Source organism: Anoplolepis gracilipes, chromosome 6 (genome assembly GCF_047496725.1).
Source record: "Anoplolepis gracilipes chromosome 6, ASM4749672v1, whole genome shotgun sequence".
Classification (NCBI taxonomy): Eukaryota; Metazoa; Arthropoda; class Insecta; order Hymenoptera; family Formicidae; genus Anoplolepis; species Anoplolepis gracilipes.
In genome coordinates this window covers 8,908,606-9,030,501 of record NC_132975.1, presented here as the reverse complement: position 1 = coordinate 9,030,501, position 121,896 = coordinate 8,908,606, and the positions used below count along the sequence as shown (strand labels likewise).

The 121,896-nt window shown below is 32.6% G+C and overlaps 6 protein-coding genes and 1 long non-coding RNA gene across 10 annotated transcripts in view; 3 read left to right on the top strand and 4 right to left on the bottom strand.

The window, feature by feature from the left end:
• Positions 1-4,812: 4,812 nt before the first annotated feature.
• Positions 4,813-45,636, bottom strand: Sim (bHLH transcription factor single-minded). Of its 3 annotated transcripts, XR_012046986.1 has the most exons (10): positions 38,641-38,883; positions 18,296-18,586; positions 16,273-16,358; positions 15,973-16,062; positions 14,734-14,955; positions 11,632-11,843; positions 10,377-10,483; positions 8,310-8,795; positions 7,068-8,036; positions 4,813-6,779 (listed from the first exon to the last, which is right to left on the bottom strand). XR_012046986.1 is itself a non-coding variant. In XM_072895191.1 (9 exons), the coding sequence occupies exons 2-9, from the start codon at positions 18,468-18,470 to the stop codon at positions 7,342-7,344; spliced, it is 2,073 nt and encodes a 690-aa protein (XP_072751292.1). In that variant the 5' UTR covers positions 18,471-18,586; positions 45,205-45,636; the 3' UTR covers positions 4,813-7,341. The 3 variants fall into 3 exon arrangements, 2 of the variants coding, with proteins under 2 accessions (XP_072751292.1, XP_072751291.1); XM_072895191.1 differs by lacking the exon at positions 38,641-38,883 and adding an exon at positions 45,205-45,636 and having other exon boundaries at positions 4,813-8,036; XM_072895190.1 differs by having other exon boundaries at positions 4,813-8,036.
• Positions 39,040-39,832, top strand: LOC140667359 (uncharacterized). The gene is made up of 3 exons (XR_012046990.1): positions 39,040-39,153; positions 39,419-39,527; positions 39,691-39,832. It is a non-coding gene; the product is annotated as an uncharacterized lncRNA (long non-coding RNA).
• Positions 45,637-50,489: 4,853 nt separating the features above from the next.
• LOC140666527 (CWF19-like protein 1) lies at positions 50,490-52,865 on the top strand. The gene is made up of 3 exons (XM_072893798.1): positions 50,490-51,304; positions 51,394-52,042; positions 52,145-52,865. The coding sequence occupies exons 1-3, from the start codon at positions 50,691-50,693 to the stop codon at positions 52,442-52,444; spliced, it is 1,563 nt and encodes a 520-aa protein (XP_072749899.1). The 5' UTR covers positions 50,490-50,690; the 3' UTR covers positions 52,445-52,865.
• On the bottom strand, positions 52,626-53,909 carry LOC140666528 (probable methylthioribulose-1-phosphate dehydratase). Its single transcript, XM_072893800.1, has 5 exons — positions 53,719-53,909; positions 53,514-53,608; positions 53,154-53,422; positions 52,871-53,072; positions 52,626-52,763 (listed from the first exon to the last, which is right to left on the bottom strand). Exons 1-5 carry the CDS (start codon positions 53,752-53,754, stop codon positions 52,643-52,645), a joined length of 723 nt encoding a protein of 240 aa, XP_072749901.1. The 5' UTR covers positions 53,755-53,909; the 3' UTR covers positions 52,626-52,642.
• Positions 53,910-53,985: 76 nt separating this feature from the next.
• Vlet (COMM domain containing 10 protein valette) lies at positions 53,986-55,606 on the top strand. Its single transcript, XM_072893801.1, has 3 exons — positions 53,986-54,505; positions 54,665-55,028; positions 55,152-55,606. The coding sequence occupies exons 1-3, from the start codon at positions 54,477-54,479 to the stop codon at positions 55,359-55,361; spliced, it is 603 nt and encodes a 200-aa protein (XP_072749902.1). The 5' UTR covers positions 53,986-54,476; the 3' UTR covers positions 55,362-55,606.
• Positions 55,607-55,668: 62 nt separating this feature from the next.
• On the bottom strand, positions 55,669-81,000 carry LOC140666526 (uncharacterized). Of its 2 annotated transcripts, none has more exons than XM_072893796.1 (11): positions 80,194-81,000; positions 76,943-77,409; positions 66,701-67,009; positions 65,434-65,661; positions 64,071-64,379; positions 63,205-63,504; positions 62,111-62,419; positions 61,683-61,985; positions 56,518-56,671; positions 56,281-56,441; positions 55,669-56,161 (listed from the first exon to the last, which is right to left on the bottom strand). In XM_072893796.1, the coding sequence occupies exons 2-11, from the start codon at positions 77,013-77,015 to the stop codon at positions 55,824-55,826; spliced, it is 2,484 nt and encodes an 827-aa protein (XP_072749897.1). In that variant the 5' UTR covers positions 77,016-77,409; positions 80,194-81,000; the 3' UTR covers positions 55,669-55,823. The 2 variants fall into 2 exon arrangements, with proteins under 2 accessions (XP_072749897.1, XP_072749898.1); XM_072893797.1 differs by having other exon boundaries at positions 80,585-81,000.
• A 5,712-nt stretch (positions 81,001-86,712) lies between these two features.
• The window catches only part of Pi3k21b (uncharacterized), a 39,707-nt gene continuing 4,523 nt past the window's right edge, over positions 86,713-121,896 (bottom strand). The window contains exons 1-13 of the mRNA XM_072895163.1: positions 121,095-121,896; positions 116,354-116,488; positions 106,163-106,448; positions 105,588-105,686; positions 101,521-101,706; positions 100,496-100,624; positions 100,177-100,384; positions 99,528-99,755; positions 98,978-99,302; positions 98,635-98,882; positions 98,238-98,414; positions 97,964-98,143; positions 86,713-97,686 (exon numbers count right to left, since the gene is read on the bottom strand). The exon at positions 121,095-121,896 is cut by the window's right edge and continues 4,523 nt beyond it. Of these exons, the coding sequence (XP_072751264.1) occupies positions 97,392-97,686; positions 97,964-98,143; positions 98,238-98,414; positions 98,635-98,882; positions 98,978-99,302; positions 99,528-99,755; positions 100,177-100,384; positions 100,496-100,624; positions 101,521-101,706; positions 105,588-105,686; positions 106,163-106,448; positions 116,354-116,488; positions 121,095-121,896 (3,298 nt within the window). The 3' untranslated portion in view covers positions 86,713-97,391. The remainder of the gene's footprint in view (positions 97,687-97,963; positions 98,144-98,237; positions 98,415-98,634; positions 98,883-98,977; positions 99,303-99,527; positions 99,756-100,176; positions 100,385-100,495; positions 100,625-101,520; positions 101,707-105,587; positions 105,687-106,162; positions 106,449-116,353; positions 116,489-121,094) is intronic.

Here is a 121,896-nt window from a genome sequence, read left to right as displayed (position 1 = left end):
TCTGACAATATTTTGCAATAAATAAAAAAATACTGTTTTATAAAATATCCTAGTCGATTTTGATAGATTTTACAATAGATAATAATTTGCCCATTAAAGATTTAGCCAACAGATTATGATAATATAATTTAATATATAATTAAAATGCAGTTTACCAAAGAGATAACTCTCTGCTTTAAATCTATAGATACATTATGTATACTGGAAACTAGTTAATTATAAGTTGACATTTCAGCAGATTTTCATGAACTTAGTATTTATTTAATTTATTGTATAGTAGTACAACTAATATGAATATAATATAAAAACGTAAAGAAACGCTTTTGACTCAATTAAATTTAACCGACTTTAGAAAGGACGATCAAAATTTTATGTCAATAAATTTTTTATTTATGGAACGTATTCACATTTATATAATAATATACGTACAATATAAATAACTATTTTCCAGTCTATATGTTAAATACATTTTCCTTCTATGTCATGTATTGTTCACTTGTTAATTTAAATATGTATATAAATATATATTAAATGTATCTTTTGTGTTGTGCATGTTTTACTCTAATATTTAAGAGAAACATACTCTATTCTATCCAATTAACTGTGTTTAAAAAATTTAGCAACCAAAAATTAATATTACAATACTTTATTATAGCATCATGAAAAAACAATTAGTTAATAAATTCTCATAAAATCCTACATAAATTCTAACGTGTCTCTAGATGTCATAATTAAAATCGATTCTTAATTCAACGCAACAAGTGTTGTGATATTATTTAAAATGTAATGAAGAGAACTATGTAAGAGAAATGGATTTATAAAAATATATATAAATTGATATTAATTTGAAGGTACAAATGTAGTGGTTTTTTTCGGAAGCAAATATAGCATCGATTCACATTCGGTATTCATCGATAGTGCTGCCAATATTAAATATACGGTTTGTGGCAATTTTAGTGGCATGTTGAAAGTGATGGTACTTAGTCGTTGGTTTCCGTTCCGGAAGTGGCGGCGGAATCGCGCGCGGGAATGGCAACGGTGTAGCGGCGGCCAGTGTCGGTAGTGTGTAGGCAATGGCACGGGGATAGGCCGTAATTGGTATAAAATCATCGAGCAAACACATCGGACAAGACAGCCCGGGATTGTGGGCGGCATTGCGTGCCGTCGTCCTGGTTACCGTGGAGGCGATTCCGCTAAAGCGGTCCCTTCGTCCCCGATTGCGCGCAAGTTCGCCGCCGATACAAGTCTGTGTGCGCGTGTGCGTGTATGTGTGCGTTTGTATGTCCTACCGACACCCTTCTCTCTCCCAACGCACCGCCCTTGCCTTTCCTCAACTACATGCCAAATTTACCGCCACCAGCAACGCCAAGGATCACCTCCGACTAGAAGTGATCTTCCGTCCCGCGGTAATCCATCGGTAAAATTATGGTTTTCGAGCAAAATTTGAGATTTTTTTTGTTGCTTATTGATGACGATTAACATTCCGACACGTGTCTTTATAAATTAACTCTGATACGGGAGGGATAATTAGTGAAAATAAAAATTAAAAATGTTATTATTATTAAGTTAGAAATATTGCATACTCATAATTAAACTTAATTTATTCTGATTTCTTTATTGCATTTTTAAATATTTCTTTCATATAGATATGTTATAGCTCTTAAATATTCTTCTAGAACAAATTTAATTTTATCTTATTTTATCTGTGAAAACCGTGATTTATACTACAATCCCATAAATCTCCATAATCCGCATCTTAATGATAAGTAAATACTACACCCTGAGATACAAATGTTTCTATAGCGCACGCAACCTGTCAAGTGTTTAGTTAAAATCTCCCTGCCCCACAAATCCGCCTTTATATCCCTAATCGGCAGAGATAATATTTCTGCGGTACCCACGATGTAGCCGATGCATATGTTACTTTTCGGAGAGTGTCACACGTATCATGTAATGCAATATTTTTTATATAGTCAGAGAAAAAAATCAATTTATCACGCTCTTTTACAAAAATTCAGATTTAATGCCACAGATAAATATTCTACGGGATAAGTCAATAAGAATAGAATAAATATTCTCAATTTTATTAAAAATATCAATAATAAATTAAAGGAAGATAATATAATAAATTAAAAAATTAATATTAAGAAATTAAATAGTATTTTTTAAATAGTTTTTTAATTGTTTTTTTGTAAACTCATTCGATTATAAGAATAATTTTAATATTTTTTATTTTTTATTTCTTTTTAGATGTATGTTGTAATAAAAATACGAAATTATAATAATAAAAAATTTAATAAATAAAAGATTGCGGAAAGAAGTTTGTAATTAGAAAAATATGGCTTGCGCAATCATTCTTTGCTGATTTTGCACGGCCTCATTACTTTTCTTGTATGTGACCCAACTCTCTTATACAATACTTGGATGTTTTACGGTAGAGTAGACGCGCAGCGCGGAGACGTGTTTAAAAGTTTAAGCCTCCCTTTCAGGTCTCATATTTTTACGAGCGACCCGCGCGAGAAGAAACAAAACCACTTGCTATGGCACGATAATTATCCACAGTCTACACTGTTCGAACCGGCCTATTCCTCTCTGCGAGCCGACTTTCAGTATATTATGCTATTTTCGCGCACTATAAATAATCACCGTCTGCATATTTTATCTTGCGATAACGGCGCGTGATAAATATCGAAATTTCTATTTCTTCGTGCTTCTAGTAGGATAAGAACATTTATTGAGATACTCTCTAAGAAATTAAAATTTAATGAGATTTTTTTTAAATTGTGCAACATCAATTTCAAGAAATAGCATTACTTAGTTTGTAATGCATTCACGTCATCGATGTATGCATTGTTAATCTACATAAATCAACTAATTCTTCCGCGTGACTCTGACAATAATCACTTCTTGTCATAATACGTAAAGCAAGCGAAAGAATATGTCAGTCACGATATGAGAGTGTATAATGAGAACGTTCGAGGCGGAATAGTATGAGGGATGCTATTATCGGTCGCGTGCGACGACGTGTCGAAGCAATGCGAAGCCGCGTGCGGCTCGTTAAATTCTTCGGCCGATGAACGGAACGAGCGACCACGATTCTGTGAAATCGGGCGATCACTCGTTACAGAAGGTACCGATTGTCGAATATCGCCCGCGGCGTCGACTTTGGGCACGTGCGATCATACGTCTAAAATTTTTCAGGTCACAGCCTCCAATCAATGTTATCGATATAAAGCTAAAAGTTTTTAAAACATGTCATATTAAAGATTTTTGAGATTTCTTGAACGGGTTCTATTATAATATTATCGTAGACATTCAAAAATATTGTAATGAAAGGATTTCCAGGTTTAGATTTCATTAATGTCATATGTATATTTAGAAAACAAATTTTGTCCTTTATCATTATTACTGCAAAGTTGTCTTATATTTTCTATCTTATTTAATTAATATTGATCTTCAATGGATAATTATCTACTTTAATTTTCTTTGCTATATTTTCAAAAGGGAAATTTGTGGGAGAGTAATACACCTATATCGTTCATAACGGAGTAGATCGACTTTAGGGAAGTTAATGATTCCTAAGAAACTTGTTTTTTATGTGTTTGCTTTGATTGAGCGAGAGAAAGAGGAGAGCTGAATGACGATTATAAAATGGCACGTGTCTTTTTCCAAAGATGTAAAGGGACCTCATGCCGACAAGCACACGACCGCCGAAAGCTAACCGACGGAGAATCATGCAAGGTACAATTAATTTATTGTTTGTGCCAACCGAATGACAATCGGGGTTGCGCGGTAAAAAAGCGGGATCGCGCTGCCTTGTCGTATTTGTGACACAAGGGATCTCGGTTGGATGCTGTGCGATCCGCTTTTGTGAATGATCCCGCTCTTAATTTAATGGTGAGAATCTCACGAAGTTGAATTACCTGAAATGTTCATTATCGCTTTCTTAAAAGGGTTAACGCCGTTTGTTCACATACACACAAATGCACACACCAACTTATTATTTTTTCCTATTATATAATATGCACTCGATAGAAAATAGAAATTTGAAATAACTAATGTGAAAATTTGTACAACTAAATTACTTTAAATATATAAATGTTTTTTCAGATCATTTTTAATTGCTATTTAATAGTACTTTAATCATCTTTTAGAATCTAGTTTTGATTCTAAAATATATAAAATTTTGTAAAAAGTTTCTCATGAATTTTTTTTAGTTGCTTCTTACTGGAGATTAACTTGAATTGAGTTAGGTTAAATTTGGGATTAAGCAAGAATCCATTATGTCGAATTTTGAAAATTTCGACACTTTTTAACCTGAGTATTTTTAAATTTGTCCGCAGTATGGCTATGTGATTTATCTTACAATAATCTCAAAAATCAACAATCTGATTTTAGTAATCTTTAAATTCTTTGTTATTCTTAATGTTAGTAGTAGTTTTGTGGATTACTGAAAATATTCCAACTAGATAACTCAGGATTTTTGGAATATTTTTAACAGATTTATTTATCTTAGATATATCTGAGTTCGTAATAAATAATAGAACAAAATAAATGACTTCACAGATATTTTCATGCCACGATTATTTACATATAATATAAATGTTAAATCATATTTCGTTTATCAAAGAACATTATCTTGTTTAATTACTTTATATATAATATTGTGCAAAGAGTTTTATTTTATCAATTTCTTTTTCGTAAAACATTGCGTTGCATTTACATATTTTTACTTTAACACAAAAATTTACTTTTGCAAAATGGTTTTAAAATGTAGAAGCAGGGATAAGGCAACAAGTTGAAAATACAATATTTTGTCAGAGGAAAATATGAGATATATTTTTTTCTATATATAGGTTTGCGTTATAGTTTTACATATTTACAAGACCTGACGCGGACACGCTTTGCTCGTGCTTCCCCTAGTTACGAAATCTAACACTTTACACATACGATGTAAATAATCTGACTTGTGCCACGTGGATGTATAATCGGCGTTAAAATGGTTGACATTTTTTCTTTAGTGATTTTCGGAGCGTAAAATCACTAAGAAAATATTGGATCTAATTTCCATTTTGATACCGATTCTACATTTATGTCGATTTATACATATGTAATAATCTACGAATTTCTCGTAATAAAATATCTCGCGATGATTAAAGTATACTGAGTTTTGCACTACATGTTTATATTTACAACGGTCATACATTTCTTTTATTTATATTGGCTACACACTCGTTATTATAAAATAAGCATATAATATATAAATATAAATATAATGATACTAATTTTCCGATAAAAAGAATGCGTTTCTTTGGTCGATTGGCACAAGCACCGGTCAGTCTTCGCGAATCAATGTAAATGCTATTATATACAATTTATTTGTATTTTTGTGTACATCTTTTATATATATAAGGACAATTTATACGTCTACATAGTATTTACATTGTATTACGTGTGAGAAGAAAGATCTCGCATTAATGATGTATGTACAGCAACAATACCAATAGCTTTATCAGCATATCTTTTAACATTAGAACATCTTGTTTTAATGCTGCAGATTGAAAAATTGAAAGCATAAAAATAACCCATTTCAAAATATAAAAACTTATTATGTTAAATTTTATATTATATTTAATATACATGTTCAATAGATTATATAAATATATATGTATTTCACATATATGAAATTCAATATGTATTGTAAAAAAATTGAAGACATTAAAATTTATTTAGAGTTTTTAATAAATTTTTACATGGGATTCTTATATTTGATTTAATGATATTATATATATTTGATTTAATGATATTTTCAATACTAAAAAGTGTAAAAAAGAAGCTTGTAAAAATTGAAATATTATTTTGAAGTTTTATCATACGAGTTATTTTAATTTTTTTTATACTTTCAATTTTTCATATATCATTTTTTAATTTAAATGTTTTAATATTAATTAATATGTCATCCAGGGTATTCTCTCATTGAATTCCTTTTTGCAGAAAGTCTTCAGAAGACGCGTCCAGCGCGTGTAAAACATTCTTAATATCTTTCTATATAATGATCACTATTAATTGTGAAATATTCAAAATGAAAAGTTTTATCTAAGTTATAATATATCACGAACTAAATATAATAATTACATTTTGAGATATGTGATACACATTCGTACATAGAAGTTTATAAGTTTGTTTACTCGCAGTTTTTATGACGCGTAAAAATCATCCGTCGAGTGTCATTTGCGCTAATTTTCAGTTACATATAATATCGCTATCATTCAGTCAGCAGACCCACGTTTAATAGTGATTACGCCATTGAGGTAGCCATTTCCCATATTGTGGTCATCCAAACTGCATTCTTTATTATTTTGAAAATGATATTAAGATCGTGAATTGCACTCTATGTTATTGTTTATATTGTAATTATATTGATCCCACCAAGCCTTCGTAATTTTTAAAACCGTCATCTTTAAATTTAGTTAATCATTAAAAAATGATAATCGATGTTATTAATTCACATCATTTTAAATCTAATAGCATTTTTAATAGTATTTATCACAGCTGATAAAGAATATTGAAATCAAAGAGATTGTTTCGATCAGTATCTTATTATCAGTCGTTGATGTTGCTATTTTACTGTGAGATGATAATATGGATAAAAGAGCAAAATATGTGCAGCGTAGGATTATCAGCAGGATCGATTATATGTTTCCTGAAGATTAGTCCACAGGATGGAATTAGCCATTTTGTCGCAACTTTTTTCCACTACATGGAATTTTGTGGGACATCTGTCAGTAATGAAAGAAATATCTTCAAATAGTTTATCATTCCTATTAAATATACTTTCAAAAATTATTTGATTGTTGATAACTTCCACACAATATGCGAAAATAAATATATGAATAATAATATTAAACACACTTTTAAAAACTACATATAGGAGTAAATTTAATATCAAAACATGAGAATTAATCTTCATTTTTGTAACATTTAATTATTAATAACAATAATGATTAATAACAATATTTTGCCATCTCTTTGATGATACTTATCTTTTGCTATTGATTACGAGTTACCTTTCAAAATCGAGACGTTTCTTTCCTCCATCTTCCAGAGTCGTTTATAGGGTGTAACGTAAGTGACGTGAGACCCTGAAGTATTATAGGAACCGCTATTCGTTTGATGCTCAGAATATTGTTCTCCACTGCATTCTGTTTCTGCGCATTGACGTTGCTGCTGTTGATGATGATTATGGTGATGATGATGATGACGATGGTGATGATGATGCCCGCACACACCGTCGTCGCAAGCGGCGTCAAAGTGCTACGTGCAAGGCACCTCGAATTGATGTCAGTGAACAAATTGATGATGTGTTTCATAATGAGACTGATGGTGCAACGGCGGCGTACCCCCACTGACTGGCGCCGTTTGATGCGCGTGCAAATCCTGGGAAACAGTGTTAGGACTATACTGTTGGGAATCGACGATGACGCTGGTGTAGCCAGTCGACGAAGTATCCAGGTGATGATGATGAGGGTGCTTCACCGTTGCATTACCGTTGCTATGGTGAGGCTGACCACAAGAGTGACCTTGCTGGTAGCCTTCGTGATGTTGAAGCGTCGCGGCGTAGCTTTCATTGTTATTGAAACCACAATTTGGGTACATGATGACGCCACCTGCCTCGTTTAATGTCGTCGACGATGTCGAATCTGCTGGCATATGATGATGATGATGATGCGATGAGTGATATCCGGATGGTAGTAGAGAATTCGTCAAGTGCACCTCAAGACCATCTGTGCTACCGCAGGAACTCGAAGACGTTGAGTAAGGTCGTTTCTGCTGGCCGCTCTGAGGACTGTGTTGTTGTTGTTGTTCAAGAGACGTCAGAGGGTTTGCCTGGTGTAATAGGTGCTGAGGATGCTGTCGTTTCTGCTGATTATTCTGCGGACTCTGTTGGATGGTCAAGGAGGTAGCGTGGTGCAAAAGGTGCTGATGATGCGTTTCTTGTTGATGTTGTAGAGTGTTTACGGAGTCTTGGTGGAGATCTTGAAATTATAAGGCAAATAAATGATATCGAGTTAGAAATCAACTATATAATACTTATTTATAATAATGATTTTATTAGAAAAATTGGTGCACAACAATAAAGGAAGATGGAACTGTGCGACAAAATTTTTTATTTTTACTGTTTTTTTTTTATTTTTAATCATTTTTATTTATAATATATTATAATATATAATTATTTAAAAGCTGTAAAAGAAAAAAAATATTAAAATTTAAATATGCTATTATTGAATAAAAATTAATTTTAGACTCACCACTGTATTGATAGAATAAATCCGGACTATAGTAAGCGCTGTCTTCGTGAGTCGCACCGTTAATACTGTGCGAAGCGTACGGCGATGATGACAGATAATGGTTATGATTTGTTGAGCCCGTCATATATTCCGAATTGGGGTAGCCAGAGCTATCAGCGTAATCTGTATCGGGTGGTTCCTTGGTCCTACTACGATAAGAAGGCGGACTCGGGCTGTGATTGTCCAAGTCATTTGCACCAATCGTAGGTGTTGAGACGGGTGCGCTCGGCGGATTTCCGGGACTCGAGCACGACGACTTTTGCTCGCAATTCAGGATAAGTCCGGTGCTTTCGGTAGCCGTCAATACATAATTTACGGATACGATGCAGTGCGGCCGCGAACTTCTTGAATTATGCACAATAGTCACGTACGATTGCATCCATACCCAGCCACCAGTCTTGGTCAGAAACCTGTAGTATCTCGTCGTCACTTGACCTTTGCGCAATACTGCCAACAAGGCAATGGTGATCGTTAGTAAAATTTAATATCATGAAAGATTTTTATAATATTTTTGTAAACTTTATTATATTTTACATGATTATAATCTATAGTATATTAAAAGTACACTAATGTGTTTATATGCATATGTACATTACTGAATTTTCTTTCGTACATTTATCTCATTTTTATAAGATTTATATTTGATATCAATTTAACTTTTAGCAATCATCCTAGAAAAAATAAGCGTAAAGAAAGAGTTGTTTGAATTTAATGAAAAAAAAAAAAAAATTTAATAATCCAAGAAGGAGAAAAATTATGCATACGATCTCTTAGGAAAAATATCTTTCAGACATCCATTTGATGCCGTCGTCAAATTGCGAAAAAAAACGAGCAGGATAGACATAGCGACATCGCGCAATCCGCAGGCGCAGACATTAGCGGCATTATGTCAGGTTCCCTTCGAGTCGCGCTCGTGAAACTGCGAGTCTGTTCAAACAGTGATAGCAGTAACAGCCTCCTACCTCTCTCTCACCTCTCGCTAAATCTCCCTCTTCCACTTCCTCTCGCTATCTTCCTCTCTCTCTCTCTCTCTTTCTCATACACACACACACACACACACACACACCCACACAAAGAAAGAGAGAGAGAGAGAGAAAAGTATAGACACGCGCGCATGCCAACGGCCTCCTCTTTTCGTCGGCGCACTGTGGCAGCATTGTTCAATCAATAATGTACACCCTAGGTATACCACGTGTGCTCGTACTTATTGTCAGAATAAGCGCGCGCGATGGCGTTTCGGGAGAGAAAAGGTGGAAAAGAGTGAAAATACATATATTGTAACTATGCGACACGCGAGAAACGTGAGAAAAGATCAAAGAATTTTTCATAAGGGCGATGTAAAGGCGTCGCCGAGTTAAGCAGCGTCAGCTGCTTTCGGTTCACGAAGAGCCTATCCTCCTCGAGTAGCATGTCGACTTAAGAGTACCTTCGTCCTTCGTCGGACTATTGGTCGACGCAGAAAATATCGAGGAAAATATTTTCAAACGTTTGTTTCAAAGTTATTCTTTTGGATTTGCATATGATTGAGTCTCTTGAAAATAGACTTTCAGGGAAAATATATACAATGACAATATAATATATCCAAAACAGAGTATTTTTGCAACCATCTTTCCATGTAAATAATCGCATTATACAAGAGCAAAATTTAAAAGTAGCTTTTTGATTTTATTAGTGAATACTTTTGATAGAAATTTCTTAATATAAAACAAAACGATTTATTAATATATATTAAAATATTTTAAACAAGTTTAAGTTTATGCAGTTTGTTAAATAAATAGCTAGAGTATAGAATTAAATTAAATTATTTAAAAAGAGAAATAAATGAATTTTTTTGCTGACTATAAAATACATAAATATTATATTTAATTGTAACAGATACTATTAAATATATTTTCTATGTGATCTATTAAAAAGATAATTGTAAATAGTACTAAAATTATTTAATCTGTCCGATAAAAGAGTTTTATAACGAATAATAGTAGAATATTAGTAGAAAGGAAAATAATAGTAGAAAGGAATATCACTTACAAACATGATGAGCATGTCTCAGCTGCAAGACATCGCATCCATGTACATAGTGGTATAACGTCTTCTCGATGAGATCTGGCGGGTCGTATCCTGTTAATTGGGCTACCCTATAATAACATAAGATACGCTGATAAATAATTTTTTCCCAGCTCTCTCTTTGCGAGTTTATTATATCTTTTTACATCTTACTGCTTAGTGCAGTAAACCTTTTTCTCTAAAAGGATTTTTTTGGGGGGAAAATTTAAATATATTTATGTTTATAATTATGTTTAATTTTTTGAAACGTAGAAATGCGTCTATATCTTCTTTAATCACACGCAATTAATATAATTCACAACGTGTCATATATCACTCACACGCAATGTTAACAAAACTACAGTCCAACAGATCTGCCGATTGTTCTTCGTATCGAGCTTGTTTTTGTCCGGATTTATGGTGCGAGCGTCGCAAGTTTGCACAATGCGCGCTAGCCGATTCCGACGTATGTATGTATAATATAAAATTTCATCGCGCTCTTCTATCCGCTCTATATTTATACTGCATCACGTGTTCGTTCCCAGTGAACGAGCGGGTGCGTAACGCGGGCTCGTCAGGCTCACCGATATTTATTTGCCGTGGATGGAAAGGAAAAAAAAGGATATGTACGCGGTAGCACTCGGTAACACGAACCTGTTTTTAATGGCCATACCCCCCCCCCTCAACCGGGGGCACCGCGCGCGGGCCCTCCATCGAAATATTAACGGTGCAATACGACACCCAACTATAATTACATTGGAAATAAATAATCCACTGTGTCCCGGTGCTCGAGTCAACGCTGTTCGCTTCCTCTTGCAACGTTAAGAGATCCTCCACTAGTAAAACAAGTTTATTCGAGAGAAATATATATATATATATATATATATATATATATATATACATATATATATAATTTTTATTTTATATCTACATATATATAAATTTGTATTAAATTATTACGCAATTAATATTATACATTTTGCTTTACCTATATATATATGTACTTTTTGGACATATATAATTTTTTTTATTTATGTACTTATTATTGACAACTAACTTTCTTATTAGTTAAAATTAATTGATTAATTTCTATTTATATATATTTTTGAAATTATAGATCAACAAGAAAGTATGAAAAAAATATGGAAACGATACTTTATACTGATAATATTTTTATAAAAAAATATGAAGAAAATATAAAAAAAGAAATGATTTAATAAACATATCGTCAAAATCTTACCGCGCATCGAGAAATATGAGCTTCAGGTCGAGCGATGCCCGGAACATGAACATGTTGTGGTGCAATTTGATTTCGGTTATGGAACTCGTCGGCAGCGAATGGCCCACCGCCAATAAGCCGACATTACGGACGCATCGGCTAATACCGTCCTCGTATTCAGACCCGATAGGCAGCTCCACGATGCATTTTAAATAACCGGAACAATGTATGACCTGAAAAACCAAATCAAAAAAACGCCATATAAGCTTCGCGTTCTTAAAGTTTCTTAAATACATATTTACAATTTTTCCAAGTTGCTTAGAGATTAATCTAATATATTATTTATATATTATTATATATTTTATGTTTTCTTGATACATGTCTTCCATTTTTAAATCAATATTCTCAATCATATTCTTCTTACATAAAATATTCGCAGAGAACCTGAAAAACTTGACATATCAATCTTTTTTTCCATTTTCTATATTTCTGACAGCTCATTCATCCAAATGAATTCTTACCACGTGTGTAACACGTTACATGCAGTTCGAAATGCATACGAACGTTTCGCCACATTATTCTTTTGGCCGAGTAAGTGCGATACTCAAGTAACTCCTTTGCGTACTGTCGTTGAAGTACAGATATTCACGCGAAACAACGGCAAATTAACAATTCCTGCTTAATTGAATGGCCGATGATGCGGAAAAAGCCTCGCTGAATGTCACGCTCCCGTCTCGAGTACCGGCAAATTTGTGAAGCAAATAGGTCCCTTATTATGCCCGTGTTGCATATGCCACCTCGTATGCAATCCCGGTGCATCAGCACGCGAGAGGGATTTGAAGAGAGTTAAAAAAGAGGGCGACCACCCTTGATCTCACGCATGTCTCGCCAAACAAAGCAATCAAAGCTCAATAAAATATTTTTGATAACTTGATTCTCTAATAAATGTTAAAATTGAATTATAAATTTTAAAAAGAATAATCAAATTATATTGATTGAAAATTAGACTAAACAGTTGATTGTAGAATGAAATACAAACTAAGAAATAATTTTGAATAAACTGAAAACACAACTTATTAGTATAATTAAAAGAAATAGTTTACAAAATGACGTAAAAAATTTCTTTAAATATATTAAAATTATATATAATAATTTAAAGTTACATCGTTGAATTTTATACTATTATTTCATATTTATATGAAATATTAAAAATTTTAAATAATCAAAAATCTAGATAAACATAGATAATCGAGATAATCGTAGTTAATCGAGTTTAACGAATTCTTTAATTCTTTCTGAAGATTTCTTGACACACTAATATTTGGACTAGGCTTTTTTTGTCACTTAAATTTCACGCAGTCGTCAATTCGAGTAATTTCCGTTCGAGCGTTGACACAAGAAAAGCCAACTATAATCCGGTCTTTGTACGTCTATAAGTATCGTAGGGATAAGTTTCTCTTGTCCCCGTCTCTCGCCTGACCTAACAGCTCGGGGTTGCATTCATGGTTTTATCCCTGTCGGGGATCTTCCGCTTGTGATTTTGTCGAGGGCTACGATAATCATGGCACTATAGTTTGAACGAGCTATTTGCTAAACATTTTTCTCCATAAGAGCTTGTTTTCCTCGGTTAGCAAGTGTAAGGTATGTAGCGTAACATCCCCCTTCGTCCTTCATCGGAACGATAATGTCCGTTATTGCTAGAGCATATGTTGAAAGTTTGGCGATGACCGGGGAAAGTTATTCCAGACAATCTTACCCGATTTCGGAAAATTAAAGCTTCTACTCCCCTTTCATAAATCGAGATCAATGTCGGTCTGTGATTTTTCGCAATTTGCGCAGCAAAACTCGTAAGTCTGATTAATCGTGCATGTTGATTGAAATCGATTCGGTAAATATCTGAAAAAGCGAACAGTCGAAAAAAGTCATATTTTATGAAAATTAAGCTTTTCAGATTATTAAATATATATACTTATTTAATATTAAAAATATACATTTTTTTAACTAACTCAATTTCAAATATATGATATATAAAATGCTGCTTTTTTAAATTTTTTTTTACAAGCATCAATTCTTTTTTATAATATATCAATAATATGTTATCAGTGCCTATACATAATCTTTCGAGAAAAAAAAATATATAATTTATAAAAATTATTTTTTATAGACACAAATTGAATAAGAATTTTAGTATTATCCATCTTTTGATGCTTATTTGTTTTCTAATAATCGCGCGTGACCGATACAATAGCATCCCTACTTAACTATTGTTCAGTATTTAAATTTTTATTCTCTCTTTTATGTTTTCACACATGATTACATATAATGCTCTTGCATTATAACTATTAACACTAAGTCGTTTATACGCTTAAATGTTCATCTTCCATCTTCAAGTTGTAATTGTACACAGTAAAAAACATTTTGTATTTTTGTTGAAATTTTCTTGTGTAGAAATTTTTGTGTTAAATTTTTAACATACTCTTATGTTAATATAACATACTGTCGTTATGTTATTTTAACTTTTCTACATTGAGTTAATATTCACCGTTTTTAAGAGTTAAAACAACACAATTAACAAGTAAATCTTACATTAATTTATATTTTTATGTTAATTTTTTACATATTACTTGTTTACATATTTGCCTTCTTTTAAATTAACATTAAAATTAGAGTGGATAAATTGGGACACGAAATGTGTTAAATTTAACACAAAATTTTTTACCGTGTAATGAATATTGGCTTACACTAGAAAGAGTAATAATTATTTTCTATTCTCTGTTTTTATAGAAATATCATATTATTTAGAGTTCTTAAATTCTTAAAATTATTACTTTAAATTGAGCAGTATTTGAAAATTTCTGACTTATATTTTAAAAAATAAGATGCACAAAATATTTCTTTAATTTATACTTAATACTTGTCATTATTACAATAATCTATAAAAATTATAATATTAAAACTCTTATTTGAGAAGAGAAAAGAGTTAGAGAAAGTTCAAATTTTAATTAAATATAATACGATATAGTAACATTTCCTGAATTATGATAAACGTGATCTTTCCAGAATGCTTGATATGTTAAGTATTTTTTATGAAAATTTTGTTCTTTTTTTTGTATCTTTATTTACCTTGTATCCTTCCGTAACAAGACCCGCGTTTCTTTTCGCCAGAATGCATTTCATTCTGAGGAGAAAGGCACGTTCCAGCTCGATCTCGCCTCGCGAATTCGGCGGCGGAAATGTAAAACCCGCGAGATCCGCGGGACTTTGGGGAAGATTCAGCACGGAAATCATCTCGTTGCGATCGTCCGGATAAATATACTCGAATATACTATTTCCTGTTAATTCCACCTGTACACATGAACAGTTACCGTAGTCATCATCAATAGTTTTTGAATTAATGCAAATTTTTGGACGTAACAATATAACATGCGAATAATGTATTATACTCAAAAAAATATTTTGCTAATGTAGATAGATTTCTGGATGTCTCAGTTAAAATTTATTGCTACTTTTTGTATCTGTTAGAATATTGTTTGTCACGTATAGAATTTATAGCAGCAATATTCTAGCAATATCTCTAGAAAATTTAGATGCCACTGCCAAATATTAATCACAAATATAATTGTCCTTGACAATAGGCCTTAAAGATAGGCATCGCAGAAAAATTTTCGGTCTAAATTACACTAATAGTACAGATATAAATTCTGTCTCTGTCATTTAAATTGATTAAGTGCAAAATATATGCAGTATCACAGTATTTGTTAATAATTTATTTGTTTCAGTTAATTTTTTACACCTAGCAAATTTTTGTTGAAGTTGCAAGATTATTTTTTTGAGTGTATAATGTGACATATACAAGGTGTCCGGTAATTGATGAAAAACCTGTTAATGGCAGATTTTTTAGATTATTTGGAGTCGATTCTTCCTCAGCGAAAGTATCGAGAGACGTTACCATTTTTTGCAAGTTATTAATTTTTATCATATATCTTTGTAATTAGATCTTAAATTAAAATTCCATTACAGTAAACTTTATCTGAAATTAACTGAAGAATGTAGTTTTGGTAATTTTTTAACTTCAAAAAGTTTAGTTTAGTTTTTTTTCATGAATTACCGGACACCCTGTATATCGTACAATAATGTAATTTTGCACGAGAAAATTTGATTGAGAATTGCATGCAAAATATTTTTTTTACATGATTTATCTATTTTGACATTTTCTTGATAAAATTTTGTTTATATTTATTTATGAAAAATAGTAATCATGCTAATATGTAACAATTAAATGTAAATGATCGAATCCATTTTCCTCGAAATTATCAAAATAACATTATTAATTAATTAAATAAATGAGGGGATATCTCCCACCTGCGACAAACCTAAGTGCACGCTAGCTGTCTCGCTAATGTACATAATTTTCCCGTCAGGCGCCACGACGAATATAAACCCATCCAGTGTCTGCAGTCAGAAATCATCTGTTATCACAGTTTTAATTCACAACTTGTACGCGAATATAAGTATATAACTAAAATAATTTTATTCAATTTTAATTCGTTAAAATTTTACGAGTAGAAAATATTGACGCGTATTCTCGACGTGAAAAAATTCTATACTACATTAATATTAATACTATAAATCGATAGGAATATAATGAAAACGTTCACGTACTTGTAAAAGATGAGAGCCGAGTTCCTTGATGGCTGCTTCCAGGGGATTATTGGGTGGGGGTGCAGCACCCCATTCGTCTCCGAGACCTGGAAAATTTGGAGTTTATTAAAAAATCAGTTTCTTATATTGAAAGCAAACATACATATGTCTATTTGAAAATATATCATTTTTCAAACAAAATATATTGAACAACACATTGTGCTTGACGCATATATACATTGCATTTAAAATAATTATTAAATTTTTATATTTTAAATGATAGTAACAGAGTTTCTTTAGTATTTCCACAAATTATTAGTGTTCTATAAATAAAAGTTTTAAAATAATTTGTCATAATTTAACGAAATTTATTTTTTATCTTTATTTTTTTATAACTTGTTAGTATAATTTATTTTACTTTGAAAATTTTTAACGTTTATTTCAACGAAGATATCACACAAACAGAAAAAAATAACACGATATTTTTGTTATCCTTATATCCAACATATGTTTCATGCACAATGTGTAATCAAATCTACACATGTATTCCTTATCTGTTCATTAATCTCAGTATGCATAAATGAAACGTAAACATTTTCTGCCACACATAAGATTACGAAAAGCTTAATTTAGTTACTTTTTTGCTGACGGATTCTCTTTTTAATATTTTTAAAGTATTCAATTTTAGTCTATTTTATATAGCATTTATATTTCATAATTATAGATTAATACAGTCAATGCGTTTAGTTACTTTGTTAATAAATTATTTTACGTTAAATTTCGCTGTGATATTCAATAATTTTGGGAATTATTTATATGCAGTACGTAAATGTTCGTAATACAGATATCATATTATCTGAAGCATATTTCTTTAGAGTTCGATTGTCAACTGGCACACTTCTTGGACACATCGTCAATCTTATTTTAATACACGACATATCCAATCTTTTTTGGTGATCAACATACAATAGTGTGTATTTGATAGACAGCTCGATCCATGTCAAAAGAAGGGAATAATCTCAATTCAAAGTTCTTTCCTATCATTACGATACATCGAAAATTCTATTTCATTGGAATCTGATGTAACAAGTCTGAGAAACATGAAAAATAAATCTCATTTCAATGAATTTTATCAAGATCTGATCGATGTTATCTTTGAATCGCTGTTACGTTAACTGAAAAGAAAGAGAGAGGGAGAGAGATCGATGTTATACAATTAATAAATCGCATACTTTTTTTTTAAATCCAAAATAATATTTATAATACATTGCATTTAACATCGATTTATTTTTGATAATTTTATTAAGATAATAGGTTAATCTTGTGGTAATAATCGACGGCAATCGACCTCTTAAAAAATTTTACGCTTGCTTTTCAACAAAGTGTTCGAAGAAGCGCCCTAAAAGCGTCGTCATGAGGACGCCGTGTCTCTTTTTCCCGAGAATAAAGACGGGACGGTCGTTCTAGAGGGATGCAGCCACTTGAAATTCAATTCGTCGATGTCGTAAGAGGGAGAATCGAACTGGGGAAGGCCTTTGTAACACTATAACGGCCCCCATGCTTTGCTTACAAAGCGCCGAGGACTAACAATGCATTAAGTGCGCAATCACATCCATCTCATCCGATACTATTTGCCCTTTGCGACTAAGAGTCCGGTGGCTAAATTCGCGAATACCAGCCCTTGCAGGTAGTAAAAACAAAAAGGTTACAAATTAATTCGCGGCTATTAGCCCTCAATTATTGCGGTTAAATTTGAATAGCGTAACAATATTCTGATGATTTTAGGTTTTTTCGGATAAGCGAATGGTATTGTAATTTACATTAATAATCAACATTAATTTTCTCTCTCTCTCTCTCTCTCTTTCTATTTTCATTTATTTTTATGATTCCTTTTCATAATAAGTAAAAATACCATAATACAAAGAGAGATTACCTTGTTATACGATAATAATACACACATAACGAAATAATATTTGTAAAGTGAATTTTTAAATAATTATTAAGAACAGAAGATATTAATAATTTGCAATTTTCATTTTATTACCATGAGGAAAAACAGCTCTCATTTTGAGATAACTAGTGGTGAGTCTGATAATGCTGGCTTTATCCAACTGTGTCGTTATGGCAGCTGGTAGAGGCAGCAACTTCGCTAACTCTAGAAATTCTTGATTTTCTTTAACGCGGCGCGATCGCGCAGCGTTTTTGCTTTTCTCTTTCATCACGACTTCCTGCGGATGTCCGGATGAGGCAAGGCCGATCGAATTATTGTTATTGTGATGAGGACAGTGTGGACGATGCGAGCTCAGATCCAGCGTGTCTGAGGAAGGGCTGCCGCCTGTAAATAGATAAAAAATAGACATTTTAATTTATATTAATTGCATTATAAGAATAAGTTGCAAATTAGAAAATCTGACTCTTTTATTATACAACGACACAATTCGAGTATATTTAGTACATATATACTATATATTTGAATATATATAAATATAAAATCCAACAAAAAAATCGAATTATAAAATCTTAATTATATGCATATATATGTGAAATTTTAGATTTTATAATTAGATTTTTTTGCATTTTATGGTATAATATAATATTATAAAACATTACATATACATTCTCTTGAAATATTGTAAAGCATTTCAATTGTATAGTATATTACTCACATAACAAATTAATTATATATTTTCATTCTATTTTTATTATTGAAATTTTAAGATTTTTAAATCTTAAGAAAAGCTTTAAATTTCTAAAATTGAGAAGTAAAATATCTATTTCCAAATATAATAATTTCTCTTATTATAAATTAAGAAAAAAAATCAGAATTATTCGTGATTTTCAAATAATTATGCATCTGTTTTAATATATATAATTTGGTAACAAAATTTAATATTACCAGCTAAAAATTTAATATTATTAAATAAAATTGAAAAAAATACTGGCTCAATGTATGTCGCACATTCATATATGTAAGTATACGCGAGAAATTCCTAAAGATACAATTTAATACATCAAATGGTGTTAGGGATTTATGATGAAATTAGGTATGCGTGCCTGCAAATCGATACAGCAATAATACAAATCGCAATTGTGTTGCACGAGCGACAGCGTAAAATAGTCGCGCTATCAGCATACCAGAGTGAATTAAGTTAACTCCGCTATGCCTGACACGGCTGACTACACGAGTTCTAGTTTCATGCCCTAATCGCAATTCCTCGTCATCGTTAATGTCGTCGGCAGAGATGCCGACGTAATACCCGATATCTCGACAATATCGATAATCAGTTGAAAAATATAGCTGTTTGTCCGTCTTGTCCTCTTTGGGAGACATTATCTACAGAATATTCTAAAACTGTTATATTCTTCTCCCTACATTTTGTTATTCGTCTCTTTTTTATATAAATATCAATCCCATTATTAAATATTATTATTGGAAAATTTATATTGTATATATTATAATTTATTTATATGTGTATATTATTTTATATAAAGACAAAGCATATGGTTATAAAACTTGAATCATTTGAAGAAATGTACATTTATATATTGCAAATATTTATTATGTCTATAATGAGATAAATAATGCTTTATATATGAATTTGCCGTAATAATGGCATAAAAATTTTACACAATTTTTTACGCTTTGTGCAAAAAATCGCATTGGATGATCGGAAAGGTCATTGATCTATAGAGATCGGAATTTTGCAGGCGCAATTATTTGTCTTGCAATATTGGCGGTCGTGACTTTATTTCGAAATCACGTTCGAAGTTGAATTACATTTTTTCCCAGATGAAATAAAACCGTCTCTATGGACACATCGTGTACAATCCATAAAATTGCGACTACGAATTTTATTTTAATTTTCCATAACTTTGCGGACGCGTGACGAATTTCAAAAGTATAAATCGGCAAAGAATTTGCAATCGAACCGGCTTGTAGTAACAGAGCATTGAACAATGTGAGGAAAAGCTATGCAATTCCTATGTATTTTGAATATTTCCATTTTATATATATGATCCTAACCACATACATATAAATTATTATATTTTATTTAGAAATGTTTTAAAAATAATAAAAAAAGATTTAGTTTTTTCCCCTATAAAAATATAATTAATCGTTTGCTAAACGAAATTAAAAGTAGTCAAATTATTTCCTTGCGAATTTAACTTACTATATATATATACTTTAATGCGTTACTGCCCGTTGCTACTCGCAATTAAATTTTACTTGTATATTCTTCTTTTATTATATTATTTCTATTCTAACTCTTGGTTTCAATTTCAATTATAAATATCGATAAAATTAAATCTGATTAAAATAAAATTAAATCTTCTGCTTTAAATCGAGAACCAAAATAAATTCCTTACTTTCTAACTGCGATACAAAAGAGATTTTGATTGTATTGTTATTCGCGAGTGATACTGCGCGTAACAACGATGTCGAGGCTCTTCGTTCTTAGAAATAAAAGCAAAGGGAGCAAACCGTCATTAAAGCGCCAGCAAGAGAGCAATATAACGATGTAGAGCTACCCAGACTTCTCTTGGATGGAAATTCGCCTGAATAATGCATTTTTTCCCGTTTTGCATTTGGTGACTGTTCTAACCGATCTACATGCTTCTCGATTTTCTTAGAACGATATTTTATCAAGCAAACAAAATGTGCTCTATGTATTTTTATTTTATTTTATAAAAGTCATGCCTCACTTTATCTTTTTAGTATGTTTTAGTTTTAAATATAATTTTTTTTATTAATTTATGTGTATATAATACAATTTTTTATTTAGACTCTTTTCGCAATAATTTTATAAGAATGTCAACTGTTAGAATTTGTTTGAGAGCGGCTATCACTGTAAGAAAATTTTAGAATCTTAAAAATCGATGTTTTGTTTTTCTTCTTTTTACGCAAAAGAAGATATTGAGATAAGACTCAAGCAAAGCTACACACAACGAATTTACATATGCATTGTTATGCTACCTAGAAATGTTACTTCTCCGATAATATGCATAACAAAACGTCGGTTGCCATCATTTGTGCATTCACAGAAACCATGCTTAAGCATCATTTGTACTCGTTTCAGTATTCAGAAAATTGCAAGTTCGTGATAGGCCGTAGAAACGAATAAGTAGAAAAGTGATTCTACACACCAAGAATAAGTTGCTTTCTCATTGGCTAATTCCAATGCAGTACTCCCACGTTGCAACCACGAGATATTCAAGAATTATCGTGGCAGAAATTAGAGGTGGCTCTCAGCCAAACACGTCATTTCGCACGTGTAGAACAGTTTAGTCAATAACTGCCAGTAACTAATTAAGAAAAGAGTGACTGTTATAATTATTCATAATTAAAAGCGTCACTAAAATAATAATATGAAAACTGTTCAAATAATTATGTTTATCTTTATATTTATATTAACAAGTTTTAATTAAAATGTGAAATATGAGCTTAAATTTATTTTCACATACATGTGTACGGGGATTATTTTATTTTTCAATTTATTAAAAGATTGAGAATTTTTAACATTTCATAATAATTGTTTAATTTTGTAAAGAATTCCAATTAAATAAATTTTTTATCGTGTTATTTCACAATCTATTCGTCAAAACTAATTCTTGATGCCAGTCTTTCATAGACAAAATGTGGTCTGAATTTATAATGTATAATAAATGTATATATAAATTGAATCAAATGTGACTGATTAGGAAATTATCCGTATTTATTTACATTTTTGTTCTCACTTGCGACTCGATTTGCGGCATTATAGCGTTCCGATATAGCGTGTAACTTTATAAAAAAACCTCATAATAAAAAACTTTCTAGTTTTAAAGAGATCCTGAAAGCTACTCATGTGTTTAACACGTGCTTACGATTTGAGGTTTAGCTCGACTAGATAAACGATAAATAGCATCGGTCGTGAAAAAATTCGACTTGACTTTTGATAATATGAACGTATAATCAACTGCTATAAAGTTTAATTTGATTCATTTTAATAACATTTTAATAACTTTTTGAATGAAGAAAAAGATTAACATTGATATTAAAGCTATAAATATATCCGAATTATTTATTATAATATCTAAACCGTACCAAATAATTACTACTTGAGATTATCTAAATATTTAAATGTTTAAAATCAAATAATTAATATCTTAAGAATTAAATCTCTCTAAATTTACGAATTATTTTAATTTGTATTTAAATTAATTTATATTTAAATTTTTTACTGTAAAAAAATTGAATAGGAAAATAATTACAAAAAATACATATTGAAATTATGTACGATAAAAAAATAGCAGCTAAGAAATGAAAATTATTTTCTGTGTGTTTAATAATCAGATAATAAAAATAAATAAATTTTTTTCGAGATCTTTAGCATATTACCATTTATATTAAAATTATAATATAATTTATTATTTAAAATAGAGCGTGACAATCAATTATTAATTTTTAATAATTAACAATTTTCTTTACAAAATTGGACATTCGATAATTAGTTTTTTTTCTGTGCTAGAATTTTAAGCACATGTTTAATTTTACTACATTACTAATACAAAGCGTGCAAAAAAATAATATAAAATATTTCTTAAATATTTGCATAATTCTGATTTAAATTAATAAATTTGGAAATTTGCATAAATTTGATTTTGTGCTCAAACATCAAAATTTTAGATATGTTTTTTAATAAGTTTTTAAATAATTACTTTATATAGCATAATTCGAGCATTTTAATATTACCAAAATCCGCCGGATCGCGTTTATATTTTTAATCGTAAATATAGTTAGTACCTTCCTGATTCCCTTGCTTGTTTTTGGTTCTCCAATTTCGAACAGAATCGCTCCTTGATATAGGCGATCTGCGTCCGTAATTTTCCATTGGCGCCATACTGCATACATTCTTCCTATAGCGTCTATATGAACTCCGACACCATGTAGATTGTTCACAATATTTTTCACGTATTCTCTACGTGTTAAAACTACTTAATCATCAATTCAAAGCACGTGTTAAGAAACTGCTATAGTGTTACTTCGCCTGATTTTGATACTCAGCGCATCAATTTGCATACGTTTTAATGATCAAAGATATTGATCGATATCTAGTATTTGTGCAAAGAGTTTTTTACAAAAAAAATTTTACAATTACTCATATATGTGGATTTATATATATATTATAGATTTTATGATCACTCTTATAAATTCGTTTCGAGAACGACGCTGCACAGGACGAGAAAAACGGACTTGCGTTTCTCGCGTTAAAATCTCGACTGCATGCATTGGTTTTAAAGCAATTTATTGCCGCCTTCTCTCAGGTTCGTTCCTTGCTCATCTCAACTAACGCTGTTTTCCAATGGAGTAGCTAAGCTGAGAGAGGTTCCACCCTTATTTTAAGCTCCACCCTTCATAGTGGGTCAGCTCGACCAAGGGCTTGACAGTATACATGTGAACATTCAGAGTGTATGTTCCCTCGGCTTTCGAGGAAACAAGCTGAAGACCGAAAGACGAAAATAAATTGACGAATAAAGCGAAAATAACGGAAGTTATTATTGAGAAAATTTTTATTCTCAAATACTCGACGTTGCCATTTAAAAGAGCAGCAACACAAAAAATTTGAATTGTATATATTAATAAGAACGTATCAATGGCTTTCATAAAGTCCAAGTATACAACATATACGATTGAAAAAAGATTTTTATATTCAAGATGCACAAAATAAATGCTAGTTTCAAGTGCAGATTCTGACATCATACGAAATGTAATGCATACGAAAGAATGAAGATAATATGCAAATAATACCAAAACAAGAAATTAAAACTTTTAAGAAAGAGATAAAGAAGCTGTGTATGTATTAGAAATTATATTAATTGCGAAGAAAAATCCACACATTATAGTCTGATAAAATATCTTAAAAATAGAAAACGATATTTTCATTAAATAACTTTTCGGATTAATTATCTTTATATATGCATCAGAGTATATCATTTGATCTTATTTTTTAAATAAAAAAATGTTTTCACTATATTTTCATAATATATTCAAATAGCATTCTATGTTCTATTGTTATCTAACAAGAAATAAGTAAAATTTAAGTTATATTTTATTTATTTATTTTATTTTAAAAATCGTCGTTAAAACATATACTTTATATATTTTTTATTTTTATATATTTCGTCAAAGCATTTATTATTTTGTATATAATAAGGCATTTTTTTTTTTTTACATTAGTCATATATGTGTTCCATAGGTATCAGCGTTATACAGTGGAAGCTATATGTATAAATGTTTGTGTGAAGTGATTATGTGTGAAACGAACCGATTTGTTTTCTATTTCATGAAAATGGATTTTTATTTTTAATTTTTACGTTAAAAAACCGATTAACATTAAGGGGATCCAAAATTACCGACAGAATATGAATTACAGATTCTCCACAATTAAAATACTTATAAAAACAACACGCGGGGACTAATAATTTCATATAAAAATGATAAAAAATAAAAAAATAACAGTTACGTTGTAACAATATTTATTTAATATAAAAAGTTCTACGGTATGTTCGTGCAAGAGATATAGCGGCCGCGTTTGGAATAACATAACAGAATATTAGTAAACTTTTGGAAATGATTTTAGAAGCCTAGTAAAAAAGATTTTCAAAATCTGTAAAAAATTACTCTCGTGCATCTATGAGTGTGCGAGATTGAAACACAAACTTACGTCAGACGTCATTTCTAAAAGTTCACAATACCTTTATGCAATTCCTAGCAGAAACCTATCTTATTTCGTGTGTATAAATTGCAAAACTTTTATATTAAGTAAATATATTGTCATGTTAGGTTAAATTTTGGTCGATAATAAAGAACAGCTTTTGGATCCCCTTAATACATTAACATAGGTCTTCAACCTTTTCTATTTCTATACTAGTAGATAAAAGATAAAAATGAAGAATAATTTTAGCTTTCCAATCATTTATTTCAATTTTTTAACAAAGAACTGAGCATTCCAGTATAGTAGAGAGATTACCGCCATGTGTTCGCCACATGTTCTTTTTAAATGCAATGTACAAACTTTTGGGATAAACCTGGGAAACCTGGTATTCTCAGGAATTTTATTATACCTTGAAAAATCATGGAATTCTTATAGAATTTCGTTAGGATTCAGGGAATTTAAAAAATGTCAAAGAAGTACTTATTTTAAAATTTAAAATATTATAAGTTTAAAATCTGTTTAAATATATATTTTTTGTTTATATCTATATAAAATTGTTTAAAATATGTTTTTTATTTATGTCAAAAAATGATATGCTAAAATAAATAAGCTTATTTTAAAATTGCATCTAAAAATATTTTAATTTTACCTGGAATTTTGAACAAAAATACCTGGAAGATCCTAGAATTCTCAGGGAATTTTTTTACAGAATTTGAGTATACACCCTAAATAGATTTCATACATAGAATCCTAATATATTATTCCATTCAAAAGAATCTAGGTAAAATTATTGATAGACACACTCAAAAATACTTTTGCCAATTTTTCATTATCAAAAGTACGAAAGATAAATTTAATATAAAAACTCTGTATTTTTATCTGCACAGTCAGTTGAAAATAAAAAAACCTCTAATTGTAAACCCTATATATGCAACAGAACAATCTGATCGCGAACGTTCTGAATGCGATTAACAATAAGTGCGCTTGCATGTTGTTCGATTTGTGATCAGATATTTGTATAAAAGTGACAAAAAAAGAAGGCTCAAAACTTCTGTGTTTTGAGTGTTTATTAAATATTCGCCTTTGCAGAAGCGCAAACAGTTTGCAGATTGTTTCTTGTATAAGTAAGAAACCCTTTCTATTGAGAGATTTTCCAAAACTTCCATAGAGGTCCATGATTGTTAAACTGTTTATTTTATTCCTAAATCCGCCGGCTTAAGTAAACATCAACAAAAATAGAGAAAAGATAATATTTGTAATCTTTTATGCATTTATTCTATTTTATTATTATTTATTTATTCTATTTCTTTTTATCGATTGTATTTTGAAGATAATAAAGAAGATAAAAGTTCAGATGTACAACATTTTAATATAATTTAACATTTAAAAATCTTCTGTAAATTTTGCCATTTTCTAAAAGTTTTTAATAAAATATTGAAATTAACATTCGCGGATAATCCAAAATATTTTGCATTACTTTTCATGTTTTCAACGCTTACATTTTACAGATTATTAAATTCTATTAATGTACAGTATGATATAATTTTTATAATTCAAAAAGAATATTTGTATTATGTATTTTAATATTTTAATCTGTACTCTTTTTTCAATAACGTTCTCAATGTTCACTCGTTTACTTATTCTTCGTTCATCAAAAACGTGGTCCATTCGCGGATTTTCACAGCTATTACATACCATTACGACTATAATCGATATCCACGGTATAGTAAGTAAGCGTGACGAGGGAGGATGGGGCAATCCAATTTGCGGCCACTGGTCTGATCTGTCCCCGTCGTCCAATTAACGGATCTTTCTTCTAATCTCATGGATTCACTCTGGTCCGTCGGGGAAATCGTGACCTTTTTGCTCGGATAAAAGAGAAACGAAAGAGGAACGACGTGGAAAGAATGACGTGCAATTATCTAGGTATGTCGATTGTACTATATGTACTATCGGAAGTGCCGAATTGCAGTCGATAGTCGATATTGCCATCCAATAACAATTAACCGATACTGTTGTATATATCGGAATAGACAAAAAATTCTGCGCGAAGAAATAAATGAACAGGAGAAAATTGCGTTATCTATATAGTTGTGTTTTAAGAAACTAATAAATTTCTCTTTAAACATTTATATACACTGTACAGAATGCTTTTTTTTTTTTTTTTTTTTTTTTTTTAATTTATACTCTATAGATATGATAAATATTATATAAAATGCTGTCGAAAAATAGAACTCTTACATATACTTTACTATTACTGCTAGAATGAAAAAAAGAATTGGTCATAAATTTCATAAAAATGTTAGCAAAAATGAAGCAAATCAAAAGACTCGTGTATCATTTATCATTGTTATCTGAACGCTCTTTATACGCGGAGAAGGGAAGCGCGAAATAGCCACAATGCAGTAATCTGTCCGGCAGCGTAACCGTGAACGCAGAGAAACTTCTCCAGAATGGAAATCAGCGCGACAGGCATGTGGTAGTACGCAACTCCGGTAGTTTTCGCACAAATACGCGAGATATCTGTGTACGCGCGCGAAACAGGCAGAGATAATATTTGCCGGAATTTGCACACGTGCCCGGCCGGCCGGACGTTATTTTCGTATCGTAATGCCCCTCTGTACATCCACCCCGTTGCTCGTGGTACTTGCGCGTATCCGTGAGAAATGACACATTTGCACGCGTATGATTTCGCGACGCACGCGTCTCTATTGCGTGTGTGTGTAGGCCAGAGTAAATAGGTGTGTCTATATCCTCGTCGGGAAGCGCCGGTGTTATCCGAATTAGAGAGACTACGTGCTTGCACTCGCTGCTATTATCAGGCGCTCCGTAAATTCACATTGCGCGATGCGTATTTGATTGTTCTCTGTGTATTATGTTTCGTATATCCTCTATGTGCTGTGTATGTGCATATATATGTGTCTCTCTTATATTTTCTTTTATTTTCATAATTGGCGGAGACAGCGACGAAATAACAATCGAAATGGACCTTATTTTTATTTTAATTTTATTTAGTTTGAAAAAAGATTGCACTATTCGTTCCAAGTATATTATTTGATTATGAGTTCTTCACTTATATATCAGATTTTACATATAAAGAACAATTTGCCTTTCAAGTTAATTAAACAGGGATATTAAAGTGATATTAGGAAAAAAATATTCTTTCTAACACAATATAAGAAATGATAGGTCGGAAAGATGGCTATTAAATATGGATAGGAAGCGATATAAAGCTACATAAACAAATCTATTTTGAAACACGTTGATTTTTTCGTGTTAACCATCACGTCATGTCGAATTTTAAAATAGGCGACAGAAAGCATCATAAGCTTTTTCTCGTTCATTTTAAAATTCGATGACTAACGAAAAAATACTATTCTAGAGCGCTTGATAGATTCGTTATCCTGTATAAAACCTTGTGACTACAATAAATTTGAATCCATGTATTTTGAATATATTATATATATATATATATATATATATATATATATATATATATATATATATATATATAATATAATATAATATCTGATTTTTAATACATATTTCTAATATCGAGGATACAAAGTTTAATAGATATTTAATATGTTTTGTTCTAAAACGTATTTTTTTAATCTATATTTCTTACTGGAAAAATTTATCTTTTTTAGTCATTTTAGCCATCGCTTGTTGTAACATGACACAAAGAACACCGCACAGGAAAAAAAATTGAAAAGTCCATTCTTCGATCTTCGATTCAAGTTGCGGAAAAGTATTGACAGGTGAACGCTACATCCTGTCGCTCATTAAGATGCGTAGTCACACTCGTGCTGTTGTGTCATATAACCGTTGAATGAGTTTCGGTCGGAAAAAACGGCTTTAGCTATGGAGTTTGATGAATTGCGCACACCCTCATTGACGGGGGTGATACCGTGGAAAGTATTTCTTAGGTTTCCTGGTGTGGCGGTCTAGTAGCGACACTGCCAAGTTCAATGTAAATGAAACTTCGCCAAAGTTGTAAGAGACCCTGCCTATCCGTATCCGTATTCATCCAGTCACGAACAACAATAATGATGACCCTATTTTCCGGCAAACGAACAATAAAGTCCAAACATAATAAAAAAAACTTGTAAAACTATGGATTCGACACACCTGCGCGTTTAGAAACACTTGTTTTTTTCATATGCTTAAAAATAATTGCCTTACACTAATTTATAATATTACGAAAATATATAAGCAATGCGCATGTTTATTTCGCAAATATTAGACAAATTTAAATGTAACTTTTTTTAACAAAGTATCAGAGTTTGTCTTTTGAATGAAAAAATATTCCTTTATGCCAAAAATCGCCCACATTTTTATAATATTACGCTACTTTAACCTTATTAACCTTGTTTCGATTTCTGTACATGTTACGTCGATGACGTAAGATTGGAACGGCGGCCCAAATTATTAGCATATTGCGTGTCCCGGCATACAGCGCACAGTTTATGCCGAAAATACGCTACGCCGTTAGCCGTTGTAGCTATCGTACTAAAAGAACAAACAATCGAATCGCCAGAATTCATCCTGTACTATCGTCCCGATATCGTGCAACGAGGTATCCATTTTGTCACTAGTCGTACGATAATATGGAGTATTTGCATCGGGTTTAAGGGATGCGTCTGCAAAGGAAGCACTCGTCAGATGCATGTTGTATTGTTCGGATTAATTTTTACGCGTAAATTGAAGGGATAAATAAAATGATAATAAACATTAAACATATACAGCCACGCAATCCGAAATAATCCGAATAAAATAAATTTGGCGTGAAGAAATATTTTTTCATTAAAAGAAAAACTCTGATACTTTCTTAAAAAAAAGTTACATTTAAATTTGTCTAATATTAAATTTGAAATAAACATGCACATTGCTTATATACTTTCATAATATTATAAATTAATGTAAGATTTTTACAATTATTTTTAAGTATTTGAAAGAAAAAATTATCATTCAAATAGTAAATTCAAATTACTAATTATATATGCATTCGTTGAAATATATGTAAAAAAAAATTATTTTGTATTAAAAATATAGAAGAATGAAAATATTAAAATTAGAGGTATTAAGAATTGAAGAATAATTAATTTCAAGTATATCGTATTTATTTTATATTAGATCTCTTCAGTCAGAAAAAAAGCTACATATATATTCTGTACATCCGGTATAAAACATAAAGAAAAAACGTCTTCAAAGCCGCAGTTGCCGAGTTGGATGCATTTATTATTTTTCGAATATATCAAGATGCATAGGGTCGGGTGGCCATTTTAAAAGCACGCCTGGACGATCAGTCACACTTAACGTCAAAGCTAAAGTGACTTAGTTTAGGGTGTTTAAGGGCGGGCTGTTCGTATGAAGGGACAAGGGTCTCGCCCATTCGGCATCGAGGGGTCGCGAGTACCCGGCCACTTCTACCCTCTCTGTTCCTTCGTTATGACAACGGAGGGGTAGCTTTTGCCCAATCCTAGTTTTTTCTTTTATACAGAGTTTGCTCGTTCTAAAGTAGAAAAGAATTTTTGTCATACATCACAATTTGTTATATTTTTCTCGTACATTAGTTGTATCTAACGGAACTCTTGCTTCAGATTTTCATCGAAAGATTCGTTCATTCCATAAACAATTAAGAAATATATCCTATATTTCGATTTTTTATTGCTCCTGCATCTAAAATGTGCAATTATTTATATACAAATTAACTGATTACATAGTTAAATTGATGCATGACTAAATATGATGTAAATATAATTGTATATGTTAACTTTATAAAATGAAATATTATATTTGAATAATTATATAATTTTGTGAAATCATAATCTTCCTTTTACATTTGGATTTCAATAATATTTATCATTTTAGAGAAATCAAGAAAAAACAAATATAAAGAAAAATTTTTTTTCTTTCTCTCATGCAGCTACAATATGATAAACTAGAAATATCATACTGTCTAATAAGAACTTTACGCGAGTTCATTACGCGTTCACGCGTCTATCCGTAGCGCGAACTCTTCCCTGGAGCGCAAAGTTTCACCCTCGAATGTAGGGTTGTTAGAATCTCCCGCAGGCTGCAAGAGAAAGCATATCTCGTCATTACGCTAATTGTCGCTTACAACTTTTATTGACAAGCAGCAATCGTCTGTGAAATCTACGAGGACCAGAAGAGAGAATGTGATGCGCATAATTAATTCTTTCAAAAATAATTATTTTTTTTTATTACGGATATATTGATTCCAAGATGTTATATTTCTGTTATATTTTAAGAATCGACATATTTGTCTAAAGAATCCATAGTGGACAATAATTTTAAAAAATTCTCTATAACAGAGAAAGAGAGTATATAGAGTAATTTTAGAATTTGCGATACAATCCCGATTTGGGCTCTAAACTCGATACAAAGTGTCAGTCTAAAGATATTCATTTGTTATGACGTTATACGTTTAATTAAAAGTTAAATGTGGCGCTGAGGTATTTAACAATTTGGTCCGGCTATTGCCTTCTTGGTGTGTTACGTGAAGCACAGTTCTCGCGTTACAACGTCGCGATACTGGCGTCTAAACACAAGCTCAAATTCATGATCAATAAACTACGCGACCTATCAGCCATGGCGCTCTCTCGCTCTCTTATTTCAAAATGCAACAAAAATACGCTTAGTTGCATGCTCGTATCAATCTAGCCTACTCTACCTTGGATTACCATTCTAGGTAAATCTTTACTTGCCAAGTAATAATAAATTTAATAATTTGTTAATCAAGTATATTTTTTAGACACACACATATAGTTAGGATGTGTAATAAGAAAATTTGGATAGTATTTATATAAGGTCTGTTCCACGCGCATTACGAGAAGCCTGTATTGAACGTTTTTTTTCAACATTGATGCAATGAAAAGAGTTTTTCGAATTTTAATACTTTGTTTAATGACAATATATACCACAATATGTTTTGTTATTCAATTCAAAATAATGCTGACATTTTGGTAGTAGCATATATATATATATATATATATATATATTGAAAATACTATGAAAATGTAGTAAATATTTATAAATTATAAAAATATGAAAAAACATGGAGAATTGTTTAGATCGCAGATTTAATTAGCTCACCACAGTTGCAACATTCGTGTTACGAATCATTAATTTTTAAGGGTGTTAAGGCGAATTATGCTTTATTTTCTTTCTATGGAGTTTTGCACGTTTTGCGTGAGAGCAGCTTTGTCGCGAGACGCGTGGAAATTTGAGTTGCGCGTGTAGAATTGCGGATTGCACGCGCACTGCGTTGCTTCGAGTCACGAGACGGTGTTTGCCGGTTCACGAGCAACATTGTGAGTAAGTGGAGTGCACACTCCAATGAGAAAAAAGGAGAAGTTGAGCACATTGTACCGTCTACGTGACGGAGTGCGACGTCCAAGTATAGACATCGCCGTCGCAAACGTTGCCAACCTTTAAAGACGGATATTTAATGTATCAAAATTATAATAGACACACAAATTATTTGAATATATTTTTTTGTTTCTCTATTATAAATTTTTAATATAAAAGATATCTAAAAAGATATATAAAAAGATGACATTTCTCAAAAGCAATAATGAATAATAATCAATAGTTTTTATAATATACTTTTAGTTATATATAAATTACTTTTATATTTGTCAAATTTATAAATATATTGTACTTTTATAATAATTAAAAAATATATAAATTAAATAAATTATTTTAATATTTAAAAAATAAAAATAAAATATTCTCAACTAATTTGATTCATTCTAATGCATCTATCCTATAATTATGGTTGGCAACACTTGGTCTCTATACTTCGTCTCTTAGGATCATACATGGTCAGCACAATGCAAGAAAAACATGACGAGCTGCTTGAGATGAACGCGGTTCCAGGTACCTCCGAGTCGGCGCACTCCACGTGCGAGGACACGCGAGTGCAACTCGAATGCAGACGGAATTATCTGTCTAAGGAATGCGCCGTGCAACAGGAACGATAGAATTATCTACGTACGTCTCGAATCGTTATCTGTTACACATCCTGAATACATTTCTTGTCTGTGAGAAAGTAATGAATTAAATTAGCTCTTACCAAAAAAATCTTTCAAAAAGAAATAATTTTATATATATCAGAGAGAAAAATGATATAAATTATCTTGAGAGAGATTATATATTTTTCAAACAATTTGCGAAATTGATTTTCTTTGTGAAAAATTTTTAATTGGATACTAATCTTCTTCGTGCATGTATCTCTTTAATATTCAACGTTAACTATCTTGGTAATTAAATCTAAGATTAAAATTCTAAAATATAAAATGCACTTAAAATTAATTAAAAGAATATAAAACTTTGTTATCTATTCTTCTTGTGCATTTAAAGCATAATCCACTAAATTCTCATTAATTTTCAGCTATATATATTTTAATATACTTTTTCGAATTTCAAATTAATAAATATAAAATTACGTTTTCATAAGATAATTAGTAGTAACGAATAATTATTCAATTGTATGCATACGTTCATTATTTAAATATAATTCGCAATAAATAAAAAAAATTTCTAATACAAGATTTCAATCTTTCTCTTTATAATATTAAAAAATATGCAATTCAACTATATAAAGGATAATATTTTTTCTTAAGATCAAACTTTTACTTTTATCTTACAATTAATCAATATTTATATGGAAAAAAGATTATAATTCATCAACGGTCCATCGTCAGTATTTTTGCGATAACGCGTGTATCGAAATGATGCGTGTTCATATATTGTTAGGAAAACTCAGATGTATATATACGTACAAGCAGCTTTTGCGGCATAATATACTTTGTAAAGGACGAGCGTGTGACATCATTCGCGACCATATGTACGTGCTCAAGTGGAAAACATGTGCGGCACCAATTATCCATTTTTGCACGGAATTATCGCCGACGACCGAGATAAAGCTATCCGAGGCGTATACAAATCATTTGCGACAATTGTATGCAAATTAATCGCGGATAAGTTGCGAATTTGTGAATGCCGTCACACTTGGACCTTGTCGTTATCGTATATACACATTTAAGATAATTCGTCTCTCTATTTTTCCATTCGTATCATCAAAATGATAAATTGGGTAGTTATTACATTGCTCTTGTTCTTGAAAACTCTCGCAACTCGAACAATGTTAAGCAATTTCTGATAATAACTGATCACAATCAGTATATGAAAATAGATATGTCAATCTCTTTATATTTTAAAAGTTCAAGAAATATTTTAAATAATAATTATATATATATATATATATATATATTCTTTTCACACTAAAATAAAAATAATTTGACAATTTCTGATTTGACATACAAAATGGAATGAGAATCGACGTTTGGAGCGAAATATCACGGCGAACAAAGTATTGCACGGCCACGTGAAAGCGTGACATCGCGAGAAAAAATCTTTCAACACGCGGTGCGTATGGCCGTCACTCCCTTACGAATGCAGGAACGAATGCAGGAAACGTAAAAAAGTTATCCGTAATGCCCGTGACGTCAACGAATCACTGGGCAAGTCGGGTCAGCTGGCCGAAAGCCAAGTTGTAAAATAATGGCACGTTAGTCCCGGCTCTAATCGTTAGATCGACGTGTCTTAAATTACGGCCTAATAACATTCTTAATAACGCGAACACAATATTGCATGCATTGCGCGCGTCGATATTTTTTAACCTTCTTTGAATTCCTTGATATTTTCCACGTTATATTGTGCTCTCATTATGATGTATTATTATCACTTCTCAGCAATAATAATCACACAATATGTGATTGTAGGTTTTTTTTATACTAATTCAATATAGCGATGTTTTATTAATTAATTCTTTCTGCAAATGCAATTATTTTTTATTTAGTAATAACAAAATTATTTAAGGGATATATTTATAAAAATAAGATACATATTTGTTCTTATAAATAGTCTTTACATATATATATATATTCATAATAATAATAATCGTAGAAATTTTATTTAAAAAGTATGCAACAAATAGAAACATCATCTCTTGCCCAAGTAAAAAATGAAATGTTTGATATAAAACTAAAATTTTATTAATTTCTTATTCTCAAGATTTTTTCCTTATAATCGTTTATACATATTTATTTGAATTTTTTTACAAAGCTCTGTTTAGTTTATCGTCTTGTTTACTAAACACGCTTATTGTTTGGTCACCGACTCGGGAACGGGCTTCTACTAACTAAAGTAATTTTCCCTTCGCGGAATCGACGCGAATCCGCTCGCGGTATTTTTCTCGCTTTGTTCCGCGTTTTGCGCTATCGCCATCGCGTTGATGTATCACACGGGGTGAGAGGACGAAAGCGTGGAGGTGATAATAAGCCGTAAAGACTGTGAGACGCATCGGGAATGCGTGAAATATTTACTCCCCTTATGGGCCGAGTGATACCGCCGGTACCGACATACCGGGCCCAATCGCCGCGGACCGCCCATAATTTAACGACATTATGGCAAAAGAAGATGTCATTCGAGAACTCAAATCCATTTAAGGAGCGTCGTTTGATCCTCGGTTAACTGACTCTCAGACCGTATACATATATATATATATACGTATTTTTTGTTTTTTATTACTTTTTCTCTTCTCTTTAATATTTCACTCATGTTTGATGCATCTTTTTATGCTCGCCTTTTGATTGATTATAATAATTTATATATTGTACATAAAAAAGTAAAGATACGTTTGGAAATTTGGAATCAAACTTCTAAAAAAAAATGAAAAAGTAGCGATTTGATGGATATTTATTGTTAAGATCCAGCCATTAACTGATTAGGATGAAAACGCATCGAGCATTCAAATCTCCAGCAACGCAAGTACAATTGTCGCGTTATCAGGAATTGCGTTTATTTTAAAAGAATCGCGCCGAGCTAAGAAATATGACGAAGGCGCGAAGGGAGAGAAAGGAAGAAAGGGCGCAATATCCATCGCGCGTCGGCTCGCGGCAAAGTAACGCGGAATAGAATTTATTGGCGTAGGCGAGGGTGTGCCGGTGAGTTTTTGAAGTCCCCGGACTTCGTTGCCTTCGCCATTCGACTCGCCAGTAAACCACGACTCGTCTTGTGGACGTTGTCGAATGGAGCAGCGAACGAGAAGGTACCGGGCGCACACAGGCCCGGTTTAAAGGCCTTAAGGACTCTTGATGTAAAAGAAGGACGAGTCACTTGACATCGAGATGAAATTGACTATTTGTCACGTTTGCTACGATCATAACAAAAAAGTGATGCAAATTTTAATTGAAGAATAATTTCTAAGAGCATACATCCTCCTGGCAAAAAAATTATTTTGTAAATAGTTTGATATATATTTTTCATACATTGGAATTAATTTATTGCACAAATTTATTTCTCTCAAAAGTACTTTTTAAATGTTAATATATGTTAAGTATAAATTATTGACATTGGCCTGTATTTTGAGCTCACATTTATCGCTATAAATATATTTCTCTTATAAATTATCTCTCTAAAAGTGTTATTTTAGTTTTATACATGTGGTTGTATAGATTTAGAGGCACATTTAGCGATAAATGTGAGCTCAGAATACGGGCCATTATCTCTATCATATTTTAAACAGTGTTCTATACCTTGATGTGTTTTAATAATAATTCATTTTTTTTTTTAAATGTATGATGAGTGTCCTGTACAAAAGTTTAGTTGCAACAATACAATGCAATAAATTCTGCTGTGGATAATTACATGCCCGTCACATACATATCCAATATGAAATGCCGCTCTGTCTGCGTGCCATAGATATAGAACTTCTTTTCTCTCACCTTCACGCATATACTCGCTCTCACACTAACGCATCGTCTTTCGCTATGGGCCGTACAGGGCTTATGGGTTGTGCGACGCGGAAATCGCTTAAAAGCATCAAATTGCACGCGTGGGAATCAGACGGCGTGCGACCGATTAGGAAAGAAAATAAATCTGTCCTCTATTTATTTGGATTATACAAAGTTAGCAAGAATAGCAGTCGCATTTTAATGGATATGCGCTTAATATTCCTTAAACAAGATTAAATGACTAAACAGAATGATTACAAAAAAATGGTAACATCACAGACAAATCTAAATCAGTTGTCATTATAATCCTAAAAATTTAAAAAATTGCATTATGTAATGACTTTCAAATATGTTTTTACGAAAAAAAATATTTGAAATTGAATATTTCCAACAACGTTAAAGTAAAATCAGGTTTTAAATGTATGCCTTTTTCATTAAAAATGTAAACTTTTTTCATTGAGAATCTGCAAACGAATCTGCAAATAAACCGTCATTACATTACTTAATTAATTAATTAAGCGTTCAAATGCTTATTAATCATTTAATTGCCGGAAAAATTTTTATAAACGACGAATTCGATTTAAAGTTGACCCGTATCTTCCCGAAAAGAAAACTTTAAGCTGAACGTGAACAGCGATACAACCTTGGACACCGATACGACAACAAGGATGTCTGTTATGCTGACGAAGCATCCTCTATCGTAATCAAACTTGTGGTGCCAACTGGAGGTATCGGCGAATCGCGAAATTAAAGTATCGCGGCGTGCGAACTCATGCGATTGTATTTCGGGAAACGATGGCGTTGCTCATGTTTATCACATTTCAAGCACGTGCACAATTATTTTCGCGCAATGTTACTATACCAGATGGCCATCGTGATATTTCCGGATAAGGAAGATTTCTGTGGAATTCAAAATAAAATTAAGAAATATTATTGTATAAACAAGAAATTATTTACAAATTTAAAATTAAACTCTTTGCAGAATCCAAACAAATAGTTTGACAAAATATCATTCGTTTTATATATTGCATATTAAAATTAATTAATTAATTATATCTAAAATTATTTTGTAGGAAAAAGAGCACATTTTTTTGCTATATATATGTGTGTTCAATTTTTTACATAAAAGTTAGAAGTTATTTAAATTCTTTGGTTGGATTTACTTCATAATTTCTCACATTTACATGCGCAGTTATTTTCCTAAATTTTAGCGAGACATTACGATTATGACAATAATCTTTTTCTGTCGCGAAGCGGAACGATGACAAAAGCGCGCAAAGGGACCTGGCGAAATTTGCAAGTCTCGCGTGGCAAAGTGCCATAGCACCGGCCAGGGGTTGACTACCGTGGCGACCCGCGATACTCTTTTTATTATTCCGCCGAGAGCTCCCTCGACCATCAGTCGTTTCTTTTATTTTGCGATTTCTCTCTCATTTCGCTGGACCGACCCGCCGACACACCCGGTCGAACTTGGACCCAGTCGCTGTGCCAATTTAACGGGATTATTGGAAGTCGCCGATCGTGTCCGGCAAGAGTAACGCAAGAATATCGTCGATAAGCGGTACAATAGTTACGACTATTAACACTTTTGATTATAGCCATTGTGTGCGTCAATTTTCCATTTCTAAAGGAAATATTAAGTTCTCTATTTTTATTAAATACGCTTTAGTTTTAAATATTGCAGAATATAAGGAACATTACACACGTGAAAACTCAGACACTATATTGTTAATTTAAAATTGATATGGCATAAAAAAATTTATCAACATTTATAAGTAATTTTTTATAAAATTGCATATTTCATAAATATTTTCTATATTAAATAAGTGTGTATATTAAAGCTACAAAAAATGCTAAATGCGACTTACGTTTCATGACGCTGAAGATTATGTGCGAGCGTGTGTGTGTGTGTTGAAGATTTTACTTGTTAGCTCCAAAACGTCGGTTAAATAAGGTGTAACGCATAGTCACTTGTAGGCGCGACATTTTTTCTTGAGACCGATTAGAGTCGGAAATCATTCCTGACTGTCGCGATAGGACCGGTCAGAGGACAAGAACGATGCAACTTAAGGTTGTCTTAAGCAAAACTAAACTTCAGTCTTGCGTCTTCGACATCCCGGTATCGCGTATCCCCCCACCATTGGCTTCTTTTAAGTCATGTGGGATTTACGCGTACGGGGAGTAGCACGAGTTCTCACACCCAGGGCGGTACCTGTTTAAATGACAAGCACCGGTGTCAAAGTCGCGCGTATGTTACGCGTATCACATACAAACGCACGCAAAAGGAAGTGGTTAATCGTTGATACACAAGAGATGTTATTGTGAGCGAGACTAACTTATATATTGTAGTGATTATAACGTAAATAACATCAGATTATAATGTAAATAACCTTCAGATTGTTTATCTGATTAAAATCTATATCTGTATCATTTTTCAAACATATTGATTTTAGGAGAACAATATTTAAGTTATTGAGATCTTTTTATGTTAAAAATTAAAGTTTGAAAAAACATCAATATATTCTGAAAGGCTAAATTATTTTCCAAATTAAGATATTCGACATCAGAATGTAATAAATTTGATGTACCATTAAAATCAAACTGAGAAATAGTATTTAAATTCAAACTAATTTCTAAATTTGATAGGAAAATTTTCCGCATCGCCATCTGCTGAAGTGAGCTAAGCGAGCTAAAGTGACACAACAATCTTCGTCGTGCTTGATATATCAACGCCTTAGTCCTTAGTCATTACACGGTATGCTGATTCGTAGACTTTGCGAGATTATCAAATCACAAATACACTTCGCTCATCCGAGCACAGTGTAGAGTCCTTTAAATTGTTATTATATCCGTGTCCTTCTTCAACTCGTGTTTCGCTAATCTTATTCTTGATATGTGTGTCATATATTACACTGAAGATCAAAGTATCGCGGATAGTCAGCAACAATTAAAGGTCAATCGTAAAGTTCGAAAGAGACATGAGATAAGATGAATCATTTTTCATAACAATATGATATTACATTAAAGATTCAGCTATTAATTTCATAAGACTGCTTGATAAATAAGGTATATATAAATTGTTCGCAAAATATTTAATTATTTTATAAAAATAATATTATTTGTTTATTATTTACACTGACTGAGATACACTAAGTATATATATATATATATATATATATATATATATATATAGCACAGTATATATTAGCGTTTATATTATTTTAAAAATTATTTAAAAAATGTTGTAATGAAGGAAGAACTTTTTTAATGTTTTTCAATTATTTACACGATCTCATAATTGACATTGTTAATGTTATTTAGCATTTAACTTTATTGCAACATTTATTTTTTAAATTTTGGCCTCCTACGACAATATTTTAGGGTGGTAGTTTGAAATTCATCGGCAATTTGCCAGTCAGTTCCGAGCGGATCTCGAGATTGTAGATCACCCATTAATATCGATCGGATAACTATGATGTCCGGTAGGTATGTAGGAAGTATCGAGTTTCGTGTTTCTACACATGTCCAAACGCTTAAGCCGTCTTCACCTATCCGGTCATCCGGGGTGAGAGCGTGTCCCAGCTGTGGCTTGCGGCCTCTCTGATCTCGACCACCGCCGGACAGTTACGGAAATCTGGCCAATGCGTTTGGATCAGAGTCACTATTGAAATTCGTGTTCTCGCATCGATCCACATCCAGAAATCGAACACTATAACGAATGAGTGAAAAGGTACTATCGTAGTAACGTGAATAGATTGTAACATTAGAGAACGACCTACATGAAAAATATTAAGAATTCGGATATATGCGAAATGTCTTAATGAGAATTACATCAAGTATTGCTTAAGTAAAAAATTAATGTATTGCAAATCGCAGTTATAATCGTTAACTTTTTTATTTGATTATTACATTAACGAAATCCAACATTAATAAAAACGTTAATTAATATTAACATTAACAGTGATATTAAATATTAAAGAAATTAATTATATAATCGATAGATATCAATTGGAGAACTGATGTTGTTAATACAATTGTGCTTTTTTTTGTAATATTATTACCATAATTATTTTAAATGTCTAGGCGACACTTTCTCAATCACATATATCACGAATTTTTAACTTTAGAAAATTCTAACTGTTAAAAATTAATTGTTATTAGTAAAGTTCATTCAAAAGTCCGCGCACAAATCACTATCGATACATCACGCATTTAATCGTGATTTGACGCTAAATTAGTCGAGACAATAAACAAGGGAGAAACATAAACATAAACCGGGAGGGAAATTTTTATGTGTCGACTCGAGATTTTCTTCCTTTCTCTATTTTTCTTTCCCGTCTGCGAGAAACTCAATGCACTATACATTGTGATTCGCCGGACACGTTTACGTCCGCGCGGCTTTCGAGAGAGCTGCGAGACAAAGCCTCTCTCTGTTCTGGCATTACCCCGTTTTACGTAATGCCCGTAGATTTTACGAGGTAGTAAAAGAAGACGTGTAAACTATTCCTAGGACGAGGGGGAGGTAGGGAGGCTGGTGTCTCCAATTTTGTTTCACCTAAGAGATTTCGTTTCACTGATAAAAATTTTAACTTAAACGCACCAATGAGACGAGCATGAATAAATTTGACTCTTATTTTGAGAAGAGTTTTCAAAGCTTTACTTTGGAGAGCTACTAATTAAGAATTCAATTTTTTATTATAAACTTCTTTATGTTAAAATTTCATATTAGAACAAAATCAGGAATGAAAAGATTATGAGAGAAGAAATTATTCATATCACATTTTTAGGAAAATAATTTACAATAAAAAAACGTTTTACATTTTCTCTGTTTCACATTTTCTCCGTTTGAAAAATTTGATGTTTGAATTGATATTGATTAGTAAAACACGATCTCCACCAACGCGTATCGTGATATTTATTGCGTTTTGTTATGGAGACATTAATCTTTTAAATGTGTCAACAATTTATAATATAATTCTTCCGGTTGGTCATGCTAATAATCGTTGGTAACGAAGCAGGAACGCGTGATATAGAAACACTGATCGACTTTAATATTGTAATTCTCTTCCGCTATCGGAAAATATTTTCTCTTTAAAATTAAAATAATAAACAACAATATGCAGCTCCTAAAAATTTATCGTTATCTATCTATCTATTTATACCTATCATAATAAACCTATTATTATAATTTTGTTGAACCTTATTTTATTAAAGAATTTATATAATAAAAGTGCAAAAATCTGAAATAGAGCCTGTATTATTATTTATAAATTATCGTCATTAGTCGTTATTAGGGAATTCTAAAGATGCTGCGGATAAATTAATATTGACGTGCTTTTTCTCCGGCTCTGGAAATTTAAGCATTCAAGTATAGATGAGTTAAAATTCAAAGGGTTAAAAATGTTCATAGCTCCCGGGGAGAAGTAATGATCGGCGCGTGTTAGCGCGCGAAGTTTCTCTAGAAAAGCGCGCTGCTGTTTGCGAGCGTTTTGCATATACACGTACGTATACGTCAGGCATCAACCCTGAATTACCTAAGAGCTGTTTACGCACGTGCCAGGATGTTGTAAGGCACCCGCGCGCGGTTCATTCAATTATTACCATCACCATTACGATCGCGCTATTATTAGCCATCGCGACCGAACCACATTCATGAATTACTATTATTATTGCCGTTATACATATACACGTCACGGTGAATGTCCGCCTCCGACGATTTGCGGGTTGCTCGATTAATTTGCGAAGATCTACGGTCTTAGGCTTTATTTTCCAACCTTTTTTTAATGCCGAATTATCATCCTCCCGGTTTACCTGAAATTAAAACTCCTTTAATTCCTTTACTGCATTTAAATCCTTTCGATTAGTAAAGCGTGAACGTAAGAAAAATTGTCCAACAATCAGAGTCGTATATACGTAATGTAAATCTTTACATGATTCTATCAAAACATGCAAAAAATTAACTTTATCATTTGCATCGCATTTTATAAAAGAAAAATCTGTGTGTTAATTGTTAAGTCTCACGTAGAAAGAAAAGCAACCATTTCTTTTACTGTTTGCAATTTTAAAGATTCTGAGAATATTTTTATATACTTTTTAGAATTATATAGCCGTCACGAAAGTCTTTACTTTATTTTTACAATAAATCCCTCTTTTTTTTTGTGAAGAAATAGCTGCTTTTTTCTTTCTTCCTGAGACTTAGCAACACACAGATTTTTTGTATGTTCACGCTTTACTAATTGAAAGGATTTAAACGCAGCAAAGGAATTAAAAGAGTTTTAACTTCAGGTAAAGCGGAAGGATGATATTTTGGCATTGAAAAAAAATTCGAAAATAAAGCCTTAGGAAGATCGTACGTCTTCGTAAAGAGCACACCGTAATCTGTCGTCGAGACAGCTGCTCATAGACGTAGATATGTAAAGTCTTCGCGCGATGCTCTTCTCTGCGTGATCCGCGGAAGGGTAAAGCGGCCAGGATCACGGGCCAGGATCACGTTCGACAGTTTCCTTACTTACAAATCGCTTTAGGAAGCGGCACGCCCCTTCGCGGCTGCCGCGATACGTTACACGCGCGTTTCTATTTACCTAACGTCGTACTTCTTTCTACTTTTCTTTTCTTTCACCCTCGTCGGCGAAATGAGAATCCGGCGCTCGCGAGTACGGTAACACGAAAATAGTTCACACGATCCGGTTGGTTCACACGCGCGACGCGTGCTCATACGAGCGGATAAATCACGCTTTTCAACCCCTTTTGCCACGACGGCGCTTTTAGACGCGAGGTGGTGGCTGAGTAGGTGCATTCTCGATGCATGGATATTTTAATAGCGTGCTTGGAAGATTTACGATTTGCTGAGAGAATATAGTCTCTTGAAGAAAGATTACGTCTCTAGAAAAATATTTAGATTGAGATTTAATGACGAAGGAATGTTTGTGGAATATTTTAAGAGCAAATAATTTAGTGAGTGGGAGTTTTTTTTATCGAAGAGTTTTTTGTCCAGGTATTTCATTATGCAGTTATTTTATATTTTTGAAGAAAAAAACCATCCAAGAAAATAGCCAACAAAAATCGACTACATAATATTGTACAATATTTTTTTGTATTTGATATTTTAAAGTATATTTTTATTTCCTTTTTCATAAACTTTATCTTCAAGAAGTGTATTGATTAATTTTTAATTCGCGACTAAATGAAATATTACATAAGGCAGAAATGCTCTCTTTTTCTTTCTCTTTTTAGCAAGTTTTAGCATTTAAATTTATTCAGCTCTTTGGAATAACCGTGAGATGGCATTCCTAAAAGGAAAATCAATCTCAGAAAAGTATTAGCAAAAGAGTGAAGGGATTTATACATTGTGTGTCGTGTCTGAAAGATCATGCGGGTGCCGTAATACAATATCAAGATAAATTCGATGCAGCTCTGCGAACAATTTACCTGCATCCGCGCACTCGAATTACACCTGAGAAAATAATTATAATCTATATTTCCTTATTAAATTCTTATATTAGAGACTGATATTAAAAGATATTTTTGCAACTTTTAATATAATTGTTAATTTAAACGTTAATCAATATCAAAATTTGCCGGAAACATATCAAATGTAATTGTATTGTTATTCAAGTTTGAACTGGCAATTTTATGATAATGTAAAGAGATATACTAAAATCACTTTTTTCATCAATTTTATGTGAAGCAAAATTCAACATTATTTACTTATTGTTAACAATATCATATGTTAATAATAAGCAAATATGTTATCTATAATTTTGTTAATATTTAATGCAAATTATCAAATCAATTCGATACTTAATTATTTGATACGCACACATGAATATAAGACAATGATTTCAAACAATCGATTACCAAGCATTTCTACCTCTTTCTCACGCTATTCATGTGCAGATTCATGTCGTAATATACGAAATACAAAGATGTCAATGATTACGAAAGATTATTCGTGCGAAACATTAAAGATATTGAAGGAAGATATATTGAAAATATCGATGTGAATGCGGGTTGACATCAGTTTCGACTCTGATTGTCGTAGATAGAGAGAACAGATGAAGAATACGCATTATATTCAATATTTCTCATTCAGTTTATGCGTATGCATGTATATAAGAGAAAAAAAATTATATTTATCAAAAATATAAGGAACTTTCTGCCTTATAAGGATAAATATAAATTTACAATAATTAAATTCTATCCAAAAAATCAAAGCATTTGTTCCGAGTTAATTCAATTTGCTAAGAAAAAAAATAGCTATTAATTTTGATCGCAAACTAATTTTTGCACTAATCTAATCGATACTTTAATTTACAACACTGTTGCATTTTCCATATTGAATATACATCTATTTTTTTTCTGATATTATTTTACTTGTGATATTAAACATCTACGCGCAATTTTTCGAGTACTTAATCGATTGTTTTACAAACCTTCAATGAGAGCCGGCCTTTCATCGAAATCCGCCGGCGCCGAAGGGAAGAAGAGGAAGGCAGGAACCAATTAGTCTCCCTCGACAGGAAAGTGATTTCGGTACGGTCAACTTCCCTGGAGACGCGCACTCTTATCAAGCCGACGGTGCTTGACACATTTTCGGAGATGCCTCAAATTTCTTCGCCATTCCGACGCGATAGTCACCCTCCTCAATCGTATTCTTGCGCGTAGAAAGAGTCAGTCGTGAGATTTCATTTTATCATTTCTACTAGTTCCAAGATTCTATCTCGATGGATTTTTTAAGTCGCCTTAGTTATACGTATAATTGTATTAAGAATCTAGTTGCTTATTCTACATTTAAATGTGCTGTAGCTTAATTCTGATTTTATATTTGCGCAAAAATTTTTATGATAAATAACTTTACATCCGTTATAAGCGAGTCATTCGTTATAATATTGCATAATTAAACAGTTTTATTAATCAGCAACAAAATACGTATTATTATTTAATATTAAAGTACTATTTTAAAGTAATATTTTTACTATTTTCTTGCTATATTTTAATTTTATTATACATTTTCACTATTATTTATTATTATTTATATTACACATGTAACGGCTGATATAAATGATATTATTTCATTATCATGTTACTATTATATATTTATGTTTTATAATTTTAGAAATAAAATTGCACTGTTTTCCTTTATGTCTTTAGACATCACACACTATTTAATAATTTTGTGTTTTGATATCTTTCCTTATTAGGATATCTGTTTTATTTCCATGAATTTATTGCATTTTTTATATTTTTAATATTTATTGATAAACGACTTCTTATTAGTTAAATCGATCTGTCGTTGTCACTCTCAAATTCGTTGCATCGTCTTTCTGTCGGAATTTAAATAATTTAACTATGTTTTTATACAATCGTCGGAATTTAATTATTATGTTTTTGTACAATCTATTTCTTGTTCAAATAAATCGTGCACTATTTCTATTTCTGTTTATAGTCAAACTTACGCGAGATTATAATAATTTGATAAAGAAATAATACAAGTTACTCCTTTAAATAGTTCTTAAACACTAATCGTATAAGGAATTGCGTATTTTTTTTCGCAAAGAATGTAAAATGAATTTAATATTTTTGGAAACACACAACCGATTATCTGAAATTTCTTTCTATTTCGCGAAAATGTGTATGTGTGTGTGTCGCACGATTTACATTAAATAATAGGAGCAACACGAACCTGTCACATAAAAACGTACACTGTATTTCCTGTTCGAAGCAAAGTCAATTAGTCACGTGGCTAGCTTTTTTACACAGTCTTTCTCTCTCTTTTTACTCAGAGTATCAATGTTCACTGTAAAATGATCTCTGACAGTTTGATAACTAAAAGCAATTCACTCCTCTCCGTCATAACGAGATGAATTGCAACTCGAATTTTTGCAGCTTCTTCTTTGGAACGTTATTGAATTTCTGCAATGTTCTGCCTCTTCTTTTCTCACAAAATCGATATTTGCTGTACACTTTTACAATTGAACAATCGCACTCTCTTCTTTCAATCGTACTGAAACACCATTATTTCAATTAATTGCGATTCACTGCTTCTTAAACGTTCGTGATAATAGTTCATCTCTCGGTGCGTTCTTCGACGACAATGACACTTGTTCTTCGGAGACGATCACTTTCTACCCGAGACTTCTAGCGTCATGATGCTGGCAACGCCACTTGCAATGTGTGGTGTTTCTTCATTAGTAAAAGATAGATTCACCTTATTGTGGTCAGTTCATTTGATGTTTAACACGTGTGTACCATTAAACAGCAGCACGTATTTGGTACATCTGGATGCACCGTACACGCTGGACTCCCCGTCGAGCGTGGACCAACAGCCGTCAAGCAACCGATTCGTCGCCCCCGCCTTCCGCTATCCTTTTCTCGCACCTTCGCGCACGTCCTATCCTTCTCTCCATCCCTCTCCTTCTCTCTCGCAGTCCAGCAGTTTGGCTTTAACATAATGTACATTCATAGAGAACATCGTGCGAATCTATCTAGTAGCATTACTAGCTACCTTGTTTTCATTGATAGAGTTACGTGTTTATATCTTATAAGTAATCCTTATCATATTTTCCGCGTGTATCTTCTGTAATTTGCTATTTGCTTCTTAGGTCTCTATCTACATTTCAGTAGCATGGAATCAATTTCTCTCGCTCCCTCCGACACTCTGTAGAATCTTCATCTTCCTCTATCTGTCTGTGTGACATGCTCATGGGGATGATAACGCAGCCGCACACGATTGCAACTTCCGCTTATGTATCAGGGTAGAGTAACTATGTAACCGAGATAACGCCTCTCGCATCTCATTGGTGCAAATTCTCCAACTTCTCGGTCACGCCCACGTGACATTTATGTAGGTATCCCCTCTGCTTCTGTAGGTATATGTATATACTCTGTGGGTTTCTCCCTTCCTCTTGGTCTCTCTCGCAGGGAATCTCTTTTTCGCAACCGCCGCCGCTACGAGAGAGCATCTTCTCCATTTTGCGCTCATTTTTTAACGCTTCTGCGCACACGATACACGGAGGAGGGTACTGTTTTACACAATACACAGGGATGCTTTACGGGAGGCCGTTCACACATTTTCTGTGGCGAGAGACAATGAACACAAGAACGGCACATTCTGTCATTGGAAATTTTTGCCGCCCCAAGTAATGTTTAAATTTCAACAGAAAGTACAATGAATTTCGGAAATTGATTATCTTTTCGACTAGGAAATACGAATATAATTTATTGAACTATTGTACGATTAACTCAATTATGCTCATGTGCTTTCATTACATTTTAATATAAAGATTAGTTTATATATATAATATTAAATAAAACATAAAATAATATAAAATTTTGTTCTTGCAAATTTGAGATATAAACAAATAAAATATTCTAGAATAAAATAATGAGTGTGTGTGTGTAATAATACAATTAAAATTTCTAAATTTGACAATACAGTCGGACCTCTTATCCCACGACCCTCTTATGCTACGAAACCTCTTATCCTAAAAAAAATCCTCTTATGCTACGACCGCGAAAGAGGAATTATACCCCCACTCTCAAATTTTTGTCGTAGGATCAGAGGATTAGAGGTTTAAGGGGAAGATTCCGGACCGAAAATGTCGTAGGATAAGAGGTCCGACTGTATATAAATTTGTATTGTTAGCAATGTGCAGCACATATGTTGGCTAACTGGAAGTAACATAAAAAATTGAAACCAGATGTGAGAAAAAAGTGAAATGCTAATAAAATAAGTCAAATTTCTTAAATTTGGTAAAAGAATAAAATTAATCAAACAATGGAAGCACAGGCATAACAATACAAATTAAAATTTTTTCATCAGTTGCTAGTTGTTTTAAAAAAAACTCCATTCTTGAAACGGTTAGCAACTGATGAAAAAATTCTAATTTGTATTGTTATGCCTGTGCTTCCATTGTCTACTAGAATAGTCAAGAAATAATAGTAATATATTTGTTAGCAACGTGCAGTACACATGTTGATCATCTGGACAAAATATATAAACTATTTTTCCTGTACTTAGTTATGACCTTATACTTTAATTGATTGTAAACCTGCTTTAGAAATTTTACAGCGTATAGTACATTTCACCTTGTCCTAACATTTGGTTGTAATTTATTGTATTCGTCCAGATGGTCACCGTGTGTACTGGACATTGCTAATAAATATATTACTATTATTTTTTTCAAAAGTAAAGTTTTTTTTGGAATGCCTAATACTCTTCCATAGTTTTATACTTTAAATCGTTTTATTCTTTACTTTTTTTGATTATACATATTTTTATATTAAATTTAAAAAATTCTTATATTCAATATTTTTTTTAATAAAATTTTAATAAATGAAGTTATATAGCATTTTTAGAGCATTATTTGTTTCGAGAGTAAAAAATTATTCTCTTAAACTGAATCGGTGAAAATGTCATTTTCTTTTTTCTAGATATTTGTCTCTTTTAAGAAATCATTCTTTCTTTCTCTCATTATTTTTTTGTTCGGTATTTTAATTTCTTTGAAAAAATTTTCAAAAATTGCCAATATTATTTCGCATTATATTTAAAATCTAAACTATCGAGAAACACTTCTAATTAGAAATAGATCTTTTTATGATATAAATTTTATTTAATTTGATTTTATTAATATAATTTTTTTACAAATCAATAACATAGTTTTCATAATCTTTATTTACCTTCGAGTTTATGTTATTTTATTATATGTACATAATATTGAAATTAAAGAAAGATTTTTTTTTTGCAAAAGAAAAACTCGTTTATTTTACGAATTATTGAGTAAGTTTCCCTGAAATAGATATTCGATTGCTCTAACTCATGCAGAATAAAAGTTGCCATTTATTTTATATTTTATACAATGACCACATGCTTAAAAAATGTTTGTCCATTTTGTCATTTTGCTTTCAAGAAAATAAATCAATTTGTTTTATTTTTCACGCATATAAAAGTGCAAAAGTATATTTACGAAGTATTATAAATTATTTATAAAGTATATACAAAAATATTTCGTAAAATCTTCTAGATTATTAGTTATTAAATTAATTAAATTAAAATAAACAACACTTTTTAAAATTCTTTAAACATATTTTTTTTAATTTCTAAACTTTATTATCTTAAATTTTATTATTAATTTTGACGAAATTTTAAAATCGTATAACAAAGTTTGGAACTTTTAAAAATCTTTAAAGAATTAAAAAATTCAATAATATAATATTGACGATTTTATGAAATATTTTTGCATGTATAAATTAAATATTTTATAATATTTTATAATACTTCACTGACCATCTTTATCTTATATCACAGAAGCTTTCTGTTTGAAATCTGTTTTATGAATCTGTGATATATATAGCTAATTAAAATATCTAATAATTAATTTTTTCTCATTATTAATTGATTATTGGATAGAAAAATTTAATTCTAAAATTCTTAAAGAATTGAAGAATTATTTTTTAAGTTATTACCTGATAATTAGTTAATATCTCTAATATCACTCATTATATGCAAATATTATCATATAATAATATTATCTAAGAATAATAATATATGTTAATCAATTGTAGACAAAAAATATTTTTGTCTACATAAACCTATATGATTTTCACATAAGTTCCTGAATCTCAATAACCAATTATATTCGACAATCATATCTGCTTCTTGCGAATGCAATCTTCCTTCCTTTTTCCATCGATACATACCTTCTTCATACTTTACTCTCCATGACTCAAATCAGTATGAAAACAACCTCCAAAAAGTTGTCCTAATCTGATCTAACCTACATAAAATAAAATAGCATTTATAGAGATAATCAAAATAATTCTTTTTTTTTAATAGGAAGTGTTTGAAAAAAGCAATGAAACATTGTTAATTAGTATTATTGATATATCGACGTAAACTGTCATTGCATAATTATTAGACATGAGCGACAAGCAAAAAGTTCTTATTTGTGGAGACGTGGAAGGACACTTCAAGTTCCTGTTCTCTAAAGTGGATGCTATCAACAAGAAGAGCGGTCCATTCGACTTCTTGTTATGCATTGGTAATTTTTTCGGTGAAGATAATTCCGAATTGGAATCGTACAAGTCTTGTGAGAAAACCATTCCCGTACCAACGTATATTATTGGACCTAACAGAGAGTCGGATTTGAAACACTATACCGATGGGGATGGATATGAGATATGTCAAAATCTCACCTATCTTGGAAAACGTGGTCTTTATACTGCTAGTTCAGGTCTCAAGATAGCATATCTCAGTGGAATTGAGAAAGCATCGACTGAGAACAAAGAGATATACTTTAATGAACAAGATGTTATATCCATCAAAAATAGTTGCTTAAAAGGTCAACCAAGTTTTCGTGGTGTAGATATCTTGATGACATCTCCGTGGCCTGAAGGCATAACTAATCTTGACAATAACAAGCCAGAATACAAGTATCAGGGTTCCAAATTAATCGCCTGGCTCGCTACTCATATTAAACCTAGATATCATGTATCAGCTTTAGAAGAAATTTATTACGAACGGCCTCCATACAGGTCAGTTTATTTTTCAAAACTATTTGTAAAATCTTAAAAGTTCTTGTATAAGATGTGTGTGTTTCAATTTTGAATATTTTTATTTACAGGAATCAAAGTCATGGTGATGGAAACATGGAAATAGCTACTAGATTTATAGCTCTGGCACCAATAAAGAATGCTCACAAGAGAAAATGGTTGTATGCATTGAATTTAACTCCTGTTGATAGAAGTAGATTATCAGATTTAATTATGAAAACGACTGACGAAACGTCGAGTCCATATTCCAAATCTATGCTGTCTGATGATCCAATGTCGCAAAAGCAAACTCATACACAATTCTTCTATGACATGAATTCGAAAGATAGTGGGAAAAGACGCCACCAGAATGATAATTTCCATAAAAAACCAAAATTAGAATTTGATCAGTCAAAATGCTGGTTCTGTCTATCTAGTCCAGTTGTGTCAAAGCATCTGGTGATTTCCATTGGCACAGAGATCTATTTAGCATTAGCAAGGGGTGGCTTGGTAGAGGATCATCTTTTAATTTTACCAATAACACATCATCAGAGTCTGTCAATCTTACCAAAAAATGTAAAGGAGGAAATGGATCTTTACAAGAAAGCTGTGACTAAATACTATGAGAGTACCGATAGAGTACCAGTATTCTTCGAAAGAAATTTCAAAACATCTCACTGTCAACTGCAAGCAGTACCAGTTCATAAAAATCAAGCACCTGCGCTGAAAGAAATGTTTGAGGTATTTTTATTATTTATCTTACAATTAGTAAAGATACTACAGATTAAAATCAAATATGTCCTTTATTATTGTATCCAACATTTAATGTATATAACTTTTTAGGAATTGGCTGAATGTAATAATTTCAAAATAACAGAACTGCCACAGCACACTGATTTACAGCAGATCGCAAAACCTGGTGTTCTATATTTTTATGTAGAATTACCGAACGAAGAGAAGTTGTATTACAGGATTAAAAAAGATTTTCCTTTACAATTCGGCAGAGAAGTATTAGCATCTGACAGGATATTAGATATCAATGACAGATCCGACTGGAAGGATTGTCACATAAGTGAAGAGGAAGAAACTGAAGTAGCAAAGAAAATTAGGAAACAATTTGCAGCATTTGACATAGACACTTGAAAATTTATACTACTTTTAAGTATTAATTTTTACTTAAATATGTATATATTAATAATGGAAATAGAATTATAATCAATTTTTGTGTAATTTACTTTTTATTTTAAGTTTTATAAAAATTTTTTATATGCATATTTAATATGTACATAATTTTTAAAGATATATTTAGGATATCAAAATTGTTTGTGTTGAAATTTCTAATTATTCTGATGACCCATTTGCCTGATATTTTAATTCATAATCATTTGGAGTCATCAGTGGATTTAATCCACATTGTTTCATTTGTACTGCAATATCAAGCAAGTAATCATAACATTCTGTCCTGTTAAAAGGAAAAAAACATTTTAAAGATTAAAATGAAAATTACAAATAAATTTTATTTTACTGTAGAGAAACATTTGATAATATATAAATTAGTAAGTAACTTACATAGTTTTTGCCTGCTGCCAAGAATCACCCCACACATAAATTCCATGTCTGCGTACCAATATTGCACAAGTTTCAGGATAACGAAGAATAACGTCATCTAAATCATCTCTTAAATCTCTTTCAAAAGGAGTATTTTCTATAATCGGTATTACTAATTCTTCATCATAACGATATGTTCTACCTTCTTGCTGATTCCATATACCTGCGTTAATTAAATTATTTTAAATAATGTTCAAATTTCTCTCATTTTCAAGTGTCTTTTTAAAATAATTTGAGAGCATACCTTTTATCATCTCAAGATGAGTGAGTCTAACTTCCTTTCCAGGCCATAATAACGTTGCCATTACAGCAAATTTAGAATGTGTGTGAATTACAGCACCTGCATTTCTCCTTAAATAAGCACACATAAATAGGGGAGTACATTGTGACTTCTTCAATTTTTTCTCTGATGGTGGCAACTCCAAATCTTTTCCATTGATATCTTGCACAAACATATCATTGGGCAGCATTCGTTCCTTTTGTACACCAGAAGGAGCTATGTAGATCTTATCTCTAAAATTTTAATCAACATTTTTATATTTCCAATAATATTTTCTCATAAAAATAAATTCTTTCTAGAACAAATATTATTGCAAATACTAACTCATGTTTGATAGAGATTCCACCTCCCGTACCAGTCACCCATCCAAGATGATAGAATTGCCTACATAGTTCTGGAATAAGATTTCTTGGATGTTCCTGTATAAAAGAGAAAACTAATTTTATTAAAATAATTCAATAAATTCGTAAATTAAAAAATTTAGATTTCATAAAAATTGATTATATATATAAACAACCTCATATCATACCTTGTCATAATTGGCATCATAAGCTTCTGATGACATTTTCGCTCTTAAAATGAATATAAAAGACGAGAACAACTGCGTAACCGTGCAATTATTAAATAGAATTCTTATCACGTAGATAACAGAACAGTGATAATAGGATATAAAGATGTGTTATTTTCGAATATTAATACACAATGTATCTATATATATATATATATATATGTGTGTGTGTGTATATGTCTATCAATATTTGCACATGTATGGAATTATATACAAACTTCTCTGTAAAAAAGTGTTTTTGTTTATCTAAATATATATCAAATTCCATTTAATTACAATTGGATAAATATGCAATCGTGGACAAAAAGAGATTTTAACACTTCTCATCGAGTTTCGGAACACATAAAATTTCAAGGATAATTTCAACATGCATTACATATATTCACGTGTAAAAATTTATTATTTTATCGTGTTGCAACTTTAATTTTCCCATTGCAAAATAAATCATATTTCTTATAGCTTTCAATACATATGTTAGTTATTTTTTTGTATCCACGTTGAGATAAGATTATCTAGTTTATGCATGATCTGTGGTCAAAGCGAGAACGTGTTTAGAGAATGAGAAATGTCAAAGATCATTCGTGTGTGATTGTTTACAACATTACAGTGCACAGTGCAGTAATAGTTTCCAAGATTTTTTACGAGCATAAGAGATAGAAATGAAAATTAAAATATTATGAAAAAGAATTAATATATAAGGATTTATTTTTCTGATTACAATGGCTGCTTGGATCAATGTAACTTCAAAGTATGTAGTATACACACACTAACATTTCATCTCTATTATCAACATAGATCAAAATTCTATAAATAATTGCGTGTGCGATTATATTTTGCTATTACATCAAAATAGTTATAATTTATCATTTAACACAAATGCAATATTTACTTGTATTATTTATTATAGATTAGAACAAGGTTTAACAATAGTGGCTCGGCTGGATAATAGTAAATTCCGTCTTCTTGTCAACCGTATATGTCAGAGCTTGCAATCCAGCATTGATACAAAGGTATTCAGTGAGGAGGAAGAAGAAAAACTGCTGGTTTCTTTAGATCTAACAAAAGATGAGTTAATTCTTCTGTTGGATACTATTACATCGATTTACAAGCAAGCTGCATGTAATGTTGTCAAACCATCTCTCATGGAAACAGTCATGAAAGACAATTTTAAGATAGATGAAGAAAAAATATCAATCTTTACAAACGCATGGATGACTTATGGCAAAGGCATTGTGGAAAATCTTAGACAAAAATCTATGTTTCCTATTCAGGTATTTTAATATGAATGTAGATAGAGAAAACTTAATGGTATTCTTAGTTAGTGGCAATTAATCTATATTAATCATGGTGAATTAAGAAAAGAATTTAATTATAGTTTTATATTATTTGACAAGGTGAAAGATATCAATTGGTGTCTAAATGTTCAGTCATCATCTTCTACAATTTCCAAAGATGCACGATCTGTAGCATTACTTCAACTTGGTCTAACTGGTGATAAGACATCTACACTAACAGTGGAATTTGACAAGAAACAGTTGACAGATCTTTATTATAATTTAGAGAAAATTCAAACTCAGTTAGATGCACTAGAAGCAAAAATGTAAATAATTTAACTTAAGCACGTTTATTATATAAATGAATAATGATTTATCATACAAAATTATATTTTGCAATTTTTACATAATTTTTATATACAGATTTATTTATATATATTATACACATTTATTTTCTTATATGCTATAATTATGAAATTATATCTATACAAATTTATTAAAATAATTAAAAAATTTATATAAAATATCAATGTTTTTTTGTAATTTTTATAGGGACAAAATATTTTACTTTTCTAATATATCCTTCGCTACTTAATATATTTAAAAAAATTTAGATATTATTGTTTTGTACCTATTTTAATAAAAATACATTTTCATCTACAGTATAATATAGTTTTAACTTTTGAAATAAAAAAAATTTAATCTTAAGTTAATCCATTAGGAAATTTTTTTTTATATTGAAGAAAATAATCATATATTACATTGTAATAGTGTATTACATATAATCACATATTACATTCCAACATTCTCAAATACTTTGGGCGGCATTGCATGAATTTTCTCCTTGCGTTCGTGTGCGCGCGGACTTCTATTAGGTAAGACACTTTTAATGCTCGATGTACGGCTACTGTCCTCAGCAAATTGAAGATTTATTTTCCCCTGATCCTCTGTATAATTTTCGTTACGGGATCTCGTGCTTTCTTTGCTTTCGCTGGAAGGTAAAGTTTCCAAAACTTCAGATGTCTTGCGGATGAAGATTCGCGCTTTACACACCACTAGTACCACAACTATTATCATCAGAAATAAAATTATGGCCGTTAGGGCACCCACGATCCATCCTAGTTTCTCATCTATAGGATACAAGATTCATAAATAATTTTACAAGAATCTTATAAAAGAAAAATGTAAAAATAGAAGAAAGAATGGAAATAAAAAATCGAATGTGTCTTTTATTAAAATATTAGCCAACCTTGTAAAGTGTTGAGCAGAACGAGTGTTGCGGTTCCTATCTCAATGTCGGTGCTTTCATTCATTAGAGTAAATCTGCAAGTCCATTTTCCTAGATCAGAATGATCCGGTTTGAAGACTAGCTTGCATATACCCGTGGTATAATCCATTTGCACGTTATGCCTGCATTGTTATAAAAAACTGTATTATGGATATGTAATAGAAAAGAATTATTTATACGCGATAAGAAATATATTACCTCGGTTTTTTTACAAGCTTGCTAGAGTTCTGATGTACATGAACATTTGGAGCGTGGATCCAGTGGCATTTGGCCTCTGATGACACAGCTCCGATTCTACATGCAAGAGTAACCATCTGATGAGGCGTGGCCCAAACCGCGATAGTGACAGGCTCTAAAAATTATTGATATCTCGTTAATTAAATTTATTTTTAATTCTTATAGCCTCAAGAATTTATTGAAGAATCCACGATTTCGATAAACTATTTCTATGGATTTTAACTGCTAATAACTTAACCAGAGAAAATATATAAATGTAAGGCATTTTTATATGATTGCAATTGCTTTACATTATTTTATATATATATAAAAACATACAAATTAAAATTTTAATATGGATTTTAATTTTTCTTGAGGCCATCGGAAAAGTTTTTTTTGAATTTTTCGTCCCACTCACCAAAAGCTGCTACATCTTCGGTACAGATTATTCGATGACTACTTTGACCACCAATCACCATTCGCTTGTGCATCGATGATTTTCGTGGTTTGAAGTGCTTAAACGGCGTTATATTGAGCATGCTGATCTCGTGCATTAATGAAATTGGAATCCCAGAAAATATATTATAAGCGCCAAATTTGTCAAATATTAATAAAAGTAAATTTATGTATACATACACATTGTATGTATACTATGAAATAGAAAACGTAAATTATGAAATCTAAATGCATTAACACTAATTTTAAGCAATAATTTTTATATTGAAATGTGAAATTATTATTAGAGGATAATCATTTATAATGTCAACTAATATTAATAATTGTTTTATGAAATGTAATAATTATGTGAATTTTTTTTTAAAACCTTATAGCTTCCTTGAAAATTAGCGTTTGTAATATTTTTCCGGGAATTTGTTGATTAATTATTACAATTTACGACTTAGATAAGGAGAAGCTTTTCTAGCTTTAAAGCAATTAGTAACCAAGATAATGGAAGTGAGAAGACCACCGTGACTATTTGCACTATCATTTATTTCTTTATTTATTTTTTTTATAGACAAAACAAAAAAGTTTACAGCAAGTTAGAGACTCAAAAAAACTCGCTCGAGAATGCGCGAATATTTAGCGGGACTTAACGATACTTAATGGCACATGAAGATTCATACACTCTGCAAGTAAATCGTCGTTCTAGCTTCGTCTATATAATATATATACGTTATTTTTTTCTTTAGAGAAGACAATACTGATACAAAATATTTTAATATTTACTATTACATCAAAATTAATAATAAGATGCTTTAAATTAAATTTATTTAAAATTCTCTATAATGTTCAGATATTAAAAAAAAAATTTAAGTAGTTAAAAGTTAAAAATAAAAATAAAGTTATACTTAAAATATATGAATGATGCAACGATACATGATAACATTTTTGCATTATTGACCAATGAGTTGAACGAGCGCTACTCATTGTGGACATGAATTTTCTGAACGCTGAAAACCTTAACATTAAAAATTGTCTACTTAGCATTAAAGTAGTCATATGTAATAATTGAGTATATATAACAGACACACAACACATATGTCAAGATTGGCTATGAATTAAACAATAAACACAATGGACAAAAACGCGATGTTAACTTAAAGAGGATGATTTTTTTATAATAAATAACATGATACATATATATGTGATGAGAGACGCAATTTGCAACATTAAATGCGTTTGTCAGCAATTTTTTTAGATAACATCATTATTCAACACTCATTTGGACAAATCCTTGATAATATGTGGCGTATTTTTCTCGCTTTTACCTAAAATACATACATTATGAGAAAAGACTCGTAGAACTTGTAATTTAAACTAAACTATCTACAATAATTGAAAAGAATAAAGTAAACACACATAATAAACAATTATTATTCTATGATTTAAATGCGAAAATATTTGTGCGCAGTTTCATCGAGAATATAAATAGGAAGGATGGGTGGTTACTAAATGATAAATGAATAATGCAACTTAATGTGTTGATTATGAACAGATGCGTGAAATAAGAAATCTCTTTTAAGGATCATCCTTTAACTTTGAACTTACTTTTTAATAGCTACAAGATTATTTTTTCAACATTTTTTTATTATATTAAACAATGCAATAATATATATATTTAATTTTGTTTGGAATCTTCATTATAATAAATCTTTCATTTTTTTAAATATTATGTCGCTATTATTCTTAATTATAAATTGAAAAAATTGTGCTGTGATACGAAAAAAAGCTGTAATCTTATTCAAAATAATATTTGTGAATCAATATTTGCATAATTTTTCAAATAAAATGTACTTAGCACGTAGTAATATACATAATGAGGAATGAGAAAGTTAATGCGACGATATGCATTGCATAATAACGACGTAGGTGGATGGATTACTAAAGAGAAAATCACAATAAATTGCGACTCGTGTGAAGCCTCCTTAATTAGTAGAGATACAAGAAAAGCTGACAAGATTGTTAATTCGTGGTTTACCACGCGGCGCACGACAAACCGATAAATCTCGCGGTTTATCGAAGAATCGCGAGTGAGAAACGGATGCGCCAAGACTGAATGATAAGCTAGGACGATTTAATGCTAGTAAATGCAAATGCACGATAATGTAATTATGTTAAAAATGGATATTACGTATTGTGGTAAAGCAGAGAATGATGACGTAAACGAATGTTCGAATATTGCAATCTTTAAGTATATGTATGACATAAAAATGTACTTGGATTACACTCTTTTAAAAAAAAAAAGTAATTAAAAAATGCATTTATTCTTTCGTGTTCTGTTTAATAAAGATTTAGTGTATCTATTAAAAAAATGTATTATTAAGTAATTTAAATATTATTTTTATCTAAGTAAAGAAAATAATTAATAATTAATATAAAAAAATCTATACATGTATATGTTATATCTGTTGACAGTTCTAAATGTGTGTGTGTGTGTGTTTCATCTTATTTAATGAGATATATAATACTGCTTGATACTGACAATGAGACAGAACACGAAAGTTGTAATATATCTTAAGCGTCTTAAAAGATTTGGCTATTCTCGTAATGAGCATCGCGTGTTATATCAAGTGACACAATTTAATCAATGAAATGTGACGATCACATAGTGTAAAATTATTCTCGTACGGATATAATGAAATCGCGGTCGCGATTATTTCTCTAGCATACACACGGGCTGCCTATCGGCAGCCCAACAGCTTCACTCACAGGCACTCGTGCTTCCATCGCTAATCTAGTGGCATGAAGCTTCATCGGCATGCAGATCCATCACCTCCCATCCACGAAAGTCTTCGGGGTATCCGAGTAACGAGGATCCGCGATCGATCGGTATATACTTTCACTTTCACTGTAAATCCTGACCGATTGCTTTTCGCCGATATCGAGCGCGGATCCTCATTACTCGGAATACACATACAGATGTGGGATGATGAGTTATGCACAGTTTGTCTTTCGATTGGACAGCTGGATAGACATGTGTTGTAATGAGAGTTGAGTTATCACCGTTGTGAATCAATTCCGCATACATTGATATCGATCTTCCTTATTGACGAGAGATATTAAATGCGCTGCTTACATAAAAAGAATAAATGAAAAAAATTGCAAAACCAATTTGTTCTGTGAAATTAAAACTTTGAAAGAATTTCTTTTTTACAAAATTTTATACCATCTATTAGTAATGTCGAATATAAAAATTATAATATATATAATTCTGCGAGAGTAATAGCGAGATCGATTTTTGGGACCAGAAAATATATATACTGATCACATTCGTCAATAACTTACTAATTTTTTCGTTCAATAATGATTTGGCATCAAGAATTTCCGACTATTAATCCACTACGGCAATCGGTAAAACCGTTCAATCGATGCTCGTGCCGTGAAGCTTCGTCTACCGCAGATTGCAAAGACGTGCATCAGGATCCATGGCCTACACTTATGTACACGCACACGCAGCGACGCGTGCAAAGCTCACGTGCAGCTCGTCTTGGTGCACTCGCGATCGCGGATGGTTGCGACAGTCGTCGCGACAATGAACAGGCCACGGATCCTAAAATATATATAATACATGTGTGTCCTACGATTTATTATACAGTAACACTTATCGTTATATTGTTTTAATCGATCGAATGCAGAAGCGACTCTAGCCAGGCTTTGGGCGAAATATTTTTTTCGGCATATTTCATGAAACTCGACACAGAAAATGACGATTAAAAATTTGACATAAAAATGATCGTGGTGATTTATGAATTAAGATTCAGTAAGAGAAAAACCTCCGATATATGATTGATATAATATCAATATATCGTTAAATTATAATCTATATATCCCGATTGTTCTCATTATTTGTTGCCTGTCTTTTTGAATCTCATGAAACGGTTGCCTGATTAGTGCGAAGGAACAAAGTCTTTCTACACGTGAATCATCGCGCATGAAAGATCCTTGTACACGTGACGACTTGTATAAACAAGGTATTATCCATAAGTATTCCTATTGCACGCGAGATACTTCTCACGCGAAGCGAGAATTTATTATAGTCCATGTAATGTACCTTACGCTCAATATGTTCAATGACAAGAGTCTTATCTAATAAAACAATTGATGAACTTTACTCACGCGGTATATCATTAATTATTCATTTCAATTACGAATTAAAATATGCTGTTGAAGTAAAAAATTCTAATTAAATTAAAATCTAGTTTTTTCGATGATTGATGATGCTTCAAGAGTATTATAATCTTCGCATCTTGATGCGACACGCGATATGAGAATGTTTATTACAATAATTGAATGCTTTAAATTAAAAAGGATCTAAGTATTATAAAAATAAATTAAAAAATTGAGCAAAATTTTCAAAAAGGAAACGTCATCAAGTGACAGCTCCAAGAACTAAATATCAGTAATCTAAAAAAAAAAGCAGACGAGCGCTGAACATAATTTTATTATTATAGTACTTCCAAATTTCCTATGCTTTTTGGATTTTCAGCACTTTGTGAAGATCCTTTTTAATTTACTGTACTCAATCGTGGTCAACGATTTACCGAGCCCAAGCCGAGCGCGTCGGAATCGCGCGACGATCGATTAATGGTGCATCCACCCTTTACCGTGGCGGTGGAGAAGCGGCCATCTTTAGGACTCGATGATACCTGGTTCGAGAAGGCTCAGCTTCGCGGGCGGCGCGTCCGTGTAATTTTGCCGACCGTGTATCCTGGCGCCGCAGGTCCAGAGTCCCTCCTGTTCGGCGAGCGCGTGGCTCAGACGGACGCTGCAGTCTCGCGCCTCGTTGCCGGCCGCCGGAAATTGCTTCACCACCACGGTGGTGTTGGAATTGACCGGGGTGAGCGACCAACGGCACTGATCCACCGCTGAGGAGGTCACGCAGCGTAACAGGACGCTACCACCAGAGGAGATTTGAATATCCTGCGACAGCTCTGAGAACTTCACTTCATCTGGGAAGAGATATCAGCGACATTAGAATTAATTAAGACGTCAAATTGAGGAGAGAAGATAGATTAATTCTTGTCAAGTATTTTATTTTACCTTAGATTAATTCTTGTCAAGTATTTTATTTTACCTTGTTCGAAGACCGTGAGTTTGGCGGATGGCGACGTTAGAACGGTGTTGAGCGATGCGATGGACACCTGACAGCCCCAGTTACCTTGTTTCTCCGCCTGCACCTGCGAAAGATGAAGCGAGCAGTCGCGACCGAGATCGCCGTTGCTGGGAAATTCGTTGACAACGACATTTTCGGAATCAACGGCGTTCAAGGGCCTCCAGGTCCACGTGCATTTCTCCACACGGCTGCTAGTGATGCATTTCAGTATGGTTTCTGTGCCTATAGGCACCGCCGTATCCATGGGCACATCGACAAAGCTCACCTTAGCTGAAATTAACCATCGTGATAAGAAAATTGCACGAGAGAGGAGCACGCATAAGGAGCATTTGCATTTCGAGTTGATAAAGCAATAGATTCTTTTCGCGAGGGTAAAAAAACGCAATTTCCTCGGTTTCGAGAAATTTATAAAATGATAAAAGTGTTGTATTATTTTAAGGAAACATTTTTAATAATTGAGTGATTGAGGCTTTCTTTATTTTAACACTTGATACCTCTTGAAAATTTTTTAATTATCATCAACGCGTTTTCCAGAAATATCAGAAGATTAAATCGGATTCAATATAATTAGAAATTACATTACGTTTCACGCTGGGTATAAAGTGCTACACATAAATTAAGCGCGAGAAAGGTGAAATGTATGAAGGGAAAGTATAATCGAATTACCAGTTTACTTCGAATTCTAACATCAATAATTTAAATTGTACTCCCGACTGCTATGTGACAATTAGATTTGACGCATAGTTTCTGCATTTTAATGCGCAATTAGACAGAGAGAGAGAAAAGTTTAAAACTACTTGGATTTTTTTATATCGACATCTAAGATAGAGTTACATGCCATTTTAATATTTTTCTCTGTGCGAGTAATCAATTTTTACATCATCTCATGTTAAGATGTCAATCAATTCGTGATTGCGAGAACGTTAACGTAATTACAACGAGTCTTCTATCGCCCATAATTATAGCGATCGGATCGGACGCTCGATAATGACGATGCGCGATTGCAGGGTTTCGGGTGTATTTATTTCTTAATTAAAGTGTGATCGTCGCCGTACCGGTAGGCAGGAGGCTGACAGTGGCCGCGGGCGCCGTATGCAGGATCCCGTCTGGCGTCAAACGGACCCCGCATGTCCACAGTCCTTCCTCCTCGTACAGTATGTTCTTGAATCGCATGGAACAGTCGTGATCGGCGTCCTTGTTTGGACTGAACTTCTTGACCAACAGCGGTTCCTTGCTCGAGTTCGACGCCCTCCACCACCACTCGCACTGTATCACCGGCTTGTTCGCCAGGCATCGTAGAAAGACCGACTCGCCGGCTGCAACTTGCACACCGCGCGACAACTGCACGAACTCGACTATAAAAGGGAAACGAAAGCTCTCTTGACGGTTTTTTTTTTTTTTTTTTTTCATCAAGAAACAAGTCGCGTAGTACAGGATCAATGGGTGTTATTGTCACACGAAGTAAACGTGACGTTGAAATATTTTTCGATGACGAAATTTTAATAATTATTACACAATCGTCACAAAACTGATTAAATAAATCTTTCGTGATTAAAAATAGATTGCTATTAATTATTATTATATTATAGAAAAGTCTTTGTTACAATTGCATTTTTTATTTAATATGAAGGTATGGAAAATTTGATACTGAGTTTTCAAAGTTAATAATTTTCCATTATTTAAAGTGGTTCACATTTATGGTATCAGAATAAAACTGTAAAGCCCTAACTTTAAAAGATATGAAGAAATGGATAATATATATTATTATATTTTTTCGAATTACCCTATCATTTTCTCTATAATTATTTGTTATATAATTTTTATTTACACGCGCAAAGTGTAAATAAATTTACATTAATATAAAGACACAGTTTAAAACTTGAAAAATGCTAGCATAATTAATTAATTAATTAAATAATACCTTCCGATATGAGAAATCGAACAGGAGTCGCCTGCGTGAATGAGGAATTCGGGTCGATTCGCGCACCACAAGTCCAATAGCCTTCCTGCTCCGGCAGGACGTTTTTGAACTTGATGCTGCACTCTGTGCTATCGTTACCGAAGGCTGGAAATGATTTCACATCGAGGTTCCAGGGCTGCGACTGATTCAGTTGCCGCCAGGACCACTGACATTCGCGTACCGGCGACTTGGTCTGACACATTATCTGCGCCGAAGATCCCGCCGGCATCTCGATGACATTCTCGTGCTTTGCGAACGTGATGAGGATACCTAAAACGTATGAATGCACCAGTTAGTCGATATGCCTTATGCAATGCGACTTCTCGCGTGGGATTCGAAAGTCGATCGAAAAGATTTATTGCGAAAAGAATTAAGGAATTAATTATATCTTAATTTATAGATAATTATCTATAATTCTTTCAAATTGTATGTAATTATTTTCATCTTTAGATTTATTTAGAATTGACTTTTTCTCGGAAGGAAATCTGTTTATATTGCATGATTCATCCGAGATTATTATCAAAGTGAACAAACAACAAAATTCGTATGAAAGTATTTTTCCGAGCTGTCTTTTATTCTGGATAATTCACCGAAATCATTATCAAAATTGAGTGTACATTTATTTAAACATCATTATGAGATATTTAAAAAAGTATTAAATATATTATTGATAATTTGGCGTTGGAATTTTTAAATAAATATTGAAGTATAGTCTGTACGATAAATACGACGGTATTTTCTGTCGAAAAGTATTTGATGCGCAAAATATATTATGACAGTTGGCACAAATGATGGAGACAAACAGCGATGTCAAGCGTGTTCTGTCATCAAGAATTCGAGGTCGTCCGAAAACAACTACATAAATACATCGCGTTTATTTGCTATGCTCACGCGATTAAAATTCTAATTAAAGAACGGGACTATAGACGACTCTTTTCCTCCTAAAATACCAGAAATTATATAGAATAAATAAAAAATTAAAGATAGCAGGGTAATATTTTTATCAAGTTCTCAAATGATTTGTCGTCTGGAAACATTTAAGCTGAGGCTTAATTAATCATCACTTTATCAATATAAAGCGAATAAAGATATGTAAGAAAATTTTTTTAATTACAACATTAAGAAAAATAAACGTAATCATTTATGCATGCGTTGTTTTTGAAATAAATATTTGTTAAAATTATTAAAAAAGTTTATGCGAAAAAAAGCGAAATAAAAAGTTGAAGATAACTGAGTTTTGAACTAAAGGTATCGAGATATGATAATCCGAAAATATTAAAGAGTGAAATTTGTGAAATCGAATTAAGAAATTCGTGCATTCTACCGTGATTGGCGTTGACGATGCTGAGCTTGGCGGGTTCGGTGCTGGTGAAAGGATCGCTCGTAGAGACTCTCGCCGCACAAGTCCAGTATCCTGTCTGCTCGTGTTTGGTGCTAGAGAATCTCACGGAGCAATCGTTGCTATTGTTTCCGAACGCCGGAAATTGTCGTACCGGTAACGGATGAGTCGTAGGAGTCGATGTGGTCGCTGAGATCGTAGAGACCTCCGTGGCTGAAATCATTGACAGATTCGAGAGAATGGCTCTCCAATAAATATTTAGCAAATAATTACAGAATTATGCCTTATATATACAAAGAATACAAAGAGATAAAATAACCGTTTATATATATATATATATATATATATATATATATATATATATATATATATATATAAACTGTATATTTAACTTGTCAAAGTTTTAATAAAAAGTAAGATTATCTTAAGTCATAGTTTTCGTATAGACTTAAGACTACGTTAATCAGATGATATGAATGCAATTTTAAGACAAACTTAAATATAAGCGAATTGTGAATACCGATCTATACAAAATACCGAAAAAATATATTCTCTTTTAAGAATAATATTTTACTTATCTTTATAATATCTTTTTCTAAAATAAGTACGAAAAATCCTCTTATTGGTTAAAAGATAAATCCTCTATAGAGTACAATTGTTCCAGATTCTTATCATGTAAGAATATATACTGAATAGGATATTTTCTTACAATTATATTATTTAAAATTCTTAATTCTAATGATAACAAACAATTTTACAGATTGACATTTACTTTTTATTAAAACTTTGACAAATTAAATATACAGTTTTTATTTAATTTATAAATAAGATATTTCAAAAAGTATTATGTGTGTAGAAAAAAAAATATTCTTTATTAAAAATATTTTCTATTAAGAAGGCTTGTAAAGTATATATTTCGAGAATATAATTTTTACAGTTTAAGAGTAATTATTGCATAAACTAGCGGAAGCTAATAAAGGATCATGGAAGAATTTTAGAAACGGTTAATCCAGTTTAAAAAATGTTTAATTATTCCAACTTTCTTTTTTGGAAAAGTTTTTAAAATAAAAAGATATATATTTTTTTACACTTGGTTTACTATAAAATATACTATATACTAAAATTAATCTTGAAGTTAGATCGTTTATACGAGTTTATTATTCGTGATTTTTTTCAAAGCTCCACAGGTCAGATATGAATATTTTTCAAGAATTAATCGCGGAAAGAACAAATATGAATTACTCGCGCTTACTGGGAGAAACCGACGGGCTTTCACTGACATCCGGAAGTGGCAGATGTATCGGCGGCAATGGCTGCCAGGACCACTGGCACTCCGCTACAGGATTAGCGGTTCGACATGCCAACAGCACGGACGAGCCCAGTTCCGTTTCCGTGTGTTCCGGGATATCGACGAACACCACGGCAATCGGTGGTGGCTTCGTTCCTGGCATTATATCATCCATAGAGTGACCTTTCGCTTCGGAAACAGTAGTTGTTTCTGAGACATTTCCGATATCTCCAATCGTGCTCGTATCGGCAGGCTCGTCGGCTATGGGAAGACCTATGTGTCAACAAAAAAATTGTAAATTACAAATTACAAATAAGTTCATAAATGACTACTTTTTGCTTCTAATATTTTTATTCGTGATGAAACACGAGTGATAGCAATTCCTATTTATAAAAACAATGTAGTTGTATTAGAGAAAGACAGAATAGGAATTAAAAAAGTGCATCTTAACGTATAAAAAAAAATTTTCTTCCCTAAATTCTGAGATAACATGACAAGACGCTTCAAGTTATGTAAAGTTTTGAAATCATTAACGGGCTAAATGAGTTAACAGACAAAGATGTTCTAGGCCAAACTTTACGTGAAAAATTGAAAGCGCGATCGGAAAATCGACGTCGTGAAGACGCAAAAACGCCTAGCACGAAGAAGAACGGATATGTGGGACACGTCGGGCAGGAAGCTACGAAAGTCACGTAGACAATCGCCTTGCGCGTCGTGCGTCTGTCACCACATGCAGATAGAATCAGGGTCGGATCGATAGATTGACTCGCAATACGAATCATTTGTGTTCTTGAAAACAGCTTTATTTCCATATCGCAACTAACTGATAAAACTTTATATTGTGTAAGAATCGCTATAAAACATAAGCGGCACATGTATCGCACAAATTACAGCTGTTCATAGATATATATTTACAATGATAATATCATATGAATTAAACGGCTTACAGATAAAGTAACTATTAATACGTAGCGCTGAAAGTAGTAAAATAGGTCAATTAATTTAAGTTAAAATCGATATAATAAACAAGTAAATTCATAATCTTATAAACTGATGAATGTAAACAGTTATATAATTTTGACAATTTTTAATAATACAGATAAACCTTGCAATCTTATAAATTTGTAGTAAAACAAATAAATTTTTTAAATAATGCAATTAATAATCTTTACTTAATAAGTAATTTATAAATATTTCCTTAGCAATTATATTTTTTATAATCTTAAAAAAATAAGAGGATAGTTACTTTCGACTTTTAAATTAAATCGCTAAAAATTTAAATTCCTTGAAATTAATCAGCTTCTAACGCCGTATTAGATTCGTTCGCCGATGATCGTTGGAGGAAGAGCGCCCCTGCGATCCATCATCGCACGCTTTCTACATGGCGGGTATGTAGTACGTGCATAATTATATGTCCGAAGTTGGTCCTTGGTATTGTCGCGTAACGTTTGTCAGCTAGCGTTAAAGACGGCATCGTCCTCAAGCCGAGCGGAGTTGGTCGCTGACACTGGAAGGTCGTTTCCACTTTACATTGACACACTGATCACCGGTTTTATGACGCTACGTGCCGATCGACCTAATTGGACTCGGTCGGATGTCGGAATTTCCCACATGGATTCCTCTGTCGCAATCGCCGGCGTTGCACCAATTTCGTAACAACTATAATTCTTTGCGAGACGTTGTTCCTTGAGAGGAGTCAGTCCGCACGATAAAATAGTGCAGACAGATCAGAAACATTAGCATATTATATTATAAAAGATATGATATTTAAAAAAATTTTATTATGATAATTTCTGAATGATGTTGGACGGTCTATTCATCAGAAAAAGTCATAGAATAATATTTTACATATCTGATTTAATTTCTTCTCATTTGATCTGCTTGTGTATTTTTAGAGTATTTCATACTATGTTCTCGTTTGCTTAACGTATAATAAAATATATTTCTAATTTTTTATCAATACACTTTGCAAATTAATTCATTATTCTTCGCTGGCATCTAACTTTCCCGCTTCTTTATAGAACACGATTAACTGCGGGGAGCCAACCAGAAATGTTGGGTAGAGGAAACGTGCACGTTCCGCTTTCTTACACTTTCTTTGACAAACACACGTACATCTTAACAGGAGAACGCACTAGGCTTTACGCACTGAGCAACAGGTAGGTCACGTACGATTTTTGTTTTTAAATTTGACAGCCGGGGATTTTGGAACAGATTGGAGCACAGGTTCACAGTTCTCGAGAAAAGAAAGGACATGACAAATGATAAAGAAGAGAGAACAGGAGACTAGTATTAATTGTGAGTAACGAGACAATGGGTTCGAGAAAAATCGCATTTTCTCGTTTCAAACAAAGAATTAATTAGGAAGCGCATTTTCTTGTTTGATGGATGTTTGTCAGATGTTTGTCAGATGTTTGCCAGATGTTTGCCAGATGTTTGTCAGATTCATCGGTTTAGCAAAAAAAAAAAAAAAAAAAAAAAAAAAATTTCAATGCATTATAATAAACCTTTTCAAAACATTATAATAAACCTTGTAATTTAAAACGCAAGGAATGCTCCTTAATTTAACGATTAAACAGTGATTATGATCCGTTTCATTTTAAGACTCGATTTCATTTTCATTTTTAATTGATTTGTTTTGTCATTTTTTGCGATATATAATTTGGTATAAATATGTATAATTTTAATGAAAAGTATTTCAATTAATGAATGTGCGCATATATTACAAAATTATGACTAATAATAATTGCAGACATAATAAACTTGATAGAAAGATTGAACATTATTTAAAGCATAAAAATAGACCATAAAAATGAATTATTTATTTCGAAAGTGTAACGTGCACAAATAGAATTACAAAAACTAAATTACAGTATAATTATACAAAAAATAATACTATATTTGTTTACTTTAAATAGGAAAATTTTCAAAATTTAACTTTTGATTTTTATTTTCCTACGGATGTATCCGTAGAAAATGTGTCCTTCCAAAATTAAAATATTCGTACCATATGAAAGATCGTTAAAGTAAATATAAATTGTCAGCTTATGAGTCAGAAGTGTGCGTGTTTTAAGTATGTAATTATCTATGCGTGAGTTATCTTCTGGTATTGTTTGACGTGAAGGTTTAACTAGCGATAATTATAGAAATTATTAATTGTTATGAAACATGTGCAGTAGCATCAAGTTAAGCATAATTATTATGCATTTCTATTTAGAATAAAAATAGAGATAAAATATAAATTGAATATAAATATGCTGTAACAATTTATTAACAACATATTAATTTAAATAAAAATGGACTTATTGATAATATATTGCTATTTTTGACAGTTAAATATTCTATAACCACATTTATTATTAACCCTATTGATTAAATTAAAATAATTACTATGATAATTATGATAATAATTATCATGATTATCATGAATAAACAGAAATTAAAATAAAGATATGAGAGTTGTAGAATAAAATTCTATGAAATATTAGCTTTTTTCCTTAACGATATGTCTCGTGCAAGCATGTTACGTCATGTTTTTGTTACAAGATAATTATGCCTTTCTGATGAGGCCTTCAGCAGGTTTCGCTACAAATGAAGTTCTTCGTAGAAACAAGCTTCTATTCATCAAACTTCTTACAAGGTTCACACAATACCTATTAGCGGTCCAGACCCAAGAGACTTTTCGTTGCGAAGTTATTCGAATTCTTCAAATAATCGAATCATAAATCAGCTGTTTTCTGCGAGACGTAAAAAATTCATTGACGTCATAACTCTTCTTTTAATTCGAACAGGGTTTAATTGGATATTCTAAAATTTTAAGCTAATTATATATACATGAAATAGTATATCTGACAATAAGATATCTTTCATTATTTTTGTGCATTACATATTATTAATAACTCCAATTTTATTAAATTTATCAACATGTCATAATAAAAAAAGCAGATGCCTATTCTTCTTTTCTATCTCCGTCTTTTTGCTTAAAATAATTCTCTAAGTTCCAAGATTGTTTTTCGATTAAGTTTCTCGTCTCTGTAATCAACCGCGGAAATGCTGTTGCAACCCTCCGGTTTCCTGTCGACGGATCGACCCGCCGCGAATATTAATCGATCGCACCGTTACTAGTCAGACCCGGAGATCCATCGTCGTCACAATTCGTTTCCGCTTGCAAGATTATTTTTACGAGTTATATCCGCAATTCCTCCATTTGGTATGGCGTATATTTAAATCACGAATATCACTCCTAGATCTTTTCATGATCGATAGTGATCTCGCAGAATTGTTTGAAACAAATTTTTCTATTATTTCTCTTGTCTCTTTTGTTTCTTTGTAATATTACTCGTAATATTATTTATAACATTTCTTTTTATTTTCATTACTAATTTTTATTAACCAATTAAATAATATTTATTATTTTCTTATTTTCGTGCGCAAAATAAGAAAATGCTAAAAGAGTTTGGAATAATAAATTTTCTTTTTGTATATCGCACGCATATCATTTTTATAATGCTTAATTTAATTTGTTATTTTTTATTTTTATAAATATATCACACATATTATATAATATTATTGTTTACATATGACTTTGTTGTTAATATTTTATGACACTAGTTTGTATTTCTTTGTACATCCTGAGCGTTTATCTAGTAGTAATTAACTGATAGATGTTAATTACAACTGGGATGTTAACGGATAATAATTAACTGATTTGTCTCTTTTTCTTTCTTTCTGTTCTTCCTCTCTGTCTTTCTTTTCACGCACTGCTGGTTTCGCGTCGAGGTATGTGCACGTCCGTTTTTTATATTTGCACGGCAGTAACGACGTCGACGCCTTGAAACCTGAGAATTCCGTAAACGGTGAGACACACATCTGACGTGAGAGCCGAGCGGATCGTGTCAAGGATATGCAGGAATGTGCATCCTTCGTCCACAGGATTCGACTGCTATTTTATGTTAATCATGCAAAACAAATTTTTATTTAAAGATATTGTTATGAAATACTGGGCTTTTTCTACAATTCCGCATTTTTTACTTTATTACGTCCATCTGTCACTTTTTTTCTCTATGATTATCTAATATCTTGAAGAAAAGAAAGTTTTTATTTTATTCTTATGGAGGGAAAAGGATTCTCATCAATATAATTGCAATCAATGATCATACATATTCAATTATTTTCTTATTATGATATTTAGAATTTATATCCCTTTCATGTGATAAATTAAGTGTGAAAGAAATAAAAGAGAGAGAGAGAGAGAGAGAGAGAGAGAGAGAGAGAGAGAGAGAGAGAGAGAGAGAGAGAATATATATATATATAACATTTAAAAAATCAAGATACTGTTTATTTATTATAAAATTAATGATTTAATATTTTGAGCATATTAAAGCCGTGCAAAAACAGCGGATAATTTATGTGTCACTGTATTTCATATAACTTGCACAGTTTATCCTCAACGTTGATAGTAAGACACAAGTCAATGAAGTTCGATCTATTGACGCGTGACGTTCGACTAACAATAAGTACTTACTACACACGTTCCCGATGAGCATCCAGGTTACGCATTGCTCAAGACTCCTCATATCTGACTGTTGGATAGTCGAGAGCAGATTGCGCGTCGCATAAACCGTGATTTACCTCATTATACCCGCAACGTCTAATCTTTTCCGCAAAAACATCGCGCACATATACGAATCGCCATTGCGTCATGCATTCTAGTAGTCGCTATTCTGCTTGACAAGATATTCACTTTGCAGTTTTTGCCGCATGTTTTCACCTTTAAATTCTGCTTATAATTTTGTCTTTAATTTTTTCTTTTTATCTTCATTCCTAAAACAAATTAATTCATTTATATACGTGTATATAATTTTGACAAGTTTGAATTTCCGTTTGTCGAGACATGTTAAAATTATATCCTTGTTTAATTATGACACTAGAAATGCAGCTATTATGATGTAATGTATATTTTTCGATTCTCTACTATCTCGAAGATTGCACGCGTTTCGAGTTTCGATAACTGTCGTGTAATTTTTATCATGCAGGGTATCTGTCAGAGAGACAGGGAGGAAAAGTGGCGATCGCGATGATCCGAGTATGGAATGATAATTGTAGCCTATTCTTCTCGAGTTTCGACGCAGTTTCAGGACTCTTGTCGTCCCTTTTTTTCCCTTCTCGTAAAGCAAGCAGCGTTGTCTCGATGCGTTGCCGGCCCCGAAAGAACTGGTTCTCCCTCCGGGAGGGTGATTAAACCCGGTGCAATGCGTGCATTTAGTGAAACATCGCGCTGGAATGCAAACACGCGTGTTGGTATGGGCTCGAAAGAGGGGTGTGTGCCGCCTGAGGGCAGAGAAGAGAGCTGTGCGCCGGAATTCGTACGAATTCCTCACCGCCCCCGGTGGCGAGATGCATTTTACAGCATGTATAGCGTGATGCACCGGCCGGCCTGTGGAAGATTGTCCAGGATATCTCCGTGACCGCATGTGAAGCAACACAAGTAATACACATGCACATATATTTGTATATAAAAAAAAATAATATATATAATTTTTGATTATTATATCTATATTTCTCTCTGAAAGTGTTATTTTTTTTATCTGTATCTACCATTTTTTATTAAGATACTTTCAGTGCGAGTTTGTATCTAACAATTAATTACAGATATTTCTACTCAGGATTTTGGTCTTCTATTATTTGAAAAATTCATTCGTCTCATCGATTATCGACGACAAAGTAAAATAACTTGTATTGCAATCAATTTTGATATTCTTATATTATTTATTCAACTTTTGTGTTTACATGTGTTCTAACGTCTTATATTTGGTAACAACTGGCTTATGTAAATGCCAGCTATCACTGACGAAGAAATTTCGCGCGATGGATAGCTGTTGAAAACGGTGCACGCGACGAGCTGCGTTTCGCTCTGATTACGACCGCGTGAGAGATCTCGGCATAATTTCGCCTCATCGCCGTTGTAACGTTCGGGCGAAAATCGCACACTGCCACTGATTTGTTATTCCGGTAACGCGCGGGACGAAAGTGAATCCGTTGGCATCGGACTTGAGGCCCATTCAAACGGAATAATTTATAAACACATCGCGTGAGAACAATCAGCTCGAGTTTAATAAATTCTAATTTTGAAATTTGCTTTTTTGTATTTTTATATTTTTTCTTTTTTTATTCAAATTCAGTTTTTACACTTTATTCAACAAATTATTGCCAAAGGTGTCTTATTTTAATAATTATTTTGTAAATATGTATTTTTATATTGCAATGGAGTGCAAATAATGACACAAAATTATAATATTGCAATGTGCAATAATGGATATAAATTATTCAAAGAGATAATATACATACATTTTGTATAATCTCTCTTCATAAGAAGAAAATAATTTTTGTATTCAACGCAATGCATTCCTTTTAAATTGCCCTTTAAATTTGCAGCTGCGCGGCTACTGGCACACCGTCGCTGCGCGTCGCACGTGCGTCTCCCGAATTGCGTGCTGCACTTGTTAATGAAATGCAATCGTCAATGCATGGCGAACACATGTAGAAAGAAAAAAGAGATCCCGAAACACAGATCGCGCGTGCAAGAGAATCGCCTCGGGCTGGTTTCGCTGCCAAAGTGTAGATCCACTGAGGCGCATAGAAGTAGACTTTAACGCTAGGAAAACAATGTCAAATCGAGATACTTTCTCTATTAATGCAGAATTTTCAATATATAGCGAAAAATATTTAATGCAACTGTATTAAAAAAAAAATTGAAAGAATAAGAATATAAAGACTAAAATAAAATCTGTAATCAATCTTGCTTTCTTATTCTTGTTATGTCGTTTAATTTCGATGATATTTCTTCAATATTGGAATACATACCGCAACATGATATGCTTATTTTGATTTAATAAGATGCGTATTTTAACAGTTAAAAACTTCTTTGAAAGAAATATATAATTTTAAAAATACATTTATTGCATGTTGTAAAATACGAGTTGTTAAGGAATAGTTTCATTAAATGTGTAATGATTAGTAATACTGTAATATTATCAATATGCCGAATTATTAGCAACACACACACACACACACACACACACACACACACACACACACACACACACATATACGACTACGTTAGACATACATACCTATAAAAAAAACGGATGCTTAAAGAATAAGAGAACACACGAAAAATGACATGACATTATCACACGTTATTTATAACATTTATTAACGTCTCTTATTAATGTTTATTAACAATTTTAAATAGCAATCGATTAGAGACGAGTGGTATAAAAGTATTTTTCAAGGTGATCCTACGCGGACATTGAAATTATGTAATCCTATAGGAAGGTTATTCTTGAGAAACTGGAAAAATGTTACTGCGATAAAACCTTTTTCTTTTGGTTCAGATTACAGAAATAATTAACATATAGAGTTTTTTGAAAATCATGTGCTTTTATTGACTGAATTAAACCAAAGAAAAATATAAGGAAATTACTATAACAATAAATATGATAATTGTACAATACAAAGTTTTAAATTATTAACTCACTACTAATTAAATAAAATTTTTAATAAACTTTCCCTTTTTAACAGTAATTTCATTTAAAGTTTTATATATTAAGAATATATAAAATTTAAATTAGAATGCCGCAATAAACAGAATCTTAATTAATTTTAAGTCTCCAATTTTTCAAAAACTCAAGCTATAATTTTTCGCGAAATCTCATACATAAAAATATTATATTTAAAAAGCGAAAAATATAATTAAATTAAATAAATTTATTAATCTTGAAAACTCCGTCTGTGTGGCTCCGCCTTAATAAACACTCTAATACACCTATCATTGAGTGGAAAAAAAAAGATTTTTTTCAAGAACCGCATTCGAATGAAGAACGACGCATCCAACATTACATAATACATTAATCTCCATCGTGAGTCCCTGTAATCGTTCAATTACGTAAGTAATTTTCATCGAAGCGATCAATTGACGACATATCAAATTTCTGTCATTACATTACGACCGATGCATATCCAAGCGGTTCATGTGACGACAAGTCGCATAGTCGATTTACAACCGTGTTTAAAGAAATAAGTATCGCGCAAGCCATCGCGATTGTGCTATCATCTAGCCCTCTATTTTAAGCTGCACTTCGATCAGGTATCACAAACTATACCGAGAACGCCAATTAAAATGCAAATAACCGGTCGTAATTTATGGATGATAATAAGTTTCGTTATCAAGATTGTATTTAAAACTTTAGAAGAAAGAGGGAGAGTTTCATTATATATATTATAGAAATTCAACTTATATTACTTTAATTCAAAATTTTTTAAATTATACCGCTCGTATTTTAAGCTAACTATGATTAATAACTATTCGGCCAACTAACGAGCAAATTTAAATATATGTTCACAAAATAATAATATTTATTCCAATTCTAAATTACTACGAGACGTCTCACTTCCAACAGATTCTAAGCTATACTGCTCATCATAACACAAAAGGTTAAAGAAAAACCTTTCACGTGTTTAAACAACCTATCATTATCCGCAATTATTCTTGTCTTATAAACAAGTTTCTATATGTTTGTCAATTCCTGTAAGATATAATAAGCGTCACTAAGTAATTTGGTATCTTTATTTAAATTTAAACCGTTCTTTTGTTCTTTGATATACAACATTTTTGAAATGAGTCTCTTATGATAATTCGTTTCGTAATCCAGAATTTTCACATCTTCCCAGTTAAATGTATGTTTTTCTTTGTTCTGAAATTACCGAGTGTTTTTCCGAATTCATTTTTATGTTGTTAATGTGTTCCTTTATTCTTGTCCATAATTGTCTTTTTGTCTGTCCCACGTAATTATATTACTTTGATAAAAATTAATTAATTAAGCAGTTTATTCAGCTTTTAATTCTCTCAAGAAAATAAAATAATATTTATAATACTATATAATGTTTTTTTTTTCTAAATTCTTAAAAAATAAAAGTACAAATTAAGGCAGAGTTTATTACTTAAATAGCAGTTGCTTTTCTTAAAGCGTATTTTTTATGATTCCCAATATATTTGTCGTTTTATATATTTTGTTATCATTAATAATTGTTTTTTAATAAATTACATGAACGTTTATCACTTTTATAGACTTACATCTCAAATTTATAATTTGAGGAATTCTAATGATTAATTAAAATGATTAATAAACAGCAGATTGCACTCACCGTAGCAGACGGCGCCGAGAGCCAGGAAGACGAGCCAGTGGGTGATCATCTTGGAGAACGCGCGGGACGTCATCCGTAGTAACGACGGTGCATTTATTGCTGCACGTGCGCGACAAACTGTGGCGACGATGAGACGGAGGCGTCGGCTGTCACAGCGTGCGATGCCAAACGTCGTGGCGCACGTGTTGTACTGCCGTTCACGTGCGATGCTCACGTGCGATTTACACTCGCGATAGCACGATGACGCATGTAAAGGGCGTCCCCCTCTTTATACCTCGCTAGAGATACGCGTGTTCTCCGCACAGGCTTCGATTTCTGGTCGCTACCTGACTACCTGGTCAGGTGTTGGATGCCAGTGATTTCGTTGACTGACCGATCGACGCAATACTCTCGTTCTTGGAAATAAAATTCTTGTTCTTGCGGGATGAAATTGGTGTCACAAAGATGATCTCTTATTAGACGATTTGCTATATCAAATGGATAATGAAGAATATTATTATATTGTTAACATGACATCACTAGAAAATTTAATCACTAATTGTAAGATATTTATTTTAATTTTTCTGACAGATTCTTTTTGACAAACATAAAGTCTTAGGACAAAATTTGAGTAAGCCATCTCTTATGACTTTTTATTATTTAATGCTAAATATACTATAGTGACTTTTAAAATTTCATATAAAAATATAAAACATAATAATAAAATAAAATTTAATGTTAAAATTAAAATTATCCGATATATAAGTAGAATGAATGAAAAATACTTTTGTACGTTTCATCGATGGCAAAACAAGAGTATTGCTTTCATTTCGCTTTCCTATCTCTCGCATACTTAAGACATGTGCTGGATTTTGCTCAATCTATTTATACGATATCTATGCGTATGAACTTTTCTATGTGTATGAATTATTCCACGCTAGAGCTTGAAAACTGTTCCGTCGAAATAGACCTTTACTCGCGCGAAGGCGGTGATTTATGGAGCGATCAATGTTAAGAGGGGTAGTGCTGTACAAGGAGTGTTCTAATCTTTTGCATGCAAAGCAAGATTAATTATCCTAAACCTCTTTACTTTGCTTCTTTAGATATGATTTTATTTTATCGCGGAAAAGTAGTTGAGAAACACTTTTTAGCCTTCCAATGCATATAAAGCATTGTGATAAGAATTTTATTATTTTTTGTTTTGTCTTAAAAAAAATTTAACTCTGTAATATTTTATCTAAAAGAATATGTAATGTTTTATCAAACAGAAGAGCCAATAATATTTAGCTTGTGTGCAAACTTTTTTCAAGATAAAAATTGCATTATCAACTCAATTTACTGTGAATTTTATTTATTGTGGAAAAAAAACTAAAATTTATCTCTATCTTTTCTGTAATTAAATATTTTAAAATAATTAAAAACAAATAAAAAATAAAATTACTATTAAAAAACATGGATTTAATTATTCCTTTGAGATATATAATTTTCCACTGATTTTTTTTATATAGCTTGACATAATTTTATTATCTATTTATTAACATTTTATTAATCAAGATTTTTTAATTCGTTATGTTGCAGTTTTTGCTGATAGAAAATGAGCACGATATCCATCGCATTCGATAACTCTTGAATAGAATTCTCACGAAGATCGGGAATAACTCTCTTTCTAACATGGGCGATTTTACTCGCATGTAAAGTAACATGGTTAATTATCGGGTTGCGGTTTCTAATTTGCATATAATGGAGTGCAAAGCGATTGTAAGTAAGTCGTCTATATATAATAATAGCTTTAAGGAAATCCGCTTAAGTACATTTTCTTGAACTTTCCACTTGGCTAAATACGAAACGCCAATTAACTAGACTGAGTCATCAAATTATAAATATTTTCAACAAACAAGAGCGGAATATATTAGTTTACATAAGTATTGTAAAATTCTTTAAAAACTGGCCAATGTATTTGATATCAATGATTCAATTAACGATTCTCTCTTTTTCTGTGTTAACATCTCAACCGATTATAATTAAAATACATATATACATATGTATATATGTATATCGTCCATATCTTAAAAAAAATACTTTAATATTTATAAGTTATTTAAACTTTTTTTATAGATCAAATTGACACAGAAATCAAATACAAGTAAAATATTATATGTCTTATGACATAAGCATTGAACAATACATCGAGAATAAATATAATTTATCTACAAATATTTATTCATTACTTTTTTGTCAACATATATTTTAAAATGAATAATTAAAAGATAAAATAAAAGAATGAAAAAAAAACAGGAAATAAATTAACATATTTCTGTAATTATACAATCTGTGTTTTCGTATAAGAAAATTACAAAAAAGCTTATGTATTTAATAATATTAACATTTTCTTTCTCTGTGAAGGCAATAGAGTTTCGACGGGATACACGCACTTTCTGATTCATCCTACTGCATTCACTGACAATCGTTTGTGTCACGCGCATACATCTCGATCGCTCACGCATCTCTATTAACGTAATACTGTCACCGGCTGTCACCATTATCACACGCGCGAATACCGTACATCAAACATCTTCCGTCCATATGCTTTTCTCTTATTCCACTTAACACGACAATATCTTCTATGCATCGTAATTTTGCGATTTACACAATATAATGTTAATAGCGATATTTATGACATTATCACCCTTTAGTATAGCGGCGTCATTAATTCATTAATATAATCAGCATTTCCATCGAAATATCATCTAGAAGATATTTTTTAGCATATGTATTGTATATGGGATAGTTACATGATACATTTATATCTCAAAATTATTAATTAACTAAATATAAGAACGCGCGATCTTTTATGAAAATTATTAATTGATTAATTATTAAAGCATCCTCTTAAATTTTATTAGAATTCTATTAAATAAATTCTATTATATTAAAATTTTTAAAGACTTATTTATCCCACAATATCATCTAAAAAATTATAACAAAATACTTTTCCCCAAATATCTCTTAAGATGCATTCTTTATACTTTGTCTCAAATTCATAAACTCTAATTATCATGACAATTTATGATTCTACTTTTCTCTGGAAACATTCTTTGCTAATACCAGCTATAAAAATCCTATAAAAGTTCTTTGCATTCCTCAGTTTCTCTCAACATTTTTTTTACTTTGTTTCAAAATCATTATTTATAATCACTATAATCTTTATTGAATTAAAAGCCGACAATATTCAAGTATAACACTGTATTTCTAATATTTTCATCATTACTCACTGTATTTTTTTTATTCTGGAAGATATCACTTTTTTTTCTCTCGATCGATTAAATATAATATTCTCTCTATTAAGCGACGAATATCGATATTTTCAGGCACTGAGAATCGCGTAGCACTAAATTTTCCGCGATTCAAATAGCAAAACGCGGATTTCAGGCAATGCAAATATTGATCTTTTGCTTCCACTGATGTTGGAGTATTCAAATTATTCATTAATGGGTACAGACATTCATACATAAAGCGCCAGTACACCAGACACGACTTCAAAATTCATTAAATCTTAAACGAAAAGAAACACGTTATTTCTATCGATTCTGCTGGATCGAATTTCTCACTAAATACGTATTCACGCAATATCTATCCACGGAAGTGTTTATATATTATGATTACAGGCAGAGGGTTGTCGATCACGAGTCTCGCCGAGTGTCGTTTTTCCGATTTCCATCCGAAAAATCCGACTGGATAATTTTTTACAATTTTCTTCTCAACTGTACGCCGAGAGTACCGGGTATTCTCGCATACAATCCGGGGTATCCGCCGCGCGCGGAATGTCGCGTGCTCGCGGAATGGTGCGTCGACTGCAACTGTAGGCGGCGGGACGCCACGGTCTCGATGATGGTCATCGCTGATCACAAGTGGGGGTCCAATGTTACCGGGGGTACGTGCATGCCGTGGGAGCCCGAGGGGGGCCCCTACCTGTCTACCTACCTGCCGACAGGGGCCCTACCCGAGACTCGTCACCCGTGACTCCACCTCCCACCTGACGGCCCCCACGGACGGATAACCTGCGCCGAAGGGGATAGCTCCTCGCGAAAGACGAGCCGCGATAAGGTGTATCCGCCCGGCGAGGAATTCCTAAGCGGAGCCGCGCGGAATCGCTGTCGGCGCCCGCGCCGTCATTCTCTTTCTCTCTTTAACTCGTTAAACGATTTTTACGAGACGCCACTAGGTTTTGGGATAACTTTAATGGATAGTTTTAATGCGTTATTGGCGATAAAAGGATGCTTCATGAAGCAGTGTCTTTCGAAAAAGGTGTCAGACAGCCAATAAAGATAAAGTAGCATACTGTCTAGCGATAAGTAAAAAAATAAATGGAATACTCTATTATATGTGTGTTAAAAATGTAGAATAAAATATTTAGGAATAGAAGAAAGAGAGGGCTAATTTATATAAATAATTGGTGTAAATCAAAAAATATATAAGAGAGAAAATAAATAAATAATAAATAATAAATAGAATTTTAAAAAGCGCCTATTAATTATATATTTTTTTATAAATTCAAGCAATGAGAGTAACATGAGAGAAGAATGTTTGCATATCCTAAAATAATTCTTAATAACGGTTTTATTTTAATAAAAAATATGGCTTGCAATTCATAGAAGTTTTTTGTCTATTGTCATTCTTAATATGGCTAAAAGACTTTGATGGTTAAAACGGCACTTGTGACTTTATATCTGGAAATATATTTATATTTTATAAATTAAAATATATTTCTATTTAGGATGTGTGTTGATTTTCCAATTAATCGAAATAATGAGATTCGCGAGATGATTTTTCCATAATAAGTTCCAGGAGAGGAGGAGCTATTTAGCTTCTTCTAACAGTCTAAAGCACGCACCCGGAAACGAGTAACGTGTGCATAGATCATCTTACCTTCGATTATGCCAAAGGCTGTGAAAAAAAATATCGCGCATAACAGAATGCGTCAGACGCGTATATCTCTCGATCAAAACGTATAGCGTATTGCTTTCTGTAATGGTGACGTTCATCCCCGCGGGATGTCATGGACAATAATGTGTATTTGCCATCACAGAACATTAATGCAATAACGGAACTTTTATTACAACTCGCCGCGAGTGATGATTAAAAAATAACGCGGCTCGAAAGAAACTGCGTTGAATCGTTATTTGACCTTTATCGGCTAATAATGATCAAAAAATTGCTCATGAAGGAAATATTTTTAGATGACTCACGCGATGATTCTTTGCACAAATAAAAGCGTTTGACGATACCGGAAAACATCACAAGTGAGATTACTAGAAGAATTGTTAATAAAAATGTGGCGATATTGAATTTACCATTGCTTAGCGTGTTAAATATCAAATAATATCACAGTATTAATGCATTTTTACGACGAGACAATTGATACGATCGATGAACGCGCAGAATGTTTGATCGATCGTAACAATACACCCCCTTTCTGAATTAGACGTCATATTTAGCTCCGAATGTGGAATACGCCAGGTACGGATCTTGTAAAAATTTTAAAAGGGAGAAAGAGAGGAAAAAAACGAAGAAAGAAATACGCGAGTCAATTTCCGTCGTGGATGCAGATTTAAGTAAATCGATTTGGACCGTTGCCAAGTTTGTACGAGATTGTTCGACGTACAAGTTCAAGGCTCGCAAGGTGGTACGGATACCATCAAGGTCACCAAGTGTGCGAATACCGTGATTATGATCGCGCGAGTACGGCAGCTTTCTCATTGTCGGGGGTCGAGATCTGACATAAGTGCATCGCACGCCGTCAAAGTATGCCGAGAGAATGCGCGATCGATGCTCTATAATCGGCTTAATAACACTCGGTCATTAGGCAGTGAGCTGCGCCGAGAGACTCCATGCGTTCTGTTTCTCTCTCTTCTCAGGTACATTCACGTTGCACCATCTGATGAAAGAGAATTCCTTCAATTTCCTCGGCTCCGCTCGAATTACTCAATGGAATTAGTCATCGCGTGTAACCGTGAGTCACGTCGGCGTCCAAATTTTCTCTGCTGTCACGACCGCAGGCAGGTAAAAAAATATCTTTCGAGAGAAACGGACCACTGGATCGACTGACCACCTGTCGACATCGATTCGTAAATGATCATGTTACAAGCGAAAAAACACTCAAAAAAATGGTCTTGCAACTTCAACAAAAATTTTCTAGATGTAAAAAATTAACTGAAACAGATAAATTATATTAGCAAATACTGTGATACTGCATATATTTTGCACTTAATCAATTTAAATGATAGAGAGAAAATTTATATCTGTACTATTAGTGTAATTTAGACAGAAAATTTTTCTGTAATACCTATCTTTAAAGTCTATTGTCAAGGACAATTATATTTGTGATTAATATTTGACAATGGGATCTAAATTTTCTAGAGGTATTGCTTAGAATATTGCTGCTATAAATTCTATACGTTACAAACAATATTCTAACAGATACAAAAAGTAGCGATCAATTTTAATTGATACATCCAGAAATCTATCTACATTAGCAAAATATTTTTTTGAGTGAAGTTTTGTTGTAAATTAGAAAAATAAAAAATTACTATTTTTTTTTTCATAAACTCAACAAATTCATGCTGGCACTCACAACACGAATATTCACACGAGATAAAAACTATATTCTCTATCAATTTATATTTTACGCGCAAATTTTATACTCGAAATAATAAACTAAATTTTCTATAAACCAAAAAAATTAGAAAGTAAACATATTCTGCATTAAAATGTACTTAAAAGAATACAGAGCCACGGATATTTTTAACATACATATTCCTGACGGATTTGAATATATAACATACGAATTACGAATATTAATAACTGGAACAATCTGTACGGTTTTGAAAATTGACAACTAATCACTGTGATGAAAAAATAGTTCTCGTTAATCGTCCAATAGATATGTATCGGATAAGTGAATACATATTTCTAATTCCACGTAATCATCCATCACGTTTTTAACAAGGGCCACGTAATCACAAGATATATATCGCGTTAGTATAAAACAATGCAACTATTTCGAGGCCGTGAGTCGGATCGTTTGTTTCACGAAACGGAAGGCTTTGTTGCATCGCTGGAGCATCGCACAATAACTGTGAAGGTAACCAGGTAGTATCGTCGCTGTTCGCCATTGGTAATTATGCGGGCTAAACTATTCGCGGTGGTACCATCGTGTACCATTTATACTTACAACATAGTTTAGCAGATTCCTGTAAACACGACAAGACAATACTGGTAGAAAATTGTCGTAAAATAATTGATATAAATGTCGTCAATAAAATATATTTTATGGCTGTTTTTTTAAATAGCTCTGCCTGTCTCGTGAGCTTATAAAATATATACTTCATAAACTAGGTAACATTAATAATTCAAATTAATAATCGAAAATAATTATTGTTCGAAAAAAACAAGAGTGATTTTGAAAATAACGAATAAATGTTTTCTATGAATCAAGATTATTATTTCGATGATAAAAAAAAGTTTGAATTCTTAATGAATATATAGTGGACATTATAAAAAATTAATTTAATTTGCTTCTCAAAGATACAAATATATGTATTTTGTTATTATAACATAACTTGAGATAAAATGATTCGACAGACACTTGTAATTGTATCGTTATGTTATCTCACCTTGTACGATGCGACAGATGGAATTTTGACAGCTTGCAAATTTATAATTTAAAATTTAAATGATATCGTAATGTAATTTCCGACATTTAGACAATGAGAAACATTACTTTTAAAATATATATAAAAATTATTTTTCGCGGTTATCTCTCTGTTTTTCGATTATTCTTTTGAAAATATAAATAATATAAATATTATCACAGTTTGAAAAGATTACAATGGTAAATATACATTTAATTCATTTCCTCCGTCAAACTGACAAGACACAATTGCGGAAAACGCAAGCGTAGAAAGAACAAGAAACTCGAAGCAATCCAACATGAGTAATTATTTGTCATCTCTTGTCTGCTTGGATTAACGCCAGCCAGAATATTCACGCTATAAAACTGTCGATTTCATGCAAAATTATAGTTTCTTCACAACGCGTTAATGACGCATTATTAGACGATGAGTTGTAGCGCGTCATCATTTGTAGCTTCTTTTCATTCCCAGTATTTATTGCTACTTGTACAAAAGCAATTAACGTCATCAATATCGCGAGAATAAACATTATCGGGCCACTATTTCTTCTTGTATTTCTTGAGATAATTGTAACAAAGTACACGTGTTGCAAGCGGCCAAGAAAATTAGTTTCTTTATTCGAATCATTATTTATGAAGAACACAAATAAAAATTTTAAAGAAAATATATTCCTGTAATTATATTTTTATAAATGAAAAATATATTTTAAATTTCGTAAGCTCGTAAAAAAAAAAATTGTTTTTCAAGGTCCAATTAAACGCGGACAGAACATTTTTCACTTCCAAAAAATGTGACGTTTATAATTTTTTACGATCCATAATCATTATGTTATCACGTAATAATGTCGATAAGTAAGCGTCAATTAAATGTTTCCGGGCGAATTACGTAATTATTTATATACAACCACGCGAACATGGAGGATTCCAAGACGAATGGGAATCGACATTCGAAGCTCAAAGTCATCTCTAATTTTGCTCTGTCATAATTGGTAAATTGTGGACGTGCTCCTGCATCTTGTGACGCTTATAATCGTCTTGCTCTTCTGTTAGAATCCGCACAATAAATCCGTCTCTGTAATAACCCAAGTGCGTCTCCTTTTAATTTCCGGTTGCATAACGTACACGAAGAAAAAAATATCGAAAACATATTTTTTAATTTTAAAAATTTGATTTTCTATTTAATTTCAAGAAATTGATTCTGTACATTTTTACAAAAATCTGTAATTCATTACACGATGATTCATATTGTTATATGAAAATGATCGCTATTATAAATATGATAAATAACTGTTATATTTATTAGATCTCTTCTAATTTGATTATTAAATCACAATCAAATTTAATTTTTAACTATATCAATCCCTCTAGTTAATATTTTTTCTAATTTATATCATTTTTAAAAATAAAAGAAATATTTTGAATTTACTTATTTATAAAAAAATTTTTTTATCAAAAAAAAAAAAAAAAAAAAAAAACATAACATCCCGGAACCGGCTTCAAAGCCGGAACAAAAGATGAATAATACTTTCTGTGTATATGTGTGCAGCTGAAAAGGAATGTAATTCAATTATGACATTATAATTGCGAGATCCTTATGACTCATTGTCAGACGTAAGCATAAATCTCGCACGATTAATTTCACTTTCAAAGCAGCTTTAATGCTCAGCTATGTATCTCTGGCATCGTTGCGAACAGATCGCCGAAAGCGTTGTGGCTCGTCTCAAGTATGTATAATTCGATGTATCGGTTAACTAAAGAATTCACGTTTATTGACAATCACGGCCACTCAGTACGTGCTTGTGCTCGCTTTCAAGCCATGAATCATATTTGTTCCTCGAGAGAAACTCGCGTTTGTGGAGTCCGAAGATCATCTCGGGAAAACTCATGAATGTTTCGTTGTCACATCCGGAAATGTGTAATGGAATATATATGTATTCCATTTAATAATATTTTTATAAAGTACTATGTATTTATAGTTGCATAAAAAAACTGAATAAATTCGTGAGTTGTGTACATATTGTTATTTATACGCTCGGATACTGAAGGGAAAGAAATGATAAATATGATTTTCAAAGGGATAGTAAAGTGACACATACTACGAATTTATATATAAGTAAAACATATTAATCATATGCAAATATAAATGATTTTACATGATAGTTCTAGCAAATAAACGGTACAATATGAGGATGACCGTTGCGCAAAGAAGCGAGTAAACATCGATTATATACCATCAGTTTTACGCATCCGAAGGGTAATCGAGAATCTCACCAGTTATCAGTTTCGCGCACCCATCTCGATTTCAATCAAAACAATTCAAATTCTTGATCGAGCGCAAATCCAATTCTGCTCGATTACACTCTTTCTTTACTTATTTTCCACACATAACTTTAGAATTCTAGTCACCATAGTCTTGTAAAATTACCGAAAGTAAATAAACTGAAAGAATTTTTTATCTAATTTAATAGTTAACTTTGGAGATTAGATGATTTAATTATATCTCTTAATTCGTTTTATATTCTTCCAAAATTTTAATTATTTTATTTTTTTCAAATTACAAAAATAATTTTAATATTTATAATAATATAATATTTATATTTTTTTATTTCATTAGGAAAATAATTTAGTTCTCCCAATAATCACGATTGATTGATATGAGTGAGTAGAATCCTATCCTATGGATTTCTTTTAGTGTGTTGTTAAATAAGTAAAGAGAGAGTGTATATAATTGAATCGTGCAAGTTTTCTCTATAACTTTCTTCTTTTGAAAATTTCAGCATAATATGATGATCCATGATTTTCGATAAAAATCGATCTCGCGGTGACAATCGAAGAGACAAAGGTAACGATCGCATTGCTCGTCCCACTTTCGTTGAGAAAGATTGCTTTGCTTCGCGAAATAAGCGCTAAACGCGAATTATTTGTCTTTCTTAATCGTTAATCTTGGTGCGAGGCTGGACGAATCATCTGACTACGAGATTCTGGACAAAATGTGAGAATTGACATTCGAGGTAATCGCAGGAATGGACGTTTCCTAGTACGAGAAAAACAAATCGTCTGCCTCGGTCTCTTCGATTAACCCTGATTGATCGTATCCCGCGAAAGAGCTTGCGAAAATTATAGGTAATTCTCGAAAAGTACCAACACAGCATCACGACAATCGAATTATTGCTAACGAAGCTGAAACCGCAATTCTTCGTGAATCGATGTGTATGTACGTGTATGTATTTGTGTGTAATAAAGGATACAAAAGGATTGTCCGAGTGTGCCGAGTGTTTGGTGAGAAATCGTGAATGAGCCAAAATCTCGGCTGCACATCATCGGCGAACGGTATCCTATATGTATATTCCGAGATAATCGATGTAATTCTATTAACGATAATCACAATTATAATTTGTCCTTCGTCAGCATATATGAAGATACGATGTACGCAATAATAAAAGTCCGCATCTTTCGTAGTTCGCATACGCATCTCTACGCTCGTGAAATGTGCACGATCGATCACACACTATACATACTTATATTCGCGTATATCGCGTATATTCGGTTCATATGTGTGCATGTTTATGCGTGTGTGTGTGTGTGTGTTTGTGTATGCATATGTGCGCGAATACGGATACACAGATTATCCGGGTAGATTCGTGATCGTGCACATGCGTATACTGGTATATATGTATCTGTACGCGCGCGCACCAACACACGACTCTCTCATTCTCTCTCGCGCGCTTATGGCAATAATAGTAGTATATATTTTTACATGCAAAAACAAAAGTTTTTTTTTATCACAGTGGGACAGCATATATTCGTTAATAATGTAATATTATTATGTCGATAACATTTGTTTTTTTTTTTTTTTTTTTTTTTTTGCTTACGCCCACGTCTTCATGCTCCCTTTCGACTTTCGCACACGGTATGATCCCCCTTCTCACCGGCATCCGTATCATTGATTAATGATCGATAATTATCGCCTTGCAGCAAACACCCATTCTTAATTGAACATACGATCGATCAGACTCGCGTGCGATGGATTATTCGATGGATGATTATTAAGAGATGGCGCGAATATATCAACAACGGTATAATTTTATATAATCAATTAATTATATTGTTAATTATGCATCACTATTTATATATCATGTGGATAATCAATTAATTATATGAAATTGTCCGATTAGCGCTTACTTTGCGGTTACATTGTTAAATATACAATGATTACATCGATTAATGGCGATTTCGCCCATCTGTTAATTTCTACGTTTAAAAATAAGTGCACATATTTTTTTTTAATTTTCATTTTTATTCTCTCTTTGGGGAAAAAAAAAACGGTTTCACGTTTTAACGCTAAGTCAACGCGAGAGAATTTTGTCACTTGTAACTGTGTCGTTACATGCTAGTACATACAATTCATATATAATTTGATTATCATTGTTTCTTTCTCTCTCTCTCTTTCTCTCTCTCTCTCTCTCTATCTATCTCTCTTGCTGCAAGGCTGTCTCTCATTTCCACACATTCACAACCACTACGATAGCTTATTAAATTTATCAATTCTTATCACACCATTTTATCGTCAAAATCGATTACATTAGCTTATCGCGAAGTTTCGCGCCCATCCGGCTCCTTTCCTTTCCTCCTTTTCAATCTATCTCATATTCTCGTTTGCTTGTACAAAAGCTAAGGCAAAGTTTATTTTCATTCACTCTTTCTCTCTCTTTTCTTTTTTTATTATTCTCTCGCTCTATCACTACCGGTCAATTCTTGGAGATCACAATGTAACGCAACGAAAGTGCGTTGGTCGACGAAACAATCTTCCAGGTGGCTTTACACGTCTATTTAGGGCCAGCCCTTCCCCATCATTGAATCGCGATTCTCTCTCGCACTTATCACGATTGTATCTTTTCGATTCGACCTGGATACTGACAATGAATAAATACGAAAGTCCAGGTGCTTCGTATTACACGTATTAATATTGATGATATTTATAGTTGTTAACTCTCTCAACTCGACGCATAACGTTGATTAATCTCTTTAAATCGACACAATCATAAACAATCGACACAATCGTAAACGTCGATTCGATACCTTACAAGTTGACGAATCGCACAATTAATACACATCTCTCTATAATATGCAATAATAGTTAAGTATAGTCGAGAAATACATGCGTTCTTTCAGCGCTTCATCTATCAAAGAACTCTGCGATCCTCCGAAATATAATTTGTCTTGAAAATTTTGTTTATTCGAAATTTTATTCATCGAACAATTCTCATTTCCTCTTAACTATTATTGCATGATGCCCGAGCACACAGCTCAATCGTTCTACTTCGACATTTAGCATTCTTCATGGACCGGTCCTGCCGAAAACATTCGCGTCACTAAAAAGTATCTTCATTTTTGTTTCCTCTTTCTTTCGTTTTTTTTTTTGTACACAAAAGAGCAATCGGCTCGGATATCATAAAACGACGCTGCATTTTCCCCTCGGTCTTTATAAAAAAAAACCAAAAAAGCTAGAGTCAAGACAATCGTTCGCAATATTAACTCCGTTGAAATGTATGTCCTACCTTGTTACCCTTTGACTTGGCCAACTTTTTTTTAAGTGTTAGGTGGTTATTGATGTGTAAATCAAAATTTACTAAAATTTTTAAATTTTTCAAAGAAATCAGATTCTGATGTTGAACATAATTTCTAGGATGAGGAAAAGCTATGCATTATTTTTTTTACATTATATAAAAAATTAAATATTAGAGAGTAAATCTTTTTTGACGAATTAATTAAATTTTTTTTTCAAAGATAACATTATGAAAAATGGATCCGCAGAGTCAAAATATATTTAAAGTTTACTGGAATTTATCGGTTTCAATTCCAGCTTATTAGCGCTTGTGATTATGATCCGCCAATCGCTTTTTCATGATTATTAATAGGCATGCATCTGCGATTTTTGCTAGTATGAGATGACAATAAGATTCTCTCAAGACGCTTTGGCGTCACCTTCATTTCTGAAATATTCGAGATCGCTCTCAAGATCACCCGAAAGTTCATTCTTATCCGAATATTTATAATCCGAAGAATTTTTATAATGGCACATAGTGTCGACCAAAATTTTGCTTCATTCACGATTCAATGATAAAAAATATTGGGAAATTAGATGTTAAAAAACTTTTATTTTACAAAAATGTCATTACACAGTTCACAAATATTAATAATAAAATTTATATCATATTTTTAGATAACGAATCGTATGAAGATCACGATAAAAATTATCTTTTTATTTGTAAAATGTTTATCAAATAAAACCTTGTCTTTTATCTTCTATACTTTTACATTATATTATGCGATATCTCAGACTTTCGATCGACACCATGTAATCTCCTAAAACATATTTTGATTAATTTACGAAGCGTTATTAGTAAATTATTAATTATAACGCTAGTAAACAAATATGTTGAAAAACGTTGCAACTTAAATAAAAAATAAATGATATTAAGATTTCTTCGCGCACGCATGAAAAAACCGCAAGTGATAAAAAAATATCGCAAAAGTTGAATGAACAGATATCGCATGAGATTACTTTGCTAGACAAAGTTGAAAAAAAGTTTCTGATATCAGCGAAAAGTAGCACGTCGTATTACTCCGTCTTAGAAAAGACCAAATAAATTTTAGTAGATTTTTCCTGTATACATCAGAGAAAAAGCGCGATAAATTTGATGAAAAAAATATCACAAATTCTACTTCCACGAATATTACTACATATAAGGCGAAGCACACGTAGCAACGTGCGCGTAAATTTAAAAAAAATATACGAAGCTCGATCGCGTTTTCGCAATTTAGAATAAAAGTTATTAGGCGCATAATCGACGCGTCTATCAAAAATATTAAGAACCAATTTACACTTACATTTTCGAGACGGTCGTATTCCGAATCGCAACTATCACGCGATCTATCTCCGGAAGTACAATTCGATGTTGTTCATCGATCAAACGGATCTTTTGATCTTGCGCTTTAATTCAGCGACTCGACTCAATCGATCGACTCTTCGAATCCCGTGGGATCAGGATCGCACTTGTGTGTGGCTGCTCGACATGTTTGCGCAAACCTTGAAGAAGAAACTCGCAATCTACGAGGCTCGCGCAAATATGTGATTAATATATAATATGACACTTCATCATATAATGTATATATATATGTGTGTATATATATAATATGTGTATATATACGCGTACGTATATATTATAAATAATCAATTAAAAGTTTGCTTTGAAAGTAAGTAAAAATATATATAGATATATACTCGTATATATATATATTTTTTTCGTTTTCCTCTCTTTTTTTCTCTTTGTCTCACCATATCTGCACCATATATATTTCTCGACGAAATGCATATCGCATCTATATATAATATTTATATATATTTATATATGTATAGCTTTGTATATCTCGTACATATATATCTACTTTTCGTGTATGTGTATGTGTGTGTATGTATGTGTAAATTTATATGTTGCACCATACACGCATCTGTATAAATATGATCTTTTCCCACTAGGAGAAAGCAATGACGAGTGCGACTCATGATACAATAAAATTCGAGATAATGATGCTACATTATTTTATTTAATCCGAGTTTTTCTTATTATATCACAAGAATTATACCACGCTCGCAAAATATTATTATAAATTAAGGAAGAATTTAAAAAATTGAAAAGTTTGTTCAAACTCAACGTAAAACTTTGAAAGCAATAAAGAAGTAAAAACTCATTTTACTATCTTAATGAGAATTTTAATTACACTAGAGTTTAAAACGTTTATTTCCGTAAAATGTTAAATTAAAATGCATTTGAAATTAATTATAACATTATATATAGTTGCAAGCATTAAAATTTTTTTTCTATAAGATTTATAAAAACGAAATAATTTTTCTCACTAAATTTATTTTTTACATCAATAAATTGCGTAAAATTATACGAATATATTATACAAATGTAATTATACCAATGTTTAACATTAATATAACATATAAAATAATCATATATTACGCTGATTGTTTATTATTTAATATTAATAGTTTTATTTATTTTTTATTATAACAACAACAAGGCTGTTGTATTGAATCGCATCACGATAAAGATTTTATCGTGAGTCGTACTCGTCAGTCATATTTTTTATAGGTGTAACTTGTCCCTAATACTATATATATAAGTCGCCCATCGTCGTCGAATCGTTTTCTCCGTACTTTTGCACCAGAAGATTAATTAACTTTCGTTAGAAAGATCAGAACGAACTGTCTCAACTCGCTCCACAAAAGGACTCGATAAGTTTCTCACTTTTCTCACTACTGTCTTACTATTGTCCATCATGCGTAAGGCTTCATCACCGAGAGAGACGTCCATTTGTCTTACAGCAAAAATTAATAAGATAATTGTTTAAAAAACTTACATAGTACGGATTATTTAACCTTGATATATATTGTAAAAGTTTCACTCTAGATAACAATAACTTCCTGAATAACATGCTTAACTGATATATATATATATATATATATATATATATATATATATATATATTGTAGAATAGTTAAAGAAATATGAGAGAAAAATAATAAATAAATTTCAATTTGGAAGCCCTAAAGACTGTATCGATAACGTGTTAGGTGAAAGGAACTGTAAGAGCGCCGTATATATGCAAATGCATGTTATTCAGGAATGAACCCTCTACAATATAATCTAAAATCAAGTTGATTTCTCTGCATAAGTTTTTATAAAGATTTATAAAAATTAAAACTCCGACAAATCACAAGATTCAAATTTCAAATTTTTAAAAATCGAACACGATCGTGAATCCCTTTTTTTAGGGCACAAGAAATTAACGGTCGTCGCTATTCTACTCTTCAGAAAGCGTAAATATACAAAATGATATAAAATAACAAAAGGCGAACAAAGCTTTCGAGAGGAGAACGACACGACAAGGAAACACGGAAAGATTAAAAAAGATGAAAGAAAACGGACAGACGACGATCGACAACGAATTAGACAATCACGTAGCACAAGCCAGGCCGCTTGTCTCTCCCGCTTTTCTTCTCCTATATTTCGCTTGTATAAAAAGTCTTAAACTACTACTCCTAAGCCTACGTAATCCGAAGCATTCGAAATGAGCAACGAGCCTTTCGTTCACCGCTTTTTCCTATCAACTTCCGATTGCGATCTCTTCTTTTTTTATTTATTCATCTCACGTGACGTTCGCCGTTTTGCGTTTTTTTTTTTTTTTTTTAGATTAAACAAAGAGACATCTCATCGATCTTCCTCGCTTATTCGCATAAAATATAAAATATTATAATTATTGTAAGAGAAACAAATATATAAAACATCTTTATCCACTCTCATAGATATAGATCGTATTATATATATTACAAATCATGTTTTAAAATAAGACATTCCAGATCTTTTTTTAATGGCGTATTTGAAGCTAAGACTAAGTATCTGATTTTTAATGTGATGACAATCAGACAATCGTATTTAGCTCCAAACGCCTGATGAAAATATGACGATGATGTAATATATCGATAAAAAACTGTCTAAACTCAACTTTAGCCGTTTTTTATTCGATATTCACATTTAATAGTAATGATGAATAAAAAGATGAATCAGACATTGAATGAGAAATAAATCTAATTTCCATTCATTTTAGTTGTCTTTGACATTTACAATGCAATTCATCTATTCAAATCAAATCTGTAGCTTGAGTTTACATAGCTTTTTTTCGACTACAATAGCGCAAGAGAGGAATTCGAGGAATTATTGATCTTATTAAGTGTACGGAAGCGTTCCTGATATATTCTCAACATTTACCGACCGCTCTGTAAAAGTGAGATTTTTCAGGTACGCTCTTGTACATTTATTTTGTTTCCTGGTAGTTTGGATCAGGACACAATTGAAAAATAATTGAAAGAGTAAAATATAAGAAATCAACGACAAGGAATAATAAATATTCCATATTGGTGAAACACAAGAGAATATCATAAAGAATAAAGATAGGAATAAACGTTCCTACATTGATATTTTAATTCTTACACAGAAAAAAAAATATCATCGTTCAATTGTGTTTCATCAAGTGCGTTTTTCTTCTTACATCAATAATATTTTTTTTATTCTTTATTCTTAATTCTTATTGTGTCCTAATCTTTCCTCTCGTCGTCGCTACCCTTCGAGATCGTTCAGCATGAAACCGATTTGCGAGAACAACGAGAAAGATCAATTCGATGCGTTAATCGCAAAGGGCATACATTAAATTTTTGGCAAAAAAAAGCTCACATACATTCGAGGAAAGAAAAAAGGAGTGTAGAAAAAGAAGGAAACAAAGACAACGATAAGAAAGGGAGTCAGAAACGACAAACGTGATAACTTCTCCCTGTTCACAGATAATCTGAAATCACAGATAATATTTATATATCCTTCTTCATTCATTAATCTGCTTGTTGCGCAGCGTCTAAAATCTAAATGTATAAAAAAAAGTTCTCACTGACGAAACTTCGTTGGGATCCGCTGCGGAATGCGATCGGGAAAAAACGATGAGATATTCATTATCTCGCTTCTTAAATACAAACATTTGGCCACAAAAATTGAGTGGATTCATTTTCTTAATGGCTTAAAGAAATTTGAAATATAATCAGACGTAGTGCAGATAATAAAAATTTTATAACTTATAAATTCTTTAAGTTTTTCATTAAAAAATAGACCTATCAAGTTCTGTCGCGATCAGCTTTTCGATTATTATCAAAATGGTATAAAGACGTCTTAAATATTCGTGAATTTCGCTTGTGAATTATACTCTAATATCATTATTGTAATTCAGCACATTGCAAGAAGACACCGCTGCCGTCAATATGAATCATAACATACGTCATATGAATCATCGAAGTCGCGAATATTTGCATATGAAGCATTTAGGAATTTTGAGAAAGAGACCATATAATGTGTTGATCACGTTTAACCCTTAAAAACTCTAAGATGATACATTAATATGTATAATATTTGGATTAAAAATATGCAAATCTTGATTTTATATAGCGGTGAATTGAAACTAACACATTGAATGTAACTTTTGTAGAAGAAACAAACAGTGTATTACATTTAATAAAGACATTTGACAATTTGAATAACACATAAACTAGATTAATTTATTGCACAAAAATTATGTGATTTGTCATTATGGATTTTTCACCAAAAGTGCATATTACATATTGCATTGCAATTAACATATTAAACACTAATTAACAGTAACATAAATACTGTAATAGCTATAAATGAGTACTATAACTTTGATTTATTATATAATTATAATAGCAAAAATGTTAGATTTTCATTAATAATTTATATAGTACTTTAATATCTTCAATTTTTAATTATCTTTTGTTAATAATGTGGTTTAAGCCATATAGAATTAATATAATCAATTTTATATAAAATCGATAATAATGAATGATTAATTTAAAAAACAAAAATATTTGAACTATATTGTCGCTCGATACGAGCTAAGTAGTTTCTAAAAATAATTCAGGCTATTAAGGGCTAGAAGGTAGAGATATGATTATCCTGAATTAAAAAAATTACGCGAATGGTAAAAATTACGCGAATAAAGCGAGTCTCGTTATTGCGGCGGTCGCCGAAATGACGACACATCTTGTAATGCCGATGCTTCCGAGCGGATCAATTCTACGCGATGACAAGCATCAAGATTAAAAACATATTTGCCAGAGAAAAGTGGCGGTAATGTCGTCCATCATTTCGCTGTATCTCCGCATAAACCTTCGACAGGGCTCTCCGCGTTGTGTAAATCCTGAGGGAGCATCGATGACTTCTGTCGTTGGTGTTGTTGGTCTTGTTAAATTTCAGAGGTTTCCAAACCTTTTTTGGGTTAATAATTCTTCGAAATTGATATTCTTTTCGTATTTGCTTTATCTGGTGAGATAAAAAAGCATGAGTATGTGAAACATTATTATTTGTCAAACATTCCGAAAAGTCAAATTCCAAATTTTTTATGCTTGTTTATCTTTATTTATACTCAAGCAGTCAATTACTTTTAGCTTACGAAACAAAAGCAGTCAACTACTTTATATTTTTGTCTCATTTCTAAATTTTGATTGGAAAATGTTTAAATATTTAATCATACTTAAAAAAAAGGACTATTGTTATAAAAATATGATTCAATTTTCCGGAATGACCAAGTTTCTAATTCGTTGTTAAATATCTCGGATGTGAAAAAGACTTGCTTATCTCTTATTTTTATGTTTTTTCGGGTAAAAATCGTATCTTTTCAAGGATGTCATGACGTGTCGTTTGGAAACCTCTGCGTTAGTCAAAGCGATCACGATAACGTGTATACACCTAATTCTATCGCTAGTAGTTCTTACGATTATTACTCTTGCGATTATTAAACACGTTTCGTCAAAGGTGTTTTCGCAGACTTATCTACCTATCGACCTATCGTTCGATGATGATCAAGCATCCGATTGCACGCTTTCGATCGCGCGCTTTTATGATGTCGATTCGCACGAGATATTGTTTTCCCTGACTATGTGCATAATTATTGTACGCGGTTTTGGAAAATGTTCCCGAACGAAGGAACGTTCTGTTTCACAGCGGAACATGTACAAACTTGTCAAGGAAGGCTTGCGTGAAGCGATCAGTTTCGCCAAACGTGAATGATGCTCATAACAGCAGAATTCACGTCTGCGTAAACGTATTCGGACCTGATCGGATCCTGATCGCGACGCTAATCAGCATACCAATATTACGTATGCGGCACGACGAGCGGGTTCTCGTGGGGTAATCGCGCAAACGGCATCTGGTTCTGGGTGTAAATCTGCAATTGCTTCTGCTGAGATTGCAGCTGCGCGAGCGCCGCGGATGGCGCAAACACGGGATAGGCCAAGGTGGTGGTTAGGCACTCGTTATGCTCCTCTAAGGAGTTCTGGGCATAGTGCAGCACCAGATGTTTCAGGCTCTCGTGGATGTTATAAGGCTCGGCAAAACCATAACCGCGCTCAGTGCCATATATTATGCAGTGTTGCACCATGCCGTTGCACCTGTAACATTGTAGTTCTTGAATAAGTCATCATAACTAATTGCAAAGTTTTGATCACAAAATACAATTTTAATACTGGATTCTGAAAAAATAATTTCATTCTCTTATCTATCGTGCGATAGCGAAATATCTGATATTAACAAAGAGTTAATTTTTGTTTTAAGCGATTCTACTATTATCCGTTTGTTTTAATCGCAGTATTGAAACATTTATTCTAATTTATTTTCGTAGATTTAAAAACATGATCTCATCACACTTATGTTAGGGAAAAAACTTACACTATGGAGAGCGCGTACTGGCCCGTTCTTGATCGGCGAACAAGGAAAGTACCGTCGGGTCGGCCCTTCAGAATGTGATCAGCATCGGGACGAGAACCCTGTAGGTAAAGCCACGTTTTCTCGTCGGAATGGACTGCAAAGTCCATCTTGTTCTGTTTCATTCCATTTTTCTTTAACCATCTGCATTTGAAACAAAATACAAATAAGTTAAATAATTTTTCAATATAAATAAATAAAAAAAAAAAATATTTGCTGCTTGAAACAGGATACGTACAGAGCATAGCGATCTTTTTGCCGTGCAAGCTGTCCAGTCTCTGACTTTAACCTAATCGTTTCTCTTTCGAGGGTTCTGTTGTAGGCAAGCTGCTGGTTCATACTCTCTTTCAATTGATCCTTGCTTTCTGATAAGGCCTTTAGTCTTCCTTTCAACAACTCCGAATTATCTGTTAAACTGCAATCATTTAACGCAATATTAATTAATAATTCTATTGTTTTAATGCATAAAATTGAGATTTCATAAATATCATGCTTTTTATGCACACTTTCATGTACGTATATTATTTTGATCAATATATTCTCAATGAAATATGTAATACTTTAAGGGAACATGTAATACCTTCGGATAAAATATAAATAAATATGCTTTGAAAAGTGACAAACAGAATACTCACGTGGAAATCTCGTGGGGCTGAGCTTCCTTTTGAAACTTCTCTTGTAACTTTATCTGTTCTTCAAACATCTTGATGGCTTCTGCAAAGGCTTCCAATGCCTGCATTTTCAGCTCAACTTCATTGGATGTTCTGATGTATAATTCATAACAATGATGGTACTGTCGGATACCGTCGCTTACTTCTTTTTCCAATTCAAGAAATTTTTGCAGAACCTTTGCCATGTCGGTTGTATTCGCGATTTCATCTTCCTATTTTTCGATAAACAAAAGAAAATTAAATTCAAAGATAATTATAGTAAAGCTATCACTTTGTAAAAATCGATTGGAAAGTTTATGGAAGTTACCTGCTGAAATCGTGATATCGGATACAATAGCTTAGTGTCCAGTACGGAATTGTATTGTGCGAGCGAGCAATTCCTATAATAATCGACCAGTTCGATGACTGAATGGAAGTTATAAGGATCCGAGAATCCATATTTTCCATTTCGATGACTGATCTTGATAAGTTTGTTGGTCCCGCCCTTACGTAATGTCAGAGTGTACTCGCCACACTTGGAAGACGCATTGCGTACCAGAAAGGTGCCGTCCGGTGAATCAATCATCATCTCGTTCACATCATCTCTCGTGATGTCACCCCAATACCATTCGGCCTCTTGAAGCGTGCGTGGTCTGGAATTTTTTCAGAGTTAATTATGAGTGTTTGTCATTTTTTAACTATATTATATAATTATAAATCTTAAAAAAATTTTTATGTATAAAAAGAATAAAACTAAAATTAATCTGGCAGAAAGATTCGAATTAAAATTCAATGTAGAATTAAAATTGCAAACAAAAATTTGCAATTAGATTAAGATTAAGATTTGGACCAAAATCAAAATTGGATTTGAGAATCACCTGTGTGGTTGTTGGTCCTTGCCAGTATCTGCGCCAGGTGCCGTTTTGTCTACAGCATCGTCTTCGAGAATCGGGAACTGGTCCAAAATTGGAAACTGCGGTCTCGAAACTTTACGCGGAGGCAATTGAGGGGGACTGGCAAACTCCGGCAGCCTCTCATTCCAATCACCGTGCAACAACAGGAATTCCATTATGCGTATATGTGCTTCCGTGTTGTGAACAACTTGACTGTAATATTAAAATATGCAATATGTTCAATTCTTTGTAATTAGGTATTACACAGGTGGTCTATTGAGTAATCTTATCTATTAATAGCAAAGTGATCGCGCAAAACCAGTCAATCTTTACTCGTAATACATAGTAATATATTATAATCATTATATAATAGGATTATATATCTTTAAACTAGTTATGCAATCTACACAACACTTTTTTGCAAGAGAATTTAAATAACACACAATGCTAGCGAGTTAGAAAGTTGAACTCTTTTAATTTTACAACTAATTAATCAACGAAACGGAAATCAAATTTTTTTCCAGCATTCTTAATATTTTTTTTAATCGTCGCCAGTAAAAAAAAGCATCGTATGAAAATCATACTCTACTCTCAACCCTTCCACTGCAATTGAAGAAAATCACGTGACTCTTACATGATTCGCTCCCAGGGCGGCCTGAGAAGTATGTGGCAAAGCACTTGCACGAGGATGGTCGGTGGTTCCGTGTAGCCTCTTCCGTGTTGTAACTGGCAGACGCGACAGAAATGCGCCATCAAATGGCACAACGTGCTACGATGATGTTCCGGTAGCTCGGCTACTAATTGATTGAGGCGCATCGCACACTGCTCGTCGCTTCTCATACCTGATGAAAATCAATACAAAAATTCGCGATCAATGTTATAACGTTAGAATTACGTCCTGATAATTAGTTGAGAAAAATATTTAATTGTAAAATATATATATATGTACTCACTTGACGCCTCTAGGAATCTATCGTACCACTGTACAGGGATCACTGGATCCGGCAATTCTCGCAGGAACTTCTTTAGGACACTTGCAATACACTGCGGGGTGTACGGACTTAAATCCGCGTTGTAGACATCTAAAAATATTATGTCACGTGCGCTCCGTTTTTATTCGTCGCTCAAGATTATTGGTACACATTTCTAATCATAACATTATTATGTGTTAACGATTAATTATAACGCGAAAATTTTGAGCGATACATACTTTTGATTATAAAAGTTTCACACATTTCTTCTAGAGATATCTACATACTCCTCTTTTGCTTTATGAATTATCAAATTTTTCGCGCAACAAGATTTTACACTTTAAGAAACTTGATTTGTTGGCCAGAAAAAAAGTATGTTTATAGAAAAAAGGTATAAGCTGTATTTTAGATTTATTAAAATATTTATAATTATTTCAAGCGATTAAATTGATAAACTCCCTCTAAGTTCGTAGAAGGTACTTTCCCAATGTTAAACAAATAATGGCGCGTGCTAAAACACCAAGTGCGACGTCGAATCTAGATCTAGGATCAATATATGAGGCAGATAGATATAAATAGCAGTAATATATCTTTCTCAGGAAATGTGGGAAACTTACTTAACGCCACTTTGAAAACAACTGATTCGCACACTTCCGTGCACTTTGCGAGAAGTTAAAATAAGTTTCAACGATACGCACGAGTGAAATATTTTCCGCATAAACACGCGGCCAGATCTTTGTCTCTTAAAAGCCCGAAAGGGATTCTGAATTCTCTATCGAGCTCGTGTGTTGTCCCTCGATCCGTCGTGCAAAATAAGCGTGCACTCGCAGTTTTTTTTTATTTTTTTTTTTGGCCGGTATCGGAGGCCTCCGCAACGCACCCGTGAGTGCATCTGATGGCGCGCCTCGAAATTTTTGCAACATTCGGACCCGAACATTGTGGAATGACTGCCGCCGGCTATTTATAGCACAATCCGGCCTGCCGCGGATCGCTCGCGCGCGTCTTACCTTCGTTCAGCTTTTGTCGCAGCTCGAGGGTCTGCTCATTAGGCGGGCTGCTGTGGTAAACTTTGTAGAGGTCCAGCGTTGTGTCGGCTAACGCCCGTTCTTCGAGGGCGTGGGTGCACCGCTCCACCAGGATCGGCGCCGCGTGGTTGGTAGTGTCGAATTGCGAGCAGAGCGCGAGACCGAACACTGTAAAGTGCGATAAATGCCACATGCTGTTTGGTATGACAAACATCGGGGTTACTGTAGACCCAACCCGAAATTCTACGTCGAATTCGTAGAATTGCGGTGGGCAGATTTTTGAGTTACGGGACCCAGTTGTTTCGCGCAGCGCAGCACGTTTCTTCACGAATGCCAATTTATAGAAATTACAAAATTATTTCTCGAAACAAAAAAACAATATATATAATGTTAAATCTATTTTTTTTTTTGGTTATAACATTGTAAAATGTAATGCTATTGTCGGACTTAATTTTAGCCAGGCAAGTAATTATAGAACGAGTAAATTTTATAATCGGATGTTTTTCAATAATCCTTTATCGAATATTTAATCAGAGGAAAAAACAGAACAGCGTGGAGATATGCTTATTATAGAATATTAAAGATTTTATCTGCTAAAATCAATATAGTTGATCGTATCTAATCTGATTATATCATGATTTTAACCTTTTTTTTTTTTTAAGAACGCAAACAATTTTAATGTATAAGAATATGTTGATAGAATATATTAATCACTCGACTACATATCAAATTCAAGACAAAGTGTAATAAACATATTCCATCGAATTAAATATTTTATATATTATCGATTGAAAGCATGCACATTCTTTTTTGCTCCTGTCTTCTTTCTAAAAAAAAATAATCAATATCAAATTGTAAAACAAACTTATCTCAATGATATTATAATTCCATAACTATATCGTAATATGCTTTAATATACGTTTATTTAATTAAGGCTTAAATCATTGCCAGGTTTAAAATGTTAAGGTCAAAGTATGTCATGCAAAGCGCAGTCAATCGTGGGACGATATCAATTCGCAGGATGAAACGAGAGAACGCAGTCTTCTCTTTGCACTTCCGAGACGTTACGCTCGGCCGCGAAATTCGGCGAGGACAAAGCGACGGCGGCGGAATTCTTGCGTAACGCCGCGGTCGTGTTCGAGGAATTCTCGAAGATTTTTTTCGCGGTTCCCCTCGTAGATTTTCGCGCCAGTGAACTTGTCGCCTATGATCGTTCGTCTTTTTCTGCAATTTTTCCGCTTTTCTTTTTTACTTCGCACGGCTGACGAACCTTTGACTTTATTTTCGCGCGAGGATATATACGTGCAATCATATTTTCAGGCCGCCGATCTCTTTTTCGATCTCCTTCTCTCTCTTTTCTTCGCGAATACCGCGCACACACGCCACTTGTACAATCAAAGACACGCACGCATGCATTATGACAAGAGAGAGAGAAAGAGAGAGAGAGAGAGAGAGAGAGGACGAGAGTGCGGCGAGCGGATCGGACCGTAACAGGGAACATTGCGTAGGAGGGGAGGGGGAGAAGGAGGGAAATTTATTTTTACGACCGCAACGGCGACGTCTTGTTTCTTCATGACCGTATCTTCTTCTTGTTCTCTCGAGAAGGACGAGTGACCGAGAGAATAAGAGGGAGGGATAAAAAAAAGTCAGAATTAAAACACGATCTACGGGCGTGAACATAAGCACACGCATGCGAATTTTATGCGCGGTTGCACGGCGGAGGACAGCCGGGCCATTCGATATTCGTCACGAATCTGCAAGAAATCTCGAAAGCCGTCGGACTCGAATAAATCAATGCGCGAGTAAATACACGGACACATTCATGCACGAATTACTCGAATTTTGGGAGTGATTTGCGGCTTTCGAAGCTTAGTTTTATGGCATCGATTTAACGTTTGAATTTCTGCGAAACTGTAACAATTTAGAATCTTAAATCTCTGTCAACGAATGTCACGGGAGATCCAAATCATTGAATCTTATAGAAGTTACAACATTACACATCTTATAAGTTACATTTACTGCTGCATCTACGTCATTGAATTTATATTTAATATGATAAATAAACATAACAAATTGTATGCATTATGCATCGAAAGGTTCGAGAATAAGATGTCAAGCCTTAGCAAATACAATTAAAGATTTAAATTGATTGCTGCGTCATTTTCAATCAACTTTTCAAACGGACAGATGCAATCTGCGAGACTGTCAATGTCGAAGTCGCCAGCGTGCGGTCGCACGTGACTCGAATTTTTGCTCTCGCGGGAGAGGAGCGTAATTGCTGTCGTTACACCTCCACTCCACTCGGGGCCGAGAGACGCTGATGACTCGCGTATATAAGCGATTAAACGCTACCAATTACTATAAATCAACCGAAGCCGATGCAACAATCGCATATACACGTATATACGTGTGAAACCGCACCGGTGATTGTTAGTCACGCATGCGACGCGATATACCAAGCCTTCGCCTTCGTAAAACGCGAGATTAGATTGTCCGCGATCCCAATGGGCCACATTTCTGAGGTCGTTAAAACCGCAGTTCATTAGATATCCTCGATCTCCCTCGGCGCGGATTTCCCGATAAAGTGGATAACAAAATCAAACCTTAATTAACAACCTGCTAACATCGCAGGATGATTCTCGAAATTCCGTATCGTACTCTCTACTCATTATTTATTCCATTAATATTACCGAATTACATCTGAAAATTGTTATTATGCTCATTAGTCCCGAATTGACATCGCATTGACGATAAACATTATCAGTCGGGTGATAATTTCTAGCGATCGATGCACCGCCGCGCGATATGTACAAATGCAATTGGCGACGGGGTCCGGAATAAATGAATGAAGGATCGGGGGCAGCGAGGCGACGGGGTGACACGGCCCTGAAGACTGGCGCCGTGTTCGCGGTTTTGCTATGCACAAATATTCGATTCCGTCATTCGTGCCGCGGCGTGTGCAGCGTTAATTAAATGCATCATTGGAGGCGCGCGTTGACGGCGCGAGCGTTGAGCCTCGCCTGCGTTGTCTCAGCCGATTATCGTTGTCTGAGAGATATTCACGCCGTTTAACTATCTCGCTGTCAAAGGCACACATCGCAACTCCAGCTAGCGACTGGCACGGACAAACCAACGATCTAAAGAGTCGATAGATATCGCATAGAGAGAGAAAGAAAATAATTAATTATTGATATGTTAAAGATATCGAGTAGATGGATTTTTTGACATCAAAGTCGCGAGGTATTATAAAGTTTTGATATAAAAATTTAGAAAAAATATGATCATACATTGGAAGAAATATAAAATCTCTTGACTTTCCCGAAAATTATTTCATTATTCCACAAATAAAATGCGCGTTTCAATAAATCTGACTTTTTTTGTTGCATCGCCATTGAATTACTTTCAGCGATATTTTAATTGAAAATTGACAAAACTCTTTTTGCCTTTTTCTCTCTTTACTTTCTATCGGAAGATAATTACAAAAGATCGTATTGAAATAAATTCAATCCAATACTGAAATTTTGCAGACCGCCTTTTTCTCGTAGCGTGGATATTACTTTACCTCGTGATGCAGGGAATGCGTCGTAGAGCGAGGCAAAACCGTGTTGAAACTCGTACACGCTCGGTTAAGAATCATTAAATGCCAGCAAGTGAGGCGACTCCCACGCGACCGCGACGCGGAGGGATTTCAATGGAAGAAAGTCGTCAGCCGTGAAGTGCAAGTCTCCGTGAAGTGATCCAGGTTATCATAGAGCGAAGTGCGAGCAGCCAGGCGCCAGAACGGGCGTCCTTGCCTTGTTAACTTTGTAACTCGCCGTAGAATCGCCGGACCGGCCGGTTACGATGCGACCGAGCGCGTTTCTGATGCAACCTCCCATTTTGGGAGACAACTCAATTTTTCAGCGTCTCTTTCCGTGTCCCATCCATTACGAACGCGACGGAGAATTAACGAGCGTGCTGCATCTTACCTACCTACGGTTGCGCTGGCGCTATAAAATTTTCAACGGCGACGACGGCGCCGAGCTGGTGATTCAAACGACGTGACTTACCTGAAGTAAACCTGCTGATACGATTGTCCGTGTCGACCGATATGCAATTGGAAGGCAAACCCGTCGCTGAACATGTCCTATGAGCGACTAGCCCGCAATCTGCGCAATGCAAAAAATTCGCAAGATCAACAGCGCGAAACGCATAGTTTCTTTTTTTCTACCTTATTGGTTCTAGTTTCAGAATTAATAACTGTCATGCGGGAATAAGCATGAAATTATGAATTGCCAAGTATTTTCAATGATAAATTTCGCAATCCTTATAAAATCGTTAAAAGTCATAATTATTTTATAGATATTAAATGATATCATTAAAAAGTATGACGCGACTCCAAAGTATTAATTAAAAATACAATAAATTAAAAATACGACAATGCAACTATAATTTGTAATTATCACAAAAAGTATAGAAAGAATCTGACGAATATAAAGGATTAAATTGCACGAAATGACTCTCAATGAAACTTCTTCGTGTCAATTATAAAATTCAATCTATTCAAAGTACTCGTGTGGTGTGTGTGTGTGTGTGTGTGTGTGTGTGTGTGTGTGTGACTCGATAAAGGAAAAAAGGGATGTACCTTGGCAGAAAAAACCTTGATGTAAGAGGCCCCTAACGTATTTGCCGCATATGCCGCACTTCTCCAAAGTGCTGAAGCTGTGCGGCCTCAGAGTGTGCGCGTTATTGACTACGTTGTTCCCCGAATAGTTGACTCCGGGCGAACAACCCGATTCGCTGGACGTTGTGCTGAGAGCCGGAGAACTCGTCGTCTCCGTCGCCACCGAGGGTGGCGGCGACGGTTGGCAGAGTTCCTCGATGCAGACCAAAATATTCTTTTGATGGAATTCATCTTTTATACCCATATTCTGTAACAAAATTACATGGCGAGGTTTCCCATTTATTTGTAAATGAAAAAGGACGCTAGACTGTCTTTTAAGACAAGCATTAAATTTCAGATTTAATCATCTCGCGATGAGACAAGATCTCTAATAAAGAAACCTATTACGACGTAGAGAAATATTTTAAGAATACAATTTTATATACAATATATTCTAGATGTAAAGTTAAATCATATATTAATTTTATTTTATTGATTGATTTAAATAAATAAATAAATAAATAAATAACAATAATAAATTAATAATTAAAATATTATTATACCGTATGTGTTTATTGATTAAATGATCAGTTAGTCAATCTTAGGTATGGATTAATTCGGACTTTACCTGTCAAAAAATAAAATTAAAAAATAAAAGATTATATTAAATAAAAGATTTTTAACTAATACTTTTATTATTTATATACATATAATGTTAGCTTACTCCTATAGTTTTTCTTTTTAAGTTTAAAAATTTAGCTTTCGAAAAATATTAAACATACTTTTAAATAAAAATCTTAAGTATCTATTTAGTGTTAATTAGATATTTTTGAAATAATATAAAACAAATAACTAATAATATAAAATAGACACTTTTGATACTTAATTCACAGGTTAGAACATTGCACATGCAATCGGATATCGAACTTAGAGGGCTTCATTGTAGTCACACTAGGCTTGGCTAGTCAAAGTCCGATGTTTTTTCTAACTTTGATTTACCATGTTATTCCTAGGATTGCCTAAAAACACACTAGTCATAAGCCAAAACTGTTTCAAATTTTTTCAAACTTTTTTCAATATACATATCTCGCACTTTCGTAACTTTTGACTGACTTAACACCATATATGCAACCGAAGACGATAGAATTCTTCGAATTCTACAGGATCATTGACTCGTGGTGACTTTTGCTTCACATTACGTCAGGTAAAAATAAGCCCCATCCAACTCGAACTTCGGCATGTCAGATCAAAAAGTAGATGCCGATACTATATAGTTGGGCCTGTGTAGTATATGTTATAATATATGATATAGTATTTATATAATTGTGTAGAGAAATTATAAAAGTCGAAATCCGAAATTGTTTGCAATTATACGTACAAATATGATGATTTCTCTAAAATACAATTTATAGTAAGATATTATTGCGATTAAAATAAAATATTAAGTGTGACCTATATATTAAATGAAAACAAATTTCATTTAGATAAAGAAGATTCTTTTGTATTATAATTTTTCTTCTTTAAACAAATTATATTACAAAAATAATAATATAACATCGGTGTGTCAAATTAGTGTATCAATAGATATAGTATAATAATAATTATTAAATAATAATAATTTGCTTACTTTCAATAATAGGATATTAGAGAATTTATATAATGTAAAGGTAATAATAAATGCACTAAAAAAAATTATAAATTATATTTTTATTTCTAAAATCAGTATTTTATGTCTTATAATATTTTGACATATTTTTACATGCTGATTATTTTTTTATTATAATTTTTAAACAGTAATAAATAATGTAAGAAATTATATCTAATTTCTTTTACTAATTTACAAATCATGATTGTTACGAGCTGAATAATAATAATTAGTATGTAAAAAAAAATCAAAACATTAATATAAAAAAAAACTGATTTTAAGCATAAAAATATAATTTATACTACTATAGTTTTTTTTGCATTTATTATTTATTCCTTACATGTAATTATTTCTTTTATTATATACATATTATTTATTCCTTATATTACATAAATTATCTAAAATTCTATTATTGAAAATAAATAAATTATTATTTTTATACCGTAACATAACACATATCAATATTACTTTTTAGTATTTTATAATGTAATCTGTTTAAAAAATAAAATTATAGTACGAAGAATTTAGTCTTATCTAAATGAAATGTGTTTTCATTCAATATACATATATGCCACATTTAATATTTTATTTTAACCGAAAGAGTATTTTATTATAAATCGTATTAAAAATTATCACGCTTGTACATACGTATAATTACACATATTTTCGGACTTTGATTCTTATGATTTTTATACATATCAACTATATATATTATATACTATAATATATGTATACTATTAACAGATCAACTGGATAATATTTCTATTTTTTAGTCATTTATATATTGCCCATTACGTGAACACGGTAATGGGCAATATATAAATAGAAGAGTCGGATAGAACTGGTAAAAAATATGTGCGTATTGTAAATCTGATGAGGGTTGTAAATCTGTAAAGATATAACGCGAACCAAGAGACCTATAAAGAACGGGCGCATAACGCGTGTCAAAGTTGTAAAGATAGTTACATGGCGGCTAATGAAGAAAAATAATATACTCGTCATAAACAGACGCTAACTAAAATTCAACGTTTCAGAAATAGGAAATTAAGAGATTCATCGGTTCACTTTTTCACCGATAAATTACTTTTTCATTGACGAATAGAATTATTGTAGTTTCTAATCACCGACACTTTTGCGCATTGTATAGTTTTATAAAAATTAAATTATTTGTAATCTATTATTTTATGTAAAAGCTTGAAAAACGTCTCTTTTGTTAATAGTTTTTCCTTTTGTAACAAACATAAGTTGCTTGCTAAAGAGACTCGAACTTCTACTCTTTTGAGGAATCATCCCCCAGATTTTCAGATTGATAAAGTGTTTGTTGTTAATAGTATTATTGTTAATTGTTAAAAATCAATAAATATTATATATTGCAAAATATATTTCATAAACGCTACATCATTTGATTATCATCTAGTGTATTTGTACAATTCAGTTCAACAAATTTGCTATAGTCACAGGCTTTCTAGATTTCGCTATTGATCGCGATTGTTCGTGTTATAAATTATAGTGTGCCACCTTCCTTCCCACAAACGAAACTGTGGAAAATATCTACTCTCTAAGAGTAGCGATATCGTTAAAAAAAGGACAAGGGGAGAGATAATTCGCGGGTACCGCGATGGTAAATCAGTCAAGAGGGACTTTGAAGAGTCGGGAGCACCGTGCTCGTAAAAAGGGTGAACATGCGGACGATCGTAATTTATACGCGTCGTTACGGCCCTCTGTCTTTCTCTCTCTCTCTTTGTTCTCTCTCCTGGTAAGCATCTCGTTTTCTCTAGAGCACGGCCGAGGCAACAGGTGTCGGGTATACGCCGTTGCACAATACCTGCACTGCTCTCGCGAGGAGATACAATGCACCCTGTGGTTCGCGAGTTAACGATGCGGATCGCATTCGCATAATGGAGATCTTCGAGAAAACCGAAAATGTCTTTGCCATCTGTTACAGTTTCTTTGCGAATCTCTGCCACAAGATATTTCGTAGTGCATGTTAAAATTTAAATTCAGGTTCAAAAATCGATATTTTTAATTGTCAAAGAATGCAGTTTGTGCAAAGAACAGTAATAGTTAATCCAACGCAGTATTTTAAATATAACAATAAGGAGGCAGAGAAAGAGAGAGAAAGATATATACAAATTCTCGCGTTAATTATAAATTAAATAAAAGCATATCGATGATAAATTGGTATATATTGGAGAAAAAAGATATAGAGTTAAAACGTAAATTTCATAGGCGTTGAGGTATAATTTCATCATAATTTAAAATTGTTAAACAAAAGTGTAATAGAAAATTATTGAAAGATAAAAAAATCAATAAAATCAATGAAAGAGAAGTATATATTAATGTATATATATATATATATATATATATATATATATATATATATATATATAAATATATATATGTATATATAATTGTATATATGTATTGTATATTAATGTATATATATATATATATATATATATATATATATATATATATATATATATAATTGTATATATGTATTGTATATTCGTTAATGTATTGAGAATTCATTAAATGCATTAATAAATTGCTAATTGATTATAGCATATAGGTAAGAATAAAAATGTTCGTGACCTTCATACGATGCAAAGTGATACGCGTCAATGAGTTGCATATTTACTACTGAGTGCGCTTGATGAGATAATCATCGTACGATTAATCGCACATTATAATCATATTATTTTAATCGATCCATATCGACCAATTCAATGTCGCACGTGTTAGTTCCTCTATTAATTTTGTCTCGATGAATCACTTAACCGCAGCTTTCTTTTCTCGCGTCTAATTTAAATTCCCCGCATTCGCGTTGCTACATTTATGAGTGTGTCGCAAGCTTGACCTGAACTGCATTGTTTTTATGTCCTGTTGACGCGACTGACTGAGAAAATTACATTTTACATTCTTGCTACAATTTAACGATTCAATTTCGAAGTGACATTTTATTTAAAAAATATTCGTATTAAAATTAAAACATGAAAACGCACGAATCTTATTAAATATAAATTTAAAACTTATTTGGACACGCAGGTATATTAAAAATATCAAGAAATGAGAGGTCAATGTATATTTATAGTATTCTTTTTAAATTCTTATAAATGTATAAAAATATTAATAAGAAACATTATACGTTGTACTACAAGTTCTGTTTTCAACTAATGTAAGTCTCCAATGATGAATTGTTTGAGCAAAGATCTCGTGAATTTTAACTCTAAATCTGACTTTTTACTATTTCATATTTATTATATTTATTATTATAGCACATACATATACACACGAGTTATTCAAAGTTTCAAATTTATATGTAATTTATTTGCAAAAGGAAAGAATAATAAAAATTTGTATAGAAATTTTTTTTTTAAATATTAAAAGAAATAACATGAGAGTTTATCCGTAATCATAATTTTATTTTGTGTACATTGTCTTTATTGTAGGAAAAAATAAATTCAGTTCTAGAGAGAGATGGAGAAAAAGAGAGGAAGCGCTTCCGGCAGATGGCTTCTTTTTCAGATTATGGTATTCGGTTGTGGGCGCACGTTCTCGCACGATGGCGCGCTATTTCGACCGGCGCCACGGCGCGCAGTGGGCCAAACGCTATTATTAGCGGCGACAAGCCAGCAAAAGTAAAGTGATCGATATATTACGCGGCCGTGCGAGAGCGCGGCGATAAAATTTGACGGGCTCGTTATTTTATTCCAAGTGCCAAGAAATGCTCGAGAGAATTCGCTGTTTTGCGACAAGGAGAAAATCCGCTCCGAGTACAGATACATCTTGCGCGTTCTCCACGTTTTTTTTCCCCACAAAAAACACGATATTAAAAGTATATATAAACACACATACACTTTTTAAGAAATAAATTTTATTTTAAGAAAATCTAAAATAGGGATGATGATCTTAATAAAGCTTTTAACGGCACATGATTTCTAGAATGGAATAAATTCTCTTAATAAAACTACGAGCGAAACAAATCCCTCAGTAAAGTAACAGTGAATATTTGAAACATCTAAGACTGTGACTGAAGAAATTAAGGAAACTCTTTCAGTATTTCTCGTCAGCCGTTCAGAACAAGATAATTCCTTTGAAGGAATCAAGCCAAATCGAAGAATCAAACGGATATCTCGTACTAAAAGGGTAGATTTATGAGTCGATTAGCATGGTAATACGCGATTTGCACACATAGTTTTCCTTGGCGAGGCATGCATTTTTTTTCTACGAGGAACGTGTCGAAGCTGGATTCGCAACTTTTTGTGGAAAAATCTAAAAAATTTCGGAAAAATCATATACACACGAGTTATTCAAAGTTTCAAATTTATATGTAATTTATTTGCAAAAGGAAAGAATAATAAAAATTTGTATAGAAATTTTTTTTTAAATATTAAAAGAAATAACATAAGAGTTTATCTGTAATCATAATTTTATTTTGTGTACATTGTCTTTATTGTAGGAAAAAATAAATTCAGTTCTAGAGAGAGATGGAGAAAAAGAGAGGAAGCGCTGATCTATATACATATTATATATAAAAAAATAAAATCATCCCGAGTGCGGACATTGTGGTTTCATGATAATGCGATAATTTTAATTAATAAGCAAACAATTCGAGCCTCTCTTTCCGTTTGTTCTTAGCTCGATTTTCCGGAGTAAATTTGTCACAGATCTTTGTAATTAAGTCTTTTTTTTATTATCTTTTAGCGCGCGAGCGAGCGCAATTACCGTCGTCGTGGAAAATGCCTGTGTAATTACGGTCTGAAGGAACGCCCGTTTTCTCACGACGAATATCGGTGCGAGAATACTTAAGCCAACACCGACTAGTGTAATTCGATTGTCCATCTCGACCCGTTACTCTGCGCGCGGGCTTCTTGCATAATTATGATAATGTGGCGCGTGGTAACGCATAGGGAAAACGCATGGCATGATACGATCATTACGTGCGACGTAACTGAGTAAAAAAAACGTAGGAATACATGCTTATACATATATATATATATATATATATATATATATATATATATCGTGCTTTTTCTTTTTTTCTAATACAAAGATGTTGAAGAAATTTAGAACTTTTATATCGTAGAATTTTTTAATCTGATGATATATAATATATAATAAGATATATATATAATATATAATTATATATAATCTCAATATATATAATAAATCTTTAAAATGTAGAATTTTTATATCTCATTATAATATATTAATCATATGTGTATGTGTGTATGTTAGCAGCATTAAAATAAACATTTATGTTAAATTGGCAACTTGTCCATTTTGTTAAGTATTCATTTCGAAAAAAAATGTTTACAGACTTAAGATTTATATTATAATAATGAGAAGATATTTACGAGAGGAAAATGTAATAAAGGCGAACATTTAACATTTGTATATGAACGCGCAATAATTTTATCTACTATATTAGTTTAATATAAACAAATTCTCTGGTTATTGAATATAAAATGTCTCTTGCGATGTGAAAAAAAGCATCTTAACTCTGTATTTTGTAGCGTTGCATTTCATATCTATACATCGGTAATGTGTGCGTGTGTATGTGTGTGCGTTTTCATTGCGACAGCGTTTGTTTAGAATTTTAGCATACACATGGCGAGATCATTAAGAAAAAAAAAAGAAAAAAAAACGAAACTTAGTCAGCGAATATAAAAAAGTTACGTCTCTTGTACGATGAAACCGCTTTTACGATATATTTTGTAGCATTTCGTTTTATGTTACACGCTAGCGATCTCTGCCTACGCTTTCAAGACCCCAACATTTATCTAATATTGTTTCAGTGTTATCAATCGCAAGATGTATATTTCGTATCTTATCCTCTAAAGGTTAAAAATATTTTTTTTAACTCTTTGCATGTTCAATATATATTTTATATAATAAATATATCTTACGATTATATTAGGAGAATAAACTTTCGTTTATAATATTTGATTATCTTTATATACGCATTTTTCAACACAAAAAATTTGAGAATCTTCGTTCTTAAACAACGCTAAATTTTCCGATGCGTACAGAATAATAATAGCCTATATGATAATAAATATATCGTTATATACCTATGTTGAAGCACCAAAACCGCGTAAAGTTATAAAGAATATTATCGCAATATTCCGCGGCGCGGTAAATTATACATTTTACATTTTCATGCACTACGCAGTAATTCTACCGCAATGTTTCGCACTGATAGCGATACAGAAAGTGCCGCGATTGCATTGGATTAAAGTAGACGTGTGATAATAGGATCGCGACAGATGTTCAAAAATCTCGGCAACCGATCTTGTCCGCCTCCATATAAAACTCTCGTCGAATCGCGGTTATTAAGAAGACATTATAAGAGAAGAAAAAAAAAACGTGATAAGTGCATCATAGGGAGTGACGCGTTGCGCCGATAAAAGTGATCTCATTAAATCCACCTCCCTCCCATCGTTTGTCTCGTGTCGATTTTACGTATTAGACTTCACAATAAGCATGTAACGTTGCGAAGATAAGCCAAATAGCTATTCGCGCGGCGACAAGAAGAGAATCACCGAGCCGAAAGCTCCGAATCGCTTCGTGCTCGACGATAAAGAAAAATTAGTGCTGATCGAATGAAAGAGAGAGAGAGAGAGAGAGAGAGAGAGAGAGAGAGAGAGAGAAATGTATGGAGAGAGGGAGATTCGATAAAGAGTCGACTGTGGCGCACTGTAGCAGACGCTACAGGGCAATTACAAGGTCAACGGGCCAAGGAAAACGTCCAGATACTCTCAACTCGAGGTCATCGTCTCTCCCGAGTACTAGCCGAAGAATTTTTGATCGCGCGATTCCGACTTCGATCCCGAGACGACCCGAAATGAGAGGAAAATAAAGGACCAATGATTCAGAGAAAAAAATATCGAAAAATTTTCTCTTACAATATTAATAAAAATTTTTTGTTTCTTCAGTTTATTGTTTTGTTTCGAAATTTCGAGTTACGTGTTATAAAACACGTGTGTACATGTATATAGTGTAGATATGAAAATGTCTTCTAATATATTCATAGATATCTGAATAATGTAAAAGTCGGAAAAAAAAAATATATTATTGTGCAAATTTTATGCTATTTTTTAGACAGACCAAAAAAGACTTATTGAATTTTGGAATATAAAAAAAAAAAATTAAATAAAATGTATATTTTAAGATCTATACTTTTATTTCTTTTAAAAATTGAAGAATTTGACACAAGATAAATAAGTGGAATTTTATCGGTATAAGGCAGATAAAACTGGTCAAATATACAACGTTAAACTTTAAGAAAACGCGTCAGCAATATATCGAATTTAAACCTGAAGAATTTAAATCTGTGCGCATTCTAAAATTAGAAATATAGCACATAGCAAACTGCTGACGATTATTTGTCGCAGAATTAAATTTCAATAAAAAAAAGTGGGACCCAGGAAAATAAAGAACTTTAATTTGCACGTTTTAGTCAGTCTACTTCGTGATCGTGTAATGTACGTTTCATGCATCATTACTATGCATCGTAAAAAATCGGAAAGCGCCTCAACTAGAGTGTATTCGATTCGTCGAACAATTTCGCCGAACAGATATCTCTCCGTTCGATTATAAATTAAATAAACAATCTTTCATGTGTGATCGTTTCGCGCGGCAATCGGTTCGATACGGTGCATTAATTCTTACTGTTAATTAGTTTTAATAAGCATCTAACAGAATCGCATTTCTCTAAACTGCAGCCGATTATTGGAACGGGATTAATTAGTCGATCGAGAAGAAAATGGTCGGCTATCATTAACGAAACGTCGACCAGTGCACTCTTAAAGCCGCCGGTAAATTTGAGAAAAATTCTGTAACAGTGTAATTAAGTGCTGGCAATGAGCTACGATGAATTCGCGCGCGAACGAGGACATTGCACTATCGTTCATTAACTCAGAAACTGTGTATTTCGAGATTAATATAAAGTTACAGCGGAATCGGTTCCATGTCACCGTTCTTTTGCAATTAGAGGAATACGAGTAACGAACGGATTAGAAAATAAAAAAGTCTCGCTCAGCCTTTGCTTGAATTGTAATATCAGTTGTATGAGTCTTTAATTGATGATTTCTAATTATAACTTATTTTCAGCTGTTTTATATCTATCGCATCTTTTGCTACCACTGTATGCCGCTTCTATATCGGTACATTAATCTTGTAACCAGAGTAAAATAGGGTAGAGTACATTATAATGACTCTACTATATGCCCTACTCTATTTAAGTATCTGACTATTCATTAAATTAAATTATTATAATCTGCTTGCTATTATTAAAATGACTATATCAGAGTAAAAGCAGAAAGTAAAGTGGCATGCTAATAGAATAAAATTTATCTTGATTATAATAATTTAATATCGGCAGCAATCTCACGAATGCCCCATATTCAAAGTTCTTCCGTTCGAAGAGACTTCCAAAAGCCGTTGGAATGGCATTGGTTACTTTAATCCCAAGATGTATGAACGACCAATATGCTAATATATAATTAAGATGATCGGCTTACCATGAGCTTCTCCCGATCCAGATGAAGCAGATCGCTGCCTTTGATGTCCTTCGACTTGAACACGTCCGCATAGCGGTACAGATTTAGGGCTGACATCCATTCAACTACGTTTAATGACGTCCACTCACTGACGGGCTGCGAACAGAGAAACGAGACGTAGATTGTAGGTGGACATCGATGGCACGAGAATCAGCGACGACTAATCGAGCCAAGTCCACTTGCGCATGAGGAGAATCGCGCGCGTGCACACACACGAGGGGCACATTTACGTAGCTTGTGCTACTGGCTATCATCCCGGCTAAATTATGCGAATTGTAAAAAGCTAAATCAAAATAAAGTAATGCAACGAACATTTTTGGACGAATAGGATAACGCAATAATTTCTCCTAATAAAAAAAAAAAAAAAAACTACAGTTACGTAAAAGAGTGTATAAAATGCCTTCATTTCAGAACATTGCTTATAAATGCGGAATCACAATTTTTCTCTATCAAGAAAAATCATCAATTCTCATAATTTTCTAATTTTCAATATTAAATATTTCGTAATTATTGCTCAAATTGATATTATGTTAAAATAAAAAATTTCTTATTATTTTTTTTTTTAATTAAGTCATGAATAAAATATTGTTTTTATTTGTTAGAATAATTATCATAAAATAAACGTCCAAAACGTTAAATTCTATTTTTGATAATGAATAAAGAATAATCCGAGAAGAGCATCAACTGTGAATCGTGTAAAGTCGTCTTTAACGCGTATGATTAATCGATTCTTTGCAAGCGGAAGCGGATAATGAGCCGGAGCATTCCGTCCGCCAGCCAATATATACACGCGCTTATTATCCTCAAGATTTTCAAACGAGAACGTGTAGCAATTTTCCGGCTTCGCTACGATCCATCGAAACTTGTATATTTTTATTCTGGCAATCGTGATGTTAATTCCTTTCTAAATTCATGATTCCAGAATCGTTTTATAGAACGATTCATGTAGCAAATTGAAGTAATCATTAATTGGTCAAATTAGGAGAGTGAAAGTCGGGATAATTTAGATCTCTTCAAGTATCTAATCTCAGATACCTAATTTTTTTCTCCGTAATAAAAAACTATGTATCACATTAACCTAGTATTTTGAATTGTTATTTTTAAGATCATTAGCATTGTATTTTCGGTAAATAATAACTGAAATATATTTATGAGTAATTCAACCTAAATAATGCTTCACAATTATGGTACTTTTAAATAATCTTCTTATTAGTAACATATATATTGTTATAATTAAGATAAAATCTCGATTCGATTGAGATGTTTCCTGTATATAAAAATATTAGCAAGTTTTACAATTCTGTAATTACCTTTGTAATAAACATGTCAATTTTTTAAATTTAATTAAATCACTTATATTTGCTTTAACGTATATGTACTTATACAACATTACGATTTGATTATGATACAAGCTATCTCTATTATGGCGCGCTCCAGAGAACACATCTATAATCGTATTTCTTCTCATCATTACATGATCATTTAAGTGGAAACTAAATTGCTTCAATCATAATATCGTGTTGCGATTTCTTCTAAGAGTTTTCTAAATTTAATTAGTCTCAATCAGAGCTTTTTTCGATAAGATCACATTACGTAAAATTTATTTTATTCTTTTATTTATTCACTCTATTCATTAAAAAATAAATAAAAAATGATTAATTCAAAATTTCTATTCAATTTAAATTGGATAGTAAATTCAAATATCATCAATAATCTTTATTATAATAATACAATAATTTATTTTAATTATCGATGCAATTAAGTCTTCAATGGTGATAAAAGCCAGACAAATACATATAATACTATTATACAATTATAACATTGTTTCCGTCGTCACACTAATCTCTTATGATCGATAATTATGATTTTCACTTAATGATTATTTAATGTACACGTGTATAATATAGTACCTACACGTGTTTGACATTTATTATTACGTAGCTTGTAAAAAAGTGATAAAAAAAACGGAACGTTTCTTATTATTTTTTGTTTTCTGAACGACTCTATTCTCTCTCTAGACAAGTGCTATTGTTATCTAGTGTCGCGATCGTCTAAGATTACGTAAAAGCCAAGCGCGCTCGCGCGTTCGCGAGAAGCATCTCCCGATTTTCTCGATCCCCAAGATATGGAGCGTCGAACGTGCGGTGTGATTTAACCGCACGACCGGCCAAGTCTGATTAGATAAATCGACGGATTGTGATTGCGGAGACGCGGCGAGACGACCGGGGACCGCGCGATGCGATATGAGGAGAAGAGACGTCTCCATGTGTCGCCGGCTGCCGTTATCGGGCAACGCGGACCCGATAAAGCAAAAGCATAAAAAAAAAAAAAAAAAGAAAAAGCGCGGAAAAAAGAAAAATGTAACCTCCCCAAGTCGTAACCCCAAGTGCGCGTACGTGACGACAGCCGCGAGATAAGGCCTCTCCGTCCGTCGTCCTCGTCCGAATAATTCACGCCGGCCAACGCGTATATACATTTTGCGCGTTCGCTTGATCGACACGCTCGGTTAATCCGCGCCGAGATCATTTCTTCCTCGCGCTATATCCCACGGATCGCTGACGTTACGAATTTTTGCGACCCGATCCGTCATCTAGGAGATCCCTGCTATGGAGAACTTATTTCGCGGAAGTTATCATCTTTGCGACAGAAATCCTACCGCGATAGAATGACATGCAAATAAGAATGATTTTATCAAAGCTCTTTCGTCGAAAAAGTTTCGTAATAATCAATGGGGTATTCGCGCTATGTTTAAAATCGCCGCGAGGAACTAAGAAAAATCGCTATAATCTCAATAAGTTTAGATAGTGACAAAAAGTGATTTTTATGTTACACTTATGAAACTTCATCGATAATATCTAAAATCTACGCGAATATGTATGTTTCGTTCTTAATATCGTCTCCTATTTTCCTATTTTTAAATGTTGTAATTAAATGTAAATCCACTAGACTAACTTCACATTTAATCTGTTCAGTCATCTGTGACACACACACACATATGACATATCGTTCTGTATCGCTATGAAAGTTATTTTAGTTTTCTTAAATTGCGATTAAAAGATAATTCATCTCGCATTTTTATGTTTAAATGATTGATTTCTTAAAATTTTCACTTATCAATTTTCTTTCTATTCAGTAGAATAATAAAAAAGAAGGCGAAATTATTTACATTACATGAGTTAAAGGAAGTTTATTAAACTTGCATTATTTTATATAATTTTGTCTAATTTATATTTTTTCCAAGCAATCAATATTATAATATCGAATTTTTTCAACATTTCTTAAACTAAATATGCCGTGATGTAATTAAATTTTATTAATTTTGCTCTATATTGTACTAATAATAAATAGTCTTGATTTTAGTTCATGAGAATGATTTTGATGTGAACAAACGAGAATGATTTTAATTTCGATATTTCATTCATTTCAGTGTATTTGCAATTTTTAAAAAAGCACTGTTCGGATTTTTTGCTTTTTTTCGTTTCAATTTTATACCGAGCGCCATCGAATTTCGATCGTTACTCCATTGAGCCTTGGGCAAGTCTCGCCCTGATAACGAAACGCTGCTCGCACGTTTATGTAAAATTCGCGACTAGATACGCGCCTCGGGATACTTTCGTAGCCGACAAATAGCGGCAACGCTATGTAAATCTCATACCTGAACAGAATCATTCGAAATTGGAACAGTTAACTTCTCCTCTACATCGAGACGATATATATATATATATATATATATATATATATATATATATATATATAATAATAAATTAAAAAATTAATTTAGTTTAATGCTCAGCAGATTATTTGAACCATCAATTATTTAAATAAATTGAAAAGAACTTTAAAATTCCAAGAAAATTATATAATAATATAATTGTTTGAAGGAAGATTAAAGAATTAAATATTCATTGCGCGAAAGAAAACGAAAAAAAAGACCTCAAGAAAATATAAAATTTTTTCACGATGAAAATATTTCGTATTTTGCGAGTTGCGAATTTTATATGCAATAATAGCGCGTCAAAATTTTCTGCATTCGCTAATGCCTCCGTTATTATGAAATATAATAAAAAATAAATCTTTATCTCTCACACACACACACACACACACACACACAATCAGAAATATTACTTTCTTTTGATCTCGACATTTTTTGCGCGTCTCGATAATACAGATGATATTAGATAAAAAAAAAAAAAAAAAACTTTTTGTGTCAATGCTTGAAGTTTTAGTATAGAATATTGTGATTTTGCCTTGAGCATTTGTACGAGATTTCTGCACGCTTTTGTTTCGTTAAACTGTGATAGTGCATGCGCGCAAGATAATTCGGTCATGTCAAATTCCTGTATATAAAAGATGTGAATTGCAAGAGAAACAATTCGATTTACATTGTAAAAAGATGTGAATTGTCAGAGAAATAAGTCGATTTACATTGTAAAAAATACTGGTTGTACTAAGAAAAATTTAAATTTTATATCTACTATTAATATAACGTAAATGTTTTATATTGAAAATTTTTACACAATTTCTGCATTTCTGTAAAAATTTGAAGAAAATATATTTCGAGCAACGTGATTCAGGCCGTAAGGTATCATATTGACATTAATTTTACTGATTGAGGAAAAAAAAAATGATATTCCTGTAGGAAATACTTAATAACTGCATGGTAAGGTAATGAGAAGACATTGAACCTTTTACGTTTACTGACCTTGTCCTTGTCGTAAACCTGGCCGGGTAGCGCGTGACCCTTGGTACTCCATTGGCACAGGTGCTGGCCGCTGTAGTCCGAACACACGATGTGGAAGCACGCGTGGCACTCTGCGGGACATAGAGAACCGCACATGCAGCAGCATAAACTACTACTATTACAACTATCGTCGCGCATCGTTCGTCTCGCGGCTAGCCCTTCGTACGGGGTAGCTGCGCTCTTGCCACCCTTCGCGCGACCGCCGATCGAGTTCGCATCAACGGCCTCCGCTACAGGCTGAGCGTTGCACCAACACATGTACCGATGAAAGGACACCAGTCTCGCGCACACAAACTTTGCAAAACCGTGCTCGCTCTCGACGCCCTCCGCCGACGTCGCGGGCGTCGTCGTACGCGATTGCAACTGCTGTTGCTGCAGAGATTGTTCCTCGAGCTGCGCGGCCGCCACCGCTCCCTCACGATGCTGCCTCGTCACCTGGTTACTATTACCGGGAGCGTACCATCTGGGCGACGCATATGTCGCCGTCGATCGCGACGTCGTACGCGTGACATCGTACAGCTGATTGACGTTAACGTGGTCGCCGCTATTGCCATACGTCGCCAGAATCGACGGCGCGGTAGCCGATCCGATGGCGAGACTCTGCATCTGCCGTTGCAGTTGCACGCTCGCAGTACCGTTCAACGACGACGATGACTGCGACGACGAGGAGGCGGTGGACGACGGCGCCGCGGCGCCGTGGGTTACCGGCGTCGTCGCCGTCGCGGCGCCCTTGCGCAGCATGTAGTTGTCGGAATCGACGGCT

Excerpts from the sequence above, each read along its gene's own strand:
- Sim (XM_072895190.1), bottom strand. Across the intron at positions 10,484-11,631 it reads CTCATATTTCTCGATGCGCG|GGTAGCCCAATTAACAGGAT; the intron begins GTAAGATTTTGA and ends ATGTTATTATAG. Across the intron at positions 8,037-8,309 it reads TTTATTCTATCAATACAGTG|ATCTCCACCAAGACTCCGTA; the intron begins GTGAGTCTAAAA and ends TATAATTTCAAG.
- LOC140666527 (XM_072893798.1), top strand. The coding sequence starts at position 50,691 with ATGAGCGACAAGCAAAAAGTTCTTATTTGTGGAGACGTGGAAGGACAC. Across the intron at positions 51,305-51,393 it reads TACGAACGGCCTCCATACAG|GAATCAAAGTCATGGTGATG; the intron begins GTCAGTTTATTT and ends TTTTATTTACAG. Across the intron at positions 52,043-52,144 it reads CGCTGAAAGAAATGTTTGAG|GAATTGGCTGAATGTAATAA; the intron begins GTATTTTTATTA and ends ATAACTTTTTAG.
- LOC140666528 (XM_072893800.1), bottom strand. The coding sequence starts at position 53,754 with ATGTCATCAGAAGCTTATGATGCCAATTATGACAAG. Across the intron at positions 53,609-53,718 it reads ATGATGCCAATTATGACAAG|GAACATCCAAGAAATCTTAT; the intron begins GTATGATATGAG and ends TCTTTTATACAG. Across the intron at positions 53,073-53,153 it reads TCATCTTGAGATGATAAAAG|GTATATGGAATCAGCAAGAA; the intron begins GTATGCTCTCAA and ends TAATTAACGCAG.
- Vlet (XM_072893801.1), top strand. The coding sequence starts at position 54,477 with ATGGCTGCTTGGATCAATGTAACTTCAAA. Across the intron at positions 54,506-54,664 it reads TGGATCAATGTAACTTCAAA|ATTAGAACAAGGTTTAACAA; the intron begins GTATGTAGTATA and ends TATTTATTATAG. Across the intron at positions 55,029-55,151 it reads AATCTATGTTTCCTATTCAG|GTGAAAGATATCAATTGGTG; the intron begins GTATTTTAATAT and ends TTATTTGACAAG.
- LOC140666526 (XM_072893796.1), bottom strand. The coding sequence starts at position 77,015 with ATGACGTCCCGCGCGTTCTCCAAGATGATCACCCACTGGCTCGTCTTC. Across the intron at positions 67,010-76,942 it reads TCTCGGCGCCGTCTGCTACG|GTCTTCCCATAGCCGACGAG; the intron begins GTGAGTGCAATC and ends GTTGACACATAG. Across the intron at positions 64,380-65,433 it reads CATCGTCAACGCCAATCACG|GTATCCTCATCACGTTCGCA; the intron begins GTAGAATGCACG and ends CATACGTTTTAG.